The following is a 144179-nucleotide window of genomic DNA, read 5'->3' on the forward strand; positions in this document are numbered from 1 at the left end:
TTTCCATGGGACAACAGTAATTACTGTAATTTGTATTTATTTATTTAGACCAGTGTTTGAAGTATTTCAAAACTGGAGTCTGAACCTCTGACTAAAATCTATGGAACTATATTTTCATACCATAGACAATAAAATGAACAGTATTCATGTATTGACAGCAAAACATAAATGATGTACATATTTGCAAATGTACAAATGTAGCAGGTCCTTATTTTTTGTCAAATATTTAATTCATGCAAATAATTGGTAGAAATGGTTGTTGACTATCACTGCTGTTTTCATTTGGATTTATTAAATTAAGTTGACTCATTTACTTAAATTGAAATTATATCACTTAATTATGTTCAGTTAGACATCTGGTGCAAACTTACTTCAAAGGATTACATGGTAAACAAGACTACACATCTCCTTTAAATTAATTACACAAGCCATAAATTGAATAAGAAATCTGTAATAATTTAACTATTATTTATGTAATACTTTATTATCCACTGCAGTTTTCTGAATGTGCTATGACTCAACAATGACCATTAAGATATGTCCAAAAAGCAACATTAAATGATCACAAACAATAATATATTCTTGCACTGCAATCCAAATGTTTAGAATCCACATGAAGCCATGTCAGGTTTTTATACAACAATCTTCGACTACAACCTCAGTAGCAACTGTAAATCATGCAATTTTCATATATCATAAATTCTATATTTGCTGCATCAAGAATCGTTATGACCAATGTATGTCATCGCATGCTTTTTGGTTTTCATGTGAGATGCCATATTTCAGGTGATGTTATATTGTATACATCTATATTACATTTAAATTTAATAATTTAGCAAACACTTTTATCCAAAGTGACTTACAAATGAGAACAACAGAAGCAATCAGACCAACGAGAGAACAACAACAGTATACAAATTCCATGACAAGTCTCAGTTAGTCTAGTACAGAACACATAGCAAGGTTTTTTTTTTTTTTTAAGAATAGACTAGAATAAAAAAGAAAAGGTAAGTGCTAGTATTAGTTGGTCAAGTGCTGGTGAAAATGATGAGTCTTTAGTTGTTTTTTTTAAAATGAATGTTCAAATTGAGATTGGGAGGTCATTCCACCAGCTGGGCACAGTCCTGGAAGAGGTCCACGACAGTGATTTTTAATCTCTTTGGGATGGCACCACAAGGTGAGTTTAGGTATATTGGTGCAGCGCTAGTGGTCGTCTTGTAGGCAAGCATCAATATCTTGAATTTAATGCATGCAGCAACTGGTTGCCAGTGTAACCTGATGAGGAGAGGAGTAACGTGAACTTTTTTTGGTTCATTGAAGACAACTGTCACTGCTGCATTCTGGATCAATTGCAGAAGCTTGACAGTACATGCAGGAAGAGTCAGGAGAGCATTACAATAGTCCAGTCTGGAGAGAACAAGAGCTTGGACAAGAAGTTGTGTGGCTTGCTCTTATCTTCCTAATGCTGTAAAAGGCAAATCTGCAGGACCGGGTCATTGTAGCAATATGATCTGTGAAGCTTAACTGATGATCGATCACAACTAGGTTTCTGGCTGTCCTGGCGGGAGTTATGTTTGACAAACCTAGCAGTATAGAGTAGTTGAGATGAAACGATGGGTTAGCTGGAACCACAAACAGTTCTTAGTAAGGTTGAGCTGAAGGTGATGGTCATTCATCCAGCTAGAAATGTCACTCATACAGGCTGAAATGCGAGCAGCTACTTTCGATTCATCTGGTTGGAATGAGAAGTAGAGTTGAGTGTCATCAGCATAGTAGTGAGAAAAGCCATGCTTCCGAATGACAGATCCTAATGACATCATGTAGATGGAGAAGAGAAGTGGTCCAAGCACTGAGCCTTGAGGAACCCCAGTAGCAAGAAGTTGTGACTTAGAAACTTCACCCCTCCAAGACCTACGTGAAAGGTAGGACTTGATCCAAAGGAGTGCGGTTCCAGAGATGCCCATCTTTCTGAGGGTGGACAGGAGAATCTGGTGATTAACTGTGTCAAAAGCAGCAGACAGGTCCAGCAAGATGAGTACTGAGGATTTGGAAGCTGCTCTTTGCAGTCGCGGGGCTTCAGTAACCGAGAGCCTCTTCTGAAGCCAGATTGGTTGCTATATAATAGTGCATGGTTACAAATGATCGCCACTGTACCTTTGTTCTGCCTATTAGTCATTTTTTATTTTTTTTATTGTTGGTTATATCTTTTGGGTTAAGAGATGTGCAATATTGTATACCTATATAAAAAAAATGTAGCTAAATACACATAATTGAAATGTAAATGTTTTATAACTATTTAATGTTTCCACTGTTTACTTTTTAGATGCTATCTTTCCATATTTTAGCTTTCAGCACCCCCCCCCAATTTACATATTGGGGTAAAACAACCATATGCATAAAAAGATTAATTCATTCAAAAAGTTTTTGTACTTGGCTACATATAAATAGCTATGTATAAACAATGAGACTAGACAGAATAATTCTATATGTAATGCAGCATTCTCCGTACAGCAACTTTCCAAGTACAAAAGCCCTACCTTGTTGTTCAGAGATTGGTTTCTTTCCAATCAGTTTCAATGTGGGATTAATGACTTCTGGTGAGTGTGATTTCACCAAGTACAACATGTTCCTGGATCAACATCCTTGTTGATCCTGGAAAAACTTTCCAATCAATCAATCAGAATTGAGATACAGCTTTTCAGGAAATACATGTTTAAGGCTTACAATCAGGATAAGGTGCTTCCACACCATTGTTAATCAACTATCGTTTCCCTCTGATTTTAGGAATAGATTATGGGTGGGGTTAGGTTTAGGGATATGGATTGGGTTAAGTCTAAATTTTTGGACAATAATGTTGATCCAGGATCAACAAAAGATGTTGATCCAGGAAAATGTCTTACTTGGCAAAATCACGGCGACCATGACGTCCAGGCAGTGACATTAAACTGTTCTGAAACTAGTTAAATTGAGGGTAACTGAATTTAGTTGAACCTTCCTGTTTGGTGTAAATTTATCCAAGACGAGGAAGAATATAATGTCTCACTTTGTGAACTGTTTTTCTTTTTTTGACAGATGTGTCCAAATGGTTCTGCATTTCTACCCACAGCTGTACAACACCAGCTGCTCACTGTGCACAAATGATTCCAAACTTTCACAAACTAATGATACTATATGCCATCTACTTACCCAAAGACCTTAACAAGCCAGTTCATGCTCGCTTTAAGGTAAGAATATTGGTACACCTTAAAATTGAATGTGAATAATGTAGCTGCTAACATATTGAAATTATTTGCATATGCATTAAGTGCAAGAACTTTGTGGGGGGTAAAATAGTTTTCTGTTCTATTCTCTTCACTCACAATGAACAACAACAGTTGTTTTCAGCATTTTTACTCATGACAGACTGGCAAGAAGATTGGTTAAAACGGTTGAGAGACCAGCTACACAATACTGCATTGAGCACATGCCATTGAAGGTCAATTTCAAGCTAATTTATTGTGTGACCTCCGCTGGCTCACATGAATACTGCTTACATTGTACACCGGCGAAGAAAGGTTCTTTCTCATTGGCTGACTGGTAAGAGCAATGAGAACCGAGATCAGACAGCGCGGACAGCTCGAAGAAAATAGGAAAGGGGTAAAAAGTAGATCAGATTAGAAGGGGCCTGTTTGCAGACCAACATCAAACAAGAGATTGTACCAGTGGAGAGGAGATAGACACATTCTGAGCTCCTTTATCGCAACATGAAAACACAAACTTGTTTAAAAGTTTAAAAACAAATGCCCACAGACACAGATCCCAAACCTTTATAAACTAAAATATAAGCATTAAGAATACTACAGAGTAATTCTCTGAAAAGCCAAATGTGTTGAGAAGAAAAGGGCATTTTAGAGCTGACACATATGTTTTAAGATTTAAGTGTGACAGTATTACAACGGCCCTACAGTAAAGAAACAGACACTGAGAACAACATGCAACCTTTGTAACATTTTTAGGCAGCACAGAAGGGTCTATAAGAAGAAATGGGTGGAGAAACTAAAGTGTCTCCAAAGTGTCCAAGCAACGTGCATCCATCCATTAAAACAAAGGTGATCAGACTGCCAGAAATGTAAAAAAATAAAATAATAAAGTCTGTTCCTTTACAGCTCATAATAATGTACTCATAATACAGAAGCACGGGTCAGCCCATGGCAACCATTCACTGCCACTGTATGAACATGAGTAACGAAATAAATCTTTTGTATCTTTCCAATGAGCCTACAGCATTTCTAGTTTGGGGATGGTCCACTCAAAATGACTGAAACAAATCATTTTAATTCAAAAGGTAGTGCTACAAATAATCCTTCTCTGTCAGTGTGACTGAATGAGCGGTTCATTGCCCTTCATGTTCTATCTTCAGAAGTCAAGAGATTAACAACACTTTTTTAATGTGACGTAAAATAACAAGAATATCTATGGTGAGAGCTCTTTTCAGTCTGCTGAAACAATATGAAAAAAGACAACAATATATCCGATGAATAATTAACTAGAATGCACTAAAAATCTCGTTTTCTTCCTAAATATTGACATATCTTTCCAGGTTTGATTGTAGACATATATCACTCCAGTGATATTTAACATGTTCTTAATGTTGCTGCAGATTTATCCATGGTATGTTGAAGGTAATTCGTTAAAGCTTTCACACTTTTAATGTTTAATGTTAGCTGGTTGATGAGTGAGTGTACTCAGTTTCTGAAAATGCTTATTATTGTATTCACAGAGCAAAACTTTTGTTTATTATTTAATGTTTAATGGAAGTTACTTCCATTATTCATGCAAAGCATCATAGGGTGAAGGAAAAAGGTGCATATTGGTTTAGAATAGTTTTTTTTTTTGTTATCCTTTAATCTGGATTATATATTTTTTTGGTTTGTCCTAGTTCTGGATTCAGGACGACTGCCAAACAACGTCTGGAAAACAATGACTGGATCAGTTCCTATGAATGTTTTTACTAAGATCAGAACTGACAAGAGTGCTTAAATAAGACTAACACTAAAGCATTATTAACAACATTATACACAAGCAATGTACCAATAAACAGTTTGGACACACTCAACAAAATGTATGCTTTTGATTGAGCTATTGATCTGAACTCATTTGGAATTGGTTTAAATTTTTTTAATAAGCACATGCATTGTAATACTTTGGACCAGATAGTGAAGAAAAAGCAGTCAGCAAGTGTCCAGCATAAACCGAAACTTCAACACTTTTCTTTGCATTTGCACTTAAACTAACCACTAATTTAAAGTTAGAATCATGATCTCTTCATATGTAAACTATTTTAAGAATCTATAACCACCAAACCAGAAACACAACACAGGATTGTGTATCCATTCTCAGAGATGACACAACTTCTCAACACTTATCTGTCAAAAGGAGTCACTGGTTAAAGGTCCAAAAATAAATTATATATATATATATATATATATATATATATATATATATATAATTTTCTTCTGTCCAGCAGCTGTTGTGAAGGTCAGAGGTCACATACTGTCAGCGAACAGATGCTACTAACCACACACCTGATTTATTCCACCATCTTACGCCCATTTACTTGATTAAAAAAGCTCCTCTGCTGTCAGACGCAAGGTTGTTGTAAAGGAAAGAGCAGCCAGAGGTCCTCTTCTGATTAAAATGGGTACAAGGGTGTCACTGCATCCAATGGATCAATGCAGACTGTTTTCTAGAGTATTGACATTTGTAAAGGAACATGTCAGCTTTTTGAAGCAGACATGTTTCAGTCATATTTGAGAAATTGATTACAGACAGATATCTAGTGTGTGTGTGTGTGTGTTTCTCACTCATGTTTTCCATTTGTGTCCTACAGTAAAAGGAGAAATGTCTGTAGATACAGTGTACAGTCATTATGTACTGTATAGTTAGTCCAGATAAACACCATGGCCTGTGTTTAAATACAGGTTAGCGGTTAGATGCATTTACCTAAGAAAACAGATGAGCAAATCCATTGCATAGTCATGTAAGCTATTTACTTGCTCAAAGTGCTTTTTGTTTATTTCTCATTTCATTGCTTATTTACACAATGCCTATGATTTCTAAGAATCATATTTTCGAAGTCCAAGTCAACTTCTTGTCCCACTTTATTTTGAGGTCCAATTCTTACTATTAACAGTCCATTAATTATGACTTTTTACTCAATAAACTCCTCCTATTTTAATGCTTATTAACAGTGTGGTAGTTGTTAAGTTTAGGTATTGGGCAGGAGTAGAAATGTAGAATACGGTCATGCAGAATATGTGCTTTATAACACTTTCTAATAAACAGCCAATATGTTAACTAGAAAAGTGTTACCCAAGGTCCACAGGAAATGCAGATTTGAATGTAAAATGACACTTTCGAACGTTGTATACGTCATCGTTCCATTTTCCATTCCGTCTTCGATTAATAAATACAACTGGGGAAATTAAATAATGATAATATTGATAATAAAACAAATAGGCCTACTTTAAAAAATAACGACTCAAATAAAGATAGTATAGAAACACAAAATGCTAGGAAAGATGATTCAACATGTGTAGATGTGCCGCTTTCATATTGATATAAAAAACAGACGGAACATAAAACAATACGACGGGAAAACTGTCCATCGAACCTTTTTGTTCCATCTGTTGTGTGCTAGAAATTAAAATAAAATACAAGTAAATAGCCTGTAATGGGGTGTCTGTGAGAGGCTTCAAGGAGTAACCTAACATCTTTTTATAAAGCACCTAAAATATCTGCGAGACGGACCGTTACTCAAGTCACACATTCACCACACATTCCTCGCTTTAAATCACACTCACATCTGACTTAAACACCACTTTCTATCGAATAAAACCCTGATGAAAACTGCGTCCTTTCATTCGGCGGCCAGCATTCAGACGGTAACTTTACCTTCTGGCTTTTATTACTAGTTTTCTCTCTTCACTTTCGAAGCCTCATAGAGGGTCTTTTGTCAACGTGTATCCTCCTGTTTCTCTTTAACCCTAAAAGAGCTTCTCTTAAATCCTTCAGTCAGAACAAATCACGCCAAACAATCCATTCTGCGTCCGTCCGCTGTGAAATGAACTATTCCACAAAAGTCCGCGTTTATCCTCTACGTGTTTGTGTTGGAAAGAAGAGCTGATGAACGCTGGATGAAAAACTATGAGGTCAGCAGACGCACACACAGGCCCCGCCCCTACCTACCGACGTCATCAGCTCTGACTTCAGCTTATGACGTCACGAGCCCTGGCAATACAACACTCAATAAATAAGTAGGCCTACTAAATAACTAAAATAATAATAATAGTTAACTATTAGATTATGAATTAGGATGCTATGTGTTTGCTTGCATATTTATTAAAGTATAATCCCTATATTTTATGAATTGTTATTATTATATTTTATTTGTTTAGTTGTTTTTATTTTATTATATTTGTTATAAACATATATTAACATGAGAAGGTACATATTTGAAGTAAATCTATAAATGCTTATTTACTTGTCATTTATTAATATTTATAAGATAAATTATTTATTTTCAGTCCAGTGATGTTTTGAGGTCTCTCGTGTCTCTGGGAGACATTCAACAGTTCTTCTGCCCTAAAGGGTTAAATTTTATATATATATATATATTATAATATTAAACTAATGATATGATGAATTCATTTGATTAAAATAACTAATATTATTTGTACTGTATGTGGAAGTGTATTAATATTCCCCCAACCCAGAGTTGCGCAGTATTTTAATTAAATGTATTTGAAATACATATTTAAATACTAAATAAGTATTTTGTAATTGTGTATTTTGCTGGAAAAAAAAATAAAATAAATAATTAATAAAAACTACGATAAAAACTACATTAAGAGACATTTGAGAGACAGTATTTTGTATTTGAAATACTCAAAATACATGATCAAGTAATAAATTTTATTATCAGACAATACAGTATCTTTTTTCACAAACTAACAACAAACAACACAACACTATTTCTACATGCATTTATTTAAGACACCAAACTTCTTATTTACTGTACTTTATTGTTTCCTTGAATTAATTTAAACATATATACATTGCCTATAAATAAGTATCAATATATAAAGTTTTGAAAATGACTAAACAATCATTATGTATTTTCCTTTGAGCTCTTTGTGAAAGTATATAAATGATTAAATTCAGCTGTTATACAGTTTCACAGGACTGCTTCATTTCTGACATGACACGAGAAAGGAGTGATAAAGAAACATAAAAAATAAAGTGTAGAAATGCTTGAGAAATGAGACGAAATATGGATCAATATGTTGAACATATTGTCTATTGTTAGGGTTAAAGAATATGTGTCAAATATGTTGTTTATAAGCTCTTCAAGGAGGATAAAAGAAGCACTTATCTTTCTCTTATATGTGTATCTCAATGTAATGGCACTGTCTCAAGCACTTGATTGCTTGTAAATATTGTTTGTAATACAAATTACTTGTATTTTATTTAAATACATTTCTCACACCAGTATTTTTGCATTTTAACACATTTGATGAGCTTTTTGTATCTAAATACTTTTAGATGTTATCGTGCCCCTCTTTATGATCGTATCACTCCGACTTCCTGTAGTAAAGTCAAAATCATGTCTTGTCTTATTTATTATAACTGTAATAATGGTACAATTTTAGCATATATAATTTTTTTTATTTACACCAGATAATAAAACGTTGATTCGTATGAGTATATGAGTTTTGAAGGACACTGATAAATAAAAATATATCTTTAATTAAAGTTTAACTTCTAAAGAAAAGGGAATAAAAAAAGAGATGTGATATTAAAAAAAAAATAATAAGAGTTTCAAAAAGCTTCATGTTGAAAGTATTGGGTGGATGCATTAATGATGGAACAAGATCCTGTATTATGTGCCAAAAAAAGAAAAAGAAAAAAAGAAAAAAAACTAGAAAACCTTGCTATGATTTCATAAGCAGAATAATGAGACGCCCAAAAGAGTCAATGCAGCTTTCGCAATGAATTCCTGCCTGAATACTGAAATACTTCACTGTCTGCTGTGGAGCAGCTAGAAACGGTGTAAACATGCTGCAGGTTTGAAGATGAAACACCAAATTAATGTCTATTATTTCAACTGATAGTTATACATTTAAATCATAATTTTCTTTTCGTTAAACAACTGTCAGGCAGAATAAACTAAAATAACTTAGTTTTAGATTTTAGGACCAATAGTGTCTTACTATCACATGACTGATATAACAAATGATCAAACTCAGTGTACTGACCCAGTTTACAAACTGCCTTAAAACACAACAGCTCAATACACTATCTATCATGATGTTTTAAACTCAATTGAACAGAGCTTTTAGGGTGATATAGTGTTACTAACACAACACTGTCCTCTAGTGTGCATTAATGTGAGTTACATGATCACGAGCGGAGCATGAAAATCTTACAATTTATACGAACTTTACCACTTTTATTAAAAGATTCTTCTGTTTCTGTTACATATTAAACATATTCAATATGTGGAAATGGTGTTTTTCAGTTTTGTTTCTGTTTAAATAAAGTAAACATTTTTAAATGCCTATGTAGTTAGACAGTATAAAGTCAGATATTAAGCTTAAATAGGCCTAGATAAATCAATAAATCGTCATCCTTATCATCATCATTATAACCAAAACCACGGAATGATATAGGCCTACCTTAAAACAACAGATGCCATTTTAAAAAGCATGTAAAATTACTTGAATTTAAGTAAATTTACTTATATTTTCCTAGCGATTTTGTACATAAAAAAAAAAAAACTTCAACTTTGAGGACACCCATATATTTCCTGTGCTTCTAACTGTCTGTTTGTTGCACCCCGAGCAAAGAACTAAAATATTTCAGAGAAAAGCATGTGTAACCAGAGCTGGTTACATATATATAAGGTCTGGCCTCTCTTCACTGATTGGTTTTGTCCTGATGGATAAACTTGTGTTAACCTGCAGGCGTCTGCTTTAGTCTCTCTCTCTCTCTCTCTCACACACACACACACACACACACACACACACACACACACACACACACACACACACACACACACACACACACACACACACACACACACACACACACAAAGAAACGCTTTGGAGAGTTTGAAAACACAGTCTGAGTCAGCTGTCACAAAGACTGTACAGTAAAGCTTTGAGTCAAATATCAAATCACACAAACATGTGTTCTCTGATTATGTTTATGTCAATAAGTAAAAGTTTCTCTAAGAGGCAACTTAGCCTTGTGAAAAGAAGTCTCTCTTTAAGTTCACTTATTTCATTATAATTAGGGTTACACTTTATTTTAAGGTAATGTTGTTGCAGTGTAATTACACAACTAAGTACTGAGTATTATTATTTAACTTCATATATTATGGTTTAGGTTATGGTTTGGTTTAGGGTTGGAGTAATGCATAATTCAGACTTATTACTAAAGTAAGGTCTGGGTCACATTTTAGTTTTGGGATCAGTTCTCACTATTTACTGACTAATAACAACTTCTGCCTCAATAAACTCCTGATTTGCTATTGATTAATAGTTAGTACAGTAGTTTAAGTTTAGGTATTGGGTGGATTAAGAGATCTAAAATATGATCATACAGAATAAGGTATTAATATGTGTGATCTATAAGTACTAATAAACGGGCACCAATTAATCGTGAATTGATTTTTAAACTAATGCATTACCATTTTCTGTAATATACGTCAGTACAGCTTTTAAAAAAAATAAATATACTTATAAGATTTGAAGCTGACCTTTTTCACAAGGGACTCTAAATATTGTGATGACATGCTTCGCCAAAATATCAAGCATGTTCATTAAACTATCTTTTCCCAAGAAATTTAAAGCATGTGTCTACACAGTAATTAACATTCAGCCCTGAGAAATATTCACTGGAGATCTTCAGTGATTACATATGCTCGTTATTACTTGAATTAATGAGCATTTATGTATTATAACTAATCAAATAATTAACACAATACACACTAGAGTAAGTTCACAGACATTGATATCAGAGTTAGAAATATACTGATATTTCTGGAGGATGGTGGACCCTTCTGTGCCTCATTTAAATACATCCAGTTTTTCTTTTGTGTAAAATAAGCCCTCAAAACCTCAAGAAGTGTACAGTAATATTCTGTAAATAAGTCAGAAGTAGACTTTAAACACTGGCTAGTGCTTCTCTTGTCATCCAGTTGCTGTCCTGTCTATGCTCTTCTCATGTCATTCTGAAAGAAAAAGAACTTTTAAAAGAGCAACAGTTTCAGAACACATTTATTGGAGCTGAATCTTTGGAATATTTCAGTCGATCCGATTTGATCAGAAACGGAGCAGATGTGGAGGAGATTTTCTTTTCGTGATGCAGATGTTCAAATACAAAACATTGATATCCATTTTAAGGCCTTGCTGTTTTTTATTCATTATTTTTTTCCTTCCTACTACAGCAACGTACAGAGGCAGTATTGAAAATAAAAGTTTTCTTTGCTTCCGCATCTTCTTGTAAAAAAAAAAAAAAAACAGATAAAAAAAGAAAAAGAAAAATATCAGCACATAATTTCAACGACAGTACAAAAACCAAAAGAGAATCAGGGTCAGGTAAATGGGAGCTTTACTATAGGAAATCTGTATACCTTTTTCAATAATGAAAACATCTCGATAATTGACCATTTCAGAATCTTATCACATATTCTGAAACTATATTAAAAAATGAACACTGTCTTTTTTATTTCAGTTGTCTTTTTTACAAATGAATGCTATAAACACATAAACTTCATCAAATCTATCGCTCAGTGCAACAATGTTTCTTTTCCGTTAATGCTACAGTATGCTTTCTCACAGAATCAGCTTCAGCTGACACACATGTAGCATCGACTCGAGGATCCACGTCCTCGGAAACGACTGGAAAGAAAGGGGAAAACAGAAGTGTTGGCCACAGTATACAGCACAGTACATGAACATACCCAGAAACCTGTAGAAAACATTAGTATTGTCAGCAGTGAAGCCCTGTTATCGGTTAAACTGTGTGTGTACGGCATTGCGGTCCTGTCAACCCAGTGACGATGAGATGAGAGAGATGGTCTCCAGACGTCTCAAGAGAAGGGCTTGTTGTGATCGGACCCTGCAGATTGAGGCAACAGTCCTTTGGTACAGACACAAGGCCAGTAACAGAACGCTTGTGAAGCGACGCATCTAATAGCACCACTCTTAAAATCAGAGTTTTATTCAAGAGCACATGCATTCAAGCTCGACGGATGGAGACAGAAGCGTTTTGATGAATCCTCAAATCAAAGCGATCAAGGCAAGGATGATCATCAATGTTTTCTTCTCTTTTTTTTGGTATGCTGGATAAACAGACATTCTGAATGTGGTTATAGAGGATATGGTGATTATAAATCTGTAATCCAGGTGAATAAAACTCTCCTATGAAATGCATTTATGTTTTTATGATGAAATGCGCACTGGATTTGTATCAGCATCTGTTCTGAACAAGGGCTGCATCTTTTGGAAATGTAGCAAAATAACCAAACAGGACGGAAAAAGCACACGTTTCACTTTCACAAAACAGTCGGACGATTGTATTTACAACATACAACCCAAGAAAAAAGGGATACTGCAGCTTTCTTTTTTGTCCTTTCACTTGTTTCTTTGAAAAGGGCATTAAAATATATTAAAACGTATGTACAATATGCAGGATTTCAATGTTAAAGCGCTATGAATTTACCGGGATTTGATTTGCAGATTCGACCGACAGCTTTTTCAAGAACTAAAGGGTTGAAAACACCAAGAAAACAACAGAGGAGGCCCAAAAAAAAAAAAAAATGATGTACCAAAGGCACTGACTGAACCATACCCAGAATGCAACAGGGCTGGATGATTCTCCACCCTGTTTGATCCTTGCCCTCCCATGGGGTATTTACCTTCCCTTGGCTATATATGGTTCATTTGGGTTTTTTTTTCTTTTAAAATAAAAATAAATGATTTTTATCCTCCTTCCAAAAAAAAAAAAAGATAAATACTTTATAACATTATTATATATTGGTCTCAACACCAGCATCTGATTGTAAAAATGATCAACCAAAAATAATACGAAATAAAAAATTAAAATAATAATTTCAATCATCTGTACATATTCTTATTTTTCATTTTGTTTTTGTTTTTTTCCCATGAATTCAATGTTTTGTACACAGTGTCCCCTACTGGTAGGTTCTGTTCACTGCAGCTCCTGAGAAAAGCATGGCTCAGTCCAGACCTCTCATTGGTTCACTGAACCACAGAGCCTTGTCCTCCTCCAATCAGAAGGCTTCGGCAGTCCGTTTAGCCCCGCCCTCCCTGAGGAGAGGTCCCTTCTCATTGGTCTCACGCTTCTGAGTACGTGTTCTGTGAGTTGAGCTTGTCCTTCTTTAACTTGACGCCGTCCACCAGCTCAAAGTTATAGTTTTCCAGGGCGGATAAGTTCCTGTCGGACATGGCGCTGTGGGAGCAGGCGCAGTAGAGGACCACGCCGCAGATGGCTCCGAGGAAGACCCCCAGAGCGCTCATGGCGATGATGGTGATGAGGATGGGGTCCAGCGTCTTCAGCATGTTTCCAGCGCCGCTGATCTCGTGGTTCTCCACGATCTCAGGGAAGTCTGTGATGTCCACGACTGGAAGAGAACAGACCAGCAAACCTTATTTAGATATTGCTTTAGGATTTTATGCAGTCAAAACAAAAATTATTCAGACACCAGATATATATTTTTTGAAGTAGAAAGACTGAAATATTATTTTGTCTTGTAAAACATACTCCGATAAAACTCAAAACATGTTTTTATTTATTTATTTACTTTGCATACATCTTATTTAGTCATTAATGTTGTTATGTGTACCAACATTTTTTCAGCATTAGCATGCATTATATTTGAGAAAGGCACTTACTGATTTCGTTGAAGTTGTCTTCAGGTAGAATTGGCTCTGCTGGGACATCTGGGTCTATAAAAACAGTCAGGAAATGTACATAATTCAATAATCTCATCTAAGTCAGTTGTTCTTTACCAGGGGCCTCAGCACACTAGGGCCACAATATGGCTTAAAATGATTTAAAATAAGACAAAACAAGCTTTAAAATCAAACTATAAGTCAAAATTATATTTGTAATTTTAATTTGTTCCCTCAACTGCCATTACATTTAAGGACCAATTTTGTTATGATTTTGGATATGAGATAAAAAAAGAAAAGAAAATGTAATTATATATATATATGTGTGTGTATGTATGTATATATATATATATAAACTAATAAGTACTGGATTGTTTTTTTTTATCATGTTTTTTTTAAACTCTATAATATTTTACTGGGCAGAAATAGCTATTTAGGAGTAAAATAAATCAAAATGAAATTATAATAAAATTAATTTATTAATTATACATACATACATGTAATCACAATAATGTAAATAAATAAACTGTAAACTCAGTTACTGAATTAAGAAAATTCTGGATTTTTTTAAATAGAATTATTTTAATGATTGATAAATATGTTATTTAAATATCCAATACATAGATCACACCACATTTAATATTTGTCAGGAATGGAAAAAAGGCTGTGGGTGGGTGAAAAAAATAAAATAAAATGAAGACTCTATAAATCTGTTCAAAGTTAGGAGTTGTGAAAATGACATGACTAGGAATTTCATACAGTGTGCAAAACTGTACGTTTGTCCTTCACAGCCTCATTTTTATTTGCATTCAGTTTAATATTGCGTCTAACCTGACTTAGGTCTATCCTCAGTGAGCAACTTTGTCATTACAGCAGTAGTAGCAGAAATATCAAAAATGACACAGTCTTAATTCATCTCAGTGTATTTTGCACTATAAAGGGTTAACTGACTCACCCTTGCAGTCGGCCACGTTCAGATTGTCTAAGATTTTGATGTCATCCACAGCAATGTCTCCCCAACTCTTCCTCTCCACTACGCTTTCAATTACCACCTGAAATAAAGACAAACACCAACATTAAAGTTGAACTATATGTGACCCTGGACCACATAATTACTCATTAGTCGCTGGGGTATAATTGGTAGCAATAGCCAATGATACATTGTGCGAGTCAAAATCATCCATATTTCTTTAATGCCAAAAATTATTAGGATATTAAGAAAAGATCATGTTCAATGAAGATATTTTGTAAGTTTCCTACCATGTATATATCAAAACTTCATTTCTGATTAGTAATATGCATTGCTAAGGACTTCATTTGAACAACTTTAAAGGAGATTTTCTAAATATTTAGATTTTTTGCTCCCTCAGATTCCAGATTTTCAAATATTGTTCTATCCTAACAAACACATACATCAATGGAAAGCTTATTTATTCAGATTTCAGATGATGTGTAAAAGACCCTTATGGTTTCGTGCTCCAGGGTCACATATTTAAAATGCAATCAGTGTAAATCCTAACACACACACACTCATCTCCTTCTCTCAGCACCTGGTAGGGTTTGTTGGAGTGCGGTATGAGCACACGGCCCTCCCTCCAGCGATTGCCTTGATGACCGCTGACCGTCCAGAGCAGGACGTCAGCTGAGCCCTGGCTGCTTTCTCTGCGCTGTTTGATGTGTAGCGTGCCGATGTGAGAGCCAAACATGTGATACCAGAAGGACAAGCACAGGTCCGAGTCCTGGCCCGACACGGATGGACTCACTAACCGAGCCACTTCTGTCTCCTGAGCACCTGTTGCCAGTGTGTAGATGAAGTTCCCTGATCCGCCTGCAGCAGACGGAGAGAAACCACGTGAGGTTCGGGTGTCTCACACTTTCCGTGCTGTGAGGTCAGTTTCTCACCAGTGTGGTCCATGTTTGGGCCGGTGTTCAGAGTCGGGGTGCCGCTGGACTGGATCTGCCACCTGAAACCGCTGTCCTCTGACATCCAGCCGCAGAATGAAGGATCACTGGCCCAGCCGAAGTCACAGGCAAACCACAGGAACGCTGCACAGAGAACACACAGGGAAGATTATTAACAGAGGCACTGTTAGATTTTATATTAGCAAAGCAGTGACACATATAGAATATTATTTATATTTTAGAATTATTACTTTTTATGTTTAATAATAATACTATGTTATTATTTACATTGATGCATTTTATTATAACACAATAAATATAATGTATGAGTAAACATGATGAAAAAAGCTTGGAAAGGTTTTTTATTTATTTTTTATTTTTCATGTATTTGAAAGCAGTCTCTCCTCACCAAAGCTGCATTTATTTGATTAAAAATACAGTAAAAACAGTGAAATGGTATTACATTTTAAAATAACCATTTTCTGTGTGAATCTGTGTTAAAGTGTAATGTATTTCTGTGATGCTCCGCTGTATTTTCAGCATCATTCCTCCAGTCTTCAGTGTCACATGATCTTCAGAAATCATGAAAATATGATGATTTACTGCTCGAGAAACATTTCTGATTATTATCAGTGTTGAACACAATGTTGCAGCATTTATTTGAACACTCTCATAATAAGCTGTCACTGGGATGGTACCTTTTCAAAATGTACTTTTTGTACCTTATTTACTCCTAAAAGATGCATATTATTACCTTAAATGTTCATATTCACATCTAAAGAGCACATTTAAGTACCCTTTGTAAGTGACAGGTTTTGAACTTTTTTTTTTTAATGAGACTGAAACTGAATCTTTTGTAACATTGTAAATGTTTTTATTGTCATTACATTTAATTGTTTTGAAGCTACTGTGTGATTGATTGGACTACACAAATCTCCATGCCTTATATCTACTGTCCACTTGATGGCAACAAAGAGTTATTTTACAAGCAGAAAACACCATCATTTAAGCATGAGCATTTCCAAATCCCAATTCCCAAAGCCAAATTCATACACCAAATATAGCTAGATCTTGAGCGAGAATACAGAACAGACGAAACAATGAGGCTTTGATACTGAGATTGACATGAAAGAAGGAGGAAGGGATTTAACGATGTTAGATTGAGTGAGAGATAGAAAGCCAGAGAGAGAAAGCAGAGAGAATTGAGATGGACAGAAAAGCAGAAGCACGTCTAGGATGTCAGCTACGCCGGTGCCTGCACAGCCTCAGCGCTGCTTTTCTAGACAGTTTAATAAAGCCAGGATTCTCCACGAGTTTCACAGGGTATTTGCTCACTGAATGCGAAGGAAAGAATTTCCCATTAAAAGCCGCAGCTCAGACACGCAGCCACTGCAGCTTCAGAAAATGCCAGTTTCCAACTAAAAGTTATTTCTTCTTTTCCATCTTTAAATGGATTGGGGCTGTCGCAGTGGAGGACAGTGCAAAGGATACGTTTTACCACAGTACAGAACGTTCTACCAGTTTTGAATGCTTGTCATAGCAAATAAACCACATCCAATAATAGAAAGTGCACACATCTACTCAATGTTAACCAGCCAAGACCACACACTCACACACAAGTACACATGCTTATTAGGACCTTCAATCTATTCAGTTGTGTTGCTGTTTTGCTTGTTGTGATGAAGCTCAGACAGGGACAAACACACACACACACACACACACACTGGCTAATTAGACAAGGTCAGTTAAGGGGCATTTTTCGTTTGCCCATTAGTGAACAGTCTTGAATGGCTAATCAGTCATTACGCTGAATTAGCAAATCAAAGGAGCTCTTTATAGATTTTTACTAGAACACTACAGAAACGAGATTACATACTCATCTTTGAGTTTACACACTTATAATCAAATGGCCTCAACAACCAAACAGAGAACTAAGAAAACATACAATAAGAATTTTCTTTCTTAAAGGTGCAGTGCGTCATTTCTGTGCTGCTAGAGACAGCAAATGTACGTAACTGCAAAAATGTCCTGCATGAAACTCATTAAAAAAATATTTTAAATGTACACATTATTCAGGGAAATTAGCTACAATTGGCTTACTTAGAGTTGTCTGTGCACACTGAACTGGAATAGAGAAAGTATGCTAACACTGCAAAAATGGCACGCCGCACCTTTAAGGGAGTATGCATTAGTACAATCCTGGATAATTAGAGAAATTATGGATAGAATTAGAGGTAAGTACCTTTCTCACCTGGAACGGTGCTCGTCTCTGTGGTCGTCTCTGGCGCTGCGGTTCCACCTGCAGTGTGGACACAGAAGCCCATTAGATGAAAAGTTAAAGTAAGACACTGGCTAATATTTTATTTGGATATTAACAAGAGGTAAGGATCTGACTGTGCTAATTCCCCTCTTTGTATTTGCTTAGCATTTTTAAATGAGCTTTGCCGGATGAGACATGCAAATATGTTCAGAAACATTGGAACCTTTACTTTTATCATTTAGCAGAGGGGGGTGTAATTCTGTGTAACACACACTCTGTGAGACTGCACTGAAGTCAACACACAGGAGATTAGAGGCAGAATTTATAATGCTTTGTTAGTATTAACAGCTGGAGAGCAGAAGTAATTTTCACACATGAATAACACGGTAAGTGCAAGCTAGATTGGAATGGAGTATTATATTACTGTATACTACTTACTGTGTGGTAGTGTTACTGTTTAAAACCATTCTTTTTGTGTTTCTCTGAGTGTCTATTTACACTAAATGCATATAACCCACCACCTTGTTGGTAGAAGCTATTCACCCTAACCCCAACGTGTGGTTGGGCTAGTCAACACTACAAAAGACGATTGTATAAAATCAGCTCCAATGACGCAGATTGGAAAAGCATGTGCCAAAGTCATTTTCGACCCTGGAATGAATCCGCCTTTTGCCAACCTATTTTTTTTTCTCCATTTTCAAATCTCATATCACATCGGAAAGGCATTTATTTTCAATAAAAATGAAGGAAATAATCGAAAAGTTGAAAATAAAGTATTGGGTAGGGTTAGCGTAGTTGTAAGGAGGGCTTATATTATCCCAATAAGGTGGAATCCATTTAATAATTTGAATTAAAAAAATTATTTACACTCAATATGTTACTATTGCATACTTTTTGATAATGTACTAGAATACCGAGGTGCAAATAATTGCCACTATTTGCAATAAGTAGTATAAATGGCACAAAACCCTGCTATTTTAACAGTGTAAATATAATCTATAGCTATTTGCACTTAGTGTAAATACCATATTGCTAAGAAAATATGATTTTCACTTAGTGTAAATAGCCAAAGCCATGTTTTTATTGTATGTGAAACAGTGTGAATCATACTACACAGTATATACTGTATTCTGCATACTATTTCCTTAAAATAAAGCAGTATGTACTAAGCATACTGCTAAATACTTTTTAAATGTATTGTATGTGAAGCAGTATGTAGTAATCAGACATAATGGACTATTTAAACTGTCACTTGTCAATAAAAATATTTCTGACTTTACTGTAGTAAGCTACAATGTTGTGACATGACCTTGCCATTTTATATTAGTTCGACACATAACCATCTCAGAACTAAATACAAAAAAAAATTGCATTTTTAATCCAATTTTGTATAAAACGATCTTAACTTTTGGCAGTCCGCAAGGTAGATATCGCAGATATTGCAATTGATATCGCTCGTCGTTCATTCATCACTGTCTGGCTTTTGTAATGAAATGGAAGATCAAATGGAGCTCGTTTGGCAAATGTAGAAGGTTATTTCAGTATTAGATGCATACAGAACATTTGCAGTCCATGCACAGTATAGTTCACTTCTAGTAGGAGAAGTATGGTAAGTGTGGTTATATGCAAAGAGATTCATAGTGTGAGGAGTGATTTGTATTAGCACCCTCCCCTCCCAAAAAAAAAGTCTAGAAGAGCTGATATTTGCGGAAGCAAGGGAGGCAGTTAGTCTTTTGGGATTAGCATAGCAAAAGGAGCAAGTGCAGTAAGTAAGGTTGCAGTCTCTGCAGGCGGGTGTTAGCACCTGTCTGGTCGTAGTCATCACCTGTTCCACTATGGCAGTTGGCCTGGTCATCATCACACTCATCTGATGGCGTAGTGGAGGAAGCAGGTGTAGTAGGGGGCACTGTGGGAACTAGAGTGAAAGAGTCAGAGATAGAGAGAAAAAGATACCCATTATTCATGACTGTGAAACAGCTTTCACAAAATAAAGTGATGAATCGCCTCGCTTCCCAAGGTACCAAGGTACATTTTTATCATTTTTAAAGGTGATTACTGAAAGTCCAAAACCACGTAGTACTATGGTATTTTTTTTGGTACGTCATTCCACAAATCATTTTAATGATTATGCTCTTTCTGTAATCTTTCCAAGTCTGTAGCCCTTTGATACGGGCCTGTGCGTGACTCTGGCTGCAAGGTTGAGGATGTTATGCTCCACCCTGGGCCGGTATCCTCTCGGCTGTATCCTCTCATTATGGCTGCCTGTGCCCCTTTGGATGTGGCCTTTGCCTACATCTGCCTAAAACCCTGTGTTTACTCTCAGCTTGTAATGAGCTGCCCTTAAGACTGTAGGGCTTTCCTGGGATAGAAGGAGAGGGAAAAATGAGCAGGGAGGGAAAGGGGGAAACGGGAGCTGTAGTGGAAGTTGTGCGGGTGAGGGCATTTAGAAGAGTCTCTAAAGCAGAGGGGTCACAGTGAGGTGACTGTGCTGGCTCTGGACAGCATTGTTGATCGCATTGCACACTCCTGCTAGGACTTAGTGCCCTGCTGTTTGGAATGTGTATGGGTTCATTCGTTTGATTGTGAGGGTTTAGCTAAGAAAGAGAAAGAATGGGGTAAATTTATAAATATAGTGTTGGACTGCATGTACTGGCATTAAAAGTAAAATCAAGCATTATCATCCAACTAAAGCTCCCGGTGGGATGCTGTGGCTTATACAAGCAAGTCTCAAAGAAATCCAATATGTAAATCCACTTAACGCTGCCTCAACAGAAAACACACATACCCCCCCCATCAGAGCTAAACTAATTCAGAAAGAAAGACAGAGGGGAAGACATCAAGGAACTTTTCGTAATCCTTCAAGGCAGGTGGACCAAAGATTATCTCCAGCTGTGAGGGGCCCTGTTACTTAGGAGTGTCACAGGCCCCTGGTTTTCTGGGTTGGAGACATCCTTTGATGCTGCATCTGCCGGACAAGTAATTATGAAGAAAGCTAAGCTTTACCCTATCCTGTCCTCTTGAGTGGATAAGTCCAAATTCAATCATATAGCATCTGTACTATAAGACCACACACTTGAGGACCTTCAAACTCTGTTTAGATCAAAGGTCTGTAATTTTGTTTGCCTCTTGTTCACTTGCTTTAGACAATCTGTCTTTGGCTTGTTGCAAGATTGTCCATTATGTGTATGAATCACTGTTTCTTTGAAACATATTGTTGGAATAAGCAACACACTACACTTGCCAAAAGTTAAACTATTTGGAAAACAGCAGAGCAACTATTAATGCGACTGAAAATGTAGCTAAAGGGATCGTTCACTCAAAAATTTTAATTCTGTCATTAAATACCCTCATGTAAGACAAATTATTTCTTCTCTTCTGTGTCAGTCTTTGACACACATTCACACATCTTGGTACTCGTGAATGGTTTTTCTTTGAATGGAGGACTTTGTGCATAAAAAGTATTCTTGTAGCTACAAAAAATTACAGTTGAACCAGTGATGGACTATTTTTACGATGTCCTTACTACGTTTCTGGGTTTTAAATGTTGTCGTTCCCTTGCTGTCTATGGAGGGTCCGAAAGCCCTCAGATTTCATAAAAAATATCTTAATTTGTGATCTGAAGATAAAACTGAGGTCTTACGAGTTTAGAACTACATGAAGGCGAGAAATTAATGACAGATGTTTTATTTTTTGGGTGAAATATCTCTTTAAGTCAGTAGCATCCTTTCTTGAGTACTCCTGTGTGGGGTTATGTGTTTGTCTGTGAATGAGTTTTCAACTTACCTTCCATTTCACAGCCCAGGAGTTCCAATCTAAGTCCCATCCCAGCAGGAGTGGCTCTGTCTGGGTACACCCTAACAAAGCGTGTCAATATAGGCTCCACTGTCCTCAATGCTGGCGTGTCATAGTTCAAATTCCCCTCAAATATCTGCCAAGAACAACGACAAAGTCAGAGACAATAGTTAGCAGTTAAGCAGAAATGGAAAAAAGATAAAAGTGAAATCTTTATTAAGAGTATTCCAAAGTTCGACAGACTGGGAAAGCAAAGAACAGAGCTTTAATGAAAGAGAACGAGTGAGAGGGCACGCAGCTCACACCTTTCTTAACTTGGGCACTGCTGTATTTCTAATGCAACAAAGCACTAGAGAAAAGAAAGTCTTAAACTTTACTTCTGACATTGTATGGCTGAGCTAGCGCAAAAAAAAAGAAAGGCTGCGGGCTAACACTGTAGTCTACGACAGCAGGATGTACAGGCTTTCAAAAGCATCTGCCTTTGACTCCACACTTCTGAAGCCTTAAAACCCAGACACGAGGAACCACAGGAGACAGACAGACAAAAAAAAAAAACCAAAGGACACTCGCCAGAGGTACCAAAGGTACAAAACAAGATGAGAAGTCATGAAAGAAAATTAATGGCCATCAGAGCTAATGCGTCTCCTTTTGTCCTTCAAACTAAGGTAGATATATAAGGGTTTTAAAAGGGTTCTTCTAGGATTTATAATCCAATCCAGCTTTTTGATAGGGGATAAGGCACATAGTCTATGTTCTACAAAAAAGTCACGCATTTCATGTATTTCACATACTGTATCATTTCTTTAGAAATTTGTCTGTTTTCACTATAATCGCAAATGAACACTATATTGTTATTCTGTTTTGCTATTATGACTGTTTTTAGGATTAAGATTATTGGTAGTATTTTTTAATGCATTTGCGATGTTTCCCCAATAATGTGCTCACAGAATTTGTCTATTTATTATCATTCTCTTCTCTGTCCATCTAAAAGGCATCGGAAAGAATACACGTTCAACTTTCTTAACACATTTCCTAAAATCAGGCTAAACTAATCTCAGATTAGTGATTAAGAACCTCAAAGGGATTCAAAACAATTCTAAATGTTAAACCAGTTTATGTTTATTAACCACCTTCCAGCTCCCCTATATCTTACCTTGGGCTTGTTGCCAGTAGCATCCATCACCATTTTCCAGTCAGATCCATTGTTGCTGTAGCCCAGCCGAAACTTCTTCATGAATACCTTGTTATCACGGTGTTTGCCTCCCTGGATGATCAACCCTCGGAAGAGTTTATCTTCACCCAGATCTATCTGCAGCCACTCATCCACATAAGGCTGGGGCTGTGGCAACAACATCCATCCCGAACGGCTGGTCAGCAGACGGGAATTCTCTGACACCCAGGTGCGCTCAGTGTGGGACGAAACTGTGATCTGAGAGTCTGCGATAAGGCCTGAGACCATTCCCAACATTCCAGAACATGGGTACTCTGTTGAAAGACAAAGAGAGTATTAGATTCAAGGAAGATCGAATTCTTCACTAGTGACTATCCTGAGATGTGACGTGAAAAGCAGCAGACAGAGAAAAATGTATTTGCAGTCAAATGTATTGGCCATCAAAGGAGTAAGATTAATGGACTCAAACTGTGTAGTTTTAGCACCCACCAGCAGGGGCTAACAGGACCATGCTAACCAGCCAAACCCTGATCCCTCGGTTAGACTTTTGTCTAACCTGCCACTGCTGGAAAAACAAATGTACCTTTATTTGTCATGCTAATAAAACACATGGATGCCGAGAAAGAGAGGGTTGTTTGAGAACATAGTGGAAGAGTTGAATGATGATTTAGGGACGTGTCTACAAAAGATTAGCTGTGAGTAGGTAAGTCTGAGTGGAAGAGAAAGATAATTAAAAAATATATATTGGCTGATAAACCTGGTAGAAACGGTCACATCTCAGTGAGCTGGGAAACGTTCTTACCAACAACCTAAAGAGGTCACGGGCCATAAAGAGGCTGAACAAAGAGAGAAGGAAATACATTTGTTGCAAAGAAAAGACAGATGAAGTGGACAAAAGAGATAAGATACCTCTTGTTCTCTTTGTTTCTCTCTCTCCATCTTCCTTTCACCACTGACCTTGTGCATTAACTCTTCTGCCTCTTTTTCTCAAGCTACCTAATTAAAACCTTTCTCTAGTGTATCTACCTTTCATTTCTGAAGAGTTGCTCACTCTTATTCTCAGTTCTTCTCCACTCTTAACTACCTTTTGTTTTATTATGCTTTCTTATTCACCTTCCTCAAATCTATCTCTTCATCCGTCTTGTAATCTGTCTTCATCTCTCCAAACTGACATCCTTTGTTTTAGCGTTGATACTAGGATTTTTCAGGCTTTGCAAACTTGTGTGCAAAGGCAACCTGCCTTTGCCTACAAGCTGCAAAGTGTGAAAAAAAATGAGTTTGAGGGAAATGATCAGACGTGCAGCACTGTGTGTTGCCTTTCATGACTTTCGTACCTTCTCTGAAGCAGTGGAATTTGTGACCTTCCAGCGATAAAATAATCTATGATCAGCACCCGTTCAGCAGGAAAACATCAGAGACAATCTTGGACTAGTCACAGATGAACCCAATGTCCCGTGAAATACCACCAGAACAGAGTTTTCATTCACAACAATGTCTTTGTACTGATGAAAGGAACTTCCTCTGTAGTTTTGAAATGGAAAGAGCACTTGTCTGTGACCCTTTCAGAAGCTGCAGAGAATCCAAATGTGAGTTCCAGTCTCCTAAAACAACAAATTGCTTGTGACTTAGATTTTTCCATTGTTTGTTTGTAGATGTACAGCTGGGGTTAGGTTTACTGTAACCCTGCCGAATTTGGAAAATATCTCTGCGTGTAATTTTTGCTATATGCATGCCAAATAGTTTTGGGACCTGAATGAAAAAGATCTCCACTGAGGTGGTTGGACCTCAGAGTTTGGAAGTCAACCATGTTTATTTTCAATCCACTGGCTGGCACTGTCATTAGGACCTGTTTATGGATCTCAGATGGGGATGCATGGTAGAAGCTCCTGGTGTTGTAGACCCTGACAGACACACCCTGAGGGTGAACTGGTCCATATGCATCGCGTGTTTCCTCTGTTGGTTTGGTCTGTGCACAGCACATAAAGGCTGGATGACCACACACGGATGGTTTTATTTACAAACAGAGGGAGGAAGTTTATTAATGGATGTGGAAAGCCTATCAGACCTGAACTGTGCACAAGACCACCTCCTAACTGCCAGCAGGCATCCTCTACTGGTAGTGTCAAGGTACATCACTTTCAAAGATAGTGCCAAGGAATACAACTTGCGGCAGTACCTTGGTAATGTGATATGCACCTTGATTAGGTGGTATCAGATGGTAATACCATGGAACTTTTAATACTTACCATTTTAATGAATGGTTATCTTATCTTATCTTATCTTATCTTATCATATGATATGATATGATATATGATATGATATGATATGATATGATATGTACATGGCCCAGGTATGCCTTGGTGCAACCATAGTAAAATGGTAATAGTACCTTGATAATAGTACTTGTACCTTGCATCTAAAATGATGGTGTTTTTATGGTACTCATCGGGTAATTTCAATGTTTTTGGACATGTACCATGATATTCTTAGTAGTACCATGGTAAATGTGCACAAATGTATCAAAGTATGTCTTCAAAATATGTCCAATAAACATACGGTAGTAATACCATGGTACTCGTTATTAAGATTCTTGGCCGTATCATCACAAGGGAGCCCGATGCACACTCATGATGTCACTGGGAGGCCTCTGCTCTTGTGATGTGTTTAGAATGCGGTCTGTTCATCCATCCAAAACATGACTGCAACAGCTGCGCTCCAGAACTGCGGTGAACCGCACACATACAGTACACACACACAAATGTACAACCAGTGCTTAATCTGTGTACACACACAGACTCTAATAATAAGCCCCTATGCATGCTGAACGTAAAGTTGATAGAAGGCGCATGATGGCAAACATGCTCGTCCTCCTCCTACACATATGAGGAAATGTTCTCAGCGGGGAAGCGCTGATGATATGAAAGCCTTTGCAATCAAAGCTCTGTAGGGTGGAGCCATGCCAAAACATGCAGATGAGTATGCAAATGAAGACAGGACCAGCTGGGCCTGACTGCGGCTGGTGGGTGTAGATCTTGCCGTGTGCAACAGCATGTGCAATATGTACATCTGTGTGTGTTTGAAAGAGAGGCTGAGAGGTTAGAGCTCGGGGGAGGAGGGTAGAGGCAGAATTGGGGTAGAAGTGGATAGGTTGCAGCAGCTGCAGTGCACACTGTGCACGCCATTCATTTTGAATGAAGTACATCCAAACATGGGGAAACATGAATACACGGTCCTTTCCATTGACGTTAACAATTGTCTATAACGTAATAGCTCCTCCAATATTGCACATGCATGGTTCGCACATGGCTTTCATGGGGCATGAATAAACACTTCTCCATATGCCTGCCTCCAAAGCAAGCAAAATGTAAACTATTTAATTGAAAGATCATGATGGAGTTGTGTGTTGACAAAACACTGCTTCTAAATCTGAATTAACACTCTGTTTCTAAACATTTTGATGTATGCCAGTTGTGCCGTTGACAGATTGTGTTGGAACCAACCTGAGATTTTGCATCCATACACCTCAAACCGCAAGGCAATGCCGGCCTCCCAGGAGTAGGGTCGGATCCGGAGGTATCGCGTCAATGTGGGCTTGGGGAACATGGCTTTCGCTACATCAGTAGGGTTGGTGTTCCCTTGGAAAATCTGACAAACAAAAAACAAACACATTAATTATTGACATGGTTTGTTTAGGAGAGTCACCAAGGACAGACCTTTGAGGCCTGGGACTCACCTAACACTGTGCCCCAGAAAAAGATTGAAATGACAGGAATGTGTTTAGATCAGTGGCTACAAATGTGACAACCTAAATAGAGGCTGAGTTAGGTTATCACTGGAGCCAACTTGGTAGTAATACAAAGGCCGCTTTGTGATGTCAGAGTCTGGGTTACAACTAGTGCTGAATGTTTTTGATGATTCAGATTGTGTTATGTCCACATGCTGATTCTTGCTGACAGCTAGCACATGTTCTCTCTGAAGGGAGGAACTGGAAATGTGTTGAAGGAAGACACAATTGTTACAAGAAAGACAAATGAAAGCAAAGGCAACCTTGTCTTTCATAGTATCTTGTTTCACAGTTCACTATGTAAAGGTCAACAGGTTTGACCTTTACTATGTAAAGGTCAACAGGTACATCATGAAAGATGTCTCTTTTACTTCCCCAGTTTCAGATTTTTTTCTTCTTTGTTTTCTGAATTGGGAGAATAGTTAAGAATGAATTGTACTTTCTGTCTTATCACCTGATTCACTAAAATAATTATGCAAATTTGAATACTTTTGACTTCTTACCTGTTGGGTAAAAAGCCCATACATTATGTAAGATTTTTAGTGATTAGAAACATTTATCATTTTCAATACACAATTCTTCATAAGGCTTTACAATTATTTTACAGTTGTTTGAGCATTGTTGTCTTTTATTCAGTGTCCTTATAGACATTACTTCAAAGAAACAATTAGGCTTTACTACAGGATGCCCAAACCCAAAGTTTGATTTCTGGAAAATGTATTATTGTTTATTCCGTGTTCCTCGTTACATACAGTACGTGCATATTCTGCATTTATTTTAATTGCTTAAAAAAAAAAGAAGAAGCTGATTTTCAAGTATTCATGTACTTAAATTCATTTTGCGGTTGCCACCAAGCAACAGGTCAATTTAGACCACTTGCTACGGTACTGATTTTACCCTGGTTAAGGGGGTTAAACATCTAAGATTGGTAAAATACCTGCAATGCACGGCCTCTCTCTTAGCATATTGCTTTAATATCAATACGGTCAACACAATTGTAAACTAGACAAGGTCAAACTGTTAGCTGTACAGGATGGCCAAGTGTTGCTAAGCCCCAGTCAGGGCATACAGTCATCCGTCTATTCCAGAATCCATGCTGCTAATCGTGTCCCTGGTCACTACTTGTCAAAACGTGTGTGTCTGAGAGGGAGACACATGATGAGCCATCCACTATCTTTAAATGTCACGCCAATGCTCTGCTCTACCGCTCTAAGTAGTAAAAAGGCTTTCCTTTGTGCAACAACCCCACAGCCGAAACTGCTGTTTCAGCAGTCTGTAAATGGGCCCTCACCTCACAAAAGCACTTTAGGGCCAGGCAGACAGAAACAAGGCACCGCACCTTAAAAATGCAAGCTCTAAAAAGAGAACAGTGTACTTAAGTTGAGGGTCGACACAGAAATTGGGCCTTTGGGTATTTTTAAGCTTACTGTTACTTCCAGGCATGAAGATGTGCACGCGCGCGCACACACACACACACACACACACACACACACACACACACACACACGCACAAGAGTCTAATTGGGTTGCTGAGCTTGACAGGTCTATTTCAAAACGTATAATGTTAGAGTCTCCCAAGCAGACATAAACATGCATATGAACGCATCTTGCACTCACAAATGAGTAAAACAAAGTCATAAACTTCATACACTGGAAGTATCTCAAAATCTATGAAGCTGCCCACAGAGACAAACTCTTTGGTTCAGGTAAATCTCACAATGCCCAGTTTACATTTCTAACAAAAATCAAAGGTTTTTTTTTTAAAGCAATTATGAAATTCCAGTTATTTCAATTTCAATTTTGTTTCTATTTTTCTGTTTTGGCATAAAATATGATATATATATATATATATATATATATATATATATATATATATATATATATATATATATATATAAATATATGTACATGTTCTTGACAGGTTTTATTAGGTTCATTTAGATGCTTTTCATTGTTTTATTAGAATCTGTCTTGGCTATATGATCCCCAACATGGGTAGGTAACTGGGTAGCGAGTTGTACGCTGATTGGCCTGCTATCCAGTGCGTTGTGATTGTCTGAATACCTCAAGCATGTGACGGAAATGTTACTCCCCTAAACATACTGTGACGCCATGTGTCCCGGTACGATGAGACAAAAAAACAATAAAACCCATTACAAATGACGCACTTTTGTTGCATCCAGTGGGGACATAATTACTGATTATAATGACTTATACTGTCTTTATACGTGTTGCGTAAACAAAACAAAAAAAAATTCTGCATTTGTGATCAGAGAGACAACTAACAACAAGCTCTACTCTACACTGCTCAAAACTCATGTTTGAATCATCAGTGACAAATTCTTTAAATATAAAAACGTACTTACAGACTGTAAGTCAGAATCGCCAGACTGTTCTTTCAAAGTTGGAACTGCCCTACTTTATAAAAACAGACACTGTCTTGTACTGTTCCAGGAAACAGACCTTGCCCTCCATAAAGTGCACTGCATAGTTTCGCTTTCACAATGAAACACACAGCATCTCCACAACATGGCAGCGGCAACAGCGAGAATAAAAACTACACCTTATATTTTCTTTGCATAAACATTTGGCCGGCATTATGCACTTCTTCGGTGTGTTAGTCTTTGCAACTTTACAGATCTTTTTTATGCAGTAAGAGCTTGTAACACTCCAAAGAGAAAAGGAAAACCTGATATCGCATCATATGACCATCATATGTGTCAAATTTAATAGGCATGTCTCCCTTTAGTTAACTTTTCTGTGCTGAGGGACACATTTAAACCGATGGCTAATCGATCAGCGTCTCCTCGGTCCTCATTCAATCCTTCACGTGCTCAAGTGCGTCTAACCAGCTGTTCAAACACTCTAGACCTGGTAAACCCTCTCCTTCTCTCACTCTCTCCATTTGCCAATCTCTGTTTATTAACTCCTTTGTTCTTCCTTTCAAGGAAAAAAGCCCTACCACAAGTGTTGACATCATCCCTTAAAGGGAAAAAAGAAAATCAGTCAGACTACTGTGGTGGCTTTGGAGTTTGAGTTTTAACAGGGCTTGCAAATTCAGTCTTTTAAGAGAGTGGATTAACATACCACACTGGACACATAATGGAGTCAGAGAAACACAAGCCCTGCAGAACACATGAGCATTGCATTCCCATCTGGATCTGGAGCATGGATTGGAGTAACGGAAGGCATACGGTGACAGCGCTACAATACAGGATGATGTTTACAGGGCTTCCTGCCAAGGAGTTTTGGAAATGTACCTAGTTACGGATTACTTCCATGTTAGGCTGAGAAAATAAAAGCTTCTTAATCGTTTAGCGGAAAGTGAGCTGTACGGAACCAGACTTGATCTTCTACCAGGACTTTCTAACACCATTTCATTGTTATATGAAAATGAAACGTTTAGCTGTTAACAGAATGTTCCAGGTTTAAAACAAGTTAAGCTTTAATAAACCACAGAAGTCCTTTCAAATGGTTGCTTAGTTAAAAAAAAAGAAAAAAAAAACTATAACAAATAAAAACTGTAATTTGTAGACCTGTAAAAGTCATGTAAATCAATAAATTCTTGACATTTTAAATACATTTTGTTATGCCAAGCTCTAAAATATTTTAAAATTTACAGTAAAAACATCTTTAAATATCCAACCCATTAAATCATGAACAGAAGTCAAGGGGCTTTGAATATTGTTGTGGACAATGGTGGATCTTGAAGTCAGAAAGGTTGAAAAGCACTGGGTTAAATCAGAAAAGGGATGCATTGCACTTTTAAGGAGGACCATGAAATGAAGCGAATAAGTCACCTTCTGTTTTGGGCCTTCCTTAATAGTTATCCAGTCTTCTCCGTTTGAGCTTACATCCACCTTGTAGGACTTCACATAATATCTCTTGCTGGTCTCTTGAGAGATGGCTCCCTGTGTGCCGATCGCAGAGACAAAGCGCAGGAATCCAAGATCAACCTAAGGAGAGACGGAATATTATTACTCCTATATTACTGTGAACCGAGGGAGTATCACTTTAAAAGTGGCTTATCAGGTGTCACATATTGAGCTCATGAGGTGAATATAAGAATGAAAGATTAATTTTAATGAATCCCAATTTAATAAAGCATATTCGAAGTGACGATTTAATTTCCTGAACAGGAGACAAGAGCTTATTAGATGAGGAAGGATATTTAACTTCATAGAGCCTGTGTCTGGGGGAAATATCATTTGAAAGGAAACGTGTATTTCAGACGTGTGCCGTATTGAAAAATGAATGCTTCATAAAGAAGTCATGAGTTGTGATGTCATTCCTGTGAGTGTGCGGTGAGTTTGTCTGAGGGGCGTTCAGGAGAGTGTGATCAGGGGTTACTGGAGGAGAAAACACTGTGGACAGAGATGTGTGTGATTTGGGCAAATCCAGGATTATCAGAGCTGTAATACACAGGATAGGATGGTGGTGGAGGTGGGGTATCTTATTTAATATCTCATTTTTGTTATGGAGAAAATTAAGATCTTTGAGAAGGATTCAGCCATTTGCTTCCACAGCATATACTGAGCAAATGGACATTGAAAATGCCAAGCAGAGGTTTTTGGGGAGACACTTTAGTGCTTGGAGAGGCTAAAAAACCTGTCATAATTGGAAACTGATGTCATCCCATACAACATTTTTAAAAAATCTCACTGGTGAACCAACATTTACAGTACTGCTAAGACAATGTCAGTGGCACATAGCCGTCAGAGCTTACACATTTAAGTCATAATTTATCTTGTAATTATGACTATTAAAGACATAATTTAGATTTGTAGGTCATAATTTTGACTTTTTATTTCATAATAATGACTTATAATGACATTATAATAATAATAATGACATTTTATGTTAATGCACTTCATAATATACAGATGTACATGAATAATAAATAAATAAATAAACACATAAATAAATATTGATTGATAAATTACTTCAGTATTTTATAAAGCTGTTAAATGTAAAAATGTTTTGCAGTTTTTGTCTTCATTGCTATATATTTTTTGCATGTATCAGCATGGTCCAGGCATATATTGCAGTATACTGAAAAAAAAATATAAGCACTGTTTTCCCAAATATGCAAGTGATTATTTAATATACGTGTATATATCATATATGTGTTATTTTACATTTTTATCTATTACAACCAGTCAAATATGAATTTCTACAAAAAAATGTAATTGTTTTCAAACAGGTTTCCTTAATACTCTCCCTGTCTGCCATTGGTTTGACAAATAAATTAATTCTGCTTTAAACTCACGCCATTGGTTAAGCTGTTGCTATGTCAGGCTGGTTAAGATTCTTCAACAAACAAAGCAATGTTTTGAATGCACAAAGTGTATACTTTCTATAAAAATTAACCTACGAATGACTTACTTATAGCTGTCTCTACTTATTAGACTAGGATAGGAAAGAATATTTTAACATCATGAAAAAAATAAAAAATAATAATGAAAACAAAATTATAATAATCACACAAGCAAACAGTACAAACAGGAGATTAAGGGAAAGCCCCAGCTCCTCATGGGAACTCCCTGGCTGAGAAACTCTTTCTCAGTTTCTGGTTTTCAGAAAACAAGCCATTCCAAAAGTGTATCACACTTCCTAATAAGGAGACGCACCAGACTTGACTGTGGGCAGTTCATCTGAAAAAAAAAAAAACATGACCACAAAAGCAAAAACAATAATGAATTATATCATTTTTGGTAAGGAAATATTTTTACAGTTGAAACCACGCAGACATTTGAATTGACATTTGAGAACTTCTGAAGTTGCCAAATTATTATACAGTATTAGTCACTAGTGTGACTATGCAGTTTTATAACAGTCAAGCCAATTTAAAGTCTGCTGCAACCACTGTGAGAAAATGTTCTAACTGGAATCCATCCGACTCCAGAGGAACATGTGTCCTCAAGAGAGCTGACTCTGCAAATCATATTCTCTGCTTGTTATTTATAATTCTTCTCTATTTCTACTTTTTTTTTTAATGTTGGATGTTGTTTAAGTGTCTGAATATATCCCACTCAATAAAATAATAAAATAATGCAGTTCTTATTATATCACATCCTATTATCTAAAATGTGAAGTTAAATCATGAATTTATCTTGTTGGCAAGAACCCAAATGTAACTACGTTTTCATAATTCTGTCATGGGAAAGTCTGGTATGTTAACACTTGTTCATTTTGCCCAGAGTCCATCTGTGAAGTATGGACCTCAGCTTAATTTTTCAGAGCTAATTAAATTTACAAAGAGTGTGTGTTTTATTACACCAGAGCCTGTGTGTGTGTGTGTGTGTGTGTGTGTGTTGGAGGGGACAGTTCTTGCCTTGCTCTTGGCCTGCATGGAAGGAAGTGGCAGAAATCTAATCTGCCTAAACCTAGCGCAAAACTCACTGAAGCTTCTCGTGCTAATTGCAGTGAATTAAACAAGCGTCAAACATGTCTGCCTGTTTCCTAAAGCTGTGACAGTTGTGTTCATCCTAGCATGGGCTTGTTATGGTGTTTGGTGGCTGTTTCAACACTGTTTATTTTGCTTTGTATGCTTGTAGGAAGTTGATTACACAGGATTTTTTTCAGCGTTTTTCTTAAAACAATTTGTCATTTGTGGTTGTTCGTTTTCTAGTCTGCACAAATAAAGCATCGTGCATTCATATTTTTCTCTATTTTCTTGTCTCTTTCACCCTTGTCTTGCATATTAGTGGACAACAAAAATCCACAAATTGGTCAATCATTAAAACCTCAACTGCTGTTGTGTATCTAAGGCTCAAAAGCCATCTGGTGCAGGTTAGCCAGGAGGAACTTAGACGTTGAGCAGACATATGTGCGACGGCCCAGTCAAAGCAAACACAAATGCGGGACGGCCGGTTTCAAAGGGCAAAGTTCTACTTCATCCATCAAACCGAAGCTTCCTCCCACCATCCCATCCCATGACACCTGGATGCTCCGAAAGCTCCTTTAAAATTCCATTAACCACAGGTATAATTAATTCACATTTTCATGAAAATTGTATTACTGCCAGCTGAGAGATCTATAGGCTCCTCAAAGACCTCACATTCATCACCCAATTTACCGAGTGGAATTAGCTGGAGCTATTTTTAGAACTGTTTTATAATTTTTTTAAAGTTATGCATGTGCCTGAATGATGATCATGTGCTTCTATTTCCTTAACTTAATCTAATAGTTGGATGGTTTGAAAGTGGGACAGAGAGAGAGAGAGAGAGAGAGAGAGAGAGAGAGAGAGAAAGAGAGAAAATAATATAATTTGTATCGTAGTCAAGGAGATGAACCCTAACCTAACAACTCACATAAAAAATAAAAATAAAAATTCTTACTTTCAACCACCTGTGATATAATGCTCACTTTTAACAATCAAATCGTTTATAGACGGATAAAACTTAACGGATTAAACACGTCCAGAAAATTCTTTCATTGAACATACAGTTTCACTTGTAAACATATCACATAACATTTAAAATTTGTTTTGAAAGTTGTTTAATTTGCTATACTGTATTGCTGAATTTTGGAGAAAATTAACCACGGATGTATTATAGTAAAAGTGTAGTAACCATGCTTTTTGGCAGATTGATTAACATTTCTATAAACACAGTTCTACTACAAATACTATGGTTAAAATATGGGTAGTGCAAAATGTATATATATATATATATATTTCTTGTATGAAACAGGCTACAGGTCTGTTATCACGATGTTTATGTAATGTTTTGTTGATATTAAACACAATAAGACAACAATAAGCTCACCGAGGACAAAAGAACACCCTGTCCATCTTAGAAATGGATTTCTTCTGACATGAATTTAGCATAAATTTTATATTGCTAGCCTTTGGACCTCTTTCAGATTAGCAGAAGAGCTTTATATATCCAACATACACCTGGATCCATATTTAATAGCGAGAAAATTATGATTTTAAATGTTTCCAGATAATTACATGTAGGCACTGAAGATAGTTTAAACTCTAAATCATAAGAATGCACCTAGCGCAGGTGTGATGCTAGCAGGGTGGCCTAGCTTGACACCAGCTCTGCAGGCTTTGTCAGTAGAGACTCTCATGTTAATTACAGTCCCACTGTCTAATTACTCATCAGCTGGCAGGAGAACAGCACCCGTCTCAAAATAGCAGCAGCTAATCCTTTAATTGAAGAGAGAAAAAAATCTAAGCAAAACAATGGAGAGCGGACATAGCTGCGTCTAGATGACCATGGCTAATGGAAAGCATATGTAGATGACATGCGAAGGCAAACAGGATATGGCCAAGAACGTTGTTTCTGGAGTGACATTTTGCCCCTAAGTCTCCCTCATTCTGTCTCTATCCTTCGTTACATTCTACCTTGCTCTATGTATATACAAGGGTCTGAGAGGAACTTTTTTCTCAGAGGAAGTCTGTAATTAGTGCCTGCTTGATGGCCCTGCAATTCCAACCTGTTTTTGTAGCAAAATGGGTCGGCGACTTAACGCAGTGGCACAGGGGACAAGAATAAGAGGGCGGGGTGGTGTCTCAATCATTGTTTCCATCTACGACCCTGGCACATTCCCTCCTCACCTCCATCAATCAAGCTGACAGCTTCCCGTTGAACTAGCCGACACAAAACCTGGTTGGCACTCTACAGTTCCAGACTTGAAAACATTGCCCTTATTGTTTTGAACACTCTGACCTCTTGTCAGAGATGCTTTAATGTACAAAATGAAGGTAAACATCCTCTCCAGTGATGCGAAAGAGAAAAGCCTTTCGCGTCCCTGTGAATCAAGCCCTGATCAAAGCATTTAGCAGAACAGCAGGACAGACGTATGCAGCGGGCTTATAAATGAATCGCTGCGTATTCCAAGCACCGCTGCATAAACACAAGCGGCTGATGCGTTTCAGTAGACCCGAGGACGAGAATGATTGTGAGGCTAAGATTAATAAAACAGAACATGATCTATAATGAGCAACTTCTATTCAGCCATTAGGAGCTAGACAGCGGCTTTCAACTATTGACAGTTGACTTTTTCCCAGATCAAAATGCATAATTCATAAAAGTGCTTTGATGCTCCTGGAGTGGATGAGCATGCATTTATTGCATCATTTGCAATACGCCACATACTGCATTGATGTCTACCAAAGCAGGATCTGTTCTTTGTTATGCTAAGCTCTCCACGGGACTAAAATGTGCCATCCATAAGGACCTTCACAGCATCTTTTGTTTTAGGTTACGGTCTTCTATAAATCGGAAGTCTTTCCCTGAGAGAGAGTTGAAATGTGTTGTACAGATGTATGTATCTCGGATTGTCACGCTTTAACACAGTCTTCCGATTGAAACCAGTCCATATCCATAAACATAGTATACTGGAAGTTTTCAGAGCCAGATTGGGCCCTTCTTCCATTCATCATACAGTATGTCTGATAAAGACCTTAATGGACATTTTGATTTTCAGCATGGCACAAACCCTTGTAAACGGACAAGCCTCTGTAGCTCACTGGCTTAGCTCAAGATCTCCTGACCCTCGACTAATTATCAGGAGTGGCAAGCTGGGAGCATTAGACCCTGAATCTAATTTGAAGCCGCATTAAGATGCATGACAAATGCTGTCTTTTTGACACCTTCTGGGTAGAAAAAAAAACTGCAAGAAATGGGGATTTTTAACAAGGAAGAACCAGCCTCTATGAATAATATAAATGTCGGCTGCAAATTACATTCGAGATTGTAAATGTAATAAATAATGAACTGATAATATGCGTTGGAGGACACAGGAGTGAGCGAGTTGTGCGTGCCAAGTGGACTGCGCCATTAGATGGAGAAATACTGTTGTGGTGGGTCATGTTGCTTAATGGAAGCGAAATGAAGAATTCCACTCTTTTAATAACGCTTGTTATAATTAAACTCCTCCACAAGTGCTGGGCACGAGAGAGAGAACGAGCGCAGGACGTCTCCAAATTATAAATCATTCATCCTCGGCAGGGTTCCGCCTTTGTTCCCTTGGAAACAGATGTGCGGGGTTCAACTTTGACATCTGATTGGCGTAAAGGGATTTACAGGCACAGTACATGGGGGCTGAAACAGAATATGTTTGATTTGCTGAAATTTCTCCCACCAAAAAAAGATACCCTTCCTCTAATCAATACCCTTTAGAGAATTCCAGGCGGCTGCAAAATTGTGTTCTCTTCAGCTCGATACTGCACTGTGGGAGGCGAGTCATTTAGGGTTTCATTAATATCTGAAATGACTAAACAAGTTCAGCAAGCCAAGAGGGTGAACAGTTGCAGAGTCTACTTAATTATCCTAAATAAAATATGAAGTGGCAACTGTGAAATGATGTGGAACCGATTGGTTTGGGTGCTAGAAGAGACATTTTCTCTGATCTTTTAGACTCATTTAAGCCACATAAGCAGAATGTTCCTTTTCTGACGACTTCCCATTGGTTGGATACAAGATAAAACTAAGTAGCACAACAGCATGTCAAAACTGCACACCAAACATTGATAATATACTGTCATCCTACAAACATGAGAATTCTTCACTTAAAGTGATGCCTGTAAAATGAGTAGAGGAGAATTATCGACTGCTTCTCAAAGAACATCCTGGTAGAGTGTTCGAATAGTTCATTGTGCTCTCTACAACAGTTCCCAATCAATACCATATTGACAGTGACTGGTAATCTATGAGTATAATGAGTCCATTAAACAAAGAAGAATTTTGAATTACTATGATCAAAAGCACTCGAGAAATCGGCAACAGTTACAATCCTCAACTGGATCAGACTACACATTGCATCCTCAGGGCTCTACTTGTGGAATTTCTTCCAAAAGCGTGGGTCAGACTTTGTAGCCACTGGGGAGGAAGTCATCTCCAGTTCCTCAGGAAATGCGTTACATCGAAATAGAGAATTAAACATTGTGGTTCCTCTTCTCTGCTAAGTTGGGTCACTGTCCTCTAATTCAATGAGTTTCTGGTTTAGAACACAGACAATATTTTGATAGCAATAAGGAAAATCTGCTTAACAGACCTACCCTAGCAAATACTTGGCCGTGGGTCACATCTGTTATTAGCCTCCTGAGGAGTCTTTTATGCCCAAACTTTCCAGTCAGGCAAATATTATAAAACAAGTCTAGGTTTTGAGGGTACCCTTGAGGTTTGGGTCACAGAAAAGCCCCTAAGTGCAAGAAAAGGCATGCTGAGTTGCTGCAATGTTTATGAAATCAACACAATGACTCCTGCCAAAAGTTTTTCACAAATGCATGTGACTGAAATAGACGCGCAAATAATGTTTTGTCCATGCCACTGTCCTTGTGTGTGGCCACATTCCTTAGAATAAGTTTCAGGTTTCGTATTGTCTCTTGGACATTAAGATCATGTTAGATACACCCAGATGCATCTCATAGACAATCTTTATTAAGGTTACAAGCATCTGTTGGCGAGGAAGACTCACTGGGGCCAAAGTGAACCAGTACATTTGGGCTTTAACATTCCATGGCTTTCAACCAAAGGGCAAAATTCAACAGATGTTACTGCTGGTCTCCGAAAGAGAACCAAGGGCAAAAGCATCTGCAAGGCTGCCTGATCGAGTTGAAGTCGAATTCAACTAGACAAAGTTTCTAACTCAAAATTCTTAAAAGCATGAGGGAGTTTCAAAGTTTTTGTCTATAGACTCGACTTCTCTGTTCTTCAAAAAAATATCACAGAAGTTTCTATTCTCCTCCAAGGATAAATCCCTCCTCCATTACTCATTCATTATAGGTCTGGGACAATAAATCGCTGCATGGCAATTTGTGGATCGATTCTGAGACTTGCATCGTGATTCTCTCTCGAATCGATTCTGAGCTTAGATTTTAACAGCAGATGGTGCTGTACATTAGTTTTTAACTGCAGACTCAAATGCTCACGAAGAAGAGTGATTGTACATTCACTGTACTTGCACATTGGCTTTTATGATGCAAGATTTATGTAAACACAGCCCACTTTTCAAACTTTATGAATGATTAATTTAGGTCCAAGTGGAGAGGTGGAGATTCAAGAGAGAATTGTGATGCCTTGAGAAAATTTCAGAATTTATGCAGAATCATTTCTCGATTCAAGATGCATCAATTTATTATCCCAGCCCTAATTCATAATATACTGCTATTTTCAGTATACGCATGGGAATCATACAGTACCTGGATCCATTCTTTGTTTGAGTCCTCTGCAGGGGTCCAACCATTCTCAGGGTTGTTGAGTCTAGATCGTTCTGGGGACCAGCTGGGGTTGTACTGGGATGAGGCCATGATTTGGTCAGAATGGATTTCCCCAGTTTCCATACCCAAAGGCTCAGTGCAGTCAAAGTCTGAGGAAAGCACAGAGAAAAATAGGGGTGGGGGAGCTGTTAAATGTCATTTCACAATCTAAATAAAGAATACATTAGATCATGACCCAAACTAAGGCCTTCCTCTCAGGAATGGGCCACTCCAAGTACCATAGGTTTCCATCTCTTAGCACCAGAATAAAACATATGCACTGTTCTTTCCCACAGTTTAATGGAAGCACTGTGGGAAGTGTACCACATTAGGACGCAAACCTCTATTCATAAAACATTCAGTTTAAGCTCTTAAGTCCAACAGCGAGAGAAGTCTTGAGGTTCATAAAAGAAATGCCTTCTGAAGGTGCACAGTTAAATGGCACGCGGTAAGGCCATTTCCCCAGTGTCAGCATTTGGAGGAATGGGAAGTCAGAGACGCCTCTAGCATGTCTGTGTTTTTAGATGGAAGGAGAGCAGGTTGTATATCACTTCTAATGCCATGCCACCCAGTAAAAGGGCATTGCTGATTGTTTTGTGATGTTATGGGGCACTAGTTTCGAGGCATGCTGTCCGTGTGTCTGATACAAGCAAAGTTCATGCTTTGACCCCCAAGGGTCTTTTTCCAGACACTTCGGCACAGAATTTATGACTCTGAGACAGTGAAGGATGGGGAAATGTTGAGGGCTGAGGTGGGAGAAATGCTAATTTATTTACAACAGGTCACAGACTCCAAACAAACACAGTTTTAAATGTAAGAAAATGGTGTTGAAACAGGGTGAGCTCGTGTTACAGTGTAAGTTTCAAGCAGGTCAGATATGCACATCCACAAACAACACAGCCCAAACATCCAGGAATAAACATGTACCAGATGGAGAAAACATGGATGTTAGATAGACAGTAATTTTATTTGTTTCTTCACACGCAATTCTGAAAACTTAGTGATCTGCCTTCCTAGAGAGAATACATTTTTGATACCGTCTAAGATGCTTATTTTTGTTCAAATTTTAAGGCAGCATTTATTCTTTGGAAAGTAACCAATCACATAATGATTTTTGAAAAGCTAACTGAAAAAATAAAATAAAATAAATTGACCCGAGAGTTTAATTGCCTTAATAACTGTACATTTAATTCAGGAGTGAAAAGTATCAATACTATTTTATTCAATATCCTAACAAAAATATACCAGAGTAACCACAGATGTTTTCAATATACCAATATATTATAGAAAATTGTAAAAGTATTTTTTTGTGCTTATTAAAAAAATCACTTCATTAGCTTAGCAACTCGTGTTAACACTAAACTCAAGATCAAAAGTGATTGTTGAGCCTTTCATGTGCTTCTCATGAATTTCTCTCTTTTACCCTTGAAACCTCAGCTCAACTTAATCTTAACATTACTCATTCTCTTTTGTTATGTTTTATCTCTCTATCTCTTCCAGCCATCTATCCACTTTCCACCCTTTCATTCTTTAGAACAATGACTGAAAACAACCAGATCTCTCGTCTGATTACATCTGGCATCTGTCACTGTTCGGTCCGACTCGGCAGAGATCATAAATCTATGACGGTTCACTGACAAAATCCTTTGCATAAAGACTTATTGCCAGTGGCGATCTCCTTCCTTCCTGCAAAGCACAATATACTGGTAAACATGTCGAACTGCGAGAGAAGCTGCCAAAGAATGTAAATTTATGGAGCCAATAAATAATTGATAGACTGCGACTGTTCGGCAAGCCCCTGCTGTGAACACACTGAATGTATTCTTGAGCATGAGGCGGGATGGCAGAGATGTAGTACACACCTTGATGTGTTCTGAGAGCTCAAGCTGAAATATATCATGGTACACCAGTTCACAACCTTAATGGCAATATGCACTTTATGAAATATACAATATGTATCCACCTTAAACTAGTATGAGCTGCAATTATACTGGACATTTGTGTCAAATCACAAGCACCACTACTTGTCATGTTGAACAGGTATGTTCTCAAGGGTAGGTGAGATAGACAGACAGAGGAGGAGCAACAAAGTGTCTAAGGATAGTTTTGAATGCATAGCGTGATTGTGGGTGAGGTTGGTGGTGTGGTCTGAAATTAAATGTTTAGTTGGAGCATTTCTTAAATTGGGGTGAAGAGGTGAACCCTCTGGGTGAGCTGGTTTGGAAAAAAAAGAGTAAACCAATCCCCATAAAGAAGGGCAGATGGGTCATGACTCTTAACACAATCACTTAATGAAAGAGGGCCACAGCTGAGCGGGACGTGGTGATTTAATAACTTCCCATGTCGTATCGTGTTGTATTTGCAGGTGAATGTGGGTGCACATCAGTATATGGGTTTATACCCTTATCAACAGGGTGTGTTTCAATAACTTTGGCTACAAACATTCTCAAAGTAAAGGTCTCATAATGTCCTTTAACCTAGATGTTTTTTTGTTTTTGTTTTGATTTTCTAGAATTAGATTTTTAAAATGATATCAGAGCTCACAAATTAAGTTTTAATTAGGATTTTTTTTTTTATTATACTACTTTGGTTAAGAAAACTGGACCTTTGCTTGGTTTATAACATTTATTATATATATGTGACCCTGGACCACAAAACCAGTCGTAAGGGTCAATCTCTCGAAATTTTCAATAAATAATCTGTCCATTGATGTATGGTTTGTTAGGAGGACAATATTTGGCGGAGATAAAATTATTTGAAAAGCTGGAATCTGAGGGTGCAAAAAAACAAACAAACAAACCAAAGAAATTCTGAGAAAATCACCTTTAAAGTTGTCCAAAATAAGTTCTTAGCAATGCATATTACTAATAATATATATAAGGTTTTGATATACTGTATTTATGTTAGGAAATTTACAAAATATTTTAATGGAACATGATCTTTACTTAATATGCTAATAATTTTTGACATAAAAGAAAAATATTTTTTTTTATACATTTTTGGCAAGACAAGGTTATCTAAAGTTTGTGTTTATTAACTACAGAATCTTAAATCCTGAACACAAGATTGCCATACTGAATTATTTAATCACACAACATGGTTGTGTGATCTTAACATGGTGATCCATGTTATGCACAATAAACAACCTCTTCTAGGATGCTTATATTACTGGAGACTTCAACTCATGGGAATTTAGTATTCATTTCATGAATTATTTCATGCACTTTAAACATTGCAGTATTGACTTACCATCTGGTACTGTCCTTTCCAGCACAGTAAAATTAGCAGAGAATCCCTCTTTTGCAATAGCACTGTCTGTGTTGATTGTCAAAGCCAAGATTCCAGTGTAGGATATGATCCGTCCTGGAGTATTTTGTCCACAGTATCTCCCAATGTATGGACCAACTGTGGAAAGAGACAGAGATAGAGGAAAGAGAGGCATGATTAGATAAGTTTAATAATCTACTATTCAAGCCATTCTATCACAGCTGATCCTGTAGTGTGTGAACGTCAAGGACAGTGTGATTGGTTGGCCTTGTATAACTGCACTGACTGAACAAAACATTCTCTCTCTTACACCTTGTTGTTGATGGAAATGAAAAGGGCAGTGTCTGTTTTGTAAGTGTCTATGACCTTGGGTTTCTGTTTTCAGTGGCGACCATAAATTCCTGCACTTATTGTTTATTCCAGGGCCACTTTAATGTGACTTCCCAGAAGCCACTTTAAAAAAAAAATGTGTGGGAGTTGAAGGGGACAAAAAGGAAGGAACCAAACACAACTAAGGCTGTAAATTAAGAGGTATGCAATGCAATCAGCTGGGAGTAAGACATGCTTTAAAGCTGTATTGAAAAAGAGCTCTTCATACTATATGTACATGCCTTTCCAGGTTTAGGCCACTTTTAAACTTTGGTTTAAGCAAACTTGTACCATGATAGATTGTAGGGCTAAAATGTAAAGGCAAGTTGTTTGGCAACAGACAACCAATTATAAATCCCCAGTGCTTGCCTTATTAATTATGCATGAGCTAACAGAAATTACACTGAAATTACAAATTTTTGTGCATTGTTTTAGCACACAGTCCAAAAATAAATAAATAAAAATAACCTCGTAAAAATACAAATAGCAAGATTAACCTATGGTTTACAAATATACATGAAATCTGAAAACCTGAGTAAAAGGTCTAATCACTGACCCAATGCAAAATAAGAACCACACGGAATCTGGGATTATGTTAAAATTGACCACAAATCACTGAAATTTTGATTTAAGAAGAAACTGTGATTGGCTCTCTGAGAAGATGCCCATTACAGCACAAGAGATTAAACAGATCTGACAGCTTTGTGTGTGTGTGTGTGTGTGTGTGCGTGCGTGCGTGCATGCGTGTGTGTGTGTGTGATTATATAAAGCAGCTCTTTGGGTTTACATGAATCTTAATCTTCATAAGAATTTATAGAAACAGGGGCATCCAAGTGTGCATACATTTGTGCACTTGTGTGTTGAGACAGAGCTGGGTGTGGTGAAGCATCCGGATTATCTGCATGACTCAACAGTGCTATGAAATTTTAAAGAGCCTCTCCATGAACCCATTCAGCATGTCTGCCCTGTTGGAGGAGGAGGAGGGGGCTTTATAAACCCCTGCCAGGCTGTGACTGCTTCAAAGTGGACAGCTAGTGGGTGATGGAGGGGTGGGCTGAGGGCTCAAAGTCATAGAGGCTTCTGTCTCACGCCTCACAGCCTTTCCACACTAATGCACTTATTGATTGGTGTGGCTCCACAGGTAATGCAGCTAGTGTCTGAACCATAGAGAGGAGTTACTGTGAGACCCTAAGGCACCAGGGAACTCCCTTTAAAGTCTTGTCTTCAACCTCCCTCTTGGCTCTTTCTCTCTCGCTGTGTACTTGTGGGACACCTTTTTCATTGTAGATTTTTCAACAGAGGCTGTTGGGTCTAACCTTTGTCCCAGGTTCTACACTTTCCTCAGGTCTACATAGATTTTGGATTCACAAAAAGCTCTGAAGGTTTTTGGAGAAGTGGGCTAGCATCATTCACATAGTTCTACACACCCCTTACTTCTTGAGTTTGCTTAAGATACCAATAAGAGTGCAGCATTCTCAGCACTTTTCAAATAAATAGTTAACCCAGAAATGAGAATTCTGTCAGCATTAATCATAATTATCTTGTTCCAAACCTACATGCTGTTGCCGTGGAACACAAAACAAAAATTAAGGAAACCTAAAATAAACAAACAGCATAGGAATTCCCGCTGTTTTCCTTCAAAATCCATCCCGAAAATTCCACAAATTCCAAAAATGATTGCAAATTATGTCTGGACCTGCCCACAAAAGACTTTGAGCAAACTTTAAATAACAATTATTTAAACAGACTTCCTTTAATCATAATGCCCACAATAGGTTCACAATATATCCTCAGAAGAATGCTAAAACTAATTTAAAAAAATGTAAACTGATGAGAAAGCTCAAAAGGCTCGGTCTCAGATCAAAGGTGTCATTTGTTCACGGCTTCTCTCTTCCGTCAAGACAGAAAAAAAGTCGATAATGAAGTGGAAACTGAATAAGACCTCTGGTCCTGGCAGACTTCCTTCCTGCTTTGAGCTGAAATCTTCCTGTTGGGCTTCTGGGTGTGTATATACAGTTCAAATACACACACACACACAAATAAAAACTGTAATTATCTTGGAGAACAGAATATTTCTGGTGTTATGACAACAGTCTACATTCCAAAGTCCCTCACCCAGTCTAATGTCCAGAGAGATGGGATAAAGAGCTCATACCAACCTGTTCTCAAATACACTTATACATTACGTTTGTGGATGTAAGAGTATGTGCGCAAGTCCAAATATCTTTGGCCATGCCTAGGAAAGGTTTGTTTTGCTTGTGAAACACAGCAAATGGATGGAGGTCAGGCGTCTGTTCTCCCCTAGAGATCAATCATACGCCATTGTTATTTAGTCATAGCATCTGGCTTATCTGTTTAAGGCCATTTCCAGAAGGCCAAAGATGAGACCCTCCCAATTACTTCTGCTCTGACCATTGTTTAGTTTCATTTTCCAGACTGCCTGTTTAAGTGTTGAACTGTATTATATTGCAATTTATGCAGCTTGTTGAGGAAAGGTTTGCTATTACTTTTCTATATGTTCAGATTTACAATTTTGAAATAAACCTGGTGCCATCTCAGAAAAAATGTGCAAAACATAGTTCTGTTCAGGGTTACAATAGCCTGTTACTGTGGCAGTATCCTTAAAGGAATGACATCGCAACATATTTAAGATTCATAAGCAGTACCTTAAGGGTACATATTACTACTCTAAAGTCCTAATATGTGACTCTGGGCCACAAAACAAGTCTTAAGTCTCTGGGGAGTATTTGTAGCAATAGCTAAAAATACATTGTACAGGTCAAAAATATAGATTTTTCCTTTAATGCCAAAAATCATTAGGATATTAAGTAAAGTTTTTGTTCCATGAATATATTTTGTACATTTCCTACCGTAAATATTTCAAAATTTAATTTCTGATTAGTAATACGCATTGCTAAGAACTTCATTTGGACAACTTTAAAGGTGATTTTCTCAAAATTTAGATATTTTTTGGACCCTCAGATTCCAGATTTCCAAATAGCCTTATCTCAGCCAAATATAGTCCTCCTTAAAAATGTATAAATCTAAATTTAAACAAAATTGACACTTAAGAGTAGTTTTGTGTTCCAGGGTCACATATGCACATTTTAAAGGTAGATAAGGCACAAAGTTGACCTTTTATGGGTCCTGCCATGAAAAGCTGTTGTAAAGGTCATTTTTTAACAGTGTGGAAAAAATCCCCTCCCTAACACCAGAACACTGTGTTGGTGTGGTTTGCATAGGACACTCACGTTTTCATCAGAAAGTGTAAACTCTGTTTTACATGGTAAAGATCTAGTATACATTCTTGTTATCTGATGTCATACCATGTTTCTGTAGATTAAAGTTTATTGTTTCTGGTCCTTTGAAGTGTAAGTATTTGAGAACCAATGTGCAAACATTATCCGCTAAATGATCTTTTGTTTCAAAAATTTTCGTGTTTGGAGCAACAGATCTCTCCAATGACTCACCTCCAGGGAAGCCGTCCCAAATCTCCAGGCGGTCGTAGCGGCAGAACACTCCAGTGGGTGGCTGCGTATCTGCCTCCAGCTCAAAGCTCTCGAACTCCAGAACAATCTCCGACATCTTGGGAGCAAAGATCATGAACGTGCAATCCAGGTTGTTGGGGTACTTCTCTGGAAAACCTGGCGACTTGATGACTCCACTGCTGGAGGTGAAGTTCCTGGAACATTCTGGACCTGAGGTGGACACCGAGAGGAAGGAAAAGGTTAGGATATTTTGTTTGTTCACTGACGCAGATGAAGTAGGGGGAACAAACAAGCACTGAAGAAAGAACATGGTGGTCTGTGTTGTTTTGCTCGATGATTGCATAGTTTATGGGCCGTGGTGGAGGCCCACCCTGTTGGGGATACGACTGCTGCCTGATTTCTTGGGTGTGTGGGCTAATGATGAAGACGAAGCAAGACCAAAAAGAAAGTAAAAGCACATATGAGCCTGTGCTTATTAAATGTTTCATATGCACTCTCTGCTGTATGGTTGGTGCTAAAAACAACACAATTAAGAAATAGCAAAATGTGGCCATCATACTTTAAAAAACTCACTCTATACACTCTTTATAAATGCACACACACTTTTATATCATGCAGCAAGTCATAACATTTACCCAGAACTCCCTGGTGGACTAGATTGTGGATGCAGTGTGTTGTGAAGTTCACACATGCATCACTACTTTGCACTTACACAATGGTTGCTCGGCTAAAGCTGTTGTGTGATGATTAGGCTCAGCGCTCTAAGAGTAAATATGCTCTTGTTACAGAGTGATGCATAAAGGATCACCTCTGGATCATCAACGCTGAAATGTCATTACGTCAGCACTGCACCTAATGGAGTGTGGGATCTCGTGGTTATTACTGTGGGTGAAAAAGTTTAAAGATCATGAACCAGAACAGAGATGACAAATAAGGATGTCACTGTGGCTAAAAACCAAAACAAACTAAAAGTGGAAGACAAAAGGGTAACTCTTGAAGAACTCTCAAACTGCTTTCTTGCATAAAAATTAGATGGGGACCAGGGTGCATCATTAAAATGGTCTGTACAACTTCTGTTCTACATCATCTTCTGAAGCCACAGATCAAAACTCATTACTCATCAAAAAACGTACTTTTCTTATGTCTAAGAGTGCAACTTGAACATTCTACTACATATCTCCAATTTTGTTCTATGACAGAAAGTAAGTTATATGGTCTTTGACACAATGGAACGTAAACTATGTCAGAATTTTCATTGTTAGGTGAACTACACCTTTTTAAATGTTATGAATGGACAGTCTAACAAACAACTCTTGAAAGAACGGAACAATTATTGAAAAAACAAAAAGGTATTTTTCACAGCTTTAAAGGAATGTTGAAGAACATGTTCTGTTATTTTGGAACCTTGGGTGCATAATTTAATGTCATCAAAAACTCTACCACAAAACCTGTTAACTACTTCTTTTTATCTTTCTTTTCCATTTTTCCTGTGCTCTAAAGAAAATGACCAGCACGGGAATTTGAAGCTAAAGTGAGTTGACATTTAGTGCACTACTTGGTTGGTTTTTAAACAGCAGGACATAAATTCCACACTTTTAGTCCTTTCACAGAGCTTTAAAATTCCAGACATTTATCATTACAGTTTCTTTCATAAAAAAAATAAATAAATAAAAAACTGTTGCAGTCAATGAACGTGGCCTTCCAAAACTCTACAGGCCTCCATTCTAATCTACTGAAACCTTGGGTGTCAGCAATTATACATGAAGAGAAGGTGTCACATGGACAGGACAGGGCAATTGCACAAACACTTTGGGGTTTAGGGTTGAAAACTGTCAGCTGAATGGTGAACAATCAGTATCTCGGACACTTTCCAAGTTGAAATAAAAGTTACTAGGCTTAGCAGGCTTATAAAGAAATTCAAAGGAACAATTTGATGATGGAGCCAAAAACGTTCAACTTTCATCTTAAGTTTTTGAAAGTTGCATGAGTTCCAGCAACTGCAGATAGACACACTCAATTCTGTAGACTATTCTTAAGATAATCTTCTCACAGAGGAAGAAATTCTGTGGCTGTTCCACGGGCAAGAAGGAATTGCATTTTCCTTTTGCAAGATAAGAGCACATTTCCCCTACATCAGTTCTCACTCTATTTATAAAGTGCATGCTATAACATTATCTTTTTAGCAAAACAACCCAGAACATATTCGGAGCAAGAACATGAAAGCAAATGCGTTGAGTTCCGAAATGCATTCCGAAACATTTTGATTGACAGCATCACCATAAAGGGGCAATATAGTTGATATAACTGCTCAATGTCCTTGTTTAGTTATTTTTGATGACATCTGACAGTCGTCCCATTGAATTCTAATGCAAAAATACACATTAAGTATATATATATATATATATATATATATATATATATATATATATATATATATATTTATTTATTTATTTTTTTTTTTTTTTTTTTTACAATGTGTTATTGGCACACTTGTGTAGTTTTAGTGCCTCTCTGTGGATTACTTAAATATAGAGTGTGAAGTATAATAGAGAGTTGTTGGTCCACTAACTGTGTAGCTTTGCTGCTCTTGACTGTGACTGGCTTTGTAATGCTTCACTGCTGTTTACAGATTGCGGTGGGATTCTAGGGTTTGTGTACTGTATATGTGTGTGCATTTGCGATTATGCATGTCTCATATCGATTCACAGACAGTCGCTATTGTTGCTAACAGCAAATGCTTCAAACATCCACACATTTCCATGTCTCTTGGTTTGTTTCTGCAGTTATTTGCAAGTAGTTGAAAAAAAAAAAAAACTTTACAAGAGGGAGCTTCAAGCCTGTAAACTCAAGCCAAACAAATAAAGCTTTGTGAGCGTCATCCAGCTTTCTCTCTCAGTCTCTTCCCGTTCACAGCCACAAATACTTTCAAGTCGTTCTGAGCTAAATTTAAACTTAAACACCAGAATTTATGAGAGAGCAGTGAAGTGGAATTGAAAAAACACAGACTTGATTCATAGCAGCTAAGAGCTAATTCCGACATTAACGGATAGTTTTTGTACGATTTATTTTGCTTTTCCGCCCTAACGTATATACACAGGGCTTATCTTTTCAATGCGGTGAAGTGGCTGAAGGCTTCGCCTCTGTGGATTATGCTGTTTATTTAACAGGCCAGAGGCAATGCTTGTTAAAATGATCGCTTGCAGGTCTCCCCTTAGTGCAAACAAACCCAGCAAAGTGTCCGAGATTTAATCCTCATGTTCCGTTCAGATTAACTTTACTGTTGTTACATTTGGGGTCTCCCCACGAGACCTCAGTGATGTATATCTAACAATACAACATGTCTACACATTGCCGTCATTTAGAAATGAACATTTAATCTTTAGTTCTTCTGACATAATCAAAACCAGATATTACTGAAGCTGTATCCCTCTGTTTTAGACATTATATTCGAATCAGTGTTGCTTTTGTTAATAATAACTATAGACTACAGTTTATGTTATTTAAATAAAGCTGATATTCTATATGTTGCCTTTGAAACCAACCGAAATAAACTAAGTTTAGGTACTAAAATTACTAAAACTAAAACCTTAATGAAAATAAATCTAAATAAAAATATCTAAAATAAATGAACACTATTAAAATTTCAATAGCAAATAAAAAAAATACTATTTTTTAATTAGTTTAAATACTTTAATAGTTTTAAATAAAACTAAAATACATGTATTTGTATCCATTCTTATTATTTTATCTAAGGGTTCTCTATAGACGATGTTATTTTTTTGTAGTTTGTTAGCAACACTATACACAGAACTGAAAACTGAGCTGACACAGCTATGTTAACGCTAAGAGATCTATATTACTAGATCCCTTGGCATACCTCAAATATTTATGTAATGCTGAAACAGAAATGGCTGGAGGTGTTCTGGGTCTAGTGAGCTAATCGCTTTTGTTTACATTGCATCTATCTGCAGGGAGAATAATTAATCTGGACACACACATACACACACCTTTCCTTGCCGCTATGCTAAGACAGGTTAATGGGTGCGATGAGAGTTTGAGAAGCAAAATTTGGCCACACTTTCCAACAAACATTAATCTGGAGTCACAGCTGTGGGGTTACCCTGAACACACACACACACACACTTACAATCTACAGTACAGTTGCTGACACATCATTTAGCCAGCACGGCTCATGGTTCCCCTAGAGAATGAGAATGGGCAATGCACAGAAAGACAGATTCTGCCTTGGGTTTCATTAGCTCTGAGTGTTAATGTAGGGGGGTTTATTTAGAAGACGGGCTTGAAGAATGACATGCTTGCCTTGCCAGATGTGACCTATAACACTGGCCTGTAAAAAGCAACTAAACTTGTAAAAGACAACTTAACTGGACACAATGAACAAGCTTCCCTCCTTACAACATCCTTGTCCTACTGTTGACACAGGTGCCATCGTAAAGACGTTCAGATAACATCTCAGTGATGAATGGCCTAGCTAGACATGAGTTAGCGATGATGAGCTCACTGCTAACGGCAATGCAACTTTATGCAAATTTAAGTACACACATGGATTCATTGGAAAAATGTGCCTCTAACTACATTTCTGAAAATGTAGCACACCAAAAGCGTACTTTTATACTTTATACACACAATTCTTTGAAGTTTTCAACTGAAATTAACACCAGTGGCAGTAAAACATCAACAACTTTTATTCCTTGTCACACAAATTAATAATAATAATAATTACAGGTGCAGGTTATCAGTTAATAAACAATCTTATTTTAATACGATTTGTTGCACAATACTATTTTATGAACCGAAAACCCTTAACATAAAGTGGCATGGTTGCCACAGCCAATGTGTTTTTATCTATTTGTTAATGTATACATTATTTTCAAATGCAAGAGCTTTACCAGATTCACATTTATCTATTTCATATAAGACTAAAGACTCTTAGAATATTAAAACCACTCTAAAAGTGTTGTGAGACATGCAAGAACCAGTGTAATATCATTTTGCAGAAATGTCACCATTAGCATGTGAACCAGGGTTGGATTCACAAGAAGACTTCCTGTTTCAAAAGATCAATAAAATCTGCAACAGTTACATACATTTTGACTTTTATTCCTACAGCTGCCACATGAAGCGCTCATCTTTCTATTAGTGGTGCATCACATATGGAAGCCCGTTTTCAAGTCTTATCTTATTTCTAGCATTTGCGATTTTATGTACATTTATTCTCACAGTTACCTTTTGTTTTTTACTCAGAGGTGGAAACAGGCTTCCACATTCCCCTCCTTCTACACTGTCTCTGAGCGAGGATAAATTACTTCTCCATCCTTCTCTCCCACATCCACGCCTTACGCTCCACTTGTGAAACATCAGCCTCTCTTCTCACTTGATGTGGCTCTGAAAATTGCAGAGCTGTTAACTAAAAACGCATGTCTCCCTCAACCCTAAGAAAGGCCATTTTGGGGATGCCACGGCAAGACAGGATGACATGATAACTACAGACTCCTCTTCTTTACGGATGGGATACACAAGTTTCTAAAAATCATCTAAAAGCCCCTTGTTAAGGATGGTGTAAGGGAACTCTGAGAGAAAGAACACGGTGTCTGTGAAACCGTAGCGCTCTGAAAGCCCCCTGAGGACAGCTCTTCGTTAGAGATCCATGCTGTCCAGTGTGGGTTAGTGCTTGGGTCAGGCTTGATTGCATTCATAGATAGCTGTGGTGGAGAGATTCTCATCTCTTATCTTTCCTGTGTGTGTGTGTGTTGTGTGTGTGCGTAGCTCCCAGGCTTTCTCGCCCTCTCTTCACCTCATCTTCTCTCCCTCACTTTCTTTGTCACTTTCACACTTTCTCCCTGAATAGATTCTTCTCTTCTTTTGTGTTCTACGTTTATTCTCTCTTTCTCTTGTAGTCTTCGAATTAGCTCTCTACAGTACTCTCTCTTTTTTTTCTCCTTGCTTGTCTAAAATCTCCCCCATTATTCTTTATATGCATTCCAAAAGAATGAGTATCTATCTATCTATATTGAATACTTCCATTTTTTATATTGCTGTTGCTGGCATTTTATAAAAGCAATAAGCCACTCAATATGCATGTTAAAGTGATTTAAGCACAGTTAAGTGGTGTTCTTAAGGACAGGGCAGAGTAAAATCACTGTAATGCATGGTCTCTCGTGGCTAATTGCTTTAAAAACATATATAAGCAGCTGAAGTTGAAGATGCCTATTCTGAAATCAGTCTAGCCATCTGAGAGCTCTGTAAAACTCACAAAATACACTGTGTACCTTAGACATAATTAGACATTCTGCTGTACTGCTGCTTCTAGCGATCCAGCCCACACGCTGCGGATGTGTGTGAAACCTGCTCTAATCCACAGCTTACCTCTCCAAATGTAGCAGCAGCAGCTTGAAATGAGTATAATCTCATTTTAAACAATGTTACATTCTTATAATCATCCCACATTTGAATACCTGCACACCTGTTTCAACACCTGTGTGTGATCATTACTTGTACTTGTGTCTTAAACATGCAGATCAGATGGTGTTGACAAGGTTTTCCAATCAGTTTCCCTTTCTTTATTCACCATTCATTACTCTTCCTATTGCTTTTCACGTTCTTTCCTTTGCTTTCTCACCATCCTTCTCTGTCTTTAATTGATAAGGCTGACGTATGCTCTGCAGAGTTTGCGTAGTCACAACAAATTCCCATGTCCTGGAGTGCAAACAACAGTATTTGTTGTTCACACAGGATCCTGTGGCCCACCCATGCTGATAAACTAAGAGGGTTTTCTGGAGGAACACACCCAGGGCGAGGACGCCCATCCCGGCCGAGAGCGTCTGCTCGACCCCTTGACTGCACTGAGTCGATATGTTTCAGACGTCTTTGCTCTCTCCAGAGGATCGTCATTTCCAATCAGACACATCAAGAAGACGAGTTTAGGAAAAGCAGCACTGAGATAATGGAATACTGTGGGAAACTTATTGATGTTATTGATGAGGCAAAGTGTGTGGAGGTGCAACAGTGGGATGGGAACCCAGAGGAACATCTATTGCTCCGGGGTTACTCTTTTATAGCTCAGGAGTTCTCAGATGCATTCTATGACATATAAATTCAAATATGAAGAGTTAATTAGCAAAAACAGATAACTGTTAACTACATATATATATATATTTTAAATCATGTTTTTTTTCATTGTGCATTCCAGTTAATCCAATTAAACGAAAGTTGGGTTATTTTGATTAGGTAAAAAAAGAAAAAAAAAAAAACATTCAAAGGTTTGGGGTCAATTCTTTATACTTTATTCAAAAACAGTTTTTATGAACTTTCTACGCTTCGAAGAATCCTGAAAACTTTCCAGCACAACTGTGTTCAACATTGATAATAATCAGAAATGTTTCTTGTGCAGTAAATCATCATATTATCATGATTTCTGAAGATCATGTGACACTGAAGACTGGAGGAATGATGCTGAAAATACAGCGGAGCATCACAGAAATAAATTACACTTTAACACAGATTCAAATAAACAATAGCCATTTTAAAATGTAGTAATATTTCACAATATTACTGTTTTTACTGTGTTTTTCATGCTTTTTATCATATTTTAAAGAGATCTCCTTTGTGATTTGTCTTCTCTATGGGAATGACTAGACACAAACGGACAATAAAGATTAAAATAACCCCCCTGGATCATCCATCTCATCCTGAGGTCACACACAGGGCAGCCCAGGGTCAGTATTTGTGTGCTGCACCTGTCCGAGGTTACGCAAACATGCTTTCTCTCTCACTTTCTCTGAGTCTCCAGCCCTACCTCAAACACAGGAAACAGATCTGAACAACAGGAAATTTCTGCTTATTGCCGTGGCATCTCCAGATAAGACCATCGGTCCCTCAGTGTGTATCTGTGTGTGTCTCTGTAGGCCAGACAATGCCAGAACGATAGACCCTGAAGGTCTACAAGTCCAAATTATCAACTGATCTTTTACCCTTCAGCAGCTCACCCACAGGGACTTACAAAGAGAAATCAGAAAGTGCTCTCCCTCGCTTACATCTCTCCTTATACGGTTGTTGTGCTCTCCTACAGTTAATTCCTACCTTGCACATATCCTTCTTATTATAAAACAATAGTTATGGCTCTAAAATCCACTGTGGGGTTGTTGTAGCTTCTTTTCACCTATCACTTTCTTTTTCTTTCTACTCACCTGTTTTGAAGATCTCGTAGCGGATGGAGAAGCCAGCGCCATGAGTCTCGTAGTCAGACACAAACTTGATGAAGAGCTGGTTCCCAGAGGAGACCACAGGAGAGGGAGCGATCTTCCCACAATACTTCCCGACCAGCTGGCCGCTCTCATCCACTCCATCTCTCACCTCCACATAGTCATATCTGCACAGAGAGAGAGAGAGAGACAATGATCAGTTCAACTAAACATTAACTCTGTGTACTTTTTTTTTACATATTTTAGAAAGTCGGTTCATTCAGTTTGTTTCAGTGAACTGACAGGTTCTGAATATTGTTATTTGCATTTAACATATAATAAATATTTATACTTAAAAAAAGGAAAAGCATTTAAAAAAGAGACTAAGTAGTGAATGTCTGCGTGTGTTAAAACTAAAAGCATTTGATTTTTTCCTTTTTATAATTTTTTGCCAATCACACAAATATAAAAAAAAAACCATTCAAAATAATCATTTGATTTAGGAGGTGTTCCTTTGTGGCATTCTATGCAGTTTGTGAGGAAAATAACAGAAATTTTGATTAAATTATATATACTGTTTCAAGGACTTTGTTAATCAGTTACACTGAATCAATATAAGAATAATAAATAAAACAATGAAATATTATTTTTATAAATTATATATCACCGGGAATTAGTAGCCAGCTTTATGTGTGATTTGCCCTAGTGAAATTATAAATACTAGGAGTTAAGCACAAACACATCTCAAATGCCAAGGGGACAACCTTACTAGCCTTATTATGCACTTATTTTACTCTACATCCACAAAAGTGTCCTGTTTTTTCTTTTTCTGAGCTCTAATGATGAGCAATGTATCATGAAGTGTGCATGTTACAGAGCTAATAAAGGGGCAGACAAACTGCTGCATATGAATGACAGAAGATGGTGATACCCTTTACATGTCGGTTTGACAGTATGTGAGTGGAACAACAGTTATAGTATGAGAAAAAACAGGTGTAGCCTCCACACACACACACACACACACACACACACACACACACACACGCACGCACACAAACACATGCATGCTCCAATTCTCCTCAAAATAGAATTTCAACCCTATTGGCTTGTGCCACCACATAATTGAGTCTGCGAGAGTTTGGAAGACTGTTGCAAAAATGGCAGCAGTGCACACACAAAAACCCATGTGCACACACACAAGCACACTAATATTGTGTCTGTAATACAAGACGAGAGTGGGTGGGTGGTCCTGCCTCAGCTAGCAATTGAGATGGGATGAAAAAACTAAAGCTGATGTAAATTCTCCACTGTGTTAGGCCTGTTTGGACAATTCGCTACACATACTGATATAATAATGCTGAATTTCAATTGGGTATAGGCTCAGCATGGAATATGACTGACAGCAGGGTCTTGTTTCCATGGCATTTAATCACCCCTGACACTATAAACTGCGGGAACGATGGGAGGAAAGGAGAGCAAAGCATCATGGGGAATAGAACGTTCTATTTCTTTTCAAAGAATCGCAGTTTGGTTTCTCCAAGCTTGTTAGGGATGCATAACCAAAATCTTGCTTGTACATAATATAATTTCATTATTTTGAGAGTATTGAAATACTGATATATATATATATATATATATATATATATATATATATATATATATATATATATATATATTATTAATGTACACAATTGCCTAAATATGCAACAGAAGACCTCCCCACTCAAGACAATGGCCTATTGCACCTGCCACATATTGGAGGACATGTGTGAAAATGTATCAAAGGTATCGCAGACAGCAGAATGTGTGTCTCTGTGTTAGTGTGTCTAGAGTGATTTTGGGTGCGTCTCATACTGTGCATTCAGTGATATAAAGGTTGGTTTGTTTCACATCATTGGGGGTGGCATGATACCGTATGTGTGCGAATGGAAGGGACGGAATATGAGAAGTGTACCGCTCTCTGAAATCGGGTCCCCTGAGGGGGCGGTAATGTAGAGATGACTTCACCCGTGTCTCTCCGCTTGGCTGGCCTGATGGAAGAGGCCTAGAACTCCATCAGTCACAGCAGAAGAGAGTGCAACTGCTGTAACGCTACATATAGACTGAAAATGCATTGAAACTGAAAGGTAAAGAAAGTCCAAAACACTTACTGTACTGTCACGTAAATATTTGAATGATTAAAGTTTATTGTTTGATTTTATTATGTTTTTTTAAGTATTTTGCCTTTTTATTTGTAAGTAGCACAAATATCAACACAATACAAATAAAACCATGTGCAAACACATAAACAGAACCTTTGTTGTTCACAGATGACTTTTGCAGAGCTATGACCTCACTCTATTTGGCTTGGGTCTACTGTTATGTGCTTGGTGCCATTTTTTTGCACGCTGTTCTGTTTTTCATTCCCTGCCCTCTTCCTCTCAAGGCCAGCTGTGGAAACAGCACTTTTGCACCCACACAAACACGCTCTGTTCTCTTCTTCTTCTTTATCAGTCTGAGCAGGAGTCCTCAGTCTACCTTCAGCCCCATCATGGTACATTTACACAGTAATCCTGCCAATGCACTTATGCTTTTACTAACTGCCTTTACAGCACAGAGGCCATAAAAAGCAGGCATTAACTCTCAAAGACTTCTTTTGTTTTCTGTCATCATTCTGGCTTGCCTAGCCTTCTGGTGAGCTTGACTTACTTAAGTTAGGCCAAATGCTTCTCTGATAGACTGTTTTGTCAAGATGAAGAGAGGGGAAGATGAAGAGAAGAAATGCTTAGAGTGATAGTTATGCTGATCGTCAACAACATTTTGGTGCAGTTTGGACATAGACCCTTGTACTCAAGTCAAAACATGTTCTTGGAGCAACATCCTTTGTCCTCAAATATACCTAGACTTACTCGATCCCTAAAACACAGAAGGATAACATTATTTGGTAAGAATCTTCCAAAAGCCCCAGCCTTAACTCTAAAACAAGAATCTGATTGGTTAATAGAAAGGTTGTTCTCAACATAGACATTACTTTCCTTTCTGGTGGCAGAAAAAACTTCATCCCACCTTTCATCCCATTTGTGAAATGTTTCATAACAGTCTCTTTGCAGCTATAATAAGAATCTTATGGCCTTTTGCTGAGAATACACTAATCCACATTACCCAACAGTAGGGTTGGGCCGATAGACGATGCCATTGTCCATTGCAGATGGCTGATAGATATCACGATGTTGCACCGGCACCGTGATTCCACCCCCCCTTTTGAATACACTACTCATTCATACTATGGAGAGGCAGTACTTACCACACATTTCACAAGATTATATGTTTGTCTGTGATACTGAGCATCTGTCATATCTCCTTACACCATGTCTACAGCGGACATGACAGTTGTCGTGTGGCACCGTGCCACATCAGCTATAGACTTCTACACTGGACGCGAAAAAGCGACTGTTGAAAATCATTAGAAATTTGTTTCAGCACGTCATAAATAGAATGTGGCTGCAGTTTACTGTCAGGGATATGTGGTGTCACACCGCGCCATAGCCAGTGTAGACAGCATCACTGATTATACTGAATTCTATTGACTGATCTATATATAATGAATCTCTATTATATATCAGTGGTTCTACAGTATTTTGTTGCATCGCACAGCGCTGTTCGCATCCTGTGTAGACATGGTGTTAGGAATCTTTTGTTGTTTTCCCTTATAAGGATTCACGCTACGGGCACACCACCTAAATCACACCCCCCTCGCTCACCCCACCACGGCTGATCTTATTGTCCATCATGATGTTTCACTGTAGACATCGTCTGATAACAAATTTGTATACATTGCCCAACCCAACCCAACAGTCAATATATGGAATTACGTTACCAAAGTGTGCACTTACTGTAAAAGTGTACTGAAATAATTTAAGGTGACATTCGGGACAGGGCCTTTGTTTGGGATGGCTAAGGACTGGGATTAGAACTTTCTTTTAGATTTTAGGCCTAGATTATTGCTGGGGTAAGATTTGTTTTCAATTTGTTTGATAGGGATGTTATTCCAGTTTCAACAAGTACACTGTTTCAGCAACATGCTGTACTTGAGTAAAACACATTATTATTATAGGCAGATGTGAGAGTTGCTGGAAAATCCTAACCAAATTCACTCTTTTAAAAAAGGGAGTGCACTTTGTTGTAAATCAGAGATTGTTCTGGATTGGTCTCTTTGGTGCGGTAATGTGTAAAGATTTTTGACAGTAGCATCCAAGCTCAAGATGGAGAGCATCGGTCTTGTTCAGATTTGTCTGTTCTGTTCTCTCCTTCCTCTTTCAGCTGGTAATTTTTCCCTGCTCTTATGGCTTGCTGAATGATACCTCCACCTAGAGAGAAACACACACGCAAGCACAGATTTTCTCTCTACTTTAAATCCCACCTAGGTAAAGCCAAGCGTGACCAGACCTTTGAAAAATTGATGCAAGCGTTATCCAGCCAAAGATTTGGGGGTTTAAGAAGTTGTTTCCTTCTCAGTGGTGCCGTGAGAATCAAAGGTGTGTTATCGGATCTTGGCAGTCTGTCACAGAATCACAGTCACCGTTTCACAACCATAGTCACAACAGAGGTAACATTATACTGTACTACAAGCTCTCCTCAAGACATCCTTTTTGCTGCAGCTTTGAAAAACAGCAGGCTTCTCCTGCCTGCACATAAAGTCTTAGCACCTTCAGAAATCTTGTTTATTGCATTTTTTTAGTCAGGCGCGGCACTTATTCCCTAACACAGATGGACCTTGTAAAGCTGGAGTGGGAGGTATTAGAATAAGATGCAGATGGAACTGCAGTAGTTGCCTCAAGGCCAGTGCTGCTCAGGTAAAAAAAAAATGTCTTTAAGCATTCTAGCCACATTTTCATCTCTGTTTTTAAAAACTACTGCACAGTTTCATACCATTCCTCAAGCTCAGTGGATCCTCAGTACCAACTTGGCCCTGCTAATCATGTGCATGGCATTATGGGATTGACTGCAGAGGCCATTTTACATTCAAGACATTACAAGACTTTTTCCCAGAGAGGTCTGTGGAGAGCAGTATTTGATAATCTATTTCTGTGGGAACTTGCGGGGGTCTGAAAAAGCAAAATTGAATTCGCCGTTAACAGATCAAGAAAAAACAGCAGGGACCAATTTTAAAATGGAATTTGGACCCTGAAGCAAAGAAGAGAGGTGTAAAGCATTTTCACCAAGTATACAGTCCTAATTTCTCAGACCAGACGCCTCTCCACCTGCCCCAGGACTTAAACCATATCGTTGTTCCTCCTGGTTTCCGCCTGCTTCATTTTACCACTCCAGAAGAGACAGCGAACAGATTGTTTTTAATGCATTCCCCTCCTCTCTCTGTCTATCTTTGCCCTCTTCGATTCTACAAAATCTTTTGGCCTATACCACTGGGCTGTTGTTAGGGATTGTGAACCTCCATGAAGTCTCTGAAGCCCCTTCACTCACACATACACATTCAACCATAATAGTGGTGAAAATAGTCTGCCAATCCAAAGGGGAAATTAAAACAAAAAGGATGAATCTAATTCTCAGAGACCTTCACTTCACTGCCTTGCAATGTTAAAGACAAGACAGTCCGGGGGGATAGTAATGGCTACGCAATCCAGAATGGTTAAAACAATTAACCACAAGCTAACAATGTACCACAGACTCAGGGTTTGATAGTGTCTCTTACTTACACCCCCCATAATCATATAAATAAATATGAAAGAGGTGACACCAATCTCCAGCGTGGTCTACAATAGAGCAATACACTTTACCCATCACCACAGAGAAAGATTAGGTTTGACGTGCCCTTTTCAAAACAATCACTCTTTTTTTATTTCATCTTTTGAGATGGAGATGGCTGAGTCATTGTTACAAGTCATTGTTGTCTTCAAGAAAGTGTAAACAAGTAAAGCTGTTGAGGGACTCTGACCCAAACATCATGTGCAAAAAATAACACCAACAAACTGTCACATAGATGCCCATGTCGAACAAGGTTAAAATTTCCTATGAAGGGAGCTGGATTTTTTTATTTTAACATCTCAAGCCTTTAGGGGACAAGGTAGCAGCTCGCTCACCATAACGGTCTACTGTTCTCCATAGTATGTGACAAGCGTTAACCAATCCTACTGTAATGGGCTCTGGAGCCACTAGCTGCATTTGGAACGATAATAACCTCACTGCTGTCACTCAAAATGTTGGTGAGACAGGCAAAAAAAAAAGGAGATGGGGTTGGGACCAGAGTCCATTGCAATGGTACAGAGAATGAAAACACTCCCTGATGGAGTTATTAGCTTACATGTGACTGTTGCAGTGTGTAGAGGAAGGGCCCATGACTTGAGGCTATGGCTAAGAAGTTAGCCCTGAGTTTTATGATAACTGAGTAACGGCTTAGTGGTGCTTTTGTTTATTTTTTACTATATCTTTTGACTGGTTGAAACAAGTTCTGTTGAGAATTACATTATTTTTTGTCTCGAAAGAATACAGTATAGTTTCGGTCCCACACAGTCAGCAGAAGTGAGAAAAAAACTGTTAACTACATTTGAAATCTGGATATTTATCTTACAAAAATGCATGGATTCACTACAGGCTCTTTATTCACCCCCTGGAGCCGCGGTGAGGGATGTTTTATAACAGATTCCCACACTTTATTTCACGTCTTCTGAACTATTGACAACAAATACCCGCTTACCCCCATTGAAAGGCTTGGAAGAACAAGGACAATTTTTTATATAACTTTGATTGGATTATTCTGAAAGAAGAAAGTCACATACACCTAGGATGCTTAGAAGGTGGGTAGAAGATGGACACATTTTCATTCTTGGGTGAACTAACCCTTTAATCTCAGGTGTGAAAGCACTTTTACAAAATGCATGTATGCTGTTGACCTCAAATAGACTTTGTCTTCTGATCTGTTCCCAAGTTCTTGTCAACATCTGAATGAATAGAACATATTTTAAAAATAGGTGCAAATAATGCCTGATGTTCCCCAGTGACATATGTGTCTATCCAAACATCCACCCTTCATCCTTCATCCCTAAACCCAAGTGATTAAAGTAGAACCATTTAATAATGGGTGGCACACAGTGCATGTGGTGTAGGGCTGGCGAAGGGTGTGGACATGTCAAGCAGTTCAATACTTTTCAATTTCATGAGAGTAAATTACTCCAACCCAGCCCCAGTGGCCACAATTGCAGAGAGGTCTTAAGCATCATGCTTAATCTTTGAGACATATTTTTAGATGCTAATCAATTTTGAATGGGTGCAGTGCAGGAGATCACACCACACGCTTTCATAAATGGCAATTATGATTAACATTGATGGATTTAGCATGTCTGCTTTCATTAGCACTGCTAATTAGGCTGTTCGGAGAGACACAGATTCCCAACAATCAAATTAATGAATTCTAGTATTTTGAGGGAATTATTGCGAGCTGCACTACAAGCAGTTTCACTACAGTCTTTAATAATAGGCAAATAATCAGATGAAAGAGGTAGCAGTAAAGGCAGAGAAGGTATACCATAAGATTCAAGATTGCTCTGGCAAAAAATTGAAACACCGTTAGCAAGCTTTCCAGTTTTTTTGTTTACAACTCTGAGACAAGCACTTGTTCTTCCTCTTAACCAAATCAAACTTGTTGGAGATTTATGTTTGCCAGGAAAAAGCAGAGAGGACCACAAGACAAAGAGGCCACTGTGCTACCACTACATTATTAATTCTCCTCTACAACAGTGCACGTCAGCAAACAATTATGCCTCTCCTCGTTCCATCATCTGTCATTATCCATTAAAGCAATTTTGCTGGAAAACAGAAAGCTTTATGGGTTAGAATTCGAAGAAACACAGAAGGCATATTAGACCATAAAATGCCCTCATTTAGAATCTAACATCCTGTTCTCGTTGGAGGAAGGAGCAAGAGCAATTAATTAGAGTTGTGCCCAGGAGGCAAAATGGCTAATATGCACTTACTGATTAAGTGAAACACATACACTAAGCGAGCCACAGAACAGAGCTCAGTTAGTCTACATCAGAGTGTCTCACTTCTTCGCTAATGTACAATTTCCAAATGACTCAATATAAACACAGATGAAGGAGATTGAGAAAGTTTTGTATTAAACCAGCAGGGCAGGATACAGTATATATCTGTGTGTCATCCACTGACAGGATATGACGAGGAACTGCACTAAACTGGCTTAACTTTACCTCAAAAGTTTAACCAGAGTGTAGCAATGACATGGTGGAGAAAACTTCTGCAAACCTACTGCAGTTTAGAAAAAATAAGTTATTAACTTTGCTAGAGCTAATGTATATATATTTTTATTTATTATTATTATTTTTTTTTTACAAAATGCATAACCATACATCGAAGGCAGTACTTAAATTTTGGGTTAGGTCACCACTTGATGACGTATTGATATCTAATGTTTTGAGAACTAGTGCTGTATGATATAACATGTTTGCATAGGATTCAGCTAAAAATACAATTTAAATAATATGTAGTCACTGTTGTTGTACATTGGAGAGAAAGAGCGAACAAAATCACCATTAGTACAAGAACAGGACAATGGAAAAAGAAGTTGCACTACAAGGGACACAGGTCTTCATTCGGTCTCTGTCAGGAGCCCATTTCACTGGCCATTACTAAGAGAATAGCCACCATTTGTCCCACCTTGACATTTGATAGGGGGTATTATTACTGAGCCAGAGTGGCCCCAGCCCTCTGGAGATGGGTCCATGGTTAAGAAGATGAAAAGTCAAGCTATAGAAAAGGACGTGGATTGAGTTTGAGGGAGGAAGGTGGCTGGTGGGGGTCAGGGGCAGATGTGCACTATCCTCTATTAAAAATACACCCCCCCCCCCCCCTCACCTAAAATGCACCCATTCAACCAGTGTCTCGCACCTTTGGGCTGCTGCTGATTCTGCAGTGGTAAAAGGTGATGTCAGCCTCCGCTAATGAGGGCTAAATGCATTCCTATTATCTGCAGAGATAATCAGGGTCAGCTTTAAGGTAATACCTTTTGCTATGCTAATTACAATACTAATTATTCTGAGATCCCGCAGGCTAGAATGTCTGACCCATGTCACTAGTCCAACAACAAAAACGAAAAAGAACAGACAATTATTATAGATGTATGTATATGTGCATTGTTCAACAAAATAACCACAAATCAAATTTGGCATAGTGTTAAACTGATGACAAGGGTATGACTTAAGGGCCTTTCACACCAAAGGAACTTTTTCATAGTACCAGAACTAATTGTGGAACTACTCACTTTTGGGCATTTTCGCACCGCAGGAACTAGGTGCGATTTTAGTACCAGACTGCCTTGTTCAAGAACCAAATTAGCTCCTACTCTTTAGGATTAGGATCTAACCACTGCAACTGGTACAAACTGTGACGTAACAATTCAATAGTGTCGCTGTCGACTGGCTTATGTCACATCCTAGTACACACGGTCGGTTCAAATGCAACCCGTTAAATGGTACTGGGAATTAGTTCACGCAAAATCGTCCCAGTACTTTAGTACTGTACATTTAGTTCTGGAACTAAAGCGGTGCGAAAGGACCTCTAGTGACTTTCAGAGTAGGGTTTAAATCAGGCAAAAATAATGATTGTGCAATGAGACAATGAGCTTCTGTAAAGAAAACAACTATTACTAAATTATCTGTCCCAAATGCATACTGCAGTCTAATATGTACTCTCAAGTTAGTAATTAACAGAATACTTAAGGGGGTCAACTAGAGGTAAACCAGTGGGTGGCATCCATGAGGGAAAGAGAAAGGAAGACAGAAAGAGACAGATTGAGAGAGATTGTGCTTCAGGCTCATGGATGAGAGCGGGAGGTCCCCCAGGTCTACGTCATGGGTCACTTGAAGTTTTCCTCTAATGTCTTGTGTTTCTTCTATAGGAAAACTGTGCATATAACTGCACTGGGAGTAATTCAATTAACTTTCTTTCCTTGCGTGTCTTGCCCCCTTCCTCCAGGCTTGTACAATGTAGACAGCAGATGGGGGCAGGGAATTTACAAAGTGCTGCCTTTGACCAAGTCAGCATCATACCTCATGGGAACAGTGTCATGGTCAACAGTGAGACAAGGAATTGGGACACATGCCCTTTAGATGCTGATTTCTGATTACATAAGAGACGATGGAGAACAAAAGAGACATTTGTTTCAACACCTCGCAATTTGTTTTCTTACTCATTCTGTGTCCTAATTTATTATCATGTACATTCTCACTTCATTTCCTCCCTTTCCGTTATCTTTAAAAAGCAAGTTCCTGGAATTACAACCCGAATTCCGGAAAAGTTGGGACGTTTTTTAAATTTTAATAAAATGAAAACTAAAGGAATTTCAAATCACATGAGCCAATATTTTATTCACAATAGAACATAGATAACGTAGCAAATGTTTAAACTGAGAAATTTTACACTTTTATCTACTTAATTAGCTCATTTAAAATGTAATGCCTGCTACAGGTCTCAAAAAAGTTGGCATGGGGGCAACAAATGGCTAAAAAAGCAAGCAGTTTTGAAAAGATTCAGCTGGGAGAACATCTAGTGATTAATTAAGTTAATTGATATCAGGTCTGTAACATGATTAGCTATAAAAGCTTTGTCTTAGAGAAGCAGAGTCTCTCAGAAGTAAAGATGGGCAGAGGCTCTCCAATCTGTGAAAGACTGCGTAAAAAAATTGTGGAAAACTTTAAAAACAATGTTCCTCAACGTCAAATTGCAAAGGCTTTGCAAATCTCATCATCTACAGTGCATAACATCATCAAAAGATTCAGAGAAACTGGAGAAATCTCTGTGCGTAAGGGACAAGGCCGGAGACCTTTATTGGATGCCCGTGGTCTTCGGGCTCTCAGATGACACTGCATCACTCATCGGCATGATTGTGTCAATGACATTACTAAATGGGCCCAGGAATACTTTCAGAAACCACTGTCGGTAAACACAATCTGCCGTGCCATCAGCAGATGCCAACTAAAGCTCTATCATGCAAAAAGGAAGCCATATGTGAACATGGTCCAGAAGCGCCGTCCTGTCCTGTGGGCCAAGGCTCATTTAAAATGGACTATTTCAAAGTGGAATAGTGTTTTATGGTCAGACGAGCCCAAATTTGACATTCTTGTTGGAAATCACGGACGCCGTGTCCTCCGGGCTAAAGAGGAGGGAGACCTTCCAGCATGTTATCAGCGTTCAGTTCAAAAGCCAGCATCTCTGATGGTATGGGGGTGCATAAGTGCATACGGTATGGGCAGCTTGCATGTTTTGGAAGGCTCTGTGAATGCTGAAAGGTATATAAAGGTTTTAGAGCAACATATGCTTCCCTCCAAACAACGTCTATTTCAGGGAAGGCCTTGTTTATTTCAGCAGGACAATGCAAAACCACATACTGCAGCTATAACAACAGCATGGCTTCGTCGTAGAAGAGTCCGGGTGCTAACCTGGCCTGCCTGCAGTCCAGATCTTTCACCTATAGAGAACATTTGGCGCATCATTAAACGAAGAATACGTCAAAGACGACCACGAACTCTTCAGCAGCTGGAAATCTATATAAGGCAAGAATGGGACCAAATTCCAACAGCAAAACTCCAGCAACTCATAGCCTCAATGCCCAGACGTCTTCAAACTGTTTTGAAAAGAAAAGGAGATGCTACACCATGGTAAACATGCCCCGTCCCAACTATTTTGAGACCTGTAGCAGAAATCAAAATTGAAATGAGCTCATTTTGTGCATAAAATTGTAAACTTTCTCAGTTTAAAAATGTGCTATGTTATCTATGTTCTATTGTGAATAAAATATTGGCTCATGTGATTTGAAAGTCTTTTAGTTTTCATTTTATTAAAATTTAAAAAACGTCCCAACTTTTCCGGAATTCGGGTTGTACATACTCCATAGGGCCATAGGGCTGAGAGAGCCAGGTGGTGTGTTGTTTTCTTTCCATTGCAATTCCGGTGCATTCTGCTGTGGCCCGGGCAATGTGCTTGTATCAAAGTGTGTGCATGCATATGTGTGGTGTCTTGTCATCCGGCAGTTTGATCAAAGCACTGATGCCAATGTTTGGAGGGCAAAATGACCTCTAAATTCACAAATCCACACTGCCACTGCCAACTTGGAGACCTTTTGAAAGATAATTAGCTCAGTATACATGCTATGAGCAGCAGACCTGCTGGAAACTGGAGGAGAGGAAAGGTAAGGAGGGACTGACAGACTTAAGCTGGCATCGAGGCTGAAACATTACAACACCACAAACATCTCACCAAGGGGTTGATTTAAAAACAACAGTTTGCTGCTTTTGGGACATGTTATATTTAATTGTGAATTATAGTGTGAGAAAAGTGCCACATTCGCACTCCAACAAACCCCCTAAAATGAACACCAACCTGCTGAAAGACAAGACCAAAAGAAAAGCAAACAAAAAGTGCAGGCGAATGGGGCAAAGGCTCTCAATCAGAGAGCCTTTGCCCCATTCATCAAAATGAAAATGGACAGCCCTCGGCTGCACCTAAACTGAAGCAAACCAATAATAGTGAGATGAAAGTTAAGTTCTTAAAACAAGATCTCACAGCCTAAATTTACACACAAAAAAAAAAACATTTTTTTTTTTAAAACACAAGCTGAAAAACTCAGTTTGCCATTTTAGCATGGGGACCAAGCGGAGCTGAACCTTGTCAAACCTTAATCCCCATCCAACTGGTCCCTTAAGCTCGGAGCGGTGTGGGCTGAACCATAGCTGGGCAGGAGCCCCATCAATCAAAAATAAAGGGCCATTTGCGGCTCTGGCAGCAAACTAAACAAGGCCAGCATGTGCAGACATGACAGTGCATTAGCTCTCCAACAGGACCACATCAGTTAAAGCTTAAGCCCTTCTGATGTTCTCTAGGGGATCTTAAAAAACCAGGTTGTCTCAAAACAGATCTTTAACTACTCTTGCTGAGAACCTCAACTCTTGGTTCCTGAGCAGTGAAAATTATTCCTCCTTCACTCTTTCTCTGTGTTTCTCGTAAATTCTTGGATTCCATATATGGGCCTCTGAATTGAAACATCTCGCCCTGTCCATGCATGCAAGAACATATGGCCTCAAAGCTATCTAAATGCAGTTTTCCTTTACAACGTTTTTTTCTTACATTAGATTATCACAGCACAAAGTCATATCCAGAGGGGAGATTAACAAATTGTTCTTTATGCATGCAACTTGTAAACCTATACTTATGAACATCTGAGCTGTAACAAAACAGAAATGAACAACAAGATTTGAACAAAACAAAACAAGATTTACTCAGTTTATTAACTCATGGATCCCAGCAGAAAATTGAAACTTTAGTTTTAATAGAAACTTCCATATCGGGAAACCTGCTCTGTGTGGAAAGCTGGAGACACCTTTGCCAGATTCTCTTTAGAATCTTCTCATCATTCTTCTGTCAGTGGAAAGATTTTTAAGATTTTTTCTGTGCTTTACTTCGACAATGGTGGAAGTTTGCTACATCTTTCTTAATTTCTAATTGATTTTGGTTATTCCTTCTTCTAAGCACCATTTATACAACTATAACTCAAACATCCTGTAGTGTTTTTTTTTTTTTTTTAATATTCCACTTTTTTATCCTGTCTGCCCTTCTGCCTTCTCTTCATCTACTCACTTTCTAACACTCTCTTCCTTTTCTTCCCTACTTCCCTTCTTCATCACTCTCTCCTCCCCTCATAGATAAGCTCACGCTGAGCGGCGAAGTGCCTAGGCTTTCTGAGAGAGAGACGGAGAGCAAGAGAACGAGGAGGACATGAATCAAGCCAGTGACAGAACAGCAGGGAGGACAGCAGATGTCACTGAGAGAGAGAGCTTTTCAATCAGCCTGTCCTTCCAACAGACGGGCCAAGGTGAAGCACTTCAGTGGCGGAAAACCCCTTGCCCTGACACACACATGCAGAAATATTCACACCGCTTTAATCTTTCTCATTAGCCGGAGCACTTTACAACCTCAAGCTCCTCAGTGTCATGCGAGAGGGTTAGAGGGCCAAGGAGAAAATAAGGGGATGAAATGTGTGCCAAAAAGTGAAAAAGGCATGACTGTGGAAAATACAGAACAACAACAATTGTTTCAGAACTATAAAATTAATGTGGATAGCAGAGCTCAGACGTGCTACTGGACATAATATGCAACATTGTTGAGCTCTCCTCTAGAAGGCCTTTTTCAATTAGATGGTCTAATAATAACTGTTTTCAAACAGGTTTTACAAAAATACTTTATTGGTCGATCCAACTAATAGCCACACCCCAAACTCATGTCATTGGTTAAACTGTTACTGTTAGGCTGGTTAGGATTCTCAGACAAACAGCAATGTTTTGAATGCACCACAGAACCTGAAGGCAATCAACCATCAGGAGAGAAATTACATACATCATCTTTTTACAGCTCAGTTTTTGAAATCTTCTGTTCTCAACAGTATGTGGGCACTGTTGTGTATGTTTTTCAATGTTTGTGCCTCATTCTCCATCTGGAATGGCTTTAGTAACACCACCTCGCTCTTGCTCCAAATGACAGCTGCTGCCTCCTTTCCCTGTACCCAGAATCCAGCACAGAGCCAGAACAAATGTGATTTAGAAGCAGTCTAGGGACAAGAAACAACCTTCCAACACAGCAAACTGCTCAGTGCAGAGGCAAAAGCACCTACTTTACTTTACACCTGTTTTAGGAGCACTGAGTTCGACTCTGCCTCTGTGCCTTGCCCAGCATGCTTTTGATCCGGCGATTGCTTCCCTGACCATCCCTGAGAACAGATCACCATGCTTATGTCTGTTAACAGGGGCCATAAGTATTTAAAACAATCTCTGTCAGCCCAAGCCTCCTCCACTGCCCAGAGGTCAAAGCATTCCCTGCCTTTAAAAACCCTCATCGTTGAGGATGAAAGGAGGTCCGTTGCATTCCATACTTCTTTGGTTTTCCCTTCCGTGACAACCGCTGATGAATGTTCATGCCATACGGCTCTCTCTGTGTTTACTCGTTGTGGAGAGGGCCAGCGTTAGGTGTCTGGAAGAAGCAGGGAGAGTTACGGTCATTCCCAGCCTGGCTATGGAAGCTCTCAGTGGGGGAGAGTAGACCCACGGGGCCCCTGCTCCAATGGAGCCCAAGAAAACAATGGATCAAGACCATCCCAGAGTCCCAGAGGCTGTGTTGATATTTAAACACTGGTGAGATCTACTGTTTTACCCTCTCTCTTCTCACCTCGGTTTGTCAGCCACAACATTATTTCAAATCAACAGCAGGGCATCCGAGCAAATGAATGGTAGCGCAGCTACTGAGTAGTAAACCCATAACTAAATCAAAGGCATCTACTAGATTAGAGTCTCCATGACTAATCAGCTTTGTCCCAGTCTCTGAGCAACACAGATACAGGATGTGTGGTTTGTTTGGACAGCCAAGATGTAGTTGCTCTCTCCGCAGGACATGTGGCACTTTGTGGGCTGACCCAGCAGGGCGGCGCTGAAGGTTGCTCACTGCAAAGCTGTGCTTTCACACTTAGGGTTAGCCAAGGGCCTTCTAGTGGCCTCCATTGGGACCAATATTAAGCAAGCATTCTCTGAATGCCATCTTGACTATTCACAAGTGCAAACACATGCACAAATCCAAACAGACTGGCCATTGTTGTGCATTCTATGACTAGGTACAAAAAATATTGCTTCAATCAGTAAAACTTATCCCTTTTGAGAGCAAAGCTACACTCTGTCCTTTGCCATGTTTCAACAATTCCTCCATCCAATGCATCCCCTCACCGCTTCAAGACAGGAATGTAACAATCGGGAGGAAATGTTTCCAGTTTTTGTTTGGTCAGCGGATTGGGGCACATCAATGATTCATAGTGCTGTCAGAGGAATGTGTATTCAGGAGAGGACGGCCTCTGACACAACACAGTTCGCACACACACACATAGACACACTATGACCTCATTGAAGTCCATCTGCGTTAATAACATTAAATACACCAGTGTGACAACCTTCAATGCTGTCATCCCTTTTTCATGTGCAATCCAGTTATTTGATCAAATTGTAAAATAAATAAATGTATTTAAATATATAATTTTTTAAATAAAAATAATCATATTTATCTAAATATACAATCAAAAGTAAATAAAAAAAATCCTCTCTTAATCTGTCCATTTGTTCCAGCCACAAACAAAACATGCCAGAGATCATCACATGCATGCAACACCCAGTGTTGACTCTGATCTGGCAGCTGTTTCTTTTCACAAGTGGACACGAAGCATTTCTTGTTTGCTTTGTTGATAACGGACATGCTATGCTGAGCATGTGCATTCCATTTGTTGCTAATTAGATTGCGAGCGGCGCACTGAAGCATGCGTTGTAGCTTCCCTCGTTCGGCAGTCCATCTGATAAAGAAGCCATTTCGGCCATCAACAGTTTCCATTATGCAAGAGGCCCTTAATGTGTGTCCAGCTGAATCTGGTAGTCAAGAAAACACCCCCTAATCTGCAGAAACCAGATCCACCAAACAGATGTCTATCTGGTCTCTGAGTTGAATTAGTGATTGAGGTGGTGGGGCTTCAATCTCTGTGGCCAATAACTTTCGGCCAATCACGACCGAAATTACTTAACAACTTTATATTTGTTTAAATGGCTGTTCTCCACAGCAATTTAAAATGATAGATTGAAGTGGGGAGATTATAGTGCCATTTAATGCAAGTGAATGGCATATGCTGTATTGGCGGGGGATGGGGGGTACAACCGCAGCACATTTTAAGGAGGGGAAGAAAGCCCTGAAGCAGAGTTTTAGCAAAAAACACACTACTGAGGGCACGAGTGTTTCTTCAAGTTAGCACTTACACTTGAATTGTACTGCTATTTTATGAACCATGACCACATGGAAAGGCATAATGCAAAACCAAATTATACAAAAAGCATTCAGAGTTACAGATGAAGGCAAAAAATGTCTGCAAAGACAAAAATTTACATTTACATTCCGCTTATATTGCTAATTAGGTGGTTGGATGGGCAAAAAATAAACACAAAAATAAAAGTTGTTTTTGGGGTGGAGCAAGCTAATATATTTTCATAGATTTTAAAGGCATTTGGATTAATGAGAAAAAAAAGCTGGTATCCAGTTTGTGCAAAAATTACAAAAGGTCAGAAGCACTTGAAAATCCTCAATTGCTTTCCCAACAACTTCATAATCCCAAACAGTTCCCAGCACACTTTAAAGAGCTCACGTTAAACTCTTTTCTATCCTCTGACTGCCTCGGGAGCTAAACATGCAATTCTTTAACTTGGCTTGTTCGAACACAGGCAAACCAGTGCTGGATAATTTCATTAGGAGGGCTCATTATGTCCTCACCATGTGTCTATCCACACTCCATTCACTCTAAGTATCCCCTGGTTGGAGATTTGTGAGTGTATGCGTATCTGTGACTGGAGGGGGGTCTGGTCGTTTCTGGGCAGCGAAACCTGAACTCTCAGAAGAGACGGACCCCCTATGAGCAGACAGCGCGGGGTCATCTGGGGCTGTAAATCTCTGTAGGTTTACAGAGACATAAAAAGGTAAAGATCCTGATAAACGGTGTCATTAATAAGCGGCATTCAGCGAACACAAAGGACTCCAGGTGGAAGACTATCTGGGTGGAGGGGATACTGTAACAGAGTCAGCCACACTCTGACAGTACCTCAGACCCACCAGCACAAACAAAGGAAACAGACGGAACAAGAAAGAGAAAGAGAGGAGAGAGAGAGAGAGAGAGAGAGAGAAAGAGAGGACTGGACTCAGTGGAAACAAGCTGCACCAACCAAACCATGTGTCAATTGTTGAATAATGATGTAAAAATAATAATAATACATAAATAAAAATAGCTGTCAATACCTTATTGTTTCACCTTTTGGCATCTGCCAGCACAATGTGTAGGGGAAACTCCAACACATACAAGTGTTGACTTACATTGTGTTATTCTTAACACATTTACACACACACACACACACACACACACACACACACACACACACACACACACACACACACATACACACACACACACACACACACACACACACACACACAATAAATGCTTTTGGAAAACCCACTGTAAATGAAATCAGCACTAAAAGAAGCCAAGAATGTCTTGCACACACTCAAGCAGCACCAGCAGGTGGCGCACCTCCACACCAAATAGTGCACACTGAACACTTACTTGCACTCTCTGTCTTCCAGGTCAAAGTGTGGGTTGAAGTTGATCAAAATCCTCTGGTTCGGTCCTGGAGCTGTAATCACCCATGTGCATTTCTGAGACGGGTAGTAAGACACCGGGTAACCGGGTGAAGTGAGGTAATTTGCGCTAGTGATTCTGATATTGTCCCCACATTTGTCTGAAAGAAAAGAAAATAAAACTTTGATTCATGCAGTAAATCTGGTCACCAATATACACTATGCTGTGTTTTGGAAGATTGTCCCCAGTATGGGACTACCTGAAGCGGGTTTTTAAGGAAGATCCTTCTGATCAACCAGCTGCTCAATCCGAGTTCACCAACCAACAATACACAGCTATAGCTATATATATATATATATAATAAAGTGAATACACTGAGCACTTCCAGTGATGAGAAAATGAAAACAGTTTTACATGGTTTCCCATGGTGCAAATGCATTCCATGTTCATTGTGACACTGTACTGAATGTTTTATTTTTGAACACCTAATACAATACCACTACTGTATAGTTTGACATAAGAATGACTATGCCGTTTCTCTCCAAGCATTTACTAGAACAGAGAAAAGCTCCTCTAGTTTTTTTCTGACCTATTTCTAAGCACTAAATTAAAGCTTGATATTTTAGCCTACATTTAATGTCATTATGTAGGAGGGAAGCATGACCTGTGTCTCTCCCATATTTTATCTATTTGCTCTTTCAAACACTCTACAGATGACCAACACTGGATTTCATCATATCCATCAACAAACAAACTCAAGGAGCACCACATGGCTCACAGTCTAACGGAGATGTTTACATGTAAACAACAACTTTTTATTTAATAAACAACAACACATTCAGGCAGAAAATATGAAAGGGCTTCAATGTAAAACTGCCAGCATAAAATATATGCCAAACAACTCAAGATATCTCAGGCAAGCAAAACTAGATGTTTTAAATAAGGGTTAGTAAAGTATATTGCATTAAAAAAAGAAAGAAAAGTAAATGACCTTTTTGTGACTTTATCGTTAGAGGATTTTGTGTTGAGGTTAATCTTGTTGAGAGCGAATCATGACCCTATAATCACTCTTAAAAACAAAGAATTTGTTATGCTCAGTCATTATTTAAATTCATAATTGTACAGTAAACACATGATTATCTACACATGAGCTCATAAACACTGAAGTGACAAAACCACATGCAAGTGACCCCATGAAATCTCGCTTAAAGCCTTCTAGACTTCATTCCGGACAGACATGATATCCTTTATGTGACTTTATGTGAATTAACAAAACACGCGGACGAGTGCGCAAACAGAACTGAAAACTGCATGTCTGATTACGATAAAACATCGAACATGGCCTAGTAAATAATACTTTTCCCGAAGTTTATAAAGATAATTACACCTACACTTAACCAAACTTATTCACGAACACGACTAATGGGACACAGATATTATTTATGATTGCAGTTCATGATAGTAGACCCTTAATGTTACAGTTAGGCGTCAGATTATCTGAAATAATGTTCAAATGTAGTCTCCCAAATTTATCCGAGATTAGATTCAGCAACACAAAACTTTTTAGGCGAACAGAAAACTTTAGGTAGCTAGCACTTTATAATAACTTTTTTATTTGTATTTTTTAATAACACGTTATTAATAAACATATGATAATACTCAACTAATGCGTAGTTAATCTATATTAAAATATGAATACAGTATTTACGATTTTTTTTTTTTACAGTTTATTATATTTTGAAATATTTGAACGCACATTAAGGTTAGTTTAATGTATTAAGAACACAATAAGCTTATAATTTATCATTATAATACATGTAAAAAATATTAATGTAAAATTATATATATATATATATATATATATATATATATATATATATATATATATATATTATAAATATTCGCCATTTGCTAAACATTAATTCTATTAATTGAAGTTATTGTAAAATATATTTACCATATGAACACATCTGACCACAATCGGTGCGTTTGTTGTACAGCGCAAAACAACAACTGAATATCGCAGCGGTTAAAAGATCTGACCGCGCTTCCGGTGGCAGAAACCGGCGACAGGTGAGAGCAGGTGACCGGTCTAAAGTCGCAACCCCTCATTTTTAGGCTTCCCCATCTAATCCCTAAGAAAAGTCATGAAACATCCCGGTCACTGAATTTCAGTTGACACTCACCATTTGTTAAAGCACTGACGACGAGAAAGATTCCCGTGAAGAGGATCAACACTAATCCACAATGCATCCTCGATTCCTTGAGTTCTGCGTGTGAAAATAATACAAATTTGAAAAATTAAGAAGAAAAATAAAATAAAATCCTTCAATGGTCGTATTGGGGTAATTCCTCTCGTTCGCAGGGAAGGAAACCAAAAGAAGGCGTAAAAGGGTCTGAGCGCTGCTGAAATGCGGGGTTTTGTGCGTCTTCAGGTCGCTTGCATCCTGCCATTCAGCTCTGGTTTCCTCTGCGCTCTCCCAGCCGCGCTCCTCTCTCTTTGGCCATTTCCTTCAGCCTGTTAAAGAATGACAGAAAAGACGTTGCAGCTCCGCGAAATAGATGAGCAGACGTGCGTAATCCTGTGCGTAAAGTGAGAGCGAGAGATCGCGTGTAGATAGACTTTGGCTAAAAGTGGCTTGGAGACGCGAATCAGCCTGCGCGTAGTAACCCGGCGTTCTGCTTCGTCTCAAAATCTGAGTGAGGAGCACAAACATCTGGCGATTGGCTTTGCCATAACAGCGTCTTAAACAAGGGATACACCCCCTAAATTACGCTTCCCTTCTTCCCAGAGTGTGTTGCTCTGCCGTGTGCCAGACGCGCAGGGCTTTCTCATTGGTTTGATTACACATATGCAAAGCCCGACCTATACGGAGCCCAACCTCTCGTATATAAGAGCCCAGAGACCTCTGTGAGACACTGTCCAGCCCTCGCGCGCCGTGGAAGTGTGGCACGGGTTCTGTTGTCCTTTACATCAAGCGACGACTGAACTTGCTGATCAAAATAAATAAATAGATTCAATAGAATAACACCAGCAACTTTTAGTTCTCAAAATAAGAAGAGCACAAAGCCGCTGTATATATTTTACACAAATAAAGCGCAAAAGTGTAACACAGCTTTTTATTCAATCGATATAGCTTTTTATTTGAATCGCTTCTGTCGTAACTATATTATTTTGGTATGCATTTTCATGTCTTTGAGTAGCCTGTTTGTACACATGCATGCAAACACAAAATTAAAGACGAAACATTATAGTGACCACCAGCATGAGTAGGCTACATGCATTATTATTCTTAAAGTTGTTACAATGCAATCCAGAACTTCGTTCAATATTGCACAATTCTGATCAACAGGAGGATGTATTATACAAATATGGAAATATGTCCATACATATAGGGGCAACCTGTTTTTTTTTTAAGGGTTTATCACACTGAAATATGTTGCAACCACGTCTCGTTTACGCTGCATGGTGCGTTAAAACGCGCGTTTCATCCATAAACAGGAGCGTTGAGCGAGGGGACTTGCGCGTTACGCAGCAGCAGATAAACAAGTTGCATGGTCGCATCGACTTCGCTTTCGTGCACAACGGTGTCCTCATTTTGTCACTTCAACCGAATCCTTTCTGCTTAGACAAACAATCAGCACTTGCCTACAAGCTGTCAAATCCGTTAACGTCCCGTGGCCTGTAGCCTACAGTACGATAGCCCAGCCCGTTATGCTCTGCTGCGCTACGGTCCTCATAAACATCAGCTTCGGATCCGATCGTGTCTCCCACTCCAAATACAGTCAGTCCTTTCCAGCTCCACTTGTATCCTTCATTCGGCTCTGTACAGCAACCAGCCACCGCGAGGAATCACAGAGAGCAGACGGAGCCCATAGAGTCAGACGCGCAGTCATTCAGAGAGCTCGATAACAAGGGACGGGTCCGGAGAGAAGGAAGAAAGCGCGCTTCATTCTTGAGGAATCTCAGAGAGGTTGCCTTTGTTCCGCGAGACTGCCCCGGCGAGCCGCCTACACCATCCACACTATCCACTATAGTAGCCTACTACAATGAATGGACGTTTCTTGCAAAACAATCCCAAATCACTTTTTTTTTTTTTTTTTTTGCAGATCATATCACAACTTGTTCTCAACAAAGCCTGGAGTTTATACTAAAAATGCATTTTGTTTCGGGTGATATTGCCTATCTGAACCATTAGCAAAGGTGAACCATCAATTAAAGTGGGACAAAGAGGTTTTATGACAGATTGCCCTTATCAGGAGATAATCAAATTTAACAGTCATTCATAATAATGTCACAGGGTTCTTTGTGATTCTGAGAGAGCACATGATGGAAGACCCACCCTACAAATGCTTCTATGGTGCTTTTACAATGATCATTGGAGGACAAAAAGGTTTATATTGTTGACAAACTGAATTAAGGTTACTTGCTTGTGAAGGTTCGTTTTAACCATCATCTCACTTTGGCTTCAGATGTGAAGTGGGACACCTGTAAAGACTTATGATCATAAATAAAAAAACATACAGCATTTAGATATTTCCAGCCTACTTGGAAACAGGCGTTCACATGTGGCACTAGAAGTTGCTCTGTGGGTTGTAGTTGGTTTTCAAAGTTTTCTGTCTATATTTTGCTGGTTGTTTTATCATCATAAACTGATATATGATGAGGATATGATGATACTGGCAGCAATATACCACGGAATCAGAGCATAAAATTGCCTGACGCCATTCACCATGCAGTGTTCTCCTCAGGGACATGAAAGTTACTTTGATCAACTGCAAGCTTTTTGTATTTATTTATTTTTTCTTTTTTTTGTTAACTACAAACTTTATGTGACTGGTAAGTCAATTTAAACTTCTCCTTTCCGAGTCTATTAAATTGCATCCTATTGAAATGCATCCAATGTTAATTCATTGAATCTGATTTTATATTTTCCACTAGCCAAGTCTATAAGCTCAATGAGAAGTTTTCAAACGCTGGAAAAAAATCAGGAGGAATATGTGGTGCTTTGTTGCGCGATTTCTTTGCACTCCGGTGTCAGTGTTCTCATATGAGACCTCTAGAGACACATGCCTTCCTCACGGCCCCCGACCACCACATTTAACACATAAGTGGGCTTCAGCTCTCAGATGGACCCCGTGCTGCTGGACCGAGGCTCAAGCCGCTCAGCTTTGTCTCCGCTGCTAACAGACCACAGCGATGCACTACTGTGGGGAAGGGCTTAGCTTCTGAATATTAACTAGGTCACGCTGACGTTGCTTGGTAACCGTTCTGGAGTGTCCAGTCACGTATTCTAATTAATATTTATAAGTCAAGACCTTCAACATGACAAGGCTATGTTTGAGAAGCAATGCTAGCATACTTACTGCAACTGTATCTTGTACAGTAGTCTACTATAGAAGCCAATTTCTAACGTATTATGAAAAATGCTTTTTTGTAAATCATAATAAGAACATAAAAAGTTAAGTTAATGAGATAATGACTAAGTCATAATTATGAGATAAAAGTCAAAATTATGGGCTAAAAAGCCAAAATTTAAAGATGTTAAAAAAGTATTTTTATTAGATGAAAAGTAGAAATTATGGATTAGAAAATTTGAATATATTTATTCAGAATTACAAGAAGAAAAGTTGAAATTATCAGTCAAGGATACAATTTCAGAATGCTTATTCATAATTATGAGATAAATTATAGGTCAAAAAGACATCTTTAAGATATTAAGTCAAAATTATGACATACAAAGTTAAAATTATGGGTTAAAAAGTCATTTTAAGATATACAAAATATATATATTATTGCAGTATAAAAATGAAATCATGGGTTAGAAAGAAAATCAGTAAAAATAATGAAATTAAAAACTGACACAAAAGTAAAATGTGGTTAAAAGTCATCATGTTAAGATACTAAATCATAATTATGAGCTTAAAATGTGAAATTATGTGTTAAAAAACAGTAAAAGATATAGAAAAAAGTTGAAAATATTGGTTAAAGCCAAATTTTAAGATGCAACGTCATAATTATGAGATACAAAAGTTGTAGTTATGAGATAACAGTGATTTGAAAATTTTCCATTAAAAGAATGCATGTTATTCATCAATAAATATTAATATCAAACCGTAGTAGACTACACTATCACACTGTCTCATATATGCTGCATGCAGCACACCTAAAAGAATTTGGTTATCATTGATGTTTGGCATAAGTGTTGACCTCACTGGTTACCCATTATAAAGATCACATGTGACCACATTTGTCCAGTTCACTGACCTATTGTTGTTCTTACAGAAAGGAAGTGTAAATGCATTGCTCAGCATATGCTAATCACGTGCCACTGAAGGGAACTCAGATGTTATAAACAAATCAGCTTTCTTTGTGATTATGTCAGTCAGGGTCATATTGAATGCGTTCCTTGCAGAAACACAACATGCATTTAAGTGGGAAAACACACACTATGTCCATTTAGTCCATTTTCTGATAAAATTTGGGAGTGCACTTCAATTTAAGCATTCCACACTCAGGCTTCAGCAACGATCTGTTTCTTAAACCAAAGCACCTCATCAGTTTATGACCAATCACTATTAGGAATCCCTGCCACTTCTGCGGATGGCACAGAAGGAAGGAGAGCGAGGCAGCCTTTCTATAAAATTGTATTTGACTAGACTCTAGTCTCTAGGGGGTAATAAGGCTCTATAACAATGAGATTGAGTAATTTCACAGAGTCTACGGCTGCCATATCTTAAAGGATGGTGGTTTTGCGGGAACAATGGAGAGTCCATTTAACAAATTTGTTCCTTCCTGTCCTGAATTATCTTTCATACATTCCTGAGGAATAATTAGCAGTGAACAAAGGCACACATTCCGTTTGAGTGCATTTGGGTTTCGTTAATGCATCTTTTCTTTCATTTTCAACCACTCGAAAGGCAAAAACAGCCATTCATTTGATTATTATAGTATTAATATAGCATTTTGCATATTAATTGAAAGTGTGGTGATATACATTGGAAAAGTTGGCATTACCATAAAACGGCCACCCAATTGGAAACCTTGTCAATTTTCTAATTTCAGCCTCTTAATAAGTCATGATAATTTTAGACTTGCCTCTAAATGAGAGGGTGTGCCGATTCTCATATCGTTTCTGCCAAAGCTGAAGCCACATGAAAGACTGGGTTTGTTTATTTTTGAGGTTTTGGACTGCTATTGCTAATAAAATAGCATTTACCGCATGAAGTCTCTAATGTTCTGGGATGAAACGCCACCATAAAAGCTAATGTAAGTGACTGGCAGACGGCACTGGCATGAACTGGATCTGCATGCATGACCTCTGTGTATTCAGAAATGTTACAATTTTAATAACTTTTCATAATCTTTCATAAAATTAAAAAACACCACAGTCACTCTTGCTCCAATCAAACAGTGGTAACGGTAATTGTTCTAAATGCTTTTTACACAGTTTGAAGCTGATCCAATAACTATAGCATTCTGCAGAAACTGTTACCGTGGGAAGGGCAAATGCTTCAGATATCATATTGAGGTTATGTTTGACTTTTTCACTTGTAAATTTTGCACCAAAGGCCATTTTTATATCTGCACATGTTGTTAAAGTAATTATGCATCTAAAATACCAGTCAAAATTTAGTTACATAATTCACACCTTTGCCAGCTGTAGGTGATTATTTGCCTCAGAACACACACACACACAGACCTACAGTACAACCCTATGTGATCGCCTTTGGCTTGCTCAAAATTATGATGAAATTCTGTTAAAAAAATTGCCTTGTGGCTTTCAAAGCTGATTCTTGTTGTTTAATGACACAAAAACCCACATTTGGCAATGCCAATCAGTCTTTTGAGAATCTGTGAATGAAATGTTACATGAACAATTTGATTCATCAATATCTTTCGTACTAAAGATTCTTCTAAATGTACAAAAAAATGTAGGAACAAATGAAACCACATACAAAAACCATGCAATGCAGTTTAAGTAAAAAGTTTTTAACACTAATTTTATACTTGGATATTTCATATTAAAGACATTCCATCATACAGTGTATATGCAGTTTATGGCCAACATGATTTCGTTGGAAACATAACTATTTTACAGTGTGGTGATTGTATAAAAACGTCCCAAAATGCATGGTTTTTAGGAAAAACGCATGACCTGTAATGTCACCCCTAAATATTCATGTTGCTGGGGTGTAAGCAGGTTGTATGAAAATGTACGAATGAGATTTGAATTGGGGGAATCTTAAAATTGTAATGATTTTGTACTGGCTACAGCTTAAATTGTGACATGTCTCAATGAAACAAGAATCATTTCCTTCAGTCCTGTGCATTTCATTTGATTCTAATTACATTTCGGTGAAAGGTTTGTTTATATGTGCGTGTCTGTGTGATCCGAGTAAGGCAAACATCCCCAAAACTCATTTAATATCACAAACTTCCAAGAGCTATTTAAGGCCCAGTGCTGCATCAGAGCTATCAGTAAAATCCACACAGTGGCTGCCGTTCCCTTTCATCCTTTCAGCTTTTTGCTCTTAGCGTAGATGCAAAGTCTACTGAGAATCCCTTGATTAGAAACAAGAAGAAAAAAAAAAAAAAACACTTCCAGAGTCTATTGATCCACTGGGACCCCGGCAGTTCAAGATGAAGAGCGGTGCTCACAAAATCAGGGCATCCTGAGAGAAAAGCAGAGAAAATATTCACTGCAGTAATGCTTCTCAAATACTGACTCAAATGACCCGAATTTGTCATGGATGTTGTCGGCATCATGCAAACTTTGATGCCTAATCAAATGATTCATCCTGAAAGGAATGATCAGCGCTCAAAGGATCCATCCCAGGATTACACTGCAGAAGCTTCACCCTTGCTTTAATTGGATTGCAGACACAGCAAGTCAAAACCTCACAAGAAACTGAGACTGCTTTCATTGCACCACATTTCAGCATACTCGTCGACATTTTCTGCATGTGAAAAGAGGCAGACGGGATGAAATATTCCAGTCGCGCATCAATATGCAAGAGCTAAAACTCAAAAGGAACTTCATAAATATGGGAACGCGAGAGCTGCACCTGACATAAGACTCAGAGAGAAATGTTCTGTCTGTGAATTTGTGCTGAGACGAAGCAGTTTCTGCTCAGATTGAGGGGATGGCTGGGTTTTTGTTGCAAATCCGTCCGACTCAAGAGTGTCAAGCATCACTTTTGTGAGCATCGGCATTTGAACGTTTCCCTCGTGGCGGAGACAGAGTCGGGCTGCAAATGAGATGCATCCCCTTTTGATCTTTCTTCAAGTGAGAAAGAAATGGGTATGATATTTGGAAACAGAGAAACTCAACTTATCTCCTTCACTATGAAACAAAGTATTTTTAGCTTCATATCAGAATAAACCCAACGAGACCCAGACCAATACTAGACCCGTGAAGAGCCAGACTTGTCCTGGAATATATGACATCCATTCATGCAGATGCCTTTATCCAAAGCAACAAATGAGACAACATTAACTTGAAAAGTGCTGCACTACAAAATCTTACATTTGCTCAGAGTAAATTAAACAGTTTAGTGTTTAAGGACTGTGATAAGTGTTTGTGGAAGAGGTGTATCTTTAGACCTTTAAATATATATGTATATAGATACTGTAAATAATTAACTATTATATATCATATATTATAATGTGAATTCATATGCATTTCTTAATTATATTTTACATATAAATTATATATGTGTGTGTGTGTGTGTGTGTGTGTAAAATCACAAAAAGAATATAATAATAATAATAATAATAATAAGTGAAAGTGAAGCGACATTCAGCCAAGTATGGTGACCCATACTCAGAATTTGTGCTCTGCATTTAACCCATCCGAAATGCACACACACAGAGCAGTGAACACACACACACACACTGTGAGCACACACCCGGAGCAGTGGGCATCATTTATGCTGCGGCGCCCGGGGAGCAGTTGGGGGTTCGATGCCTTGCTCAAGGGCACCTAAGTCGTGGTATTGAGGGTGGAGAGAGAACTGTACATGCACTCCCCCCACCCACAATTCCTGCCGGCCCGGGACTCGAACTCACAACCTTTCGATTGGGAGTCCGACTCTCTAACCATTAGGCCACGACTTCCCTTTTTTTTAAAGTGAAAGGAAAAAAAAAAATAATAATAATAATAATAATAATAATAATAATAATAATAATAATAATAATAATAATAATAATAATAATAATAACCATATCTGATACAAGTCATATTTGACATTAAAATAACTGGTGTTTAAACATAATGCAGTATTTTATTGCTTTTATAAATAAATAAAAATATTAAAAAATATTTTAATAAAATATACAAATTAATAATATTAAATTTAGCATTTATTTCAATTAACGAGAACAGTTTGTTGTGAAGAGCCATACAATTCTTGCCAATTCTCAACCTGTTGTTGAAGTAATTATGATCTTTAGCTTGCCTGAAATAGACTGTGGTGGTGGAACCAAAAGCCAAGGCCAAGACAATATCTTTAAGTTTACAGATATTGAGTAATGAGACCCAGAGCAGGTTTATGCAGACCTGAGTGATTTTAGGACTCAATGAGTCCAGTCCAAAGATCACAAGAGACTAATGAAAGCATGCACAGCTCCCATTGTCTCAGGTCAGCATGTGTTTGGTCAATAATTATCTCAACAGGTGGTGATGCTATAGGACCCCCTGCTGATCACATCTTACGGGACGGTGAGACGGGGGTCTGCTGGAGACCAGCTCACAGCCGAAACAGAGACAACAGTCTCCAGCATCGAGCACAGGATAGCCCCTAAAACAGAAGCACAGCTCAGATAGTGAAGATTAACAGATACAGGAGAGATTAGAGGCTGGAATATGAGAACACAAGACCCCCTTCACCACGGGTGTGTAAAGACGAGCCGGGGCACAAACTGTTACTCTTGTGTGTGTGTTTGTGTGTGTGTGTGTGTGTGGTGGGGGGGGTCGAAGGTATCGGCCTAATGTTTGATCTCTTCCTGTCAGGCTTGTGTCAAAGGGTCATGTGACTCAGCCACTGTTTTAGTATGAGATCACTTACATGAGATGGGAAAGATAGCTTGATTTAATCATGGGTTTCTGTGTGTGTGTGTGTGTGTGTGTGAGAGAGAGAGAGAGAGAGAGAGAGAGAGAAAGAAAGAAAGAAAGAAAGAAAGAGACAACAATGATTACAAAATTTTAATTGACATAATATAAAGTTGGTTTTAAACTTAATTTCATACATACATTTGAAATAATATACTCCATCTTATTTTACCATTTTAAATATATATAAATAATTTATATAAACTTATATTTTTAATATAAGTAATGTATTATGATGTATTTTAATAATGTATTAAAATTTATTTTATAATTTCATAATTAACATTCATATTTCATATATTCAAATATCATTTATTTAGAATTTTATTATTTGAATTATTTATTCAGTATTTTATTATTACAATTTGAAATAATATTCTAAAGTGTAATTTATTTCTGTGATGCTCCGCTGTATTTTCAGCATCATTCCTCCAGTCTTCAGTGTCACATGATCTTCAGAAATTATGAAAATATGATGATTTACTGCTCTAGAAGATTATTATCAGTGTTGAACACAGTTGTGCTGCTCAATATTTCTGTGTAAACTGTGATGCTTTTTCCTTTTCATAAATAGAAAGTTCAAAAGCAGAACATTTATTTGAAACTGAAATAATTTGTAACATTATAAAAGTCTTTCCTGTCGATTTTGACCAATTTAATACATCCTAATTAAATAAGAGTATTAATTTCTTAAAACAAAACATATACAGTATTGACTCCAGATTGTTGATTGTTGTCTTTATATTAAACGGTGTATCAAGACGCATCTAACCAATTCTGATGTCAATAATACCTGATACTCAAATAATTTTGGTGTTCAAACGTGCCATATTTGAACCAAACACGAGCGTGAGCAGGATGACCTGAAGCTTTTAAACTGACATCCCTAAAAACACACACACAATAAGCTGTTCATCAAACAGCATCTCTGCCAGTGTGTCTACAGTTCCCATCACAGTGGACGGTGAGGAAATAAAAACGCCCTGACAAATAAGACACCCATATAGACAAATAAAGATGGGCAGACCCTCCTGTCACTGCTGCACACACAAACACAGGTTATCAGAAAGCCTCAGAGAGCCGGCGCTTCTATCTGCCTCCGTCCGTTTGTTGTCTTAAGGCCGGCGCAGATTGGACGTCGCAGCAGAATCTCAGAGCGGTTGAGGTTTGAATATGTTTCAGCCATCTGTCTATTATTTCTCAGCCTCGCTTGACTTCCCGCACGGATGACTTTGCAATACTAATAAGGGTGTCTTTAAAAAAAAGAGTCAACTAAGGTTGAGAAGAATGAGAGAGAGAGAGTTAGAGATGCCTCAAATGAGTGAGCAAAAATAAAAGACGGAGAGAAAAAGAGAGGTGGGTGGAATAAGTCTGATTAGGGCTAAAGGTCGCTCGATTTACATAGTGAAGTCCCTCCGGCTCATTTCTCAGCTCTTTCTGTCCATGGTCTGTTTGACTGATTCAGACACACTCTGGACCCTGTACAAACGCCACAGCTCCTTCTGCCGTCCCCTCGTCACATTTTACGCCCAATTATGAGACATGTGACAAGTGAGGGTGTTTTACAAAAGCCCGAGTGGATAAGGAGAAGCCACGTCGCTGTCTTCAAAGGGAAGCCATATGCTCTGAGAAATTGGTACAAGGTCTTGGCGTGCTCCTGTCAAAGCACTTCTTGGCATTGAGACTATCAGCTTGGCTTCCAACAGTATAGGCTTACATTATAATAGCTCAGACACTGTGTCTAAGGCTCTGTCCCAAATGGCACACTTGCCTGTCTTGTCCTATAAGAACAAGACAGTAGGACGTCCCATTTGTAATTTTATGGTTCAGAGGGGTGCTCACAAAGCTCCTTTACATCTACAGTGTGCCCTTTTACGCAACACAAGAGCACTAGCCAGCAGGCTCTGTGTCATTGCGTCAAGCTGTTAGGGCTGACGAGTCATTTGGAACGGGGCCTAAAGAAGCATTCACAATGACAGCGATTGGCAGCGACGACCAGAAATATTTATTTTTAATTAGAGTTGAAATTTTGAGGAGTCCTGACTGAGTGACAGTAATCGTTGCCGATGTGACAAATGAGCAGCAGTGCGATTCAGAATTTGATGGGAATGTTTTTAATTTCTGAATTAAAATTAATTTTGGTATTTTTTTGGTGTTTAGAAAGTCAAAAAATCCAAAATATCCAAGTCTGAATGAAGAAGGAAAAAAAAAAAAACGCTTCAATTCTCGAATACAGTTTACTCTCATGACTGTGTTTCAAAGTCTCTAAAAATATCAGAAATTTTTTATGACAAGTCAAGGTCAGACTGTAATGTGGTGTGACTCTCCAAACATAATGATATTCATGAAATAATAATTTATGTTTATTGGTAAAAAAAAGTCAAACTTACTTCGAAAAATACACCACTGTTCAACAGTTAAGTTGAGATTTTTAATGGGTTTGAAAGAAGTATCTTGTAGTTTCTAGGCTGCATTTATTTGATCAGAAATACTGTGGAAAATGTTAAATATTATTCTAATGTAAAATAACTGTTTTCTGTGTGAATCTGTGTTAAAGTGTAATTTATTTCTGTGATTCACAGCTGTATTTTCAGCATCATTCCTCCAGTCTTCAGTGTCACATGATCTTCAGAAATCAGAATAATATGATGATTTACTGCTCGAGAAACATTTCTGATTATTATCAATGTTGAACACAGCTGTGCTGCTCAATATTTTTGTGGAAACTGTTTCAGGACTTTCTTATTTTATTTTATTTTTTACTTTTTTGGAATGGTACGTTATTTACTTTTTTATTTACTTACTTGATTTATTTATTTATCTATTTTTTATTTTTTTAAATAATGTATTCAGGATGTTTTCAAGGTGCAGGGTGTGTACTATAATATTACTTTTTACTTGAAGCTTACATGACATGACATTTTCAGTTATTATCTAAAAAATCCGTACAAAACCAGTGTGAATATAAACATTCCTATGTTTTTAAAGAATTGTTTCCTCTTCTATATTAAGGACACTCTTGTCACTCAACTAACGGTGGAAGTCCACACAGTGAAGCATCGAGCATTTACAAAACTACAGTGACTTTGCAACCTGCAGTGACTTGATTGCTATCAATCTCAGAGCTCTTTAAGAGCGAGAATACGATAAAAGGTTAATCGTTCGAATGTTCAAAGAGGTGTCTGGCTGTTTTGTTCATCTTAACGGAGTGAGCGATGTTTGCAGTGGGACTGGGAAAGTCATAGATCGCTTCATGTCTCCAGTGATTGACACAGTGATGTAGCTGACCCTTTCGGACCCCCTTTGTTTAGCCCATCATTCTCTGATTCAGTGATATGTCTCTGTCTGTGTTATCTGTCTAGACCTGCGTTCCACTAAAGCATGTGTGTAGTGTTGACTTTGTAGGGATCTCTGAGACAGTGGCCTTGTTGACCGATACATTATCTTTTCTGTGAGAGATACTCAGAATCGACATCACGTCGCATCAAGACACAAATGACGATAAATGTGACCCTCTGTTTTGCAGATCTCAGAGAAACGCAGCTGTGACGGTCTCTTAATTTGTCTTTCTCATCATCGTTTGTACTCCGGTCATCGAATGACCCACCGAACATGGCTTTTATTGATTACTTATCGCACGGCCCTCGACAGTGACACATGGCACAGTAATGTATGTCTTACATATGTCTGATGAGCAGTGGATGAGTGTGATGGATGTGCTGACCTCCATTATGGATAAACTGAAGGCTGCTCTCGCTGATGTGAGCTTGTTGCATTTCACGAGGACATACATATGTGACCATACTACATTTTCATCCTTGAACTCCAAGATATTTAAATTACATTATTCATTTTGAATTAATAATGGCTAAATCTGTATTAATATTTAATACAATAAAATATTAGGTGAATAAGCTTGTTTATGGTCACTAATATTATAATTGTGAGTGTTTGCGAAGGCAATATTGTTCATACTCAAGCACTAATAACCCCCCCCCACCCCAGAAAACAATTTACAGTACAACTTGTATATATATCTTATTGTTCAAACGGTTAATAAAATCGTCACCAAGGATGTATGTATTTGTTCAAAAATACAGTAAAAACTGTAATTACTTTGAGAAATCATTACAATTTAAAATAACTGTTTTACTATGTGAATATATCATAAATTCTCCTAAAAAATCATGAATAAATAGCTTTTCTAAATCCATGTTTTCCAACACACAATTATTAAAAAATCGTATTTTATGCTAAACATGGAAGCATTTATTTGGTACAGTAAAAATACAGTAAAATTGTGAAATATTATTACGTTTTAAAATAACTGCTGTCTATGTGAATGTATAGTGAAATTTAATTTATTGCTGCGATTAATGCTGAATTTTCAGCATCATGACTCCATGATCCTTTAGAAATCATTTCGATATGCTGATTTTTTGCTCACGAAACATGTCTGTAATTTTTCTAACTGCTATTTTATTATGAGACGGCTAAAGGATGTTTACAACAGCACAGAAGCAGAATTTTACAAATTGTTTTCATGTTACTGGAACATACTGTAAATGAAACTCGAGCACATTACTAAGGGCGAGCATAGCCGTGCAAGTTTGTTTTCTTAAGATGGATGTCAGAGAACAGTGTTTTGATAGAAATGCCATACTGTATCCTTTGTTTTAGAAAAGTCCCACTTTGCTTTCATAAGCTAAATTGCCTGCTAATCATTCGGACAGTGCTTTGGACACACTCTGACAGACGATTTCTGCACAATAACAACTGAAATTGAGATCAAATGGACAAAAGTCTTTGGCTTTGAGAAACGGTGGATGTTTGGCACAATTAAAAATGACACTTGGGATGCTGACACTGAAATGAAACAGTGGAAACCCAAATGTCAGCTGGACGCAAACATTTCCCTCGCAGTCGCCCGGCTCTGAACGATTCTGGGAGCGGATGAGAAAGAAGCTGTTGGGATGCTGCATTTATTCGGTCAGTTTATCTGCTGGACATTTCAGTCTGACACCACCACGGGCCAGTCTGGGACCTGACTGACAGAGGGCTTTTGTTATTGTCAGCCTTCCAGGGACCAGGCCTCGCTTATCTCCTGCCCAACGGTGCGGAGAACCAGTGGGAGAGACGAGACCTTCAAGACACTGTCTTCCCTGGAATTGAAGTCGAAAGGTCATGAGATTTTCAGCCAAGCTATAAATGCATAATTTGTTTCAGATGTAACTCCACTGGCATAATGCAGCCTACAACCATTATGCCTTTAGTGTGAAATGAACAAAGATGTATCTGAGATGAGGAATCCAGCATTATTCGCGTCTATTAAAAAAATTTAAAGACTGACAGAATGAATAATATTTGTGCTTTTACTGTCTTTAAATCACTTCCCAGTAAAATGTCTGGCTATCCTACAGTTTTCTTACATGCTATCAGCATGAAAACCCACTGAAACATTATTTAATTGTTTTTGGAATGTGTTTGAAAGATGGGAATTGTCCAGCAATGTAGGGATGGAAACATTTGAACAACCAAAATTATGTTTTTATTTTTCAACCTGTTTTAACTCAAATACCTTAAATCTAAAATTAAACACATTTTGTTGACTGTGTCGTTCTGCTAAATGATTAACCAGATATACTAAAAAAGCTGTAAAGTCACAGAATAAACAAATGATGTTGACAGATAAAATTAAAATATATTTGATAAAATTTTGGCATTTTTTTTTTCAATTTAAACTTTTATTTTATTTTCTCTCTTTAAAAAGAAAAGAAAAAAATCATATATATTTTAATCCAAGAAAATACATGCACATGTAAATCAGCAATATATATATATATATATATATATATATATATATATATATATATATATATATATATATATATATATATATATAAAAGTTGAAATTAAACAAATATTTATCAAATATTTTAATAAGCAATATTTAATCAAGCTTCTTTGTTTACAAGATATATTTAGAACATAATTAATATATATTTTTCCCAATTTTTTGGGGCAGCCCAACTAGTTTTCCTTTACAATATTCTCTGCTATATTTTACCTTGTATTCTTTACACAAACTGATGTTTGCCTGACAGACGAAAGCGTTTGCAAACACAAACACTAGATCCACTGCACAACCATGAATGTGTTTTGAAAGATAGATAGCATTCGCTAATTGAGTGTGAAAGTCTCTCACCCGACAGTTTGCAGTGAAGTTTTCCTCCTTTCGAGTCCTGTTCACGGTTGCGCTGTTACAGCTTACAGCGAATTACTATGTGCTGTCATAATTACTGTATATGATGAAAATCACCCAGAGCTGCTGGAAACACGCCTCTGTCAGACTGGCAGATTTCATATACAAAATAAGTGGAAAATAGTGCATGCGAAGCCTCTGGAAACTGAATTCACTCAGAACTCCCTGCAGGAAACAAACTGGGTCAACACTGGGCCAACAGGTTGATTAGCTGGAATTAAAACTCGTAGACATGGTTTCAAGCTAACAGACTGCCATAAACCAACAACAAACCAGCTAACATATTCCAAAAAGCAGACTAAACACCATTAAGACCTATCATTTCTAAACCACTACTGTCACGATTCGCAAAAATAAAGAAAAACCGCTTTCCCAAACCTCTTTATGACCTGTTTTTCATTACAATAACTCAAGTTCATGTATGTTACAGCTCAGATAGGATAAGAATGTGTATGTAAGTGTGTGTTTGACAGGGTTTGTGTGTAGACTGACGCTGAGCTCTCACACTGCTGAAAGAAGCAGATAAAGAGGAGAGGTGGAGGTCGAGGGATGCTAAAGAGCTGAGGGGTGAGTGTCTTTCTTTATGTTTAGTTGTCGGACTCGGGCCAGATACTTTCTAACATCTGCACATGTTACATCAACAATAGAAGTCGTTTGTGGGTCATTCTCAAAAAATATTGACTTTCTTGCTAGTTGACTGTAAAATGCATTTATTTGCATTTTGACATTATTATAATACACAAAAGGTGTTTGCTCTATGTCGTTATTTCACAATTATCACAATTCATAATAAAGATTTCCAAAAATGGCAAAAATGTCATCTCAAAACACACACCACTAATCATATTATGTTTATACATAGCAATATACTGTACATATATCTTTTTTTTTAAACAAAAACAAACAAGCATCAAACATTATAACACCAAATGAGCTGCCAAATGAAAATTTAATTAAATTTAATTGATTGATTGATTGATTTACCAGCCAGATATATAGATTTTATATCATACATGGAACTTAATGAAACTCTAGTGCTGAACACATTTTCTTTTCTTCTTTTTCTGTCTTGTAATGAACATCTTATGTTGCCAATGAAAAAGAGTGAAAAAAAAGTTGTCTGAAATTAAATGGAATTAGCTTCTTCATCTTCTCCCCAGATTCCTTTCCCAAGTTTAGCCTATGTAATAAATATAGATCATATCTGTTTGATTTGGCTCTACATCCATCGAGCTGAAGATCACACTGCTGCACTTTATTGTGCTATTGAAAGAAAGACGTGTCATTTAAAATGTGTTTGTGGAAAGTCATTATTGCTCTGTAAATAAATGAATAAATATTCACTAACATGGATACAGGCATGTGCACGTGCACACACACACACACACACACACACACACACACTCTCTCTCACACACACACACACACACACACACACTCTCTCACACACACACACTCTCTCTCACACACACACACACACACACACACACACACACACACTCTCTCACACACACACACACTCCAATCAAGAGTGTGTATGATTGCATGCCAAGACTCCTTCATTTGATCCGCTCTCTTTATTAAGAGTCTGTTTCCATATACTGTTTTCTTACTGGATTCTCCTGAGAGCTGCACAATAACACCATCTCTCACTCAGTTTAAATGCCACAGAGCAATAATGACTTTCCACAAACACATTTTAAATGACACGTCTTTCTTTCAATAGCACAATAAAGTGCAGCAGTGTGATCTTCAGCTCGATGGACGTAGAGCCAAATCAAACAGATATGATCTATATTTATTACATAGGCTAAACTTGGGAAAGGAATCTGGGGAGAAGATGAAGAAGCTAATTCCATTTAATTTCAGACAACTTTTTTTTCACTCTTTTTCATTGGCAACATAAGATGTTCATTACAAGACAGAAAAAGAAGAAAAGAAAATGTGTTCAGCACTAGAGTTTCATTAAGTTCCATGTATGATATAAAATCTATATATCTGGCGGGTAAATCAATCAATCAATCAATCAATCTTTCCAAAGTGTATTTTAGATATACGCTGAAAAATATTGCCACACAGTTTCTGAAAGCTGACACTCAAACAGCAGAAGCACACACCAAATCTGCAAAACCTTACACTGATTCTCGGCCTTTGACTCCGTTTTCAATAAAAAAATAAAATAAAATAAAAACTTTTTGCAGAACACAACACACAATTCTCTATGCAACACACGCACAAATCTAACAGGAATCAATATCATGGCAAAGGTGTTGCAAATGTTTGCCTTTGAAATGTGTTTGTTATATAGTGCTTCATTTTGCAAGAGATGTGAGGCATTTTGCATTTTGTGTGTGCAATTCTTGTGTCAATTGCACAATTCTTGATTTGTGTGTTAAGTTTTCAAAAAAAAAAAAGAGGCAATGTTTTGAAAATGTGTGCAAGCAATTAAAAAAAGAATAAAAAAACTGTAAATGCACTTAAAAAATTATATATATATATATATATAAACATATTTTTGGCCATTAAAATATATATATTTAAAAAAATATGCGGGACAATTTCCTCCTACTCTACAGAAGCAATTAGACACCCTTCATTCCCAGATAAGATGACAGGAGTTTGAAACGTAACAGTCATGAATGAACTCATATCTGCTAGTGGCAGATGTAGCAATGCGCGGTGATTAGCTTTGTTTACTCGTGCTCTGTATCTGTCCCGTGTCCTTATCTCAGGCGGTTCTCAGCTTCTGTGAGGAGGCCGGCGGCTCTGTCTTGTTCTCGTAGACATGTTGTAACATGTTCCCCATCACACCGTCACTAGTTAATGGTTAATGGAGGGCTGGGAGAGCCCCTCAGGACGCTATTAGCCGAACCCCAGTCACAGCTACATTCCTGCAGCCTCTGGGAGAGAGATCTGGCTTTTTATGGTGATAGGAGGGCAGATCCGTCATAACCCGGGCTGGGAAAGTGCCAGGAGAAAGAATAGACTGAATTAACGCATACTTTACATCTGAAACCCCCTCTGTGTGCTGTTGTAAGAAGAATACTTTGGTATGAGTGAGCAAAAGTGGTATAGTACAAAGATGTAGAAAGACACAAACGGGCACATGTTACCGTGATTTTACATTGGCTAAAGGTTTTTGTTAGACACCACATTAAACCTAATCACCTTAACCATGGTAAAATCACTGTAATGCATGGCTTCTTCTGACTTATAAAATAGTGAGTCCATGGATTACAATGAATTCACACACACACACACACACACACACACACACACACACACACACACACACACACACACACACACACACACACACACACACATTTTTTTCCCCATAATTTAAATATTGATTAAATATTTAAACGTTTAAACTACCTATAAGAGGGTGTGAAAGAGTGTGAAAAAATATAAATAAATAAATAAATAAATAAATAAATAATACTGTTATACTGCTGCACTTGTTAATGAATCAGTTGAGCAAATTAGCAAATCATCCTAAATCAGTCACAGATTTACCGGTCCGAATCATGGACTGAATAGTTCACGCAATTCACTGCATTGCTAAAATAATTCCACACGTTTATAAGCCATGTTTTACAGTTCTTTGTGCATTAGTATAGAATTATGTTTGTGTGTGATCAACACTGTGCGTAAATCAGCTATTTTACACTAAAAGTTGTTGTTGTTTTTTTATTTTTTATTAAGGGAATGGGCAAGGAAGTCTTTAATAAACCCAGTCTGCTGTCTATTATGTAACAAGATTATCCCTTTATGAGATTGTTCTTGTCTTCCCAGTGTTGTGGTGCTGGGAAAACCAGAGTATCATGGCATAAAAGCCCTACCGGTGTAGCTATAGAAATGAATCACACACATATGTAGTGTGTGTGTGTGTGTGTGTGTGTGTGTGTGTGGAGCAGGCGGAGAATGGATGAGGAGGTGGGCTCTCATCACTCCAACTATTCCCATTTGCTTCTGCAACACAAATGACACCCTGCCGGCAACTTCATGATTACGTCAATTTGTTTGTCTTTGTTTTGATGAGCCCGGCACACACACACACACACACACACAATGTCATCATCGCCGCAGCCTGTGGCAGACTCCATCTATCAGCGCTCTGGGGGAATATTGGTGTCTCACTGTTCTTCTAGAGGGATCCGTTGTTCTTCTTTCTCCTGAATGTATGCAAGCAACAAATAAGACTGTAAATATTGTGTCACGTTTATAATACTGTACAAGTGAAGAACTAGCTCAGCCAAACATGTACCTTGTCGTCAACTCATGTTCACATCAACTCATGAAATATTTTCTTTCATCCGTGACAGCTAATGAATTATTGAACCATTTTTAAACACCAAATCAAAGTCATGTGGTCCAGCCAAAAAGCAGAAACAAGCAGAAAAAAAGGAAATGATTTCATAGTGAGAACAACTGCTGATTCTCATGACTATGTGTCAAGCTCAAGAAATATCTTAAATATCAGATAATTCGACCTTTTCATGAAAAAAGGAGGTCAGGTGGTATATAAATTTAAGTTATTGCAATATTACACAAATTCTGTACATTATATATCATATTATTTCTATTTCATCTGATGTTTTCCACAGTCAAATCACTCTTACCACTTGTGTCTGAGACTTGTGTTTCTCTCGTATGTCTGATGTTACTGATGTGATTGTGTTTCTCCGGTGCCTCATATGCATAGTTAGCGATGTAGACTGAATTACTGTTTCCTCATGGACTCCTCAGTCTTCCTCAGTAAAGCTGTAGAGGAGGAAGAGCTGGCCTGACCTCTCAGTGCACTCCAGAGATGCTCTCCTGTCGCCTCTGCTCAGTGACAGCCCAGGGTTCACCACAGTATGATCAACATCCAATCAACCAGCAGCTAAAGCCGCTTCACGCACTCGAGAGAGAGAGCAGCGATCATGAATCTTGGGCAGCCATAACATTTGTGTGCGTAATGTGATGTGCCACTTTGAATGGGACACATCTGTTGACTCTGGGAGAGAAATGCATGCTTGATTGCAGTATACATCTAAAGCTTGGGCTTCTCATCTCACTCTGTCTCGCACAAAACACATATGCAGATGCGCTCTGATTTATTTCTAGGGCTTCTGTTTTATCATTGGCACTGGAAGGAATAGTGATCAAAACTGAAACTTCTGTCATCATTCACTCACCCTCTTGTCTTTCCAAACCTGTGTATCTTCTGAGGAACACAAAACGAGATGGTTTAAATTATGTTTATTTCATACAGTGATGATCCTGTCAAACTTGAAATATTAAAAAGCATCACAAAACGACTAAGTAAATTTCTGTCCACCTGAGTTCTCAGATCTCATTCACATATATGTTCAAATGTGGCATGTAAACATGCATCGTGTAAGTTTTGATGTCAGTGACATCGTGCTCTTGTGAAAAAGAAATATACGTGTGTGCACTTGTAGTATAAATCTTAAGTACATTTAAAAAAAAAAACTGTACTTGAAGATAAGAAAATATTATAATATAAGATCTTGTATAGTAATATCAAACTTCTAAAACACTATTTGAATAAAGTACACTTAATGTTCAGAAAATTTCTTTATTATTCATTTTAATTTGTTTTAATCAATTAATTGAATATATTTTTCAATTCTTGTACACATTAAAATAAATCCTCCATTTGCTTTCATTGTATAGAAAAACATATTTCTCCCATTCTCTTTCGTTTTTGACGACAGAAGTCATATGGGTTTGAAAAAACACAAGGGTGAGTAAATAATGACAGACTTTAAATTCAAACTTTGTCTTTCATGATGGACTTGGTCAGCTTACTCATAGCACTATCTATAAGACAATATCATTCTCTGAACTCGGATATAAAGAATGAATTCAGGCAGAGAACAGAATGATTCCTGATTTGGTGTTTCCTCACTGAGGTGGTGTTTTGGTGGAGATCATTTCTCTGGCCCCTGGAGGCCTGTGCTGTTGTGTTGGAGCATCAATTGTGGTTCGTTCCAGCAGATTATTAAAATTCTTCATCTCTTCTTCTTTCGCCGCCTCCCACACAAATGGGCTCGGATCATCTGTTAATGTGCAATTCATTTCAAGTTATTTCTCTCCTGATCTCGAGAAATATCGCTTGGATTTCAAATCATTTGGAAAAGAGGGATTTAAATTTGTATGTCTTTGTCTCTTTTGGCCTTTTTTTTTGTTTTTTTTACTTGTGACTTCAAAAAGGAAGGTGAACGCTTCATCTTGTCTCATTTAAAGTCTGACTTCCAATAATAGTCCTGTATAGAGCATTATTGGTAATATTTTGCCTGGACATTACTCGTTAAGTTAATGGATATTTCCTTTAACTCTAAAACCCAATGTAATGTGCAATTCCTAATGAGGGTAAAACGCCTGTGAAAATTCCTTCATATCAACACAATACTTTAGGACCTATTTTTGTAGACTTGTCTTGAATACATAAATGAATGAATAATAAACGATGATTTCCAAAAATGACCATTACATTTTATGTAAAATGTACAGACATTTGTTTCAATCCTAAAACCCAAAACGCAATGCATAATTCAAATTTTGCAAATAATTTCAAAGTCACTGCAAGTAACACATTGGATTCATCATGAAACTCAAATAAAAAGACTGAAATTGTATTTTTTTGTAAAACTAAAAAATTATCCTTTGTGTCTACTACTTCAAAAACGCTTGGACTCACTTCATATTGTCTTTATTGTTATTTATTGTACTTACAGTTATGATAAACATTTGATACAATGCACTTATTGTGTCCATACATGATTTTATATTGTACCTATATTTAAAAAATACCTTCCCGTAATTACTTCTGCATTCAATTTCTGTATTTACATCTATAATTAAACTGTCAACATACCTCTGCCCCTTAACCCACCCTAAAACCTAACCAAACCGGTCCCTAAACCTTAACCACATCCCACTTCAGGAGCAGCAAAGGTGTTTTGCAATTCAACATGAACACAGCGAGTACATTCTTTGAAGAAATGACAAAAGCTGACATTGGAGTAGCATCTTTTCAAAAGGTACACACATCTGTATCTTATTTACTGCTTAAAATGTATTTCAGTACCTTAAAGGTATATATTAGTACCTTTTGAAAGTGGACCACCTAACTATTTATTTTTGTAAATATATAGTTGTTAAAGACACCTAGTTTCAAGTGGGACCGAATGTTTTTTACAGTGTAAGGAAGCACACGTCTTGTTTGGTCCAAACTTTAATCAGGTTTTTAATTATACTGTCATTGAGGAGCAGTCGAAAGACACTTTGCAAAGCTGACCAGATAAAAGATGTTGTGTCATGAGTTTTTAATAATCATCAGCCCATCTGAACCAGACTCCAGCAGCTGTGAGACCCGACACACACACACACACACACACACACACACACACACACACACACACACACACACACACACACACACACACACACACACACACACACACACACACACACACACACACACACACACACACTCAATGCACCTGTCTCCACTGCTTCACATTCTTCTCATTCTTCTTCTCAGATCTTACTTTCTTGATAATGTTCTCCAGGTTAGGCCATAGGCTTCAGAAATACAATTTTCTTGAAGGTATCTGAAGTTCTTGATCTTCTCCATTCTAACACTGAAAACCCAGAGGATGATGGGTCATGGATCAGGGATCACTTCGCTCTGCTCCCGATTAACCCTTGACCTGTTTTTGGCAAAGCCTTGAGGACTTCCTGACCATAAGGTAAAGGTGTCACATGAGGTGATAATGTGGATCTCCATGCACACCGGAGTATTTGAGCGTAACGCTCGTTCCCAGTATCATGAGTAAAGACAGGGCTTGATTCAGAAGGGTTTTTAATGCACTGCAGTGATTTGTCTCCTCTGCAAAAAGCTGCTTTAGGAGGTGTTCAGTGACGTCCTGAAGTCTTTAGCCGAGCACAATTATCTGCTGGAAACAGTCATGAGTTTAAAGCCGAGTAATCCTGACTTTGATTAACATTCTCCTCAGTGTCACTCCTCACCTGCCCTCTGTGCAGCATCTGTCCACACCAAACACTCACATCTGAAGCTCACTGACTCCTGCTTCCAGCTCGGCCTGTTCTTTAAACCTAAATAATCAAATCTGTCTGTTTGCCCGTTTGTCCCTGATCTGGGCCTGCTCCACATGTTACTGAGGAAAAACAGGTATAATTTAGTACTGTCAAATCAATTAATCATGATTGTTTACAAAGTATATGTGTGTGTACTGTGTATATCTAATTGTGTATATAAACATGCACACACATACATTATATATTCAAGAAATATGTACATATTTCTTAAATATGTAATATGATTTGTATTATATATTATACATAAATAGAAATATATATTACATACATTTCTTAAGGATATACATTTATGTGTGTGTGTGTGTGTATTTATATATATACACATAAACATACACACACATATACTATGTAAACACAAACTTCTAATTTTGATATGATTCATTGCGATTAATCAGTTTGACAGATAATACAAGTATAGCTTTTATTAATGTTTTGAATAAGTTTAACTATTACGTTGATATTATAGTTTCAGTTTTGTATTTTATTTTATTGTATTACTTGTGCTTATGTTTTAGCTTTAGCATTAGCTTATTTATTTATTTATTTATGCTTGATTTAGCTTAAACTTGATTACAGTTCTTGACAAGAAAGCATTTCTAATTTTCATGTATTGCGCTTTTTGCATAATATTTATATTTAATTTTGTTTCAGTTTTATTTAAATAATCGAAAACTTTCTAATTATCTAATTAACAAATATTTTGCATTGTTCACAATATCAATCAATGATATATTGTGTAAAGAGCCTATTTTAAAATATTTTTGTTTTTCCCTTATATTTGGTGGCCTGAATGATCTCAGTGCTACAACCTCTTTAAAAATCTTCATTTCCTTAGGCATCAAAGATCCACAACAGCAGGAAAGTGCTGTATTTTGAGTAAAGCAGGAAAAAAAGAGGTGTGGAGGTGATTCGATCCCCTGAGCCTGGACATATTTTTTTCTTCATTGGCATGACAATATGCACAAAAGAAACAATTACTCCATATCTCCCTATTGAAAATGACTTTACATGCGTTAGCTAATTAACCACATCCAGCAGGTATTAATGAGTGCTTTGTTAAGCGCTATTACAGTGTTGCCACACTAGTGGCTCTTCACGCTATGAAGAGCTGCTGGCTTTTATATCAGAGTAATGGAGCCAATCATTGCAGAATCTGTGAAGTTCTTTTGTGCATTGGTTACAGTCTCTCTTTTGGAGGAAGAGGTGGTTAGATACGCTCATATACAATGACAGATTATAGAATATATCCCATAATGCTAGCCTGTTTCAGCAGCGCTGTCTATTTGTCTCTTTGGCTTAACGGTAATCAGGTATGATGGAGGTGCAGAGCGGGACAGAAGCAAAACAGAGGAAATTGGCTCATCTAAAAAGCATGTTCACATGATTACATGATTACCCGATGTGTCCTTGTATCTGTTTGTCATTTGGAAGGAGAGGCAAATCATCAAAGTGTGCTGATTTTGTATTCATAGCCTCTCTATGAGATTGTTCATCCTCCAGGCCATAGAGTGATTTCAGAGATACACGCAGAAAAATACATTCGTTGCTGTCTAATATATTCTCCCTGAGATGGAAGTTTAGCTAATGTATATTTATTTGTTGTGTATTACAGGACAGTTCCAGCATTTTGTCTTCTTCTGGTTTTCTCCGAAACCATCATGAACAAAAGGCAGCTGTTTTCTATGTGACTATTTGTTAACATGCAATTTATTTATGTGATGCGCAATTGAAATTTCAGTGTCACATGATCTTCAGAAATTATTCTAATATGATGATTTGCTGCTCGAGAAACATTTCTGATTATTATCAATGTTGAACACAGTTGTGCTGCACAATATTTGTGTGGAAACCAAGATTGGATTTTTCAGGATTCACAGATGAATAGAAAGTTCAAAAGAACAGTCGGTATTTGAAATAGAGATGAATATTTATATATAATTCTAGAAAGGTAAATAAAAAAGCTGTGATTTTGCTATACACAAAAAGGAAAATAAACAAACCCTTTCAGACATGAATTGTTCGGAAATTTTTTTTAAGACTACCAGTACAATATTAATAATAATATTATTATTATTATTAGATGTACATCCATCCTGTTTGGAACATTTGTAACATTCTGTTTATTGTTCATTTACCCTCTACAGCTTAATGGAGTGTCTGTGAAGTAACAATAATATCTCCATCCAAATTCATATTCATTCATTGACTTATCAAACTCTCTTTGGAAACTCACAAAGAAACCATTTACTTTTCATAAAACACATAAAAGTGCAAGAGCAATTTAACCAATTAACTTCACTTCCAGAGCTATTGTGAATCTGTTGAACTCTGCACATTGTGTTCACTGTGCCTTTGGCTTGCATTTAACTGCACATTAGTGCAGCGTGTGATTCCTGCAGATTCACACAGGGATTGTAACAATGTGGATTGGTTGCCATGGAGACGATCATAGACCAATGAGTTCATACACAATCATCTCATGTGATGCTGTACTGACATGCAGAGCATCCTGAATCATCCTCTGTCATCAGAGAGCTTTTTAGGGCACTAGAAAACAGATGGTGTCTAATTCAGTGGGAGGACCTCAGTCCCTCCTACATCTGTTAGTAACCAGTCCTACAGTAATAGTGCTGAGGAATGAGCTGGAAATATCTCACTGTTCACCAATACCCTTGTGAAAAACAAGACACCTGCATGATTTTACTGAATGTGCACTTGTAGTGTACTTCAAATCCAAAAAAAAAAAAAAACCTGTACTTGCAGGCAATATAAACTTAAAGAGAGCACAAATTTTAAACACAAACACAAAAGTATATGCAAAGTTCAATATATATATCATAACTTTATCATCACAAAGGTGTACTTTGAAATACATTTAAATACCTGCCATTAATTACATTAATTATATAGTAATAACATAACATTTTAGCTTACCATAAATGCTGTACATTTAACAATACTTGAATCATATTTCAAAGACAATAGATTAAATAATGAAACTACATACTATTTATCCTCAAGTGGGTGTAAAAAGGTACTTTTAAGTTCAAATAATTGCACTGAATAATACATTTTCATTTAAATGACATTCAACATTTAGTCCTTCAGTATATTATTTTAAAGCATATTATTTATGTAATAATAAGCGATGATAAACACGTTAAACATGTCTTTACCTCACATAGGCAGTGCATTCAAAGACTGTCATCATTTGTTCATTTTCGTGATTTTTAAGCCAACATGATTTTGTTTCTTTTGTGGAACACAAACTTACATATTTTAAAGTATATTCACACAGTGAATCAAACTCTAAAATGGAAAAAAGAAAAGCATTTTCCTGTAGCTCAAGCAGTAGAGCATTTTGCTTGCAACACAAGGTCAGGGTTTCGATTCCTAGAAATGTTTGGGAAAATGCATTAATGTAAGAATCAGATTGAAATTCAATTCAATATTTAACGACTCATTTCCTCCCCTATTCTAATTTTCATTTTTTGTGTATTCTATTACTATAAAAGGGAGAAAAAAAGATGAATAGACACAGTTGTCCTGTATATCTGGTGGAAAGCAAACAGTTGGAAAGGCTCGACTCAGAGCACTCTATTCATATCAGCGGTGGAGTAAGAAACAGATGTGCTTTGAAAGATTGTTTGTCCTTCAAAACTTGCACTCACAAAACTAATAATTACAGCTTGACCAAACACCTGCTATCTCTCTTTCATTTTTCCAGCTTCTTAGTCAAACACTTTTAATTAAACCCTCCCAATGTTTAATAAGTTCAACACAGACACGAGACCACAAATCACCTCAGATAAGATAACATTCTGGCAGTTACCCTCCTGAAAAACTGGCTTAAATCAGTCTACTGGGGATTTCTGGTCTCTCAGCCCCGGTCAAGCTGACAAAAACCTGGAAGTCCTTCAAAAACGACAAAATTGACCGACCAGGACCAAGACCAGCTCAGACTGGTTTAAGTTGTTGTTGTTTTTAGCAGAGTATCCACTAGCTTTAGCTTAATATGCTGGCGAAGACACATAGCAGAGAGACTCTACTTCCTGAAAACATCCCTGATTGGGTTTTAGTGTTTTTATGTAACTCATGGAAGGGAAAGTGCTGCGAGGCCTGTGTTTTTTCCTTTCAACTGCAGAGCAGTCGTGTTGAAAGTCTGCATTAAAAGAGCAATAAATCAGCAGAGATTGCTTCTCACCTCAAGGAAACTCTTGCCATTTCCAGCACTTTTTTTAAAGAGTTTCTGGCAAAAAAATCTATTGGGTGGTGCATTTTTACTGTTCCTACGCTTCCTTTGAAATTGGGAGAGAATCCCCCCTTGGCCATTTTGATAAAAGGAAAAGAGCTCTATAGCTTTTCATATCTTCATTTCTTAGATCAATGTGCTTATTTAGATATAGATCACACAAGAGGACGGTTCGATTTAGTTGGATTGTGTTTTCTTCCTTCCTCCCCTCAGCCGCGTTTCTTCTTCTACTGAAAAGCAAATGCGTTTGAGCTGATTTGAAGAGTGTATTTTGACAATGAGGACTGATAAATATGAGGCGTCACATCTCACGTCTTTGAATAGATGTGTGAGAATCTCCATCGGAGATGTCACATTCATCTTAAAACAGCTCTGTCCTCTGTGTGTATCCCTGCCGATGCTATCTTGAACAGAACAAATGCGCTTCCCTGTTTTATTTCAGCATGGGCTTTCATCTGTGCCGGGTCTTATCTGAGCACAGAGAGGAAAATGGGAAGTGTTGGGACATTTATCTTACTGCGTATGTCTTCTCTCTTTATCTCTGCTGTGGAGATACTGTACTGTAAGTGTTTAGAACAGCTGAAAAAAATGAAGATGGAAATAAGATGCATACCTTCAGAGGCTAACGTTTCTTCATGATGCTCTAAATGAGATGTATGCACCGGAAAGCAAGTGTGTCATCCTTGTGTTGCTTCTGAAACATTTGGATTGACTTTTGCTCCCTGCTGGGAAGTCCGGCTAAAATTATATAGATTCAAGTGGTAGCCTGTTTTGCATGGTTTCTAGCTAGTCAAAGCTGTTTTATGCAGTTGGTCAGATGACTTCCAGCAGGTTGGGTCCAAAGAGGTTGGTGCATACAATGCTGGCAACAAGTGCACCTGGGAAACTAGAACCTCCAAGTTGAGTGTTATTGTGGTATGTCATGCATTTAAGATGGAAACATAACAGGGAAGTGACAAAAAAAAATATGTGAGCAATAAACCCAAATAACTACACATGTATTCGAAATGATGAGAAATGTTAATTTGTATCACTTACTTATACAAGTGAAAGTTGAGTGATAAACACCATTTGCTACAGACTTGCTTTGCACTCACGGATATCCATATATACACACTAATCAGCCACAACATTAAACCCACTGACAGGTGAATTGAATAGCACTGATTATATCATAACCATGGCACCTGTAAATGAGTGGAATATACTAGGCCACAAAGATCTTAGTGACTTTGAAAAGGGCGAAATAGTGATGGCTAGATGACTGGATCAGAGCATGTCCACTACAGTGTGGAGCAATGGAAGATGGTTGCCTGGTTGAATGAATCTTGCTTTCTTTTAAATCATTTGGATGGGTGGGTGTGTGCAACATTTACTTGGGGGAAGAGATGGCAGCAGGATGCACCTTGTGAAGAAAGCTGATAGAAGTAGTGTTTTGTTCTGAGCCATGCTCATCTGGGTAATCCTGAGAACTGGCATCCATGTGGAAGCACGTATCACCTACCTAAAGACTGTTGCAGACCATGTGTTCACTGGAATGGTGTTTCCTGATGCCAGTGAATAATGCAGGATGATGCATCCTGCCACACAGCAGAAACTGTATGGGAACTGTTTGAGGAACATGACAAAGAGTTCAAAGTGTTGCCTTGGCTTCCAAATTCCCCAGATCTCAATTCGATTGAACATCCATGGAATGTGCTGCATGTGTTTGTATTTAAATATACATAATAAATATACTCAGTATACAGTACACACATATATTATGTAAAGAGAAACTATTATTTTGGATAAATCATTTGACAGCACTTATATATAGTATGTGACTCTGGACCTCAAAACCAGTCATAGGTAGCACAGGTATATTTGTAGCAATAGCCAAAAACACATTGTATGGGTAAAAGTTCTCTCTCTATCCTAACAAACCATAAATCAATGGTTGTCACAACTTGGTCCAAGCTGATTGGTTCATGCTGAATATGCAGCCAATGAGCTTACTGCCTTTCACTTGAATGCTGGCTAGCATTCACTTGAGATTCCTTTCTCCGAAACCCTCCTCCTTCCCCAGCTCCACCTGTATAGTTCTCCTACAGGTTTTTTAATATGCTATTTTTGCAGCAGCAGTATGTCTTAAATATTTATGCAACTGTATCACCAATTGCATTGGCAGTAGCAGCAAATAATCTACAACTACAGCAATAACCAATTCAGCAGCAGCGTAGCAGATCTATTCCACCAATAACACATACATTAACATTGTCATATCCATCACCATGCTAGAATCTTCAGACAGTTGTCATGATTGAAATAATATATGAAAAGTAAATTAAGTTAGAGAGTATGGCTAATTTTGAGTGACCATCAATGGAGAAAATGAATCTAAGAACCAGATGATGTAGTTGCAACATCAGGGGCTAACGGCTTTAATCAGTCTTTGGTAAGGCCAAGATTGACTAGGAAAACTATCTATCTACCCAGTTAAAGCTGTTTGACCACCTACAATGAACATAACCCACTTACCACCTTGTTTTTCCAGGGTTCCCCCCCCCCACCCCAATTCTGCTTTTTCTTTCCTAAATCTGCAGGGCAGCTCCTGGCTGTATTGCCCCGGGCTTCATGATGAAAGCTAACAAAATGAGTCACTAAATCTCCTTTGTATCGCACATTTAAGCACTACAGGCTCTTGGAACAGCTGGAAAGTGTAACTGAAGGCACATTTGATGCATGCCATAGTTTGGGTCGAGGACAATTCCTAAATCTTTTTGATTGAATTCAGACCGCGCTAGAAAGAGGCTGTGCATTACTGGAGACATTTAGCGTAGTGGATGATAGGCCCCATGCAGTGTCTGGAGCACAACGTCAAGCCTAGCTTTGAAGACTGGAAGAAAAACAGGATGATTTGATAACAAGAGAAGCGACGGGGGAAAGAAAGAGCATGCAGTAAAGTGGGAACATAACAAGGAGTTCACATAAAGGAGAGTGCTGGTTGGAGGGATGTAGTGATCTTTCATGAGTCATTTATCATGATGTCTTTGGATTCAACCTTAAAAAAAGAAAAGAAAAATGGCAGAATTAGCGCAGCAAACAACATTCATCTTGTTGTCATTTCCCCTAAAGTCCAGAAACTCTGGCTTGAGATTTCTAAAACAAATATCTTAGTCACTCATTGCTTTTGATATGTTTAAGTGGATCTGTCCTTTTAATCTAAGTTGTTTTGTTTTTTTTTTATTCCATAAAGGGCTTCCGGTTGTGTCATACCTTTTTACTAGCGCTGGGAGACACTTTAGGACACTAAAATGTCATATAAGGTCTAAAAAATGGAACAAACATACACAACCTGTATTCTGCTTTAATGAAACGAACGGCAAAACAAATAGCCTGGTAAGATGCTCTCGGTTTATATGGAGAAGCTAACGATATTGATGGGCCTTATCAGAGAGACAGCAGACGGTCTAATATCTAGCGAAAATGTCATCAGTCCAATCAGCACTGCCATCTACTCGACTAACACTGACTGACAGCTCGAGAATTAATTGTACTCTGTGTCAGAATCTCATCTGCCCACGAGTGCAGCAGGAGTGCAGTGATACCCCAGCTTATGTCTCTAGCTGTTAACATACAGAACTGCTGGAGCTATATTAATTACAGTTAATTCACTGATGAAGCTGATCTATCTATCCATCCATCCATTAATTTATTCATCTATTCATAGAAGATAATAATTTTATTCTGCAAGGATGCATTAATTTGATTAAAAATGACAGTACAGACATTTGTAACATTATTAAAAAAAAAATAATAATAATAAATAAATAAATAAATAAATAATAATAATAATAATTTTTCAAATAAATGATGTTCTTTAGAACTTTCTATTCTTCTGTGAATCATGAAAAAAAGTGTCATAAAAAATATTGCGCAGCACAACTGTGTTCAACATTGATAATAATCAGAAATGTTTCTTGAGCAGTAAATCATTTTATTATTCTGATTTCTGAAGATCATGTGACACTGAAGACTGGAGGAATGAAGCTGAAAATACAGCGGAGCATCACAGAAATAAATTACACTTTAAAAATATTCACAAATATTCAGTATTTTAAATTGCAATAATATTTTCACAATATTTGTATTGTATTTTCAATGAAATGTTTGTATTGTTCTTTCCATCAAATAAATGCAGTTAATAAGTTAAAAGGCATAACAAAATCACACTAACCCCAATATTGATTATTATTATTTTTTTCATATATTTACTTGTTTTACAAGTAAACGTGTAGTATTTATTTCCATTTTTAATCATATTTATATATACATACTATTTATATTTTAAAATATATTTGAATCCTGCTGAAGACCTGCTAAATCGCCTATATTTTCTATACCAGTAACACCACAAAGACCATGTTGGTTGACCAGATTCACTAACTTTTTAATTTGCCAGACCAGCAACAAATTATCTCTAATTATCATACACTATCCAAGACCATTAAAGACATTTGAGCAGTCCACTGTATCTGTTATGTGAAGCTTAACATCGAATGCAATGTTTGCAACACGCTGCATCTTACTGGGCTTTGTAATATAGAAACCATAGTTACATTAATCTAAGCATGATAATAAGGAAGCATGCGCAGTTTTACCATTGGCTACAATGGTCTTTCTACAAATACCACAGTTAAACTATGGTTACTATGCAAGAAAAATGGCACATTTTCATAATGAGATAGGAAGACCTTCAAAGACTTCAGTAATTAGCATGCTAACTAGCATGAGGCTGCGCTGGTCCAACAGAGGTTGCGGGTTCCTGGTGAGGAGCTTTTGTCTGAGATGATTGGCAGCTGCAGCAGGGCAGCAGATGGCTGGGCAGAAGTCCAGGGCACAGGAGACGAGATACCCTGTGTCTCCCTGAGCGCCTGTGGCCCGTTAGAGGCAGAGAGAAAAGGACATGGCCTGTGCCTCCTACAGCTCTGCAGCCCTTGTTCCCCATCATCACGGCCACCGCAGAGACATGAGAGAGGGCTGTTAGAGAAGAACACCTGCGGCTGTGTGTGCTCGTGTTTGATAGGGATTTGAGCATGACCTTCCATCAGAAACACTAAGGTATTCCTGCTCACTGTCATATGCTGTGTTCTGGATGCTGGTAGGTTGGTGCTCCTAGCAACTTTCTTCACCAGCTTCATCACGCTGGTGACCAACATTGCTACACTCTTAAATATAAAGGTGCTTAAGAGGTTCTTCACAGCGATGCCATAGAAGAAACTTATTTTGCCACAAAGAACCTTTTGTGAAACTGAAAGGTTCTTCAGATGTTAAAGGTTCTTTATTGAACCATTTAGACAAAAAAGGTTCTTCTAGGGCATCAATATGAAGCACCTTTAATTTTAAGAGTGTACAGTTTGCATAACCAGCACTAAACCAGTTTAGACCAGCATAGAAGTTCATGTTTTATTCTGTTGTTTTTAGTAAGAAAGGTAAAAATGAGCAAATAACTGTCTGATTCGATTAGTATTCAAATATAACTTTGTGTTTTGTAATTCAATAATGCCTATAAGTGTAAGATGGTCTAATCAGAACGTGAGGTCTGGCTCTGTCCAAAATGCAAGCCACTCTCAACGACGTGTTCCACAGGGTTTTTACTGCACTTGTTCCCATTACCCTGTAGATACCGAAGAGTGTAGACGTGTGTAACGACTCTTCAAATGGTGCATCATGACAGAGAATCTCCTTGCATGTGCCATGGGTCACCGTGATGTTGCCAAGGAAGACATGCTCCTGGATCAACATCTTCTCAACATTATTGTCCAAAAATATAGACTACCCAATCCCTACCCCTAAACCTAACCCTACCCGTAATTTATTCCTAAAATCAGTGGGAAATGATAACTGATTGACAAGGGTGTAGAAGCACATAACTCTGGTTGTAAGCCTAAAACAGATATTTCCTGAAAAGTTATATCTCAATTCTGATTGGTTGTTTGGATTGTTGTTCCAGGATCGTCAAGGATGTTGATCCAGGAACATATTGTACTTGATGAAATCACGCTCACCATGTTCCATGTGACCTTCCAGCCTCTCCTCTCGTCCTGATGGAGTTGTAGGTATCTGACCGAGAGCAGAGGAGAATGGCAGAAAGGAGATCAATAAATGAGCAGTTGTATTTCTCCTGTTAAACTCCCTCTACATCGCACACTTTATTCAGTTCATCCCTTGAAGAGCTGCAGTGTCTGACCTTATACTAGGAAGAAGGACATATGGAATGCAGGCACTTGAAAGACCGAGAGGAAGAGGATGACATGTCAAATCAACAAGCCGGCTCATAAAATCTAGATTTAAAGGATTCGTTCTCCCAAATATCTTACATGTCACTCCAAACATAAGTTTTTTTTCTCACTTCTGTGAAACACAAAATGAGATGTTTGGCATAATGTCCAAGCTGCTCTTTTTCAGTAAATGCCAGTGATTTATACTGGTAAGCTAAAAAAGGATGAAAACGCAATCAAAAGGCAATAAAAATTATCCCTATGATTTGTGCACTATATGTCAAGTCTACTGAAGTCATACGTTAACTTTGTGTCATAAACATCAAATGCATTATTTAAGTCAAATGGTGACTTTTGTGCAAAATAATATGTTGGTTCTTGCACGATTCGCAAAACTTTAATAGTGAAATGTCCAGTGAGTGGCACAAAGAGTGACTTCAGTTTTAATCCGAAAGGTGAATCTGGCAACATCAGTTCAGAAATGAAATGTCCAGTGAGTGGTGCTGAAACATTAATGCTTTATCACATTTGTATGTAAACGATGTAGCACCTACACACAACCCTACCCTAACCCAAATACTAACTCTTACTCAAGTGCTCCTCATCACAAGTGCAATACTGTATCGGGTGCACTATCAAGCAAGTTTACAAGATCAGAAAAGCTGTACATATGGAGCTGATTATAGAATATTTTGATCAATTAAAAAAAACTGATTTTAAGTGCTATGGTGAGTAAAATTACATTAACTCTTTTATTGTCTATTAAGATCCAAGTATAGCTTTCCATAGATGTTGTGAGTCTTCCATCATGTAGATAAAAGGAGAGGATGAAGGATTGAGTCAGTTTGACATACATCACAGAGGAGGGCCAGTATGCCATAGCACTGGGCCACTGAACATGGGAGTAATAAAGGAAACCATTGCTTCTTATTAGGGCCTCTGCAAGATGGTTGTGGTTCCTCTATCCTCCTTGAAAATGAGAAAAAATGGATGGACCTGTATGAGAATCTCAGTGAGAGAAAAATAAATATAAGCTGTGTTTGAAACTCAACACAGCCAAGTTTCTGCCTTGCTGTCCAGTCAGGCAGCATTTTTGTAAGAAGGTTCCTTCCAAGAAAGTAGTTTTCAGGCACCACAGTGATTTATAACAGAATCAAGTATGTTTTAAAACAAATTAAAATAGGTTTCACTGAAATATTTCAGGTTCAGTATGAAATAAGCTAAAAGCACTTGTGGCATGTAATTTACAATGGAATGAGGCCAATCCATAAAAGTTCAAATATTTTCAACAATACAAGGAAGTTGTTACGACTCGTAACTTACGAGACATGGGAAATGCATGTTAACATGATTTTAGTAAAATATAAAATATAAAATACTGACCTTTTCTTTGATTTAAAAAATTTTACAGCTCATATACACCAGTTTTAACATAATTAATGTAAGTGATTTTATAAAGTTACAATGAGAGAAAAGCCGAATTTACATTTTTGTGGTCATCAACATTGTCACAAATACTGTTGATTGAGCTCAACTCAAGGTTTTCCTTTAATCAAGGAAATATTTAATTACCACAATGCTTGTTTCTAGGTAAAAATAAATAAATAAATAAAAAATAATAATAAATTATAATAATTTCCATGATTGCAGAACTACTCACTACTCACTTCTTTTTAAGAGAGAAGTTTCTCTATAGAGCGTTGGAATTTGTTGTTGGTCTCACTTAAATATTCGTCCCTGAAATGATCTGTGTGAAATTAACCCTCCACACATACAGTTTCCGACATTTTACATCAATGCATTTTGGCTCCTCTACTTTTATTCCATGAAAGATGATGGCACGTGTTTCAAATTCATCATCATAAATGTGAATGTCTTTTCACAGATAAAAAAAAAAAAAATTGTAAAAAAATTGTATTCCAGAATGCATTTCAAGTCTTTGAAGTTATTGCATACATGAAAGAGTTTACGAAAAAAGCCTGCGATGGATCGTCGGTTTCATCATTTGATTGACAAACATAACAATCTTACTTTCCAATGGCTGAGTAGCCTATAAGTAACTTATTTACAGATGAAGGATACAGACAGCAGAAGAGCATGAGACCGAGCGTGAACTTCAGACGCCTCGCTTTGGCGCGTTTGATTAAAGGAAACCTGGAGGAGCTCTATTGTGTCCTAAAGGTTCTCCAGAGGTCTTTCCTTTCATCTGCATACAGATAAACAAAAGACGCCAGCGCATCAACATTCGGAGGTTAGGTGTGTGCTTCCCTGCCCTTGATCTGAGACAGACGTGTGCATTTAACAATGTGTTTATATGTGGGTGTGAGTTCATGATTCAGGGGGGAGTTGTGAAACATGCTGAATGTGTTATGAAAAGCTCTAGGGAGCTACTTGAGGATTTATGGCAGATATCGCATGCACTGCTGGCCATATTTCAGTGTTTTAACTCTCAATGTCCATATATTTTGAGCGTGTCTATAAGTTATTTATTTCCTGGTAAAAATAACTGTATTGTTGTACGGCTGGCATTTTTAATTTATTAAAACGGTCAAAAATCAATAAACAGAGTCGGATTGACAATCTGCAGGAAAACTAGACAGTTTCCTGAAGAGAATATGAGTGGTGTTTTCCTATGCAAAATTCACCAAAATAATCCAAAGATGGTAAATGCTGTTTTAGAGCATTTCTATAACTTTCTAGGTGATGACTTAATGCATCAGTTCAAAAGAGTCTTATTATTATTCATGTCAGTATCCCAAAATGTGAGAAACAAGTTGTAAATCAAAGAATTACAAATACAAACGCTAGAACCGAGAAATTTGCATTGCATTTTTCTTGTTAGCAGGCTAGAATATGCACAGAAAAATAGCATCCAAACACTGTTTTTTTTTTAATTGCTTTGAAGGCACCATCACACTGAGTTCCACTCGTTTACTTATTAATCTTGTTATACATTTATTTACTGTGTGGAAATTATTTATACAGCAACGTTGCTTTTTTGCTGCCAAATCTGATTGTGTCAAATCAAGCAGTACTTTGATCAGTCCTTAATTGGTGAAAAGAACGAAAACAGGAACTGTATTTGGGCTTTGTGAATGCAGCAGACATATGGGGCCCAGACTGGATGATTTATTTGAATTCTTTCCTTTATGCATGCTTAATTGGCGGAGAGGAAAAATGGCTAATTAATGCCGGTGAAGTGATTAAGGACACAAGGGCCACAGCTTTCAACCTGTCAATTAAAAAAAGCCCAGCCATCAGCCGTCTCCTGACACAATGTCAGCGTATGACAGAAATATTCCTCCGTTGGTTAAAACCAGCCTGCGGCTTTCACAGACTGATATGTGTCAATGTAATCATAGTTTATGAGAAACTGTTGAGTTTCCACTGACATATTTTAAAGGATATTATATCAAACTATCTGAGAATAGCACTTAATTTCCATTTGTTTGTGGAGTTTGTTTATGTACTCTTGAAGATAAGGCAATAGAATCAAAGTCAGGACTATTCATGCTTCACCATTTGTCAAATGAAGTAGAAATGAAATTGAGAAAAATGGAACATCTGATGCTCAGAATTATGGGATTTCAGAAAATCTCTGATTGCACCTGAGTCCAGAAAATAGGATTTCTTATTAATTGAACCTTGGGACACAAGCAGATTTTTATGTGATAGAAGCAAGATTGTTCTTGACAGTCTGGTCCTGTTCCTAATGGGACCTCAAGCTCCTACGGGTCCTTTATGTACAGTAATACCACAAAGAATGCTGGGAAGATGTTCATTTGTGATCCAGGATCAGAACAGAACATTCTAATGCAATGCCTAAATCCATTAATGGTCAATGTGTTTGTCAATTTACTCATCCCCAGACCATCCAAGATGTAGGTGTCTTTTTTTTCCTTCACTTGAAGAGTAAAGAAGTTTTTTAGCTGAAATCATGGTTCTTGGTGATTCATAAAATACAAGTCAAGAGCTGTCCATCTTTGAGCCTTATGAAGCAAAATTAATGTTCTGTGCAAGAAACTGAACATTATTTACACCATTATTACCTGTAATCCAGACGATCCAGAGTGATGTCTGGTTCACAAATGAATCACTCTTTTGAACCGGTTCTTATCTTTGAACTAGTTGAATCAGTTCACTAAATCGAACTGAATGTTCTAAAAACAATTCTACAGATCTACAAGTTACTCAATCAAAACTCACTTTAAGATGCCTGACAGTCGAAATGAGCCGAGGAGCCTCATATATGTGCTTGCATGAGCCAAACACATAACGTTTTTACGTTTTTATTTTATTTTTAATTTATTTTTTTATGGAGCTGATTAAGAGTAGTTAATTCACTTTATATGCTTTAGACATGTAAAACATCTGCATTTCACATCATCACTGGCTGCTCTAATAATATTATTGCGTATATGTTACGTCATTGCTTGATTATGTAAACGAACTAGTAAATAAATGATTTGGATTCTGTAAATAATGTTCAGTTTCTTGCACAGACCGATGGTTTCACTTCATAAGACCTCAATATATCGCCAGGAGCCGTGGTTATTAATTTTGTGTTGCCTGTATATGCTGTTTTGACTCTCAAAGTGATGGTAGCCATGACTTGGATTTTATGAATCAACAGTTTTGGATTAAAATTTTTCTTTACTGTTTTACTGATGAAGAAAGCTACATCTTGGATGGCCTGAGGGTGAGGAATTAAAAGCAAATTTTCGTATTTGGGTGAACTAACTATTTCATGCTTACTTAAATTCTACACTATTGCATGTATTTGTTTAATGAATGAGATCCATATACTGTAGTTTCTGGGCTATTAAAACCATTGATATATGAAACCGCTCTTATGAATAATACAGTAGGACATTTAAAATATTTTGGAATGTAGTTCCGTCTGCTCACCAAATCTTCATTTATTTGATTAAGATACAGCCAAAAAATTAATATTGTGAAATTTTATTGCAATTTCAAATAACTATCTTGTATTTTAATAATTTTTAAAATGAAATTTATTCCTGAATTTTCAGCAGACATTACTTTAGCCGTCAGTGTCACACAAGCCTCCAGAAATCATTGTAATATGCTAATTTAGTGCTCACAAAACATTCATATTTTTTATTTTTAATGTTACTATTGTCTATTGTTCTTTTTCAGAATTCTTTGGTGTATACTGTAAGAAGTTCAAAAGAACAACATTTATTGGTAAATTCAATCCTTTGGTAACATGATAAATATCTTTACTGTCACTTGATGAATAAGAGTCCTATTAATTACTTACATATAGTTGTTTCTGCACAATCAATTAGGATAGAATATTTTAATGTATAAATATAAATATTAATATATTCCGTTACATTATACTAAATATATATAAATGTATATATACTTAAAAAAAAAAAATCTGATCATTATCTTGATTTTCAGTCTGCATGTAAATGAACAGTCCACATAAGCCGCCCAGTGTAGAAGGTCACCTGACTCAGCGGTGGCCAGCGAGACCCGTCTGTTCAGCAGCAGCTCCAGCACACTTTCAAAAGCAGTCTGCTCCATCCTGGTTTCCATGACAACCCACTGAGAAGGATGGTGTACTTTACAGCGGGATGCTGCTGCATGGAAAGGCTTGTTTACTGGCAGCGAGGGCCACTATATCCACTGGCGTGTGTTACCCTCACTCATTCGCTCTCCTCACATCTGTGGAGACGGACCTTGATAATTACAGTCTCCATGGCAATGTCATTATGATTTTTTTTCTACTTTCTGTTTTTGGAATTGAACATTTGTAGTTATGCCTGTTATCTTCTGCCTTCATGTGCCCTCAAATGTAATTTCCGCGTAGGCATGGACATCAGAAAACAACATCTGTGTTGAGCGATTTGCATTCTGTTTGTATTTTATTCTCACTGGTTACTTATTTTATTATGAATTGTGTTTAATGGATTGCGGGCTGTATTCATAATGGATGCGGTTCTCTGAAAACATCGTTTCAGATAATTATATGATGCTTGTGTACACCTATATTGTTAGGTTCAGACACTGGCACTACATAGTTTTATTTTTTTTCTACTTCCACAGTAACCACTATATTTTCAGTTGCATGTTTTCATCACATCACCCCTCACCTTTTTATTATTAATATAATAAATTGTTGAAGTCTCCCATTTCAATACATGTCTCTGTTCTCAAAAAGTTCTAAGGTATTCCAATATGATAAAATTACAAGATAATAACAAGATGATAACAATAGGTTGTGTCTATTTTATACTTCGGTTTTTGCTTGAACCTCACTTAAAAGGATAGTTTCTGTAATCAGTAATTTCTTAGAATATCCTCTTTAGGGGTGAACTATCCCTTTAAGTCTCTTGAGGTGAAAAAGATCAACTTCTAAACAATCAAACTTTTCTCAGGGCAGTCTGACTCTATGGGAAATAAATCTAGGCTTGTGTGCACGTCAGATTTCAGTGCTGATTACAACTTATGTTCAACACTTAGTCAAACAGGAGTTTCCTTTAACCACAGCAGAAACTAAAAGTAAACATTAAAAATGTCAGCTCGTTTAAAACAACGAAATACCCTTATAGCTGTACTGAATTACTCTGAAACCATCATCTGAGTGCAGTGCTGTTAGGACTTGATGACTTGATCTAGCCTGAAGGATTAATCTAATAAACAGTAACACTTCAGTTTAGGGACCAGTTCTCGCTGTTAACTAGATACTTATTAGCATGCATATTATTAGCATGTTGGCGCTTTAGTAGTTTTTATAAAGCACATATTAATAAAGCCTTATTCTGAATTATATTTTTCTATTCTAAATCTCTTAATCCTTAATTCTATACCTTAACAACTACCTTACTAACGATTCAGACCTCGAGTTTACATCTCGCAATTCTGACATCTTTGATCTCAATTGTAATTCAAATATGAACTCAGTTGCGAGTTATTACGTAAGTCCAGTTCTGAGGGAAAAAAAAAACTGAGGGAATTTGTCACACAAACTCGCTATGAGTTTATCACACAATTCTGAGAAAAAAAAGTAACAGCTGTGAGTTTATATCATGCAAATTCGGTGGCGGAAATAACTTTCCATATATTCCTGACAGGAGCTAGCACTATGAATGTTTGTCTGTTTTGAGTGGACACTGCAAGGGTTGTTTGACTTTGTGAACTTTTGAACCCTGCATAAGGGGCAAAGGGTAAATGTAGACACAATAGCGCTGTTTGTTTATAGCACTTCAAGCTAATGTTTAGTCTGTTAAGCCTTTCGGCTGTCTTTGGAAGCACATCTGCTTTGGGTGCTTTGGCTGTGATCAAACAGTCAAGGAAGCATCTTTCATTCAATTCATAGTCATCTTGATTTATTTACTACAGAATCCAAAAGCTTTTGATGTTTTACTAAATAACCAGTGAGGAAATATTTAGAATTCTTATGAACATATAATTACATTAAATTGAGTGGCTGCTAATGATGGATTTTGATTCAATAGCAAACAATTTACAAGCAGTAGTGTTATTAAAAAGCACTTTTCACCCAAACAGCCAGGTGTTTCTCTGCCCGTGTCCTCCTTTAACCTTGGGAGGAACCATTTTATACCTAAACCCCTTTCTTTTGTCTCCCTAAAAAAATGGTACCAATTAATGGATGGCTGGGATTGGAGGGTTATTTTTACTGATGAGGAACAAATAGGAGGAAGAGGAGAGAGAAGAAAAGAAAGAAAGAGGACATTTTGAAAGAAGCCACAGGGGTGAGGATTGAAAGTGGAGAATGTCCCAGAAGGTCAGGGATAATTAGAGACACTTTAAGACTCAATACACAGCACCCAGAAGACGAACACACACCCTAACAAAGACACGCTCACACATGCACATATCAAAGCTCCTGAGACAGGCTTATAAATGGGCCCAGAGTGCAGCACTCTTAGCTTTTCTTTTGGCAAGAACATCTGACACCTGGGGTATATATGATGTCGCTTAGGAAAACAATACTAACTAGTGTACCTGGACAATAAAACAATACTAAATATGTCCCTATTTTTACTGTCACTGCTTGCATTGAACGAAAAATATTTTTTAAACGTTTCAAATATTGTGAAAAGCGTTTTTTTTTTTTTTGGTAACACTTTAGTATAGGGACCAATGCTCACAGTTAACTAGCTGCTCATTAGCATTCCTATTAATAACATATTGGCTGCTTATTGGTACTTATAAAGCAAAGCAGATATTTTGCATGATCATAGTCTGTATCCCTAAGCCTATCCAATACTACCTTAATAACTATTAATAAGCAGCAAAATATGATTTTATTGAGGCAAAAGTCATAGTTAATGGTTTGTTAATAGTGAGAATTGGACCTTAAAATAATGTTTGACCTTTTTTTTTGCTATATCACCCTGTAATATTCACTAGAACAGATCATATAGCCCAGTTTTTGAGTATATTTCTTATACCAATCTCAGAAATACATGAATTACACTCTATAAACCTAAGTAAGTTTTAATAATTTGTCTTCTTACGAGGACTAATATTTTTACACGCAGCCAAAGCTGAACACAAACAATAATGTGTCCCTGAAGTCTTGACAGAATGTTTTCTTGCTTCATATTTAATTACGTACAGAAACTTTTTTTCTTTTTTTTCTTTTTTTTTTTTAATCCTATTAGCGTGATTGCTTACAGCTTGGCATGCTACAACTGTCATGACAGACCTTTCCATTAATGAGTGTGATCTTAGCAGAAAGACTGAAAGAAACACAGCCATGGGCATTAGCAACTTAATAGGGTCCAAATGTCAGGAATGATAGCAACCAGCTCAGTAACTGTATTGGGCTTTATATTGTTTATTTATACGTGCGAAAATTAATTAATCGACTCAAGGAGACATGACACCTTAGGTGAACCAGTAAAACTTCTTAAATACTGTTCATAATTGTTCTGACATTTTGACATATTTCATTTTATGATCAAATAGCCTCACCTTGCATTAAAAAAAATCACTCTTTTTGGTTTCGCTTCATATTTTTTTATGTGTCATTCGGTTGTAAAGGGACCATCCAGGCCAGGTTGGCAGGCTAACACAGTTAAACAGTTAAACATGTCTTAAATGAAGCCAGCAGACTTGGGTTATTCTGCAGCCTGCCAGTCAAATGGTGACCGTGGCATATCAATTAGACAAGTAATGCCATTGCTCTCAGAATCTGATGTGATCCGCACGAGTCGACACCCCAGATGGCCCTACAATCTCATCATGTGTCTGCTGCGCCGGCAGGAGCAAATCTTCAGGGATGCCAAAGCAACTCTCTGGGTTACCGGGTAAATTTGTTAACTGTTATCTTCCCTCATCACACGAGTGATGAGCAGACAGCCAATAGAATGTGACAGAGGGTCACCGTGGACCTGCATTCGGTTTTCAAGGTTATGGAAACTGGAACGAAACGGCATCGCTCTGGGATCCACAGAGGCTCGATATTAAGTTCTGTTTTTGTTGTTTTGTATGTTTCGCAGGTCAGTTTGTAGCGGTTAATGAGCTCTCTGACATTAAGTTGCCAGGGACAAACATCCAGGCCAGTGCGCCCAACTTGCACTATATAAGTGCATGGATCATTGTATGTAATTGCCAAGACTTATTTTATCTAAGCTTAGCGTTTTGCATGCAAAAGCAACGGCACATGGCATGCAAATATCAGCTAAATGTCACATTCATTAGGCAATGAATAAATCCCTGCGTTTGGTGCCCCCAAAGCCAGCCATCTACACATGCACACATTTGCAAACACACACTCAACTTCTGTCTCTCCAACATACAGTTTTGGGTTTCAATTAGTATTCTCCCTGCAGAGGTCCATTTGTGAATGCATTATACAACCACATCGAGTTTTATATTAATGTGTGTGTGGGCGTATGTGAGTTGCATTTAATAGACACTGATATCTTTAATCAACATTGATCTGTAGAAGTGCCATTATTATGGGATGTTGATTCTAAATGGCACTGCAATCACTGTTTTATATAAATCCCACGCAACATTACTTTTACAGTACTTACCGGAAGGTTTTTTTTTTTTTCCCGAAGCCTTGACAAGCACCTGCTGCAAATAGACTAAAACTGCTTCTGAAAAAAAAATGCACGATTTTAAAGCCTAGTAGGGAAGCATACTGATATTTTTCCACTAGTATATTATATTTTATACATAGGGTTGAGTCAGAATGGCCCAGTTAACAAGAATTTGGTCTAACTTCCATTGTTTATCAAAACATTATTTCTGAACGTTCTGAACATTTTTGTTTTGGCTATGCAAATGTTAAGAGAACATTCTATTATATATTTTCTTTCGAACATTTGAATGTTTTCTGAACATTATAAAACATTTAAAAATAAACATACAACTGAATTGTTTGGTCACACTTTATTTTAAGGTCCAATTCTCACAAATTATCAAAGCATTAACTATGACTCTTGCCTAATGTGTTGATTATTAACAGTGTTGGGGAGTAACTAGTTACATGTAACGGCGTTACGTAATTTAATTACAAAATAAATGTAACAGTAATCAGTTACAGTTACTAAGAAAAAATGAGTAATTAAATTACAGTTACTTATGAAAATTGTAACGATTACAAAGAGGATTACATTTGAATATTTACACACATCCAAATACAGTTTATTTCTTTCCCAAATTGCACTAAGACATATGGCCCGATAATAATCTCCATAATCTCCGAGAAGCGGAAAACACATTCGTAGAATCCAGTCATAAAAATGGAATTCAGCCTATAATGACGCAATATGCCACATTTTGGACGAATAAATCAAAAGTAGGTCAGTACACTTGAATCAAAACCCGATATGGACTGATGTCTGTGAATATTAAGCCGCAAAAAGACTGAATATGAATCCTGCACGTTCTGCGTGTCTGTGGAAATCTGGCGCTGACTGGACATTGAGAACCGGGACTATTCCCGGTGGCCTGGCAGACGATTTGGCCTTCTACTTTAATATTGTTATTGTATAATTGCAGGCCGAATATACTAAAGCAATTATTTCCGATAATCCGCCATTCGATAATTAAATCTCTAATAAATCATGAATCGGTTAGTCGTGACTGGCAATGGTTGGGCTCGCGCGCTCTCCGCGCCTCCGCCGAACGGTTTGGATCAGACTCAGAGTAATCAATGCGAGAGAGAGAGACCGGAGTGAACTGTGTAAGCGCACAGCTGGAGCAGAGAAGCGACACTTCTGTTCAGGGTTTCAGGTGCAGGTCAGTTTCATCTGTAAATATGCTAATGTAGTTTTGTCTTTGTTTACTTAGTCAAGCAGCAGCAGCACACTGCTCACACTCACTCAAAATACTGTATAAACGACGTCATTATTATCTTTTGTAATGTTACAGTAATAAGTTAGCAGACAAATCATCATATTTGATCATAGGTTTAGGGGGAGCTAGTGCATACAAAAACACAACCTTTAGGAAAATTAATATAGCCTATGGTATGGCACTAACCGTGGTTTAACTATGGAATTTGTAGTAAAAATAAATACAAGTGGTAATTCATTTGCCAAAAAAACAAAATTGCACTTACAAAACATGGTAAAAGTCAAATAAAAATCTTCAGTATTAAAGTCATGAGAGAGATGGATGGATAATGGAAGTGAAGGTGCAGTTCAGGAGAGAACTCTTAATTACGTTGCATGTCCCCAACCTAAGGATTCAAATCTTTTTCATGTCAGGTCCATACACAAAATAGGGTTGTCCATATAACAGAATGGGTTGTGGGTGTATGAGTGTGAGATTTCCCAGCCTATTTTTTCCCCCAGTCCGCCCCTCATGGAAATTAATCTCTAGAACAGTCACTTCATGAGCATTTTTTACTTATTTTGAGAAACTATCATCATATCATATACAAAGAGACAGCAGTGTTTCAAAAATACACCAATGTTTCAGGAGTTTAGTACACAAAATAGGACACATGCTTATTAGATAACCGTATTTGAGTTGATGTATATGCTTTTATTTTTTTATTAACTATTTTTCCCCAAACCATTGTTAGATGCAGTTAGATGCCTGTAGTTATGCAAAGATTTGGTTTCAAAAACAGTATCTATAAACTATTTCTTTTGATTTTAAATCTGCTTTGAACTTCAGATCAATCTCTAAGTAAAAGGCAGTAATAAAGTCTGATTGTGTGGTGAATGTGTTCAAATGTGATCATCTTAATTTAAGTGATGAAGGATGGTGAAAGTCTGACAGTATTGAGCTCTACTTTAAGGTTAAACCTGCATGGTGTAAAATGGTTGAAGATGATTAACAGTTGCAAATTAACATTCATTAGAAATTTATAAAAGTAATCAAAATGTACTCAAAAGTAATTAGTTACATTACTTTATTAAAGTAATTAAAAAAGTTACACTACTATTACATTTTAAATAGGGTAACTTGTAATCTGTAACCTATTACATTTCCAAAGTAACCTTCCCAACACTGATTATTAATGGTTAGTAAAGTAGTTGTTATGTTTAGGTATTGGGAAGGAATAGAATATGGTCATGCAGAATATGTACTTTATAAGCACAAATAAACAAATAACAAACACATTTACCAAATGTTTATTAGCACTTATTAGTAAAGTACATATTAATGCCTTATTATGCATAACCTTATTTTAGACCGTTTTATTGTATACCCAATAGGTAAACTTAACAGCTACCTTCCTAACTATTAATAAGCTATAAATTAAGAGTTTATTGAAGCAAAACTCATAGTTAATATTGATAATTGGACTTTAAAATTACGAGTAACCAACGTTGGTTTATAAATTTGAGGCAACCTTGAGAGAACGTCCCTTGTTAGCTGGGGATCATCCAACCAAACAGAGAGCTTAGTGAGTGAGTTTATCTAGATCTCTTTAATAATTTTGGTTACTTTAAAGGGAATAAATGAAAAGAAGCAACTTCTCTGAGAGTTTTTAAGTCTCTGACAGTTGACTGTTAGTAAACTCAACCCTCTATAAGAAATTTCTTCCAAGCTGTTGTTGTTGCTTTTAGACTTCCAATCATTAGTCCGCGTAAACGAAAACCTTCTGCAATCGACTGCAAGCACAATTTTATTTTTTATTTTGTTCTCAAAATCCAATCCACAACTGATACATAGAACCAAGCCCCCATCCTACATTTTCCCCATTACACTCAGATGTACATCACTTTATGGAAAACATGTGTCTTTACTTCCATTTCATTCTGACTTTAAAGTACAGTACCATTGCAGCTTGAACTTCAACACCATTTCTTGTGTGATGCCAACCTGTACGTCTTGAGGAAAGTTGTGTGAATTACTAGAGTGTGAAGTTTTGCTTTTGCATATGTACTGTATCACATGCATATCTATGGTGCTTTCAAACTGATAATATGAACTCAATGACCCCTCCCTGCCTTCGATTTCACCTCATACATACATTCATCACAATATGTCATTGTAAAACAGTTCCTGCATTGACAGCACTCTGTTTCCTAAAACAATCTTCCCTTCCTTCCTCCTTTCCTCCCAGGAGGACCACGGGTGGCTAGGCACCACACCTATGTTTACCTCACCACCTCCTGCTCCTAGCCTTGGCCTTGACCTTTCCCCCCCAGGCGCCTGGCTTGTGCCGAGAAGGAGTGACGGTGTTATGGACCCCTTTCTGGGTCCTCTGAGTGCTGGCAATTAGTTAAACAGAATCCCGAAGGCTGCCAAAGCCATCTGTTCCAACTGGGGGACAAAGAGGGGGTCTCACACCTTTTAATGGGCCTAAAGTGTTCGCCTGCCGCAATTTGTCCATGCACCACATGAGGCTGGAGATGCCATACTGGGCTCGGCGTGAGGAAGGGTTTGTGAGTGGAGGAGAGTTAACATCACATTTATATCAATCCATGTCTAAAGCTTAAAACTGCAAAGCCAGTCACATGGGGCAATTGTTGGCTAAAAGCTAACATGTTTACTATCTCACAATCTGAAATTTGTCAAACTCAAACCTGCTGCACCAGAGAAGGACAGGTAGTTATGAGCAAATGTGATATTTATCCAGAATATTCTTACTTGGAAGCTTCAGAACATAAATGCTTTCTGTAGTCCGATGCTTGATCGAAAGATCTGAAGTATGAGATCTTGTGCCATCTATCATTTTTTCCATTTCCAAGAGTGCTGCAGGTTCGGTATGGTGTAACTCTGTAAGCCATAAAGGAATTTAGTGTCACCCAAGTATCAGGCTCAGACATGATGTACACACATAAGGCACATAAAATGGGAAACACTTGACTGGTTAAATTCTATAGGATAGCTGGTTTGAAGTATCATGTTCTTTAACCCAGTGGGCACCTTGATATCAATTTGCCATCAAATATTAGTCAAGATTGATTAAGATGCTGTAGCATCATTTTAAATTCAGTTTGGACACAATTTCTTCCAGTGGTAATTTGGTCAAGTTAGAAAGTTAATCTCACACTGAAACTGGTTTAATGTATACGTAAGACAATATGTCAGTTTTGAAAACAATTGCCCATTGAGAATGGTCTGCTTGCAAAAAAAAAAAAAAAAAACTGTGATGGGTCCAAACCCCTTCATGGAAGAAGAAAGTCATTGTGTTTATAACTGTGATAATGATCACTTATCAACTAAATGCTGGATTTTCAAAAGGGTTTCAAACTCTGCGTCATTGATGCAGTACACTTGCACAATGTTTCTGGATAAATGATTCATTGGTTGCATGTTGATCTGTTATTGTAGGAACAGTGAGCAAATTGTACTTTACATGTAGATGGTTTTTGGGCAGTCCTTGGCTAATGGAAGCTACAGTGGAGATCTGCTGTCAAAACTAGTGTCACCCTACAGTATAGTTCCCTCTACAAAAATGCATTAGGATTGTTTCATTACACTCTCATGGCAATTCATAACTATTTTACAATATCATTTGTTTACAGTCATAGGATCTGTTTATGCCATAACGACCATTACATTTCATGCTCTCTCTCTCTCTCTCATACTTACATTTCTCACAATATCAGGTTGGATTTTTCAATTGGCTTTTGGATTACTGCAGAAGATAAGCTCAACATTTTATGATTCTTTTGCCTTTTGTTTATAAAGATAATCTTCACAAATTAATATACATTTTGAAGCCTAAAAGCATTCACCAGAATTAAAAAGCTAAAAGTAGGCTGTAAATAAACTACACCACAATCAAATAATTTGAGGGACACATAAGCAAAATCTGTAGTTCCATTCATACACTTTTTAGAAAAAAAATAAAAATAAAAAAATAAACAAAGAAAAATCATGAGTGAGGCATCACTGTATTTTATGTCATAGAATAAAACATGAAAAAATATATAACTTGTGTTAACCATAGACCTTTTATTAGGCATCAACCAAAAACCTGTTGAGATAATGGAACCAGATGGAGCCCAGCTCTGGAAGCTCCCAAACACTCTAAAGATCAAACATTGGAGTATTGCAGATATTTGGAAATCAACATGTTAATTTCTCTGAATCCCATGCACACATATATCAAAAAATGTTTTCAACACAACATTTTATGAATGAGGCCTGGGGTTTTAAAGGACTAACTTCGGCAGCACACTATAAACCTTCAAATTCCCAAACTTTTAAACTTAAAACAAAAAATGGTGGACAACCCTTGTAGGAGCTCGGAGATCCCAACATTTTTAGTTTAACAACAGAACATAAGGCAAGAATATCCTTATATTTCACGAGACATGTGCTAATAAAAGCCATGTGACAATCATCCCATCCCATAATCCTGGCCTTGGCATTCCATCAAAAAGATTGTTCGAGAACTGGCTGGAGGAGCTACAGAGAGGAACATCAGGATTATTGCTGATGAGTGAGAGGCTTGGTATTGATCAGCATTCGAGTGCTGGTCGTGGTCCATCGTGAGAGCGCACTGACTGGGATTGAACATGGTTAGACTGGTACGGTATTTCTAATAAAGAGACCTTTTCATTGTTAACCACCCCTGAAGAGTGGTACTTACACTTGATTTGATTCTGGACCCGAGGATATTGATACAAACTACACAGCATGTAGCGGAAAAATCGATGGTACTGTGGACCTCATATGAGATGAAGAGAGGGAAAATGTAATGGAATGATAAATTAATGAAAGGAGTCGGCAGCATGTTTTGAACTTTGAGGTAACATTCAGGCGGGTTCCTTCCTCAACTAACCTTTTATATGGAGGATATTTTTCAGCTGTACACTATATAGCCATTAGAGAGCCTATACAAAATCTGAACATCTAAGCAAATGTTGTTCTGGGAGGAAAAATTATCTAAAGGGCAGATAAATGTTGATTCGGGGTTAAGGATGTTGATGGTGTTTAGTTTAAAGGTGAAAATTAAAATGGCAGCTTTCTGCTTCCAAGGTCTTTGCTTGCTATAAATTCGAAAAATTCCACATTGAGCAGAAATATCAGTCTTCAGTTATGGGTTGGCAGGATTTAGACAAGTGGGTTAGATACTATCTAAAATAATCTTGGCGTTAAATTCTGTAAGCATTTTTCTAATAATGTATCCCTCAATCTCAAATTGATCTGGGTGCTATATCAGGGTCTCTGGCTCATACGTATGTTTGCACACAGTACGCCTATCATGCGGTGATGGGTTCAAATATGACCAGCACTGATGCATGATCCTGTGTTGAAATGAAACTCTTTGGTAGGGATTGGAATTCTGCTTGAAACAAATAAACTGCTAATTATTTTTTATGCAATTGCTGATATGTTAAATATATATATATATATATATATATATATATATATATATATATATATATATATATATATATATATATATATATATATATCTTACAAAATCACACTAAAGCTAAAATAGTCTGTATGCTACAAGTGAATTTAAACATCACTACATTAAAACTGCTATAGAAACAAGTATATTGTCTCATAATAGAACGTTTTTATTTTCTTATTTCAAAATAACAGTAAGCATTCTGCTATGGGAGTTGTTATACTATATGTGAGCAAAGTCAGTAAGTTTTAGTCCAATGCAATAACATTAACTAGCATTTTCAGGAAACAGAAAAATCACTCGGGGTCAGAATGACCAGAACAAAACATGAGGGTTACTAAAGTTTTTTTTTTTTCAAAATTATATATATATAATTTTTTTTTTTTTTTTATGTACAAATGCATTCGTTCAAATGGTCCTGCTGTATTTTCAGTGAGATGTGGGCGGATACATTGTGTTTATTCACAAACTTTTAGCATACAGGCTGTAGTTTCATGCATTTTTTCTCATGTGCAGGCCTACTTTGTATTTGTCAGCTAAATGTTCAATAAACCTTCCAAGAGAGCTGGCATGCCTCCACTGAAATAGCATCCTCATCTGTTATGACATAAGGAAACACATCCGCATGTCAATACGCATCCTGAGTGTTATGATATTTCTGATGGTGTTTCACAGTCAGTCGCTGGAGGGTATATTGAATAAGAGCACTAGTAAGGGGTCAGTATGTCTTCTGGGAACAGATCTGTAATGAATAATGTATATGATTCCCAGAGCAGTGAAGATTTTAGATTAGAATCTAAGAATAAATTTATCTTGACATACGTTGACCAAAAACACAGTCCCATAAGACCCCTCCTGGTTTTAGCATTCCACGCTGAAAACATCATTCATACTGCACAGGGAAAAGCGATTGTGCTCCTCGATAGGAGGGCAATAGAAAGGGAGAATGGAGGAGAGAAATAGAGAAGAAAAAGCTGGCTGGCACCCCTTTGTGCTCTCTCATCCTCACCCCATATCTCGCCAAATGGCTCCTCCAAACATTGTCCTTCACAGACTAATAATAGCTGAGTGTTCAATTCTCCAGCCTCTTTGGAAGGAAAGAGGGAGACAGAGAAAGAGCGAGAGATAGCGGTGATGATGGTCTACGAGCATAGGGATGATACATCTTGAGAAGGGGGTAACACAGGAAATGATTTGGCCCCCATCTTGAGGATCACACTGTGAATTGTGGGGCCAGGATCCTGAAGGGCTGCTGAGGGGGGCTGGTGGAGAAGATGAATGCATTTCACTCTTTATGCTGTTTATCAGGATGGGACAGAATGATACAGCTGTACTGAATAACACACAATTGTGCTGCTCCAAAACTAGCGAGCTGCTAGCATTTTTCTAAACATCACAAGTACACAGAGGCTTTTAAAAATACTCTCTTTAGCCATATTGCAATGTTGCATTTCATACAAAATATGATGTGTGACTTGCTATCTCGCAGATTATCATGATGAAGAAAATGTGTGAGAATCATAAAAATGTGTTCATCAGAGCAATTATTTTCTGCATAATCGAAAAGCCAATGGCAAAATCCCTTAGCTTTTTGTTGAGGGAACCAGGGTGATGCAAACATTCGGGTTGGCTTGCAAAAATGCATAATCCTGGCACGCTTTATAGCCCTATAGGGTATATTTAAATAATGAGGCTGGCAGATATAATTTTCTACTTCATATTCAAAGAAAGGACCTTGGTAAACACAGATGAAATGTGACATAGTAGGGCATCTGAATGAGAAATGCGTATATCAAACATGTAGAGCAGATGGAACTAGAGAGAGAGCGAATGGGACACGCAGGACCTCCGATGTTGTCTCCTGGTGACTCTGTGTGAAAGAATGCTCATGCAATAACAGCTCTCACTTCAGCATGCTTTCTCACTTTATTGCACTTGCAATCCAAGACAAACAGTGATAAAGCCAACGTAACCATAGATACCTCCAATGCCTCCTCTTCTCTTTCATTTTCTCCAACACCTTCAGAATTGTTCTGCCAGTGAGTGTTTTTTTTTCTTTCTTATTTTTTTCTCTCTCTCTCTCTCATTTTCTACAGCTCTTCAAGGTCATTGAAACATAGGGTGCTGTAGGATGGAATTCAATGCCTGTTTCTTATTTTGTCACTTAGAAAGGACTGTTGATTTTAACATTAAATCTGGGCACAACACATTTGGTTTAGTAGTTAGTGAAGCTTCCTCAATGGTAAGTTTAATACCTAGAGTTAGAACACAACTTCAGCATAAGCATTAAACTTAATTTTGTGACTGACAGAGAATAATGACTCAAATCATGCATTTTATTGAGGACAGGAGTGCGGTTACATTTATAAGCGGGCCAACTAATGATGTTCTTGTTGGACGATCAAACAGTGACTTACACTGCTGTTCTAAAGTTTGGGGTCAGTTATATTTATATGCTTTTGAATGCAAGCTCACCAAGGCTGCATTTATTTGATCACAAATACAATGAAAACATCAATATTATAAATGTTTAAAGTAACAGTTTTCTATTGAATCCCCTTTCCTCCACAGAATAAAAAATTAAAAAGGATTACTTTTTATCACACAATTTAGACTTTTTTTTCTCTAGCAATTGTAAGTTTACATCTCACAGTTCTGACTTTTTCTTAAACTTAAACTTAAAATAAAGTCGGAATTGTGAGATATAAAATTGCAATTCAGACTTTTCTTTTCTTGCAATCGTGAGTTCATGTCTCATTTCTGACTCTATAACTCACAATTGCAAGTTTATACTTTGTAATTAAGAAAAAAAAGACAGAATTGTGAAAATTGCAATTACACAATTATTATTAATCACAATTATCATTTGTTGTTTTTTGTTGTTTTTGTCAAAATTACCTTTTCTAGTTTTATCCAAAGCATTATTCTATAGTTTTATGCATGCATATGTTGCAAAATCTAATTCATTGCTGTGATATAAAGCTGAATTTTCAGCATCATTCCTCCAGTCTTCAGTGTCACATGATCTTCAGAAATCATTTAATATGCTGGTTTGCTGCTCAAGAAACATTTTTAAATTATTAGCAGTGCTGCCAAATGTTTGCCAAATGTTCATTATGCCAAATGCATTTTATTTTTCAGGATTCACAGATGAATTGAAAGAAACAAACATAAAGTCTCGGTGTACCCCAAACCTTTCAAAGCCAGTGTCACTGAAAAAGTGTCACTCTCTCTCTCTCTATATATATAGACCAGCATATTATAGTGTGTGTTTTATTTAATTTTTTTTTTTTTTTAAGTTAGTATTGCAACTACCCCAAAACACCAGAGGGACCATCCAGAACACACTAGCAAGTGCATACCAACATGCTCTTTGACTCTTCAGCAACCCTTTAGCATTGCTGTAGCCTTTATCTGGGCAATATAAAAAGCAGTAAATAAAATTATAGTTTTGGTTTGTAAGTCAACGGAATTGGCAAAGCCACATCTTCAAGGTACTCATTATGAAACATGACATTTGCGTTCATAAAACACACAAATGCTACATCATTAGCTCAGTAACCTATCGTGTCTTGTAAATAACAGCTTTATCGTGACAGCTGTGTTTGTACGGCTCGCTCTGACATTTTATCATGCGAAGGGGACGTTTCTTAAGCACTTAAGTGAAGGGGGCATGCCTGAATGATTGACAGACTAAAGTAGAGCCTCATGCGGTGTTTTTTTAACTTGGCATTATTCCTGTTGCAGGGGTCAAAGGTCATTCCCCAAAGGAAACACAAAGCTCTTTCTCTGAGTGCACATTCCTGCAGTCATTTATTTAGAATATACCTGTGGAGGTCAGAATAATTTGTGTAAAAATCCAACATTTTGGAGGAGGTGAGTGAAAAAGGAAGAGAGAAATGAAAGCTCGCTCTGTGGAGACTGAAGGTCAAAGGTCAGGTCGTACCCTAAGGAGGTACATGACAAGGATGTGATGTGTTTTCACTCACCGCCCCACATTCAGCTGCCCTTTCTGAAGGTTTTGCCCTAACTAATTTAGGGGTAAGGGTTAGCCATGTCTGCCAAAGGTCTAGATGACTTTAGCACCAGAGGTCGACAGTGTTTCCCGTGAGGTCTGGGATATTACAAAGCAATAAAGTTGTCGGTTTTCTGGAGGGGTTTTGGAGGGAGAGTTCTCTCCAACAGCATGTAATCTGCTCCACTCTGCTATGATGCAAATCAAGACATATCCATATCTGCACTAAGATGAGAACGTTTCAAAACAGCCCTTGTTTTCTAGTTTCGAGTTTCAGAGGGTGGTGACGGAATGCGTCTGGACCGTGAAGCACGATAAAGGTCTGTTAGATGTGAATAAACACTTCGATCTGAACATGACTGGGCTTGCTGGCTTTTGTTGATGAGGATTATTTGTGCTTAATTTAATCCAAAATGGTTTCCAGCATAATACGCCAATAAAATAAAACAGCTGAATCACAATTCTGGAGGTGTGCTGCTACGCAGACTGAATTTTGAGAGCAGTCCTCGGACATGAGATAGATAAATAAATTTTATCTATTTTTTACATTTTCAAAAGAAAATATGAGAGAAGCTTGCCTGGGAAATGTGAAGCTGGATGTTGGTTGCTAGGGTATTGTTAAGGTGTTCAAGTCTTTAAATGATTAAACTCTCTAGAAATGGTTAAGTCTAAGTGTTAATGATTTTTTTTTCAGTTTGCAAGTTGAAAAATGTATACTCACATGCAGGGGAGTGTTAAAAAAAAATCTGTCCACAATATGTTTTAAATATATGAATACTGTAAACAGAAAAGTTCAATTAAATATATTTTTGAAATCGATCAATTTCAACATTCATATTCCAAAATACACCTCAAAATGTATTTCAGAGTCAAGACAAATACATTTTCAATATTATAGTAGCTTACATTAGGGTTCATTTAATTGTATTTAATTTTATTTTTAAATATAGAACGTTGGTTACAACATATATCCTCTATGGTGTAGAAAATCTAGCAAAATTATGAAATGAATGTGGATGTAATAGCTACTAGGGATCATACTAGAGATCATTACTTCATAATGACTTAATAATGTTTCTTTTTTCTCTCTCTCTCTCTCTCTCTCTCTCTCTCACACACACACACACACACACACACACCATATATATATATATATATATATATATATATATATATATTATTTACTTGTTTTTTTCATGAAAGATTGTACGGTAAACTTGCGTCTCTTCAAATAATATTCAGGTCTAAATGGCACAAAACCCGCTGCAGGTTGAATTACCTGATGAGGTTATTTCTCTCATGTAAATATGAAAAATCGTAAGGATGCACAATTATAAGAGTGATATTTGCCTTGCATACTTAGCAAGCCCCACTAATTACTGAGTTGCCAAACATTTCTCTATTCTTTTCATCTTTGCAGTTAGTTAAAGTCCCGCTGATTTCAGCTGAATTTCTAAGTATATTTACCATTTGACTGCATTTTTTAAAGCAAAATCTAGGCTTTATTGAGTAATTGATTTCTTTGTCATTAGCTATGCAAGGAGGACAAGAAATACCTCCCACATCTTTAATTAGAACAAGCTCATTGAGGCCGACTTAAATGATCTAGTAAACAAACAATCTCTGCTTTCTTGTCAACACAACATGCATTCAGAATTAGTTATGGATAAATGGGAGTTGCTTTTATTGTCAATCTTGAAAAGATTTTCAGTTCTTGGAATGACTATTATAACTTATCTTTCCCATAAAAAGAGACTTAAGAATGTATATTTACAAGCTGAACCTGTATCTAAAATCTCTGCATCAGTTATCTTCATTCCTATCTTCCACTTGATGTGCTGTAATCATCTAGCTATGATGTTTTGGGGAGTATGAACATGTTTCATCACAGTCCTGAAAGCTCTGCTTCATGTGAAACACTTTGTACTCGAACCTTCACCAAGCACCAAACGTTGAGTAAAAACTGGCATTAATGAGTAACAAGTGTTTGCCTAAAATATGGTTCCAAAGAACAAAGGTCGGGAACCCTGGATTATATTGTTTACCCAAATGTCATGAGCAGTTCCACATACTGATAGCAATATTGACTATTTGATCTCATCCCAAAGTTGGAGAGGACAAATTTGGGATCTGGACCCTGTGACCATAGTCCTGACCTAACTGTGGGTGGTATTTGGCCTACATGTAAGTCATGCGATGTCACAACACACTGGTTGACACCATCACATTACCAGAATGCTCTGTCAGTACAGGTTTTAACTGAATCTGATCCCTTAGATGGACAAATCTGTCGTTGGTTAGACTGAGTGGTAGATCCCTCGCAGTGTGCTTTAACCAAGTGATATGCAGTTAAATGGTTGATAGTAAAACTCCCATTCTGAAGAGACATTCATACATTCAGCGAATTTTCACAGATGAAATCCAGTTCTTTCAATATATTGAAGATTCACCACTTTGACCAACAGAAAGCTGCTTGGACTGCAAAGACTTCTTTGTGAGCTCTGCTTCATGCATTGCTTCTCTACTGACAGTGGAGCTCTTTGGGTTGGGAATTTCACTATTGTAGCTAAACCTTAATGCTATCGACTGTTTAATCATCTGCATGCATTCTTTGAAATACTTGTTTCTTAAGCACAGTTTCATAAGATGAGAGGCTTTTGACATTCACACATCTAACAACTTGGAAAGGATGTGTTTTACCACATGCAGATTTGGTTTTAAACAGTCACTAAACATGAATATAGAGGTTTACGGAATTTACAGTGGGATAAAATTCATTTCATCATGATTCTACTCTTGAGACATTATGTACATATTGAGGAACTTTGAAATCACAATGTTTGTGGAAAAAACAACAACAACAAAAACAACAACGGTGCACAAACATCAAAGTTGAAAGATTATGTTGTTTAAAAAAGTAAAAGTCTCTCCTCAGCAACTTTGGGAAACAGTTCATATACACCAGCCCATAATAGTGTTACTCACAATGCATACTGAGTTCCTGAGCTGCCATTAATGGTGGTGTAAAATTTAATGAGGCACTAAAACTTTATACTGTTATTAACAGGGGGAAATACATTATTATATGAATCTCATACAAGGCTACAACTATTTGCATAGAGCATTTAAGATAAGCAGTTTAATGGTCCACCAGAGTACATTAAAATCCTTCTATGGTTTTACAATAATCACAGATTTGTCTGGACATCGAGCCCACACAGTATCTCCACTTTTTTCCACATTTTCTGAGCTGATTGTGGGGAATAAAACAAACTAAATTGACTTAAACTTGGTTAAATGTATCAGACGGACCATATATTACTTACATTTCCACTAGCATGAAAGCATGACAAAAATAACATTAATATTTTAGGGTGAATTGAACTAGTAGAATTGAATTTATTTATTGTTATTCAACCTAAATTTTACTATATTTTTAAATGCATTTTTTTAAGGTTAGGTATTTCATATAATATTTATTTGACCCTCTAACTTTAACACTCACTATTCTAATTCTATTCTTTAAAAAAATAAATAATCTAATCTAATATATATATATATATATATATATATATATATATATATATATATATATATATATATATATATATATATATATGTGTGTGTGTGTGTGTGTGTGTGTGTGTGTGTAAAGACCTCTAACACTAGCTTGCTCTATTCTTTTTCTATTCTATCTGTTTTCTTTTTATTTATTATATTATTTACATTATTATTTCTTTTAAAAAGGCAGATTCAAAACACACTTAAGTAGACTTAAAAAAAAGTTTTTTTTTTTTATAATGTCAAATTAAAAATACTACATTTAATATTTGAAATACATAATATTTTGTTGTAATTTAAAATACACTTATTTTGATGTGTTGACTAGAGCACATGTAAACCACTTGATTTTAATTTAAACTCTAGTGTGTTATTCAATATTATACTGTATAAAGTTAATATATTTAAAAGTTCTAAATTGCAACTTCATTATAACAAATGTGTAATTATAAATATATTTAAACACACAACACACAGCTGAAGTTCATCTATATAAATTTAATACAAATTATAATACATTTTCTACATATAGCTATATTATACATTTTAATTTACTTGAAATTAAGCATCTGAATCTATACATTTAGTTATTATTTCTGTAATAAGTGCTTGTTTTACAAGTTTCTACAAGTACAATTGCTGGGGAGCCTTTTTTACATGTAGATACCTATTATAATAATACCTAAGAATCATGTGAGGTTTACAACACTAGAATGACATTTATTGCATAAAGGGTGTGGATGTTTATAATTTTGTGAATAACTGATATTTAATTAAGCGAAAGTCTGGCAAACTTTATGTGAGCTGAGATGTTATAATGGGTGTCATTGTTAGCTCATGTACAGTAGCTCCTCATAACCACATTGAACGAGACAACAAGACAAGTCTGTTCACGTCCAGTTCAACATCTTCTCTCCTGTCAGCGTGTCCTGCGGCCTTGCGCTAATGTTTTTAAACCTGAGTGATGAATTAGACCGAGGAAATGTGATGACAGCATCAAACACTCACGAAAAGACTTTGACACCTCAGTTGTTCAACTTGGTCGTTTATCACTGTTTCCATCTTGTTGTCTCTAAAGCAACAGGGCTTTTACATGTAGTTTTGTCAGATGTGGGACACTAACATGTTTCCACAGGCCACAGCCATGTCTGACATCACATGTTCACTGAAGACCATCTAGCGCAGCTGTAAATAAGATTCATATTCAGTTGACCTAAAACCAACCCTTTTGCTGACTTGTTAGTGAATGACTAAAAAGTGACTGTTCACTATCTGTGTGTCTCATAATCAGCAGCTTGCATGTTTGTGGAGGACGCGCCAATCAGCAAACACTGCATTTCTTACATAATCCGACATGTTTCAAAACTGTTTCAAAATTGCTGATGAGGCTCGCCTATAGAATAACGACAACAAAGAGATTTTCCGGGTTATTCTTGAAGTTTGCTACCTATTGTATGTGCAAGTTCTTGACAGCCCACAATTTCCGTTAACACTGCATCAGCAATCTGATGACAAGCCTTCTGTTATTCTATGTAGATGAGTTGCAAAGCAGCAAGACCTTCATTTAAAATAAAGCCTGTTTTTGCTTCTTTTGGTTTGTAATATTTCACAGTTTACATGACAGTTTACATTTCAAGGCAGATTTCATGTTGGATTTCCTGTCATTTTTTTTTCAAGCAGTATCTCATATCGCATTTTATTTTACACCTTCCACCACCACATGACAGGCGGTTTGGAAAATAGCTGGATGGATGTCTTGTGTTTACATTTTACTAATTTGTTGATTGGAACACATAATGGAGACTTTATTTAATCATACACAATGTTCTAATAATGAATTGAATATACATTCTGCCGGAATTGTGATCAAATGGGTTTGACTCTATGCTTATATGCAGAGAAGATCAAAGAAAATCATGTTTCTATTCAGTGTTTAATTAAGTTAATGTGTTTTGCTTTTATTGGGCAGTAGATGAATTCAAAAATCCACTTATAAAAATAAATATAATAAAATTACATGATTATTTTATTCATTATAAATATTCATTATATAATATTCAAAATGTGGTTTTGAGACTGTGAATAGCCTTGTGACAGATTGGCTATATGTTCATGTGTAGATAAAACACAGCATGAAAACTATCAGAAACTTTGAAGAATTAAACTTTCAGAGTTTAATTGCATTGCTTTGCCTTTATAGGTCAGTTGTGAAATCCAAAAAGCCACATTGAATTAAACATTCAATTAAAATGAACTACTTTTTAACTTATTTTTTTCCATTAACCCTTTAACTGTCACCCTGTCCCGTATACGGGACGCCTACATTTACTTCAATATATTACAATTAAATCTAATCTAATCTTGACAAACGATATATTGTTGGAAAGGTCTAAGACTCCCAAATATATATTGTACCAATGTTTTTTGTAAAAAGTTATGTAGGAAAAGTAATAGATTAATTTATGATAAGAGGGCACCCTCTAAAATCTACATTATAACAGGAGTTTTGACCTTTTTGAAAAGGTTTCTTCATTGCCTTTTTTCTCTATCACATTTTAGAAATCATCTGAAATTATATATCAACTGAAAACTTAAAATCTCAAAATTCATCCTTAAAACCCCATTTTAAAATCAGACATTTCATTACCATTAAAACGGTACATCAATATCATGTTACAAAATGTTTTCATTCATGAATTATAAAAATTTAAGTTTGAATCGTGCACTAAATATGTTTGACAAGCTATATATTTAATATGGTGTTTTATATTTGTCATGTTTATATCCTTTCGTAGCAATGGAGAAATGGAAACAAGGAAATAAGAGAAGCATGAATGTTTGATGTTAATGGAAAAAGCAAGATATTGATATTATTATTGCAAAAATGATTTCACATTAAATTGGTCATGACACTATATTTGTGCTGTGGAACATTTCGTCATGACCTCAACACTAAGAAAGTGAGTCTCCCACTCGAGCCACTCAATTCTTCACATCACATCTGCTTGGTCTTGTGCAACTCCAATAGAACATCCTGGCCTCTGGCCATAAAGTCTCACTTCCTCCACACTCGTTTATCAGCTTTTGTTCTCCATTGAGTTCTTTAGCCCCATTGAAGCATCTAAACCAGCTGAGCTCTTGCATTTAGCCAAAGGTGGAGACCAGAAAGAAAAATCACTTATGAGATGTCTTTGATCTATCAAACCTTTCTACAAAAACAGGAATGAGTTGCAGTAGTCTCCTTCTTCTCCTGAGAAAAAGAGCCAATATTTCTCATCAAATTCTCAAGACCAACTGATCTAAGATTGACCATATGTCCATTTCTAAATTGCCTAAAATGGTCAAAGCAATGCAAATACATGCAGATATAATATATGAGGACCGTAGAGCATGTCAATAAGTAAACAAAGCTAAAACCTATTATTTTATCCGATTTAGAAATCCCACTCCGGACATGTCTGGAAAAAAAGAGGATGTGTTGTTACCTTGCAGTAAATGAAAAGCTTTGCCGTCCACATTGATTTGAATAAGCTCTAAATTCCTAATGCATGTCAACATTTTTGTCCATTTTTGGGAGAAAGATCTGAGAAAATTTTGTTATTTAACTGCGAACTCTATCACATCTCCGAACGAGCAAGAAAATATTCCTCTCAGAGCCAAAAACCAGTACAGATGCACCTGGCAATGACGACATGTCTTAGCAAATCTGTAGACAGACTCAAACTGATTTGTGATGGATCATGCATGTGTAACTGTGTTTCTTTTAATCACATCCTGTTAGAGATTGTTCCAGGGCATTAAATCACTTTGGCAACATGTTTTTGCATGTGATAAGCTTTTGTAATTCATGAGGTTTTCTAAATGGTTTGAAAGCAGAGAGAATGATTCTTGTGATGTCAACACAATTTTTCAATATCCTTTTTTATGTCTTGACTGCAAGGTTGTTGTAAGCCACATGTCACCCATCTAAATAAATTTTCTTTAAGTCACTGTATTTTTGCATGCTTTTTTGTGTACCTGCTACCTGACAGATATCACTGAAGTTTGTGTCCTGAGAAATAGAATTAGGCTCTGTGACATACCAAGATTCTGCAAACACCAAAACTAATATAAAGAACTGACAGCATAGGCTTCTTTGGACTAAGGCCAGTAAACAACCACGTAAAACTCTCTGAAAACCACCTAGCAATCACTGAGTCCACATTTTCAACGACATAGCATGCTCTTATCATCATGGTGGTGTCTTTTGCAGAGGGCCCACTCACACTTTGTTCAGAAAGTCATATTTTTTGCAATTATTTTTAGTGGCACTACTGGCACATCAGCAACCCATGTTCATTGGAAATAAGTGACTCAAAACTTGAAATAGGTTGCACAGGCACAGGTAGATTTCACTGCACTTTTCAGATGACATTTCTACAACTGGCTGGCACTATCAGCTATATCACTTTTTATTTTTCCGTTGCACATGTGGATTTATTAAACAGCACAGATTCATGAAAAAGACCCTACACTAAGCGTAACTGATAGATTTAGCCAAAGCAAATGTTTGATGAAATACATGTGCTGAAGCAAATTATGCGAATTTAGTTTCCATCATATGAGCCTTTGAGTTCTTTTGTGAAGTCTTGTGATTTGTTTTTCACAGGATTCGTATGAACACTTTGCAATGCAAGTGCAATGCTGCACCAGGTGTGCTACCAAGCAAGTTTACTACTGGTCAATATGGTAAACATATTTTGCCATCACAACATAGTATTATGCAAGGAATCACATAAAAATAAGCATTTATTAATTGATAATCTGACCTTTTAATTTTAGCTTCATTCCATGTGGCTTTGAGCTCTTTTATGAAGTGTAATAACTTGTGTTTCACGGGACTCGTCCACAAGAGCTTTACATTGCAATGGGTGTTATGTGGTGCAAATGAACTTCAAGTGTGTTTTGGCAGTTTTGTAGAGATGTACTCATGTATTTCCAATGGGTGTGCAGAAAAAATCTTCTACAACAACCACTGTAGCACTATCTATATGTCTTTTTATTTATTACCAGAGTTTTGCATCATATTCTATAGACTCTATTCTAGCAGTGACAGGAAGTCAGTCGGTGGCCAAGGGGAAGTAACCCAGTTGCAGTTAACACAGCAGAGCTCATTATGTAACGCTCAGAGACCAACTGCAGTGACACACTAAACGTACAATCCTATTTTCATTCACATCCCTTTGTCTGCGTGTCTGCTTTAAATGCAGCTACAGAAGCAACACGTTTCATCCGTGTTGCATAATTAGATTACAGCCACATGAAGCATTAATGCAACATTACAGCAAGGTGCTAATGAAGGTGTTGTCCCCTGAGGGCCTCCATAGGCATCTAGAGATCACAGAAAATACATTTGTATACTATAGGCAAGTAGAAAAACAAAAACCCAGGAAAATGCTGTGTTTACAGATTTAAATGAATCTCGGGACCAGTATGCACAAGGAGAGCAGAATATCATAAGTTGTATGAGTTTAAAATCTCTTCATGAGAAAGTTAATATTGTGTGTAATATTGAGTATACTATCAAGACTGCTAGCTTTGTGTTATTTGCAACAGCCTCTATTAAATTCAAGGAATGCTTGTAATAATGTTTCATGATGTGATTTTGTAGGTCTGCATCCTAATTTGCATTTTTCAGATGCACAACACAATTATGTTGTTCCCTGGTGATAAGATTATTACTGTTATTATTTTTTACGTTTTAGTATGCAATAAGAAAATTGTTACACATATTGTGTATATTATATTATATATATATATATATATATATATATATATATATATATATACACACACACACACACACACACAAGCATGCATGTATAAATTTCAGAATTTTTTTTAATATATTAAATATATTAACAAAAAATTGAAATTGTATGTATATAAATAAAGACGTAAATACATGTAAATACTTTCAAAATATATACTGAATGTATGTGTATTTATATATACATAATAAATATACAAAGAACACATATATTATGCAAACAAAAACATTAAATTTGTATGTGATTAATCACAATTAATGGTTTGACAGCACTAATATACATATACATATACATATACATATACATATACATATACATATACATATACATATATAGATATATTAGGACCTGCCAATGAACGGATTATTATTTTTATTTTTTTTTATGCCACGATAAAGAAAATCATGGCATTAAATAGGTTGTGTTAACTTTTTCACATGACTGTATACATAATATTGTTTTATTTAAATGTAATTTTTTTATACTGAGTTAATATCAATTCACTTAATATTGGTACATAATTTTTTCAACATTATTTTATTTAATATTTAATATCTGTTTTGAATGGCAATTGAAGGGCGTCCTAGGCCTATATTCAACCCAAAACAATTTTGTCCTGGGCCCTGTGAATTTACCCGACAGCCCTGTGGGATCCACTCATCACAGTCTTGCATATGATTAAGGCTAGTCTGTGAATTGGGACTTGACTGATGTTGCACACAAACGTGACGTTATCTGTTTTGAAATGCATGGCCTGCTCTGCTCCCCAACTAAGCTAAGATTGGTTCAAACTTCAAGCGAAGTCAAAGCAGCTCCCGTGGATCAATCAAGAGTCAGTATTTACTAGCACTTCTGAGGAACCGCAGGTGTGTTTTCATCCACGTAATCTCTGCATCAACAGGCGCGCCTGCCTGCGGAGAAGAAACAGAAGCCAACCCACCTGAGAGAGTCTTCTCATTTCCGTTGGCCAAATTAAACAACGACTGCCAACATAACGACTCTGGACAAGTTCTGTAGCGCACAATACACTGGGATGAGTCCCCACCTGTTTCCTGAGGTGAATTCGTAAATGTTTCAAAAGAATGCTAATAAACATGACCGATAAACAACTGTCTTCCAGACAAAATAACATTATCAAAAGACTCCGATAATGATAATACCGTAGCTGTAGTTAAAAGGCACTGTACGAGGAGTCAAACGAGAGGAGACAAGCTGCTTCATTTCTTGTACAGGAGAAAAAAGGCCTTCCTTTTCTTTTGTTGCCTTGCTCTCTTTCAAGGAGACGAGCGAGGTAGTTGGGTAGATCTCCTTTTCGCAGTTTTCTGCCTCAGATGAAAGACTCAAAGCCTTGCGTTATCGCAAACACACACATTCGGTTTGGCAATCTACCGTTACAGATGCATGGGCAAATATTTCTTTCTTGGCTCTTGGCAACACAGCCCATCTTTCTCTTGCTCTCTTTCTCTCATTCTCCATCATTTTTTTTCCCAAGCCATCCTCCTGTTCTTGATTTTTATGAATAATGAATAGTTCACCCAAAATTGAGAAATCTTTCTTTTATCCATGGTCATGTTGATCCAAAACCTTTCTTTTTTTTTTTCATATCTACTTGAATTTCATCACACAGATCTATCATATGACTTCTGAACAATTGGAATACAACACACAAGTCCTATCACACACAAATCAGTTTACAAGTTTGGAACAACATAAAGGTTAGTAAATGGGTCTTTGACTGGTTAATTAAATGCTAATTAATCTTCCTTCTGGTTTTATCATAAGGAAGATTAGTTCAGGTTGTACATTTTCATTTAGATTTTTATTATAGTTTAACTAAAACTGAAAAAAATAAAATAAAAATAAATAAATAAATAACCTTAAACTAAACATTAAATTATATATACAAGAAAATTAATAAAACTGACTAAAATTCAAATGAGAACTGAAAATATAACAATAAAAACTGATGTGGTAAATAAATAAACATAAAAATGATCATGACGTACACATTGTAATTTAGCTAAATAATGAATTTGATCTTTTTTAGAGCTTTTTTACAGCTGAAATTGTTCCATTCCTTTATTTTTTTACAACACTAGCGCTTTATTTATTTATTTATTTTAACTCAAAGATGCTTTGAAACTATCTGCATTGTATAAAGCATAAATGTGAAGTGACTTGACTTAGGCCCAATCCCAATTCTACCCCTTAGCCCTTCCCCTTTCCCCTGTCTCGATTCTCTTTTGGTTGGAGGGGTAGGGGTAAGGGGAAGGGCCAGATAGCCCTTCAAACGAAGATTTTTCGGGCCACACTTCAAATGAAGGGGTATGAGTTGTCTCTGCAACATGGCTGCTACAGCGAACAAAAAGACACATAAATGTAAGGTTTTTTGACATAAATAAAGATTTTAACAAAAAGTAATCATTGGTTTTATGTTACATTCAATTGTGAGTTCATATTAACAGTCATGTTACTCAAAGATATGTTTGCAAAAAATCGCTCTTTGCTAACGTCATATCATTACAGACTGCATGATAGTGCTACAGCATATGTCTGATCAGGGCCATAACTGCCGTAGACATTGATGGGGAAAATAATTAGATAATCAATAATTAGAAATCGCTAAACCATTTTCTCAAATATTGCCTATTCGAGAGAGCAAGAGAAATTTAAGTTGCATGTATTCGCGTCAGCGATTGTATCCTCTCGTCGCTGGAAAATATAATGTAGCGGTTCAGTATTTAAACTGTATTTAATAAAAGTCGTGGGGCAGGGTTGACAAGTTTATTTTCTCCTGGATGTGTGAGCTGCGCGATTTCTGATGTGTGTGTGTGTGTCAGTAAGCAGCTCATTAATACAGAACGATAATTAAAGGCTCTAATGCACACCATTATAGGTGTGTATTGTAAGAGCTAGACGATGAATTATGACGTGTGACGGCATAGTAGTGGTGTCCCAATCCTTAGGGGAATATCTTCTCCCCTACCCCTAGACACTCTGCTTCAAGGGACAAGGGGAAGGGGAAGGGGTATAAAATAGAATTGGGATTGGGCCTTAATGGCTAAAAATATAGTATACTTAAGAGTCATTAGATGTTAGATTTCCTTGAAAAAATTTATATATTTTCATCAAAACAACCTTCACACATGGGTTTTAAACCAGATTATTTATTTATTTATTTATGGTCTTTTCAGGGGCAAAATTTTGTCATTAAGACTGACTTGATTTGGTTTTCATTGGTACTATTTATTTATTTATTTTTGACAAACTGTTCCTTTTCTTCTTTGATATTCCTTTAAGTCCAGTTCCCTGTCTTTCTTTCGGACGTTGTGTGAATAAAGCACACATTCCTCTGTGTTTCACAGGAGCAGAGTCTCATGCAAATACAGGCTTGGGTCAACACGGCCTTCCTTAGAAAGGCATCCTGGAATTCCACTCATCCAACAGCCATTCCTTCAATTCCTTCCTGTTATTCAACGCAGCAGACATTTCCTCTAATTTATATTTGGATTTTATTAGTTTGCACATCGGAGATGATCCTTGACCTGACAGATGTACTTTGTGTCTTTAATGAAAGAGAATTTTTCCCACATGACTCCATTGAGTCCTTGATGAATCTCAGAGATATCTGAAGGAATGTAGTCCTTGTTTGGGCAGATGATAATGGATATATAGGCCAAAGTGAGTTATCTGAATTGCATATATTAATTATAGATAGATGGTTGGTGAACGAGCTGCTCAATAATGACTTCCCAAGGGCTTCTTATGGAAATTCTGCAGTCCTTACAAAAACAACACTAGATCTAGGATAATCTGGGTCCTACACACTGTAATAGAGCATAAGCATCCTTGGTAAACAAGCCTCTGAATATTCACACTCGGTTAAGCGAGTTTGCTTATCAAACATTGGATTGGGAGCAATGCAGGGTCTTTGATTATTTATGAGGGTATAGTCAGGGTGAAGAGAGAAAGAACATAAATCAAGGCATTATAAGTGATGGAACGTAAGCGCTGAGATATGTCAGGATATTGAACACTTCATGATATGGATTGCAATCACAAGGCAAGTAGAGATCTGCTCACTGGAGATCTGAGAGGAATAGACCCTGAGGAGATCATACATGCATACAACTGAAGAACAATTATATAAGCACTGAACGTGAACAGCATCATAATGGTGTAATCACTGAAGTAGTGTATTACTGGAGAGAATTAATAAGTGCTACATGTTTGGAGATGATTTTATGACCTTTGTAGTTCTTTAATCTTCATTGATTAAATTATTTTAAGTCAGTTATGTCTATGTTTTGCTGTAGTGTGTCAGTAGTAAATATCAGTGTACATGTCCAAACATTATTTTTTGCCATTAATTGTAATAATCCAGTGAGATGTTTGTTAGCACAAGGAGTCTGACAACAGCTCCACACAGAGATCTGATCTGATCTGATCATCATCAGTCTGTCTGGAGTAACATGAAGAAACAGAACAAACTGAGACCGACTCAGTCCAGAAGAACTGGGGCAATGGAAATCTATTATAATCATCTATAATAGGCTATTCAATGGCATGTTTCCATTCTGATGGTGCACCGCATAAACAATGACAATCTTCAAGTTTAAGACACTCTGAGAAACAGTAGGTAAAACTAGCCCATCAGTATAGCATATATTAGTATATGTATACTACACTAATATATGTTTAGTCCATGCATACATTGGTCATGGCTCGAGACACCACATCTAAGAATGCAAAGATATACTTGTGTTCATTCTGGATTTCTGCATTTGCATTTTATTGTCTCTTCAAACTGTCTCTAAGCAAAGCCGCTTACAAGAAACTGCATATTGTGTCAGCAGGTAGCAAACGGTAAATTTGTGCAGAACGACATCACACGCTGAGAGTATGAAATTCACTCCTAAACATGGTGCGAAAACTTATCAGAAGAACCGTCGACTTCCAAACGACACAACTGAGCCGAGACTGCAATTCCTCCCTTGATTTAACTATGACCTTCAACCTGACAATGGCAAAAAACAAACAAAAAGCTTCACCCCGGTCTGAGTTTGATTACATGAGTGAAGCGAGTGATTTGTGGGAGCTGTTTCTCATATAAGTGGATGCAGATGTTTGCTGGAGAGGTGTTGGGTGGAATTATCAGTCCATTGTAGCATCTGATGACAGAGTAGGGATCTAATCAATACCAACTCCACGTCAGTCTCCATCAGTTGAAGATGAGCGTTAGCACTCGCTAGCACAAGGACCATTTCTCCTGATTGTGATCAGGACTCGACTCACACCCAGTCTAAAATACGGCTCTCCAATTAAACAACCCAAATGTGCTCACTTCACTGTCTCATTCTATC

General features: G+C 37.2%; 2 protein-coding genes across 8 annotated transcripts in view; both read right to left on the bottom strand.

Annotated features, from left to right (window-relative positions):
- LOC132115861 (integrin beta-1-like) overlaps positions 1-7191 on the bottom strand; it is a 36431-nt gene extending 29240 nt beyond the window's left edge. Inside the window, exon 1 of one of the 2 annotated variants that reach the window (XM_059524249.1) lies at positions 6934-7190. The gene's annotated coding sequence lies outside the window, so the exon portion shown is untranslated. Of the gene's footprint in view, positions 1-6933 lie in introns of both variants that reach the window. The other variant, XM_059524248.1, reaches the window with a different exon arrangement.
- A 4112-nt stretch (positions 7192-11303) lies between these two features.
- Positions 11304-75444, bottom strand: LOC132115860 (neuropilin-1a). Of its 6 annotated transcripts, none has more exons than XM_059524246.1 (17): positions 74801-75444; positions 72600-72774; positions 54416-54597; positions 46191-46418; positions 42334-42489; positions 39028-39194; positions 30671-30826; positions 26587-26731; positions 23069-23400; positions 21907-22051; positions 19949-20038; positions 18115-18162; positions 15864-16007; positions 15512-15789; positions 14917-15013; positions 13962-14015; positions 11304-13690 (listed from the first exon to the last, which is right to left on the bottom strand). In XM_059524246.1, exons 1-17 carry the CDS (start codon positions 74865-74867, stop codon positions 13404-13406), a joined length of 2751 nt encoding a protein of 916 aa, XP_059380229.1. In that variant the 5' UTR covers positions 74868-75444; the 3' UTR covers positions 11304-13403. The 6 variants fall into 6 exon arrangements, with proteins under 6 accessions (XP_059380229.1, XP_059380225.1, XP_059380227.1 ...); XM_059524242.1 differs by having other exon boundaries at positions 19928-20038; XM_059524244.1 differs by having other exon boundaries at positions 18106-18162; positions 74801-75442.
- Positions 75445-144179: the final 68735 nt, after the last annotated feature.

This window comes from Carassius carassius, chromosome 35 (assembly GCF_963082965.1).
Source record: "Carassius carassius chromosome 35, fCarCar2.1, whole genome shotgun sequence".
NCBI lineage: Eukaryota > Metazoa > Chordata > Actinopteri > Cypriniformes > Cyprinidae > Carassius > Carassius carassius.

Excerpts from the sequence above, each read along its gene's own strand:
- LOC132115860 (XM_059524241.1), bottom strand. The coding sequence starts at position 74,867 with ATGCATTGTGGATTAGTGTTGATCCTCTTCACGGGAATCTTTCTCGTC. Across the intron at positions 42,490-46,190 it reads TTGGGACGGCTTCCCTGGAG|TTGGTCCATACATTGGGAGA; the intron begins GTGAGTCATTGG and ends CTCTTTCCACAG. Across the intron at positions 15,790-15,863 it reads CCCAAACATGGACCACACTG|GCGGATCAGGGAACTTCATC; the intron begins GTGAGAAACTGA and ends CGTCTGCTGCAG.